The sequence below is a fragment of the Notechis scutatus genome, chromosome 1 (genome assembly GCF_049901735.1).
Source record: "Notechis scutatus isolate UNSWTSFEM ecotype Mainland chromosome 1, rNotScu1.2, whole genome shotgun sequence".
Taxonomy (NCBI): domain Eukaryota; kingdom Metazoa; phylum Chordata; class Lepidosauria; order Squamata; family Elapidae; genus Notechis; species Notechis scutatus.
In genome coordinates this window covers 268,239,533-268,348,654 of record NC_142009.1, presented here as the reverse complement: position 1 = coordinate 268,348,654, position 109,122 = coordinate 268,239,533, and the positions used below count along the sequence as shown (strand labels likewise).

General features: G+C 39.1%; 1 protein-coding gene and 1 long non-coding RNA gene across 4 annotated transcripts; one reads left to right on the top strand and one right to left on the bottom strand.

Moving 5' to 3' along the window:
* Positions 1–1,762: 1,762 nt before the first annotated feature.
* On the bottom strand, positions 1,763–97,669 carry CREB3L1 (cAMP responsive element binding protein 3 like 1). Of its 3 annotated transcripts, XM_087951303.1 has the most exons (14): positions 97,117–97,662; positions 75,764–75,867; positions 73,680–73,807; positions 52,700–52,928; positions 44,827–44,987; positions 37,056–37,134; positions 33,508–33,665; positions 30,645–30,794; positions 22,933–22,991; positions 17,881–17,949; positions 11,403–11,502; positions 8,799–8,919; positions 4,281–4,545; positions 1,763–3,380 (listed from the first exon to the last, which is right to left on the bottom strand). In XM_087951303.1, exons 3-14 carry the CDS (start codon positions 73,689–73,691, stop codon positions 3,344–3,346), a joined length of 1,440 nt encoding a protein of 479 aa, XP_087807429.1. In that variant the 5' UTR covers positions 73,692–73,807; positions 75,764–75,867; positions 97,117–97,662; the 3' UTR covers positions 1,763–3,343. The 3 variants fall into 3 exon arrangements, with proteins under 3 accessions (XP_087807429.1, XP_087807430.1, XP_026527047.2); XM_087951304.1 differs by lacking the exon at positions 75,764–75,867 and having other exon boundaries at positions 97,117–97,657; XM_026671262.2 differs by lacking the exons at positions 73,680–73,807; positions 75,764–75,867 and having other exon boundaries at positions 97,117–97,669.
* Positions 69,458–84,376, top strand: LOC148133364 (uncharacterized). The gene is made up of 3 exons (XR_015746698.1): positions 69,458–69,560; positions 73,214–73,329; positions 83,321–84,376. It is a non-coding gene; the product is annotated as an uncharacterized LOC148133364 (long non-coding RNA).
* Positions 97,670–109,122: the final 11,453 nt, after the last annotated feature.

The following is a 109,122-nucleotide window of genomic DNA, read 5'->3' as shown; positions in this document are numbered from 1 at the left end:
CATATTTAAATGGTTGTCCACTAGGACTCCAAGATCCCTCTCACAGTTATTACTATTGAGCGAGGTACCACATAGTACACATAGTACCTGTGCCTTTTGTTTTTCTTGTCTAAATGTAGAACTTTACTTTTTCATAATTGAATTTCATTTTGTTAGATAGCGCCCAATGTTCAAATCTGTCAAGGTCCTTTTGTATCTTAAGTCTATCTTCTTGAGTATTGGCTAGCTTGGTGTCATCTGCAAATTTGATGAGTTCCCATCTATCCCCTCATCCAAATCATTGATGAAGATGTTGAAGAGTACTGGGTCTAAAACAGAGCCTTGGGATAGCCTGCTGCATACTTCCCTCCCTGTAGATGCAGTTCCATTGAGGACTACATGTTAAAGGTGGTTGGTCAGCCAGTTACGAATCCAGGTATCCAGAGCTGCTACCAGTTTGCACCAGTTTGGGTGAACCGGATGTTAATTTTACATCTGGTTTGCCGAACCGGTAGTTGCAACAACTGGTTGGCCCTGCCCACCCTGCCCCACCCCTCCCAGAAGTCTCCACGTGGCCCATTTTGGATCCCAGGTAAGTTCAGGGCCCGCGCAGAGGCTCAGGGAGGGTGAGAAATGAGCCTCCTGGAGGCTCCAGAAGGCCAGAAATGGGCTCGTTTCTGGCCTCCAGAGCACCTCCAGAGCCCGGGAAGGCCATTTTTGCCTTCCCGGAGGCTCAAGGAAAGACTCTGGAGCCCAGGGAGAGTGAAAACGTCCCCCCACTGGTAGTGCAGGAGGCCAACTAGGCCACGCCCACCATGGCCATGCCCAGCCAGCAGCCGGGCAGAGAACTAGTTGCTAAATTTTTTGAAGCCCACTCCTGTATGAATCCATCTGGTGGTAATGCTGTCCAATCCACATTTTTCTATCTTATCAAGTGCAAGGTTATGGTCTATTTTATCAAATGCCTTACTGAAGTCCAAGTAAATTATATCGACAGCATTCTGTGGTCCACTAATGTTGTCACTTTGTCGAAGAATGATGCCTGGCATGATATGTTTTTGACAAACCCATGTTGGCTTTTGGTTATTACTTTGTTTGCTTCTAGGTGTTCGCTGATTCGTTGCTTATCTTTTCCAGAATCTTTCCTAGTATTGAAGTCAGGCTGTAGTTTCCTGGATCTATTTTTTTTCCTGTGGACCTTGAGAGAGCATCTGCTGATGACTCTTGACCTCTTGTGATTTTTTCTAGACATAAAAAATGTTTTTTTTTTAAATTTTGTTTTTTGTAAAAAGCAAGCTGCTCTGACGTTCATACACATTACTAACTCCAATAGATGAAAATATCTGTAGGTCAGAGTTAAATCTTCCATTGCAAAGCAGAGCTAGCTCCAAAACATTTGCTGTTGGTGTTGCTTTCCCAGTGACTAGAAAACATGTTTTCATTTGTTTTAGAAAGCAAATATCCTTTTCTCACAAGAGTGAAATTAGGTCTCCTGCAATATGACTTTACCCATCAATTATATGTAATATGGCAGTTGATTATTACCAGGCAGTGACTGCAGGATTGGAAAGATAGATTGAAGAGGGGAGCTGCTCTCATAATTTCTCTGTAATGCAAGTTCTGCACAAGCCTTCAGAGAAGCCCTTTTGGCTCTGATAGAGGACCTCTGCTCATGAAGGGAGGGTGAAGCTGTCACGATTCAGGGATGGATAGTGGGCCTACACATACGTTTACTAAACTAATAACCTCTCAGTTAAATAATGAACAATCTGAACAACAGAGATGATGCTGCATCTTTTTTTTTAATTTTGCTGCTTGAAAGCGACTGCAGAGCCAAGAGAAGAAGGAAAGAGCGATATATTAGAAACAAACAGGGCAAACAGCAGTTGCTAGACTGAGTGGAAACAGTATGTTGCAAAGGGAGGAAATTCATAGATGCAAAGCCCGCAATAACTCTTAATAAAATACAATACAGAAAATAGGACTTAAGGATCTCCAAAATACATTATCTTAAAGAGTTGGCAATAATACAAAATAAAATTCATTATGTACAAACAATTTCTGCTTTTGGTCTCTGTACAACAATATGAATTTGAGGCACATGTGGACAATTCTCAGAAGTTGTGACTAATGGCAAGGATATCAAGGATACCCACTTGTTGAGAAGTGGTTCTTTATGCTGGTTTCAGATTTTTGAGAGGCGGATACATAGAAAGTTGTGGGGTTTGTCCTAGTGGACTTTAATGAAGAATTGCTGGGGAAAATTTCTGTATGTTGACTATTGAAATGGCAATCGTTGGAGAACTATGCTGATCTACCTGTCCCAAATGCATATATGTAAGTTTGCACATGTGTATATTGTGGGGGTGGGAGACATCAAGATGCCCACTATCTTTGCTCCTCTGCATGTTGAGGAGGAACATTTATAGAAATGGTCAAACAAAATTTCTTAGTTCATATGGAGACTGGGCCAGATGGCAATCTCATCTTTTAAAGGGAACAGTGTAAGATAAAGAAGGACCTCCTTAGAATGGGCTGCTGTTGGACTATTTGAAAGAAAAGCCAAAGTTTAAAAAACACTTAACAAATATCAAAAATTGCAATAATTTTTTGAAAAGCTCCTTATTCAGAACTAAATCTTCAGATTGTGTCTCCAATCATCAGGTAAAAGGACTGATTTTACTGATTATGATTTGTATTCATGAGAAAGACTTTTTAGAAGACTATTTTTTTTCTTTATCAGGACATAAACATGATATGGAATCTGATTCACGTGGTGATGTCATATTTGATCAGCAAAAAGTATCTTTTTGAAATATCCTCTTATCCGGAAATTTAATTGTAAAGTATACAACTATGTAAAAAAACTAATGCAAAAATCTGAAAAATCAGTAGATGAACAGGAATGTTTTTGCTGACATAGAAACAAAAATTATTTGGGAATGATGGAGTTTGGTGGTAGACTTCAATCATAAGTGAAAATGCATTAGGGGGTGGAAGTGCTACCCCTGATGATGGAAAATGTGAAACCTGACACAAAGATCAGTATTAATACCAGGGCCTATGTATGAGCAAATAAGAGGTTAAACTCAAGGCCAGCTTGGAACTGTCTAGGTAGGACATCTCCTTCCACAGTGCAAGCCTGTTCAGTTTACTCAGAAATAATCCCCACCCAGTTGTATTTATGAGTCTGTCAGTTTAGACCTGCAATCCAACCCCTCAATCTTGCAATCCTAGTCATGCTTATTTAGAATTAAGAATGATGTTTACTTCTAGGTAAGCATGCAAAGGATTGCAACGCCAGTCACATCACTAGGAAAGGATCCTGCATCCAGATGGAAGAGGCCCGGAGAGTTTGCAGCTGCTACAAATATTCAGCTGTGTCACTGGAGGCTCCATCTCTGCAGAAAACATAAAATCAAAACATTAGCCATTTATTTTACTACCTCTAGTTCCATCTTCATATCAGTCAAATACTGTTGAGTGGATCACTTGATTGGACACTCAACACTTGATTGGATTCTTTGGCAGATTATTTCAGTTCCTCAGAATATCTCTCCATTATTTTTGGTTGTCCTAGTCTCACATATAGTGTCAGATATTATACTTGCCACAGTCTGTCACAAATTGAATAGCAAAAGGTTCTCTCTCAGTACTATAGCTAAACACATGTGTCTGCAAAGAACCCTTAGCTCAATTCCTAGAAATGGTTAAAAAAAGGGTTAATTAGCAGGTGACAGAAATGATAGAGCCTAGTAATTCCTAAGATTCTTTGGAAAAGGCCAATCCAATCAATCTGAAATACATTTACAGCTTGTGTCTACTCTGATTTTTAATATATTTTTGATAGACATTGAAAATTGCTTTCTGTTAATTGAGGTTTCCATAGTCCATAGAGCTTCTTTTCCTGAGATTTTGGGGCAAATCAGATAATTTACAATTGGAGAAAAAGAACCAAAAATAATTTATTCTAGTTTGAGCTTTTGTGGTGCAGAGCATGCCATAACGCATCTCCACAAAGTACCACACAACTCCTTAATTGTTTCCGCTGCAGCAGATCAATAGTGCTACCCTGCCGGAAATTGAGAATGAGAAAGTCCAACTTGTTCTTTGTCTTTAATTGCTAATTGGCAGAAATCAGCAATGATGATTATAGACTAATAAAAACAAGCACAATTAGCTTCTAGGGTCTGCAATCACTGAATGCCTAGGCCTAGGAATTGGTTAAAAATGAGACAAATTTATTTTAAGGTCTGGATAGGAATGGAAGTCTTGATACAAACAATCACAAATCTGCTTACCTCTCATGGAAGCTTTTCTTGGAATGAATAAGGGTTGAGCTGGTCTGATTCTGATTTGGATCTGTAAGAGGGGTTTTGTTCAGATACTTGACTGTTTCATAAGCCGCAGCCAGGGTACTGTGCACGTCCGCTTGTGGCTGCTTCTCTTCTTCCCCATTTTTTTCAGCTTCCCACTCTTCGGGATGCTCCACAGAAATGAAGGAGCTGTAAGTCTCCTCTAAGGAGCCCCTGTGCTCATCATAGAACAGCAGGTTCCGTGATTGGACTGCAAAAAAGAAGAGCTTCGTTAAACAGCAAAAAGACATTGCCCATTTATTTGCTATGTCTTCATAGCAATAAATGTCATCCTTGTAATTTCTGCCTGTCACGAAATTACATAACAATCAAGCTGCCAAATAATTGCTGAAAATCTAATACAGTTTGGCTCATTCCTACTTTCTACAATATTAATAATAAGGCTATTCTATGAGGTCTCATCATTTGGCTTCAAGAAATAAACAGCAAAAAGCAAGTCTCTTCCTCAAACCCCTCATTTGAGTGCAAAGTTTAATCCTGTTGACTGTTAAGTCTTCAAAATACCACCATTTATAATAAAATGGGGTTCCCCCCCTCTTTTTACAACCCTGTGTTCCCTTAATTCATGATAGAGTCAGGTGGACAGAATGTAGCTGAGCATTTACTGGCCAGATATCCTTCCTGACACCTATATGGAGTTCGTAGCAGATATTTTTCCTTTGTGCCTTGAGAGAGAAACATCTGCCACTATCTAGCATTGAACTCTCAAATAGGAGGTGAGCATCTTCATCACTAGGCCACCACACCACTTTGTAATAAAATGCTTTGTAATTGTTTTAAAACAATACAGATAATTTAATACAGTTTTCAGACAACTGATGGACTCAGTGCCAGCAGAAGTGATGCTAATGTACAGTAAAAATATGTATGTATTAATTGCAGGTTTTGTAGATATAATACTTATGTAAACAATACGGTTTTCAAATTATAGTCATAATCTGCAGTACTATGTACATAAGGATATTTGCTTGGTACTGTATGAAGAATATCTATACCAACACAAGAGGTTTCTAGCGTCCGGTAAAAATTATGCCTATACAATGGAAAAGCTATTTATTTAGTTCAGAAATATAATCAACTTTAATAGCAGTGCATAAGACAGGGCTGGCCTTGCTATTTCCATTTCTGAGATTGGTATGTAAAATTTAGAATGAGGAGTTTTATTTAACTTTATTTAAACATGAGTTTTTAAAGGGTATAAAAGAAATGGTCATGTACATTTTTGGTTCATTTTTATTATGGTGATCCAGATTCTTGGGAGAAAGTTAAAGTGAAGATGTTACTATTTTACTGTATTATATTATACCACCCAAATATGGAATTTGTCCATCAATGAGCTCTGGAAATAGCATGCCTCTGCTTCAGATTGATAAGTTTTATGATAAAGTCCGATCTGAACTTCACAGAACATGCAAGAAATTTGCTGCTTGTGGTTAGAAACTAGAATGCCCTAATTGGAGATATTAAGGAAGAAAATCTAATTGGACTGTGTAGTCCCAGAAAATGAAACGAAGGAAGATTTTTCAATTTCTGTCAATCCAATATGCACGGACATCACTGGACAGAATACACATAAATCAATGTACAATGAGGTGGAAGAATTCAGTTATAACAGCAGATACGTGGCCAGGGGCTGACTGTGGAAGAGATCATGAACTGCTCATGTTCGAGTTCCAAGTCAACCTAAAGTAAAGCTGAACTAGAAGAAGCATGCCAACCAGTGTCCATGATAACGATCTGTTAAGAAAAACATCAGGAATTGCTTTGAAATCCTGAAACTCATTGATAGGGAACCAGAGGAACTGTGGAGTTAGATCAATGTAATCGTTAAGGATGAAAAAGAAACTGCTGAAGTAAAAAAAAAAATAGTAAGAAGGCAAATTGATTGTTAGAACATAGGAAACTGCCAAGAAAAGAAGCCAAAATCAAGAAAGACAAAAATCTCAGGAAGGTCTTCAGTTCTAACCAAACTGTGCCAGCAAATCTGGAATACAAAACTGTGGCTAGCAGATGGGAAGGTTTGTCTAAGGACCAATACTAAAGAAAGAAGGCTTAATAGAGTGTGAAAACAATCATAAATATCTTTAATTTCAAGATCATTCAGGGCAGATCAGAATTGTACGTGGAAATGGAATTGCCAAAAATTCAAGCTGGCTTTAGAAGAGGCCAGGGAATAAAAGGCATTGTTGCTAATGCAGATTGAATAACTGAGAACACAAAAACATTAAGAAGAAATTAATATATGCTTCATTGTATATAGAAAGGCCTTCAACTGTGTCAACTATGTTAAGATCTGGAATGTGCTTTGGAAAATGTGAATCCCAGAACATCCTGTGATCTTATGCAAAACCTGTATCCTTCCCAGTATGGCCAAACAGACTAGGTCAGAGTTGACAGAGGAATAAGACAAGCAGGGGTGGGATTCTACAGGTTTGCACCTATTTGCTAGAACCGGTTGTTAACATTCTAAGCAGTTCGGAGAACTGGTTGTTAGAAGAAATTATTGGCCTAATCCTGTAAGGAAGGCAGGAAGGAAACATTCTGGTGTTGCTTACAGAAACTGCCTCTCCGTTAACCTTTTTTACATTATTGGCAGGACTAGACTTCCTGTCTCTGGAACTTCTCTGGAGTTTTTTCCCCCTCCTTTGCTGGTACTTTGCTTGTGTGGAGTGACCATTCAAAGTTACAATGGCACTGAAAAAAGTGACTTATAACCATTTTTCACACTTAGGACTATTGCAGCATCCCCACAGTCATGAAAGGCCAGGCGAGGAGATGCATGCCTCAATGTGAGTGATATTGAGTTGGCCACGCCCAGCCAGTAACATTACTACCAAGCCACGCCCACCAACTAAGCCATGCCCACAGAACCGGTTGTTAAAAAAATTGAATCCCACCCCTGAAGACAAGGCTATATACTCCCCCTTTATTTATTCAGACTATACACCAAACATACTGTACATGAAGGGAAACTGAATTGGAAGAAGGTTAGAAAATTTAAAATTGGAGGAATAAATATAAATAACCTGTGTGATAAAGCTATTCTGCAATATGCTCAATGTGTAGCTACCCTTAAATAGAAATCACGACTGAGGCAAAATGTGGCTGCTAATTGGTATAGGTTATAGAGGTCGTGGGTGTCTGCACTGGAAAATCTGTACAAGATGTCAGTTGCCTGTCATACACAATTTGAAACACTGGTGTTGATCTTTAAAATCCTAAAGAGCTTAATACGGTATCTGTGCATATCATCTCTGTCTTACAAATCTACTGAGTTGCTTACATCAGCAGAAGTCCTTCTGAAGATATCCTAGCTGCCAGAATTTGGCTGTCTGTTATATGAGAGGAGGCCTTCTCTTGTCTGATTTCCAGGCCACAGAAAGTTCTCCCTAGGGCAGTCAGTGGCTGCTTTCCTACTCCCATTATTTACAAAAATGGTAAGAATACATCATTTAACTATTTGTTTTTAATTGTTAATCTGTTTTAATGATAATAACTTTAACTCTACTGATTTTAGTGTTCTGCATTTTGATTAATTGGTGGAAACCACTTCGAGTACTATTACCTAATTGTAAGGAGAAAAATAGATATGAATTTAATAATAAACAAAAACAAGGTAAGTTAATATTTGAGAAAAAGAAACAAAAATTTGGAACTTTATCACACACTGGACATGAATTAATGACTATGAAAAAATAAATTGCAACCAAAACCTCTGAAGGACAAGTTACCTCAAAATTTAATTATCCCAGTACTGGACAAATTACTGCCCATTGGCCAGAAATGGCTAGAATTTACTTCTTTTCATTGCTCCATGAAATCACACTGCTGAAATTTGGAGCACAATGGCCCAATTTGAGGGCTGCAATTCATGTGTGTAAGTTAAATAAGGTTGGGAATAGGAATATATCGACATCAGCCATTCCATTAATTCCAATACTTTGGGTGGTTTGGGGTGTTTATGGGTGGAAATTAGATGTGGAAGGCTCTAGGAGGCTGGGGTGGGTGGTGGAGCAAATTTATTCTTGCTCTTGCCAATATTGTCTCTAAATTGCCCTCCCCAATTATTTCAGGTGATTATTCAAGATTATTTCAGGTGATTATTCAAGTTACAGATTTTTTTAGGCTTGAAATGGGAGTGCTTTGCCTCACAAAGGCTTCTCATCCCATTTGTATCCTTAAGCAAATGAACAGGATGCAAAAAATAAAAGCCTCTACACTTTTAATAACATTGTTGGGCCACCAAGTGTCCTTAGAAATTAGAAGAGCAGAGGCCCCGCAGCTCAAACTTCCAAACTCTCCCTGTCCCTGCAATATCATGATATATCTCTGTGGATAAAACAAACCATGATGGGGTTATCCCTGGAAAAGAAGGATCATTAAGCATTAAAGAAGCATTAAAGAAGCTTTTAGTAATGAAGGAAAAGTTCACATTGGACTCACTTTTACTTGTTGTGTAAATGTCTGGCGTCGGAGCTGCTTTTACTGTTTGTGATGTTGTTGAGAATTCTGGGAGACATGGCATCATGGAGCCCAAAACCAGAACAAAGCACAGCACCAGGACCTATGGGAGAAAACACATAATAGAAATATTCAGTGTTCTGATTGAATAAAAAGGACACTTGAAGAGATGAATAGTAAGAAAGAGAAGAGATGGAAATCACCAAAACAACTTTGTAATGAAGAAGTGACTATAACAAGGAAAACCCAATCTCATTTCTCTATTGAGCCCTGAAGTTTACGGGTGATTTCCTGTGGAAAAGTTGGGATATAGATGTAATAAATGAAACACATTTAGGAAAATCAATAGATTTCCACTTTATGGATACAGGTTTAAAAATTTAGATGGGTTTACAAGAATTCTAAGAACAGATTTGAACTTGTAATAATTCCAGTCTATTTATCACTGGGAAGTTTTATTTATTTATATATCACCTTTAAAAACCACCCATCTCCTTCACAGAGCAACTCTAAGTTAGTGGCAAATACATTCATAGGCTTTTCAAAATCATATCAGGCTTCAGCATATACACTCAGTATATTTTTCATCCAGCCCTATAATTATATGCTATAGGTCAGAGTTCAGGAATAGTCCATACTGAGCCTGCCACTGAACATTGCATCCTTTGGTCCACGCTACAAACACATCTTTAAGTAAGAATAGACCTACTGAAACAATACTCTTTTTCTGCTCATCTAGAATTGATATTCTCTCCCCAGCAAGTGATATAGGGATGAAGAAAGTTATCATCTGCTGAATTTTTGCCTATCAGGAAGAAGTTACTCACAGACCCAGAATACTTTACCAGAAAAAGGAGAAAACTTTAAAGTTGTAATGAAAGAAAAAAAAAGAGGGGGATGGGAAGTTTGGCTCGATTCATCGAATAATAATCTTTTATTGGGTCACTTTGAATCTGCAGCACAGAGAATGCATATCTGGAGCTGCCTTTATTTTTGCCAGAATGGAACAAAAGTAAATTACATTTTAAACTTATTCAACTTTCATTTAAAATTGATAGAAAAATTGTACCATTATGTTTTTACAATGAATTTTCCTGTGACAGCTATAAAATGCATGTCAGCTTTAGCTATTTTTATACCAGAGGTAAGAGCCCATTAGCATTCATTAGAAAAATTCCTTGGTTTGGAGTGGGAAGCGAGGAGGATGAACCACACTGATGGTTACAGGAAGGAACATTACTCATTCTATGAAGTTTGCAATCTAGATCTTATGCTATGGATTCAGCATATGCAGAAATACCATAATTCAAGCTACATTTGGGGATTAGAAAATAAATATATAAATTCTCCTGACATAATAGCTAACAAAACTTCATTCGAAATGAGGAATAGAGGAAGGGGAAGCAAGTTGATCAGGGCACTACCATCTAAGCAAGTAAGCTCAAAGTATTCATTCCTACTGTTCTTATACTGCAATAGTGACTCTACAATACTAAGGGCAATTTCACACTGCAGCCTATGTTGCTCATCTCATATAATGTCCTGGCTGTTTCTTTAATCCTCAGCAATGTGACTGAGGAGATTCTTAGTCCAAATTGCAGCCATGTGCTGTTACCCCTTCAAGGTAATCCAAACACAAAGAAGCACAACCTTGAGTACTAATTCTATCTTTATTGTAAGGTTGCATTAGCAGAATCTTGCACGCCTCCTGTCCCTTACTCCTACTCTCCTGACAACTGGAGAGGGTCCCTTCTGAGATGTTTTTTTTTTTTAACTTTCCTCCTTTGGGTTCAAATTTTGTTTATTGTTCCCCCTGCCTATAACTTTTCCTCCTGTCTCCCAAGGTCATTCTCACATACCATTATACTATGTAAGACTTGATTGGCCACTACCTTGCTTTGTGTTTTTTCCCCCATCCCTACAGGGAAGAAAGCCTGAAAGGCTGGCTGACTCCTGTGCAGAATGGCTTGTCTTTCCCTTTCAGGGATGTTCCTTCCTCATGACTCGCTGGGCCTTTCTTTTGCTTTCCACACAGATGCCTTCATCACCATCCCTTTCCCACATTACGTCCTTGGACACTAACTCAAACCCTTTCTATTCTTTTTTCCCCCTAAGGATACCAATATTTATAACCTCAGGATTGTAAAAATAAATCACTGTCAAGCAGCGGAGATCGAAATCTTGGACAGCTGAGGAAGAAAATGGCCACCCTGGGCACCAATCAGCTATTGGGAGAGAGGGAGCATATCAGATATTGGAGCCAACCAAGGTGGAGGTTGTTACTAGAATGGAACAAATTTTCAGAGATCATCTACTCTGAGGAGCTTCAGATTCCCAGATCAAAAAACACTGTTTTGATTTGAAGCTGTAAATATGAGTGAGGTGAACATTTGTAATAGACCAGGAAGGGAAGACAACATCATTTTCTGCCTTCAGGAAGTGATGAGCATTCTTTATTACAATGGGCCAGACAGCAAGTGGGTAATCTAACCTTAACTTTGCAAAATTTCAAAGCCAAGATCACTATGAATGGAAGATGATATGTCTACAAAGAAAGTTTAAAAAGAATACTATGGTAAACCTTACCATCAGGCATGTTCCTGTCTGTGTAGAGACCATTTTGTATGGCCTGGAAACCTTCCCTGCAACCAGAGATTGTAGCTTTTGTAACTGCTGCAGAAGAGTCCTAGGAAATTAATTTAAAAAAAAAAAACTTTTTCATCATCATAAGAAAACACTTTAAAAAATTAAAAACTCTAAAAATAGTATGGTTTATGTCCTCCTATTAAAGTTACATTATTTATTTCTTTAATAGGTTTATATGGTTGTCCATCTCACAAAAAAAAATCTTTCCCTTTTGGTCCTTTTGAGTCAATGTTAATATGTGACAACTGCCTGGACTATTTCCTGCAGGGGCTTTTTTTTGTTTGTTGTTGTTGCTGCTTTATTCCTACAACTGAGAGAGTGACAAGGTTAGCCAGCTGATTTTGTACCTGAAGTGGGATTAGAACTCAAGGTCCACTAGTTTTTAGCCTGGTGCCTTAAACCATTACTTCAAATTGGTTCGACTAGATAGGGACTTTGCATTCCCAAAATGGGGACTTCTGGTCCAAATTGTTAATTTTTTTCCTGCCACAGCTACCAATAGTAAGATTAAACTTGATTAAGGTTATGGTGCTCTTGGCACAGAGATGTCTTCTTTGAGGTTTAATGATCAAATGATATTTTAAAACAGCTGTAATCTGATAATTCATCTAACAGATAACAGATAATCAGAGTTGGAAGGGACCTTGTAGGTTATCTAGTCCAACCTCCTGCCCAAGCGGGAGACCCTACACTATTTCTGACAAATGGCAGTCCAATCTCTTCTTGAAAGTCTCAAGTGATGGCGCTCCCACAACTTCCGAGGGCTAATAATAAATCATGTAGTAATAAATATCATGGAATATTTGAACTGGATTTGTATCTGAAAAGCTGGATACAGTTTCAGAAGAAGTACATTACAAAGAATACTTGCGAAGAATACTCTTAAGTGGAAGAAAAAGTACAAGAGACAAAGACTTGGGATTCTGAACCGAGAGTCCAGAACTGGTGGGAGAATCAGAGAAGGGTCATTACTTGTCCAGTAGATGGCAGTCATCAGCTATCAATAAAGCTATCAAATCTACTGAAAAGCACCTTTGAAAAACAGAATATGCTTCAAGCTTCCAGAATCCTAAGATGCTCTGTCTAACTATAAAGTAGGTATAAACTGCTGTTGAGCATAAGAGAAAAGCATCTGTTAGAGCCACTGAATGAGGGCAGAAAGCCCTGAATGAGGGCCACTGAATGAGGGCACAAATGGAGTGGAAAAGCTCAAGCACAAATGAAGATTATTTGAGGGGGCAGATTCTGGATAAAAAACTCAGAGTGCATTTAAAATGGTATCCATAGCACATTAAGCAAAAACAAGATTCCTTTTATTATTCACATGCTTATCTAGTGAGAGCATTTATTTGGTCACTGAATTCAAATAATAAATTGATACAAACTCTGAGCAATGACAAAAATACCAAAATCAAAATTCAACAATGCTAGCTAAAAACAGTTAATTAATTCCCAAAGACTTAGTATGATAAAAAAAAAAAAAAAGAATTCTGCAAAGATTCCCTCTGAAGCAGAAGCTGTGAATCTAGGAGGACTCCCAAATTGTATTATACTCCCACATGAAACTATATCACAGTCACGTATTGTCAGTAGGAGATTGTGTAGATATTTTTCTGTATTTTATAAGCAATTGCTTTGTTTAATTTTCACCTTTCATTGGAAGTTAAGCTAATTCTGAGGGATCTTGCTATTTTCCCTCATTTTTACATTGAGTAGATATTTGAGTTCCCTGCATGTCTTTTAGTCCAAGCAAATTCTTTGGGTTGAGATGTTGTTATGGAGGAGACTGTCCCTATGCAAGCAAAAACCAATTCTAGGGAAGATAAAGTACATAGATTTCTCCTTTCCAGCCATTATAATTTGTAAAATGAATTGGGAAGAGCAAAAACAGTGACCAATGAGAGACCCCCTTGAGTTCAGAAAATCGACAAATTTATAAGGGGTCTCTCTTGATTAAGGTTCAACTCCTGGCAACTAGATGATCCTATCAATGTTATTTTTGTGGCAACACAAGTTCTTTGCCATTACCTTCTTCTGAAATGGTTTTCAACTTCCAATCTAGTCTAAAGTCCAGAGACCTTTGTGATCTCTCATCTAATCAATTTTGATCTCACTTAGCTTTTTCAAGCTTGACTAGATGCTGTCATCTGCAGTGGCTTATCTTCTGCTAATATACATCTTCCCAAAGAACCTGTCAGCAATTAATTTCCCAAATGGGACTATGCTGTTTTCTTGGCTGTCTGTGCTATGTAGTATAACCCAGAAAACAAGTTCTCAACCAAAACAGTCAGCTCATAAGGTCTAGGAAGGAATAGCACTTCCTCATAGACCTCTAAATCTACAGGGATTTATTTCTCTGTCTCCAGTGGACTCAGGGCTCAATTAGTTGTTAGATCTCTCTACCCACAACCTTTCCAAACTATTACAGCAGAAGTTCAGGCCCTAATCAGTGAAATGAATAGTGAAGGTGCAACAGGGTTGCCTTACCATATTTTAAACCAGAGGTCTCCAAACTTGGCAAACTTTAAGATTTGTGGACTTCAACTCCCAGAATTCTCCATGAATTTAAGTCCACAAGTCTTCAAGCTGCCAAGTTTGGAGACCTCTGGTTTAAACTAAGAAAAGAAACATTTCCCTTTAAGTAAACCTCCACCCTCTCCTAATATGACAGTTATGTCTGGAAACTAAAACCACCTAATAGCTGTGCTTCCAAGAAATGAGCTTTAGCAAGAGATTCAGGGCACATTGCCTTCCTGACATTTTTTCCCGGTGTCCTTCAAATCTTGTTATCCTTATGTTTTGTGTCCTTGGCTATAAATGCATTTCCATAACTCTGGGTCACACCTGTTTGACATTGGCACACATCTTGCCAGTGAATCTTATCCTTGATTAAATCAACTAGCAGCCAGCTGTGTTGACCTACCATGCAGAAGAGTGAGGAGGCTGCATAAGCTTGCAAGTGTTGTGTACATGTGCTACATGCAGTATCTGGCCACCAAACTATATTTCAATACTTCTAGTATCCTCCCTATACCAAAGGCAGCTTATAGAGAGCAGAACAGTTCTGACTTCGGGTGCAATGCAGTATTGTGGCTTTGGTGCAACGGAAGGTAGTCTCCTGCCTCAGTACTGAAATATGGTTGAAACTCCTAATTATTTTGTGAACCTAGACTTAAGGAAGGAGCTCATTTGTCCTTCACTATATGTTGAAAAAGGGGTTGAGTCAGCCTGACAGAGGACAAGTGCCTAAAGATGTACTTTCTACTTGGCCCATTACCAATAAGAGCCACTCATCCACTTGCTGAGCACAGGAATGGTTGATGGCCTCCACCTATCGGCCAATCATAAATGCACCTCACACCTATGTTTCCCGGCTTCCGTTCAAAACTGCTATATTCTGACCTGAGCCATTTTGAGCCATTCAGAATGGATGATCTCCCTCTCTTCTTTCTACTCCAATAGCAGCCCAGCTCAGGTTGGTGGCAGTGCCTCAGAAATGCCTTCTCCGCCCCACTGGCTGGTTGCTCCCTAAGCAGCCATCTCATCTTAGGCTGTCAGTCTGCTCTGATCTCTGCTGGTTGGCAGTGGTTGATTTTTTTGTAATATTGGGTTGCTTCACTGATGACCTATTAAGTCAATGAGCTATCCTCCCCATTAGAAATTCTATTCAGGCCCTACATGCTCCCAGTGAGTATTCTTTTAGTCTCTGCCCAGGCTGGGTGAAGCATGTTCCCCTTACTTTCTGATCCCTACCCAGTGTCCTCAGTCAGGGGTGGGCTTCAAAAATATCAGCAACTAGTTCTTCTGCTGGGTGGGCGTGGCTAAGTCGGCCTCTTGCACCAGGGTGGGGGGCATTTTCACCTCCCCGGGCTCTGGAGGCTTTCCTCTGAGCCTGTGGGAGGGCAAAAATGGCCTCCCCCGGGCTCCAAAGGCCCTCTGGAGGCCAGAAACAGGCCTGTTTCTGCCCTTCCGGAGCCTCCAGGAATCCTTTTTTTTGCCCTCCCCGAACCTCCACGCGGGCCATGCATTTCCCCGGCATCCAAACGGGCTGCGTGGGACTCCTGGGAGGGGAGGGGAGGGGTGGGCGGGGCCAGTCAGGGGTGGGATTTGCCAGTTTGCCGAACCGACCATAAAACTAGCTACGGGTTCGCCCAAACCGGGGCAAACCACCCCTGCCCTCAGTACAGCAAAGCTTTGCTTTGCTTCACTTCTCTCTCCTTTACTTTTTAAAAAACTTGTTTAAATAGCAACATAGGCACAGGGCTTCTTTGTTTCTATGAAACTGGGGGATTACCAGTTCTAGCCTTCCATGGACCTACAGAGAAGCAGGGGAAGGAAAGAACAACTGTTGCCCTTTGCTTTAGTTTTTATAGCACCAGAATTATAATAGTACCGTGTTTCTCATATAATAAGGCCGGGTCTTATTTTTGTGTGAGCCCCGAAAAATGGCTAGGCCGTCTTTTGGGGTGACTTAATTCCCCCTTTGCATCTTCGGGCAGGCGGCGACAGCTTGGATGTTGACCTCGGCATTGGTGGGGCACTTCGTATCGGGGTCAATGCAGGCAGCACCATATCCGGTGTGCAACCAAAGTACTTCCTAATGGCAAGCCCCCACCATTCCCCCCATTTTGCATATTTTAATATAGGCCTTAATTTGAGAGGAGGGGCTTAATTTCATTTCATGCCTATAAAACATGCTGGGACTTCCTATTGGGGGAGGCCGTATTGTTGGAGAAACAGGGTACCAACAAAGGATTATTGCTGATGATGTTGCTTTAAAAAAGAGTCTGCTTTGGTATCAAGGGAAATAATGTGGAAAGAGAAATGAAGGCATCCATGGGTGCAATCATCTGGGAAAGCAAAGAAAAGGCACAAAACTTGTGAGGAAGGAGTAATCCCTAAAAGCAGGGGTTCCCAACTGGGGGTGCGAGACAATATTCCAGGAGGTGCAAAAACTTGGGTTTAGAAGTTTCAAAATTACAGTGTATATGCATAATTATATCCATATATTTTTGTAAGGGGTGTGAGAATATATCAGAAGCTTTCTAGGGGTGTGAGGTATAGAAAAGGTTGGGAACCCCTGCCTAAAAGGAAAAGACAGGTATAGGTAGATTGGTCCACACAGGGACCCACCAGCCAGATATCAGGTTTGCCTTCTCTATAAGGACAACAAATCAGGTCTTGCCATAATTCCAATTCCAATTCTGACTGGAATTTCTGTAGTTTCCTTGAGAAAAGACTGGAGGAGCAGCTTCGGCTGCAGGATATAATTGCCCTTAGAGGAAACGGTCAGCTTAAGAATTGGTCTGGAAAGACATGTGTTGCAGAATTTCAGTACAGTACTAGAGTTGGAATACACCCAGGAAATGTGCCTATTTTTCTCTTCCCCCTGCTCCAATTATTTAAAAAGCAAATAAACCACAAAAGTTCAGTCCTGACTGTCTCAACCAAAAAAAATTCCTAAAAGTTACAAACCAAATGCAGCTGATTCATTGCTGGGGGAAACTAGAACAGAAGAAAACCAAAACCTGTTCCTGTAGGGCAGGGGTGTCAAACTTGATTTCATTGAGGGCTGCACCAGGGTTGTGTTTGACCTCGGGGGGCCAGGGTGGGCGTGGCCAGGGTGGGCGTGGCCAGCTCAATGTCACTCGTGTCGGGGGCACCTGTAGTGGCCCAAGCACTCTGCCAGTGAAAACAGGCTCCTTAGCTCCATTTTCAACTGCCATGGCCTCCTGCAACCCTCTGCCAGTGAGAACGGAGCTCAGAAGCACTGTGGGCCAGTCCTTTGCTGTTTCCAGGGTGGCCCTGCGGGCCAGATCTAAGCACCCTGCAGACCAGATTCCCCTCCACCCCCGGGCCTTGAGTTTGACGCCCCTGCTGTAGGGTAATCTAACATCTATCAAAAAGTACCAGTAGATAGGTAAAAGAAATACATTTCAGGTTTATTTGCTAGACAAATCAAAGAATTCATTAAATGGAATCTCTTGTAGCAGGAGTGGATAGTGAATCCTGTAGTATTCAACTTGAAGTATTTTTGGGCTTGCAAATTATGTGACATACACAAATGGAAATATAGGAGAGGTTATATAGAAATATGAATAGACTTGGTAAAACTGCATATCAATATGCACATACAAGGAAAAATTACATATACATGCGTGAATACTTAAGGAAAGTTCATAAAGACAATATGCAGATATTAAGACTGCTGTAACGATTCGCAGCTAACACCAACAGTTACTTTAAGAAAATCTGGCATGTATGCACTACTGATGTGGATTAAATATAATCTATATTATTTATATCATAAAGTAAGGGGTGGAGCTAAGTGATCTTCCTTCTTTTTTTCTGCATTCTCCCAAGCCTTTTTCTCAACAGGACCTTTCGTTAAAGATAGGAACATTTGGGTTCTCCTCACCTGTTTGCGTTTTCTAATGTCTCCACCTTTTTCCACAGTTCATTATTCTCAGATGTATACGTTTCAACTCTGGAGAAGCAAAACAAACTCATGAATATGATGTACACCCACTCTAATCCAGATTCTAGTTCCTAAGGACTGAAACCAAATGGAATGTTATTTGTATGAAAGCAATTAAAATGCACACATTTTGTTCTGTAAATAGAAACTTTGGGAAAGCCTGAGCAGGCTGGGGATTGTGGTGGGTGCGCATGGAAAGAATGGAGGATTTTAACCTGTTCTTTTCTCTGCCACAATTCTGACAAAACTGGTCTTTCTGAAGCTTCTATTTACAATTCAAGGAAAGCCTCTATTAGGCATGTGGTAACAGTTGCACACATCAGACTGTCTCAAAAAGACTCCGCAATGAAGAGAAAACATGCAATTTTTTTTAAAAAAGAGGTATTTTAAATGAAATTAATCCTAAATTATCAGTCTGCCTAGGCTGAGGCCCATTTTGGCCCCTAAAAAAATTATGCAGCACAGCCATTGATATGAATTCCTCTTGCAAACATAAAGGACTTTCTTCCAGGCCTTGCCCCTGGCCTGCTCGTGGGAGGCCTTGTGGCTTACTTCTCAGCAAGACAACACCCACCATTTGCACCCTTTGAAATGAAAACAGCAATTTTGGAGAGGCCATTTTGTTGGGAGTTTGGCAAATAGAGAAAAACCTACACTTCCGTTTTACCCTCCCTCATAATCCCAAACTGTTCAGGCTTCCTTGGGATTCTTTGAGTCTGCTGACATTTCTATAAAGAATTTGTGCGGATTAATTTTAACTGTGTGTGGATAATACAACATACAGTTTGGTGTTAAACATCTCTGTCATTGCTCCATGCCAGGAAACAGGCTCTATCTGATAAATGATTTGAAGCAGCTTAGCACTCTGACTAAGAATACAAAAATCAGGGATGAGTAAGCACTAGTCATAAATCCTGTGTTTGTTCTGAGGACTGATATGTTGCCTTACAATTAGGAAACAGTCAGGGTGGTTAAAAATTGTACTGAAAATGACAATAAATAAAACAAAGTCCCCATGGACTCCTTGGGATTTTTATGTGATTCCCACTGTACACAAAATGTAACAAGAAAAGTAAAATGGCTATTATTGACTGTACTGCATTTTTGAGTTCTTCAAAATTACTCACAATGTTTATTATATTTATCTTCACTATACATCAGAAAATAGACAATAATGATTAGTCCAAAGCCATCCAAAAACAACACTCCTATGCCTTTCATCAAGAGAAGCTCCCAATAATAGAATAAAATCAATTCAAAGGCTCAAATATCTCTCAAAAATGAATTTCATTCATAGGAACAGAAAAAAAAATCAGCAGAAACTTTCACTGAGATAGAAACAGATTTGAGTATAAACAGAGACATGCCTTTTTTTTGTTATTGGTGTATCCCCCCACCCCTTTTCTTTGTTCCATGTTATTAAATGAAGAAAGGGAAAAATATTAAACTTAAAAATAATAAAGTAATTGCTATAGACTACATTAATGTTTAGGTCACAAAACACTCATGGGATTCTCTGTGTTAATCAAGCTACATTTGGAAGGCTGTGTCCAGTTCTGGCTCCCCTGTTTTAAAATGGATCTTAGAATGAATTCAGAGAAAATCAGTTATGATGGTGAATAGGCTGAAAACCAAATTCTATTAGTTACAGCTAGTAGATTTGCACAGGTTTAGCCTGGAGAAGAAAACATTAAAGCAAAATATAATCGCAGACCTTAAATATCTGAATGTCTGTTATGCAAAAGATGGAAGAGATTATTTCTTTCTCCAGGCCTGGAACCAGTGAATAGAAATTCCAAGGAGGCACATTTCAGTTAAGCATTAGAAGAAATATACTGAAAGAGCTGTTTGGCCGCAGAAGTAGCTGGCCTGGGAGGCGCTGAACTCTTCTTTGCTGGACGGAATTAGATGGAGTCTGAATAGCCATCTGTTGGGGATGCAGCAATAGCATCTTGCACTGCTGACCTTGCATTGAGCAAGGAGTTGGATGACATGATGTTCAAGGTCTTTTCCAGCAGTGTGATTCCATGGATGTGAACTCTAAACATCTTGGCTTCTTTTCCCTCTTTACTCAGCTGTTTGTGCTTTTTGGGAAACTAAGGATTTTTGAAGGGGATAGGGAGAGCCATTTATTTTCCAATTCTCCTATGGATTCATTTGCGTAATGTTACACATTGAAATTACTGCTTTAAACTGTATTCTGAAACACACATCACATTGCTCTATTATTTATTAGATGCCTTTAATAAATAAATTTGTTAAATTTATTAGTTTATGAAACCGGTGGACATTGTATATAACAACAAAACAAACATGTATCATCAGCAAAGAGGTAAAGGACAAAAAGACTAGACATAATCTCAAGATGTTTATTTGACTAACCATCAATAAGTTCTGATTATTTCATGGCTGATGAGTTGCATAAATCATCATTATGCTTTGATACAGCCTCTGAAATGTGTGATACTTGGAAACATTTGGTGGCAGAATAGTTTCCAATCTTCAGTGGAAGTAAAAAGAAAATGGAGATGTACAAATGAAGAATTATGTTTGGGGGAAAATAAGAATATTTCAAATTATTTATTTTAAATAAAATACGATTTATGATGAGATTCAGAAAGAGTTTGAGCTTGAGATCTCTCAGACTGGAAATTATAGTAAGAGTGAATATTTTCTAATAAATTGGAGTAATCTTTTCATATTTTAACCTACAGCTTCTTTTTGCTTATTATAGTAAGAATGATAGAATCATAAGGCTGGAAGAGTCTTCAGAAGTCTTCCAGCCCAACCCCTTGCTTAAGGCAGTAGCCTTATGTTATCCCAATCAAATGGTTGTCCAGTTTATTTTTGAAAACCTCCAGTGATGGAGCACCCACAACCCCAGGCAACAAGCTATTCCATTGCTTAATTGTTCTCACTGACAGAAAATTTCTCCTTATCTTTCAGTTGGATGTCTCTTTGACAAGCTTTCCACTCATTACTTCTTGTCCTACTTTCTGATGCCTGAGAGAACAAGTCAATCCCTTCTTTTTTGTAACAGTGACTCAAGTAATGGGAGACTTATCATGTCCCCCTGATCTTTCTTTTTGATTGGCTAGGCATACCTAGTTCCCTCAACCATTCATCACAGAATTTAGCCTCTAGACTCTTTATCATCTTTGTTGCTCTTCTCTAAATACTTTCCAGGACCTCAACATCTTTTTTGTATCATGGTGATCAGAACTGGACACAGTATTCCAAATGGGGTCTCATCAGTGTGGTATAAAGTGGTACTATCACTTCTTGTTGTCTTGATGCTATGTCTGTGTTGATGCAGCCTAGGAATGCATTGCCTTTTTTGTCGGCTGCAGCACACTGCTGGCTCATACTTAAGTGGTAGTCCACTAGGACACCTAGATGCCTCTCACAGTTACTACTGTTGAGCAGTTTACCAATAGAGTATTTTGGAAATCAATAAAGGGAGAGATGTATTGACGAACATCATATTACAAGCTTGATTTGGATAAGAAAATGGATACAAAGAAAGTAATTAATGGGGAATAATATGGAGGGGAAAGAAGATCTGACCACAGGCATTTGTTCTAAATCAACCCAATGTCTTTTGATGCAATCTCCTTTCTGAATACACAAGACTGATTGCAGCCCTTCCTTCAAATAAATGTGTATGTTTTAGACAAACTAAATCCTAGCAACATTTATTTAGTTGAACCTTAATGTTCCTTAATCTGAAGTCTTTATCTGCTTTTAAAGGTGACATGGGATCTACAATCAAGATCTCCTATAGGTTTTGTGTTGTTGTTCATGGAATTCTTTGAAACAGGGGAAGTGCTAACAACTTGGAGGGGAGGAATTTCAGTGGGGAAAAAAATGACATTCAAGAAATAGCAGGCCAATCCCAAGCAACACTTCATCATTGTTTTTAAATACCATGTGACTTTTATTTGTTTGTTAGATTTTTATACTACTTTTATTTCTGGTCAAGTAAAGGTGGTGTACTCAATTAACGCTCTGCCCTGCTTTTTTCTACACAACAATCCTGTGAAGTGAGTTGGGCTAAGAGAGAGTGACTGGCTCCAAATCAACCAGCCAAGTCTTCTAGGGAGGCCTATAACTAATGGCCTCCTGGTTTCTAGTCCAATACCTTAGCTACCACACCAAACTGACTCTCTAATTAGGCTTTCAAATTAGTCTTCCTTTTATTTTTACTCAGAAAGGTTCATCTGCCATGACACATTTATTTTGGCTCAGAAAGCTCTAATCTGTTTTTAGAAAGTTGTTTCTAATATATAATTTTAATTTTTTTTGTTGAAGTTTAAACCTATTACTTTTTATATCTGAACCAGAAGAAACCTTTGACCCTTTATTTTTCTTAAGGAGCATTAGGCATCACAATATATAATTTTGTCCCTGACTGCCAAATTGCCCTTTTACTACACAGCTAGCTGCTATAGGTCATATAGTTTTTAAACATATTAAAGAAAACGTCTAGAGGATAAAGGCAAAAGGAAATGACAGAAAGGAACACTAACAAGTCTTATGGTTGCAGGAGCCAATCTGAGTCAGTCACCGGGACTAGAGGTTTGTTCTTCCACTCTTTCAGACTCATGCTGGAGACCATCCTCAGGGAATTTCTCAATCTCCGGGACACATCTGGAGACTGAGAAATTCCCCAAGGATGGGCTCCAGCCATGAGTCTGAAAGCTTGAAAAAAAAAAAAAAAAAACCTCAGGTCCCGGTGACCAACTCAGATTGGATCCTGCAACATTATCCTGGGACACATATATTTGTCTTCATTCCCAGTCTTATGATTGCTACAGATGCAAAATGCAAGAAGAGCCAATTCTGTTGGGCAGTAACTGAACCAAAACAAAGGCTAGTGTGTCTATTAGATCATTATCATACTAGAAATCCTAATCAAGTTCAAGAGAAACTCATGACATCATAAGCCTAGCATCAACTTCATGGGGTCACCCAGAGAAAATAATGGCTTACTTCTTCTCTAAGCATTCTACATATTCTTTCTTCTTTCTGCGACTCTCCTGTGCAGAAATCTAGAATGAAAAATAGAAATATTAGCTGCACTCACAAGAATAATTCCATATTTGGTAAATATAGCAACCTATGGTCAAATTTCAGGCAACACAGGAAACTGTGAGAAGGATTACCCACAACTACACAGGAGTCCCCTTTGAATCAGGACTGCTGAACCTTCCTCTTGTGATTTATGTTGCTGGACAAAAGAGTTACTTGATGAATATTAGTACGGTTGACTAATTGTGGTTTTAGACCAGGAAATGGCATGAGTTCTTTCCCAGCATTAAAGTTCCAATTTAATTTGGGGAAAGGGGGTGTTCTTCTAAATTAAGACACAGGACAGTTCTTTGTGGAATCTGAGGAAGGCTCTTTTAAAGAAGCTGCCAGGAGAAGATGTTTGTGATTTAAGGAGATGTCATCAGGTGCAATATATATACACACTCACAGATGCTGCAAATCATCTCCCTTTTGAATCCAAACATAGAATATAGACTGAAATGTTATGACTATGGTGGGGGCTGGCTCAGGACATGTTGCTTGAGCTACTCTGAAAAGTTAAGGAATCAGTTCTCAACAAATGAACCAGCAAACATGTAGAAAACTCTTAAAGACATCACTGGCTACAGCAAAACTCCTTCCTGGGCAGAAGGAAATCAACAACCAGCAGATGATCTGAATGTGTTTTACTGCAGGTTCCAAAGGAAACTACAGCTACCTATCTCCACAATCCTCATCTCAAACACACCAACAACAGCCAAGCCTCCTACAACTGACCCCAACCCATTGGGTTTACAACCTCTGGTGATCACAGAAAAAGAAGTGCAAGATCTATTTCACAGACAAAAGCCAGGAAAAGCACCAGGGCCAGACAAGATAACTCCTTCTTGCTTAATAGTCTGTGCTGGCCACTTGGCCCCCATCTTCACCCGAATCTTCAATAAATCACCAGAGATGTGCTATGTTCCTTCCTGCTTCAAATGCTCTACTATCATCCCAGTGCCAAAGAAGCCCTCCATCAGGGAACTGAATGACTACAGACCAGTTGCTCTAACATCTGTAGTTATGAAAACCTTTGAAAGGCTTGTGCTGTCCCATCACGGATCTGCTGTTAGATCCCACACAGTTTGCATACCCAGCAAATAGATTGACAGATGCTGCTGTTAATATGGCTCTGCACTACATCCTATAACACCTTGAATCTCCAAATACCTACACAAGGGCCCCCTCTGTAGACTTCAGTTCAGCATTCAATACCTTCATTCCAGACATTCTTCTGACTAAACCAGCTAGCAGTACCTGAACACACTTGTAAGTGGATCATAAGCTTCCTAACAGACAGGAAGCAGCAGGTGAATCTAGGCAGAATCACATCTGATACCTGTACAATTAGCACAGCGTCCCCCCTAAGGTTGTGTGCTTTCTCCACTTCTCTTCTCCCTACATACCAATGACTGCATCACAAACAATCCATCTGTAAAAATACTGAAGTTTGCAGAAGATACAACAGTGATTGGTCTCATTCAAGACAATGATGAATCCGTATACTGACAGGAGATTGTACAGTAATGCTTCAGAGCCAGTGCCTCCAATGCGAAAGTGGTGGCACGTTATGTGCCGCCGCGGCCGCATTCGATGTGCCGCCCCCCTGCCACCTCTTAGCATCCCCAAGGGGGCTGGCAGAGGGGCTATAAGAGGCGGCAGGGGGGTGTTCAAGGTGCCGGCCGGCCCTGCAGTTTCACCCATTGAGGCGCCGGCTCCGGAGTGGTGCTACAGTCAATGGGTGAACCTGCACGGCCGGCACCTCAAACACCCCCTGCCGCCTCTTAGCATCCCCAAGGCGGCCAGCAGAAGGGTGCTAAGAGGCAGCAGGGGGCAGTGCATCAAACGTGGCCACGGCAGCACGTAATGTGCCACTGCTTCCGCATTGGAGGCGCCAGCTCCGGAGCGGTGCTAGTTAATGGGTGAACCTGCAGGGCTGGCCGGTGCCTCGAATGCCCCCCTGCTGCCTCTTAGCGCCCCTCTGCCAGCCCCCTTGGGAACACTAAGAGGCGGCAGAGGGACATTCGACGCGCCTGCCGGCCCTGCAGGTTCATCCATTGACCGCTCGGGAGCCGGTGCCTCCAATGCGGCAGCACATTGGGAAAAGCCACCGCCACTACTTTCTCAAAGTGCTACCGCTGTTGCATTCTGTCTGTCTGTCTGTCCGTCCGTCCGTCCGTCCGTCTGTCCATCCATCCAAAAGGTCTGTCTGTTTGCCTGCCTTCCTGCCTATCTATCTATCTATCTATCTATCTATCTATCTATCTATCTATCTATCTATCTATCCATCCATCCATCCATCCATCCATCCATGTTCGAAGCGCAGGCCCCACAAGCACATCGGGAAAGTAGAGCAAAGCCAGTCTGAGAGGGAGGGAGAGAGAGATAGAAAGAGAGAGAGACCTGATGCATCAGATTGAAATGAGGCCTAGTTTAGACTGAGGCCCTTTTCCACACTGAAACCTCTTTGGCTTCTATTAAAGGTTTTGTGGACGAAACATGGTCAAGACTATCAGGAAGCTGTCACATTTTGTTGAGGCTTTAAAAAGGATCCATTGGACCAGATCTCCACCCTAAAAGTTATTTTCCCCAATGTATTACAGTGCCAATTCTGAAGAAGGCAAAACCAAAATGTACTGGTAAATTACAAGGAGAACACACACACACACACACACGTTCCCTTCTAACCCTGCTGGAGCAGGTGATTGGACTAGAATAGATATCTCATTATCTTTCTCCTCCCTCTCTCCCTCCTTCTTTATTTCTTTTTCTTTCTGTCCCTTCCTTCCATTTCCCCGTCTTTGTCTGTCCCTTTTTCTTTCTTTCTGTTTTATCTTTCCTTTCTTCCTCTCTTCCTCTCTCTCTTTCTTTTCTCCTCTCTTTCCCTCTCTCAGGCTCACCCCTTTAGATCAGGGGTCGCCAAACTCATAATTTTAAATCCTGGAGACCACTAATATGAATTTTGACTGACAGTGGCTTTCTGGCGTTGGTGGGAGAGAGAGAGAGAGAGATCTGATCCAACCTCTCTCTCTCCCTCTCTCTCTCACACACAGGCAGAGGTGGGATTTAGACCCTTGATCTAAAACTGTCAAAACTCCAAAAACAGGTCACGTAGCTGTGGGGAGGCCAGTCATAAATTAGAACACTTGCTAAACAACTGGGCATTAAGTAAGGACCATTGTATTTGGTTTGCCAGTCACCTGGCCACGCCCACCTAGTCACATGACCAGCAACCACAACCACCCAATCACGTGACCAGCAAGCCACACCCTCAAATTAGGCCATGCCCACAGAAATTTGAATCCCACCCCTGGGTGGGGGGCACCAAGGATGAGTTTGTAGCACCAAGATGGTAGTGGACTGAAAAAGTTTGGGAACCACTAGAGTCTAGCATCTCTGAGAATACCAATGACAATTTGGAGATATATAACAGATTGCAATATACCTATGGCTCAGACTTTGGCTCCTCCTATGCCTGACTTTGTCTAATGACAAGACCAAGTCCGTCCATGAAGTAACAACAGACTTTTATATTCTTTTGCTGATCACCTATAAATTGTCACAATTGGCAGACAGTCTATTATATATATATTGCATGCATAAACTTCTAGGTTCAATCCCAGTGTTAATTTATCCTTTAAAAAATACATTTAAAGATCTTGTAGACTTGCATTCAATCAATACAAAGTGAGCTAAATGGAGTAACAGAATTATAGAATCGTAGAGTTGGATGGGATTATAAGGATCACCTAGTCCAGGGGTGTCAAACATGATTTCATTGAGGGCCACATCAGGGTTGTGTTTGACCTCAGAGGGCTGGTGGGAGGACATGGGGTGTGGCCAGGGGGTGTGGCCATGGTGGGTGTGACATGGGACTCATGTCGGGGGCACCTGGGGTGGCCAAGTGCTAAGGCAGGATTTCCCCAAGACCCTCCCTCACTCTCATTATAACTTCCTTCCTTCCTTCCTTCCTTCCTTCCTTCCTTCCTTCCTTCCTTCCCTTCCTTCCTCCCTCCCTCCCTCCTTTTCTTCTTTTTCCTTCACTCTTCATTCTCCTTTCTTCCTCTCTTTCCTTATTTTTCTTCCTTGCTCTCTTCCCATCTTCCCTTCTTTTTCTTTGTCTTTCCTCTTTCTCTTTCTCCTTTCCTGTTGCTTTCCTGCATGCTCAAATGCAAAAGGGGAAACATTTCTCCTTTTGTTTTGTTTTTAGTTTATTTTGCTAGTCCTCTGCCAGCAAAAACATAGCCTGGAGGGTCCGTCCCTCAAGCCCCGTTTGCACTGGCAGGAGGCCCTCATGGCCAAAATAGGTGCGGGGGGGGAGTGTGGTCCCCTGAGCTCCATTTTTGCTAGCAGAGGCGCCGTGGGCCAGTCCTTTGCACACTTCAGGCCAAATGCAGCTTCGGGCTTTGAGTTTGACATCCCTGATCTAGTCCAACCCTCTGTAGGGTTCAGGAGAATCAATTAATCCATGAAGTTGTTTGTTTGGTCTCTTCTTAAATACTTCTAAGATACTTCTAAGATATGGACCACCCACAATTTCCTTAGTGGACTTCTGTTGCACAGAGTTTACTGTCAGGAAAATTTCCCTACACATGAAATTTTAACAGCTAGCTGCAGCTTGTATCTGTTATAGCTGCACACAGTATTATTTTCTGTAATAGAGATGGTATGCCTCTCCATAGCATTCTTGCTGTTGCATTCTTGTACTGGTGACCATTAGCCTCTGGTTAAGCGATTTTAAGTCTGAACTCACATGACTCTTCTTGTATGCTTATAGTTGAGCTGAGCATATGTTTTTATTTTACATTTATACTTTTACATTATATGCAAAAATAAAAGTTCCTGGCATCTTTATTTTAAAGATTCTTTCAAATAACGGTACTAAGGAAGAATTGGAAAGTTACTGCCAGACTGAATAGACAATAGTGTGACCGAGAGACCAATAGTTTGCTCAGTGTATGCATATGTTATAGATTAAGTTGGATTGTAAACTCACATTAAATTTCTCCAAATTTGAACCGTCTTCTTAATGCATTATTCTATGAAAGGATTGACTCTTTACTTCTAAACATTTGCTCTCAGGCTATATTGCCCGATCCAATATATAGATTTCTCATAATCTCTACACAGATCTATCTTGGGTGACATAAGTTGTAGTCCAACACATCTGTAGTTCGGCAAGACCACTCTAGGATATCTAATACTGTACAATATTTTGCCTTAGAGACATCTCATAAAGTTCCCACAATATTAGTACAGCACGTTGTCTTCTGAGGTTATGCCAGGACTTCATTTTAAACACATATTGATGAATCAAGTCTATGTTATATTCAGAATCCAAATCAGCCTGCAGACAAATGACTGAGGCTTAACTTCTCGGTGGATCAGAATTGCTAAAAGAAGCTGAATCATTCTTGCCAGATGGACTGTACCTTATATTGGAGACTATGTTTGTTTCATAGAAAGTGACTAACACAAGCTGTTGGTTCATGAAAACTCACATTTAGGAAGGAACCCACAATTATGGATGTGTGAATCAGTAAAAATCCTAACCAGTTTATTGTCTGAGTTACTGACCACAATTGCAGTTCGATAAAAGTTTTTTTGCAATATTTGCAGGTTTTCCAGACAACCTTTCCCAAATTTAAATATTACTAATAATGGTTCAAGAGTTGGGAAACTGAAATATTCTAAATGAAGACAATGGAAAACTACTCCCACATTGTTGGTAAGAAAATTAAATGTATGGGTCCAGTTATTTGACAGAAGAATCTTTACCTTTTTATTGCATCAGTACACTATTTTCAGCAATACATTTTCTTTTCAAAATTGTGTTTTGTTTTTGCAGATTGCAGGAACAAATTAAATGTTAGCTAGATTTTTAAAAATATTTTTAATAGTTCATACTGCTATGCAGCATAGTGAAATGGAACATTCAACTTTGCAGATTCACCCTGATTCAGAATCAGTATTGTAGACATTTGCTTCTAAATTCATTTGGGTAAAAAATACTTATTGGGCAACCAGCTGATGGAACTAAATTTAAATGTTATACATTATGAATGTGAAATAAGAGAGTAATATGATATAAATACTTCTTGATACAGTGGTATCAAGCCTTATCTGGACATGTATATACTTACTTTATAACAGGGGTGACAAACTGATGGCCCACGGGCTGGATGCTTTATGTGTAGGCCATGCCCACTCCAGCACCGCGAATGGGAAAAATGCCACAAAAGTCACATGATGGCAATGTGATGTGATGAGTTTGACACCAGTACTTTATAGTAATGTTAAGATTTTTCACTACTACCACGCAGAATCTGACTGAAAAGTATATATGTTATGTAACATAATATATAAGGAGATGTAACATATTATGTAACATAATATATATAACATAATATATAAGGAGATGATAACATATTAGGAGATGATTGCCATAATTGTTTAAGGGGACAATTTAAATGTTTAATGTTTAATGGGATTTGAAATTGAATTAATTATAAGCTATAAGGGTGGCACACTCTAATTGGCAATTACAGGGGAAACCTTGTTTTGTAATGTTTGAAATGAGGAGGAATTTTTTTGGAAATGATGAAATAAAAATATGTGATGAAATTGTAAACAGGACAAATAAAAGTATAAGTATAATTATTATGAAGATATGAACATTTTTAAAGGGAAATGAAATAGGCTAAGAAATGAATGGGAAAGCTATAAAATAAACCTGAGGGAAGTATTTGAGAAAAATTAATAGAGAATACACAAAGTAGTGGTAAGATATGAAATTAAATATAAAAGATGAATATGTAACTGAAATTGTGTCTGTATGGAGATGTGAAAACCTGGAACCATGCTGTTTGCTAAAAAAAAAAAAAGATGTTTTATTTTGTTTTGTGAAAACTCAAATAAAATTTTATTTAAAAAAAAAAAAGAAATATGGAAGAAGTTACCAAAAAAAAAAAAAAAAAAAAGATTTTTCACTACTAAGTCCCTGTTAGTTACTTTATTGTTTCTCTGGTCTCCATTTATTTTAGCTTCCCCTATGTTGAATTTTAGATTGAAATCTCCTCAGGGATATATTTTCTGCAAGCAGTTTGCACATTGATGACATGGAACAGAGAAATAGATAGGCAAGGTGGCAAACTGGCAGGCCAGCAGACAGATGATCAAAAGTCAATTTATGTTGGAATTTGAAAAATTACTCCTTCAGAATTCTTGATTCCTTCCTAAAAATGGCTTTGAAAAGGTCTATCTTTGCATGATTAAATATTATTGGGTGAATAGAAATCCAGGTAATACCTGCATCTATGAGCCTCGGTGGCGCAGTGGTTAGAGTGCAGTACTGCAGGCTATATCTGCTGACTGCCGGTTACCTGCAAGTTGGCAGTTCGAATCTCACCAGGCTCAAGGTTGACTCAGCCTTTCCATCTTTTCGAGGTGGGTAAAATGAGGACCCAGATTATTGGGGGCAATAGGCTGACTAGGTAATAAACCGCTTAGCTGTAAAGCACTGTGAAGCAGTATATAAGTCTAAGTGCTATTGCTATCTATATTTATATATACCTCACCCCTGCCTCTTTAGCACTGCTCTTTACCAGTCTTATACAGTTGGAATAACATACCTTGTTCTTGATCTTTCGCCTTACTCTCTTCAGTGCTTTCTCTTCTGCTTTAGTCAAAGGAAGCTTGGTTGGGATGGGATAGCCCTCAGCAATCAGGGTGCGCTTTTCCTCCTCAGTTAGGAGCAGGGGCCCTGAAGTCCCTTGTAGTTTCTGGGAACAAGAGCAAGAGCAAACCATTTTTCCAAGATATACATTATAATCTTACCCCAGTTTTTCTGTGCAAATAATGCATTGTCAAAGTCCTACACTGTAAGCTTGAGCACAAGGGCTATCAAGGAATGAGAAAGAAAAGGGAAGGGGGAAGGAAATTCTTGTATATTCAAATACAACAATATTTAAAGAATTTCTAAAACAATATAGCATTAACATAACAACATTTTAAGAAATATTATAGCTTGCAAGGAGAGATCAGGTGGGTCTTCTGGGCCAGAGAGCTTTTCGGCATAGACACCCTAATGATGTGGTTCCATGAATCCTGACTTGGAAGGGCTTCCTCAATTCATTTTGTTTGCATGTTGGGATTATGTGAAAGAAGGTTATTTTAGTCCTAAGCCTTTAAAGATAAGGGTTGAAGTACTGATTTAAAACCATTCAAATGTCTATGAGCACCATTTCCAAAAATCCGGTTGTAGTTAGAATTTCAAGTCACCATTTCAGGTGAAGTTTTCTTATGAGCTTTTATACAAAATATATTCTGGAGCCACCTAGCCTCAACAAAACTTAAGGTTATGCAGGAAGATGGTCAGGTTCACCTTTTTAAAAAAAATCTATGCAGTTGATTGAGCAGATGAAACAAGGGCAAAAGCATACTTGGCCATAGCTATTTGACACACAATAAAGACAATCGTTTCCAGGACACTCCCAAATTGGATAACCTAATTTAAAATAGATTAAATGCTTAACAAAGATTCAGGGGGCCCAATAGATCATGAGTGCTTCCAGTGAAGCTCCTAGAGCAGGGCTAGAGACTTTAACCCAGAAATATTGCCCAGCCTCTGGCACTGCAAATTTGTATGGTTCCATCCTATCCCTTACCCTCTCTTCCCTCCTGTAGATGCCTTCTGAAAACACGAAGGAAATAGATGTAACTTTAGCCTTGTTCTGCAATGGACTAGCACCAATGTTACTGTCCAGACGGATAGATGGAAAATAGCAGAAAGGGGAAAACTAGGAGGGGGGGAAAGCAGGCATGGAGATTGATGAGTGAAAAACTAGGATTGGAACTACAGAAGAGGGTATCATGGTCAGTGTTTTCTCAGCCTTCATTTAATCCGAATTAAGCTCAAGTGTCTTTTTTTTTCTATATTACTGATCTTACTGATCTTAAGTACCCATCCAAAAACATGAATTCTCTAAGCTGAGTTGGAAAAAGAAAGACAAAGCCAAGTATAATTAGCATTTTGATGACAATCGATTCTAAATCTCTGAAGAAGCTTTGCTTTAAAACATATCACAGCCTGATAAATGCCTCAAGATGGCACTATTTTTATCTTTCTCATTTCTGAAATACTCTTAATTAGTAGCAAATTATGGTTCTGCCAATGTGTGAATATATGAAATGTTTTCACCTTTTACCCTTCTTCTAGATTCTACAATCCACTGTGAATCTTATGCTTTGAACAAGGAGATTCTTAATCTTGTCAAGTGTTCTATCCAGACCACCACGTCTCTGGCTTTTCTGTCCTAACTTTCTGTTCCAGTAAGGTGATTGCCAATCATTTTTTTTCCTGTACGTGTGTCACACTGAATATCACGTGTTTATAGGAATCTGGGGGCAGGGGGATCAAAATAGCAAATAGTGGATGGGACATCACAAGAAAGCTGGGGCTTGCATCATAAGAGTCATCAACTTGCTGATTTGAACCCCCAGTAGACACTACTATATGTGTTTATGTGTGTTATGTATTAAATTCATACATTCTATGGTAAAGCATCCATCCATCCAAAAACTAAGTTTAGAATTTAAAAAAACCCTCCCTTTGTCATGTAATTCTCACATATCTTCTGGAGCTATTATGTTTAACAAGTAGAATATTGCTGGCTCAAAATGGCAGGGAAATACTCCTTCTCTTTTCCTCAGCTACTGACTTTTCCACTGGGTGTTTTTTCTTACTAATAAGTAAGAAAAGTACTACTGGTGCACCATTTCATTGTTTTGGAAAAAGGATGTCCACCACAGTTAAAAAAAGACAGCCAACTGAAAAATTAGATAGCTAAGAAAAAGAAAAATGGTAATGCTTTTTAGACTATTCCAGAACTATGAATAAATTACAGGAGTTGGAATCAGTTGAAGGGTCAGTACTGATTCTGTGAAGCCAATGTGTGGTGTTGGCCTCGAAAAAAGCAAAGGATAACAAACAATCGGATAGCAGCAATTGTGGTAACAGGAAAACCATACTTTGAATGCAGAGCAGAAAAATGCATCCAGAGGTTGAGGTGGAGAGGGGGTGTCAAACCCCGGGCCGGGGGGTGTTGATCTGGCTCAGGGCCACCCTGACGCTGAAGACGGGCCTGTGCTAGTTTGCCAGCAAAAACAGACCGGGGGGGCTGGGTGGGGGCAGCCCTTTGAGCTCTGTTTCAGTGGCAAGGGGGGGGCGGTGCCGGGGGAGCGCGGGGGCAGGAGCCGTTTTCTCAGGAGGGCTCGGGCCAACAGGCACCCCTGACAGGGTGATGTCGAGCGACCACACCCTCTGGCCACGCCCACTCTGGCCCTCAAGGTAAAATACAATCCTGATGCGGCCTTCCATGAAATCGAGTTTGACACCCCTGATATAGAGCAACAGTTTCAATTCCTGTCCTCCTAAAATGATAGCTGGATAATGGGGCAAGCTGGCATGGCAGTTAAGCTTAACTCTCTTCTTACATGTGGTGCTGTGAGGAGTGGAGAAGAAGAAATTGCTGTAGAAGACCGAGCAGTGGGACGGACTGGGCTGGAGGGAGGGAGGGATCTTGGGCTCTGAGATCCATCACTGTCACTGCCATGGCTGCTGGGAGGTGTTGGTGGCATCTGCACCAAGTCATCTAAGTCAGAAAAATATAGAAAACGGGTTAACAACAGACAGAAGGTTGGGTCACAGATAATAGCAGAAAAAGGTTATTTGGTGAAAGAAGGCTATAAATCTAACCAGTTCCAACTTGTGTGAACCGCAATCTGAGCTTTCATGTGTGAGAGGCAATATTCTTTCTTGGAAATGACAGAAATAAAACAGAAGATCCACCTTCTCTTCACCATTTCTTAACATCTGACCATCCTTACTTATCAATGGGCTTTATTTTCTTGTTTTGGTTTTATGTAAAAAAAGGCCTACTTCAACTGCCTAACTAATACTCCAGGACAAGTAGAAACTTTGAGAGAGATGGGCAGTACAGAAATGTGAAAAGGAAATAAACAAATAAAAATAAAAACTTGCCTCCGGGTCTAAGATGTATCGAGATCTTGGTACTAAATATACTCAGGGACAGGGTCTAAGGGACTTTTGGGGCTGTTCATTGGCAGTACTTAATGGGTATCCATAGGGAAGGGCTAAAATAAATCAAGTTGGCAGGCACAAACATACATTTGGCATCCTACCCCTTTTGAACATGTGTTTTGGCTATGTCACATATGCACAAAAAGAGAACAGGGTTTCAATTACATGATTACACCTACCATCTTCAACTTTTTTTTTTATCTTCAGCCCCACAGTTGCCCTCAACCAATACTGTTACAGCTTTCCCAAGTACTTCTTTGATTTCATTTATTGAGCTTTGATTATGGCTAAGATAAAATCAGTGAAATGAAGCTGATTTCCTTATTTCTTCCTCTATCTTCTAAAAGAGGAAATTGTCCCAGAGGCATATCAGGAATTAGAGAATCCAAAGTTTAAGTAGAATTTACCTCACAATAGACAACACCAATGGGGTTATCAATTCTTGCATTCATGAGATATCTACAGTTTCTTTCAGCAAAGCATGATCAACACACCCTGTTCTAGGTTCAATAGTATGTGATAGATATTGATGGCAATCTTGTATGGCCCTGCCCTCCTTCTTTTCTGTCATCTACATATCCACGTTGTCTCCACAGAGTTACCTAGTGCACTTTCTTGAAGGTGTACAGCCAAAACATTTCCACTGTTGCATCTATTCTATTCTGAATAAGTTACATCCTTCAGTTGCTAGATTCCAGTCATGGGAGTTGTCTCACAAGTCTTTTGGAACAAGTTCTACTATATCATTTGCCAGAACGTGGATTCGTTAACTGCTGGTTCTCCCACGAATCCACTAACTTTCCCGCTGATAGAAGACAGTGCTCTTGCTAATGCTTACATTATATTTAAAAAGCCAGGTCTGTTGGGATACATTGTGAGCCAAACATTTCAGAGAGCCTAATATTTTATGTAAATTATTGTTTGCTTATTTGCATATGAATTTCCAGTACCCGAGAAGGACGTTACATTTTTAAAGTAAATAAATAAATGTGTTCATTTGGCTAAACAGGTCCCTATGTGCAGTGTTAGTTACTGCCAAGCAGAATTCTTGATATTGTTATCTTTCTGGAAATAAAGCTAAGATCTTTTTACCAGGCACATTAAAAACTGGCAACGTTCGTTATTATCCTTCCAATGACATGCAGCCAATATCTAACCCAAAAAAGCCAAAGAAATGTGGGCTGGATTTCAAATAAGACTACTGAAACTGGGCAAGCTTTTACTGACTTCATTTATATCTCGGTCTTAAAACTTAACGAAGTGATTATGGTTTTTGTAAGGTTCTCAGCTATTGTAGTGATGGGAAAATTCTCATTTAAGGAAAGACATTTCAATGTCTAATTACTACAGATTTCCCCATCCCTTTGCCTACTAAAGAGATGATGGATGGACTTCTGGTAGACCCAAGGAAAACTCTAACATTTCAAAATTGCAGGAAATATTGACTTATTAAAAAAACAACAACAACAATCTACTAATTCTCACTCCAGAAAGGCTGGCAATTTGACAATTTGGAGCCAACTTTCCATACAAAGAATATAGAACAGGAGGAGAAAGTCAAAGAACATGAGGCAGGTCCAGAAGAAGATGGAGAGACACCATCAAAGACCCACTAAGCAACATTAATTAACAATGATCAAGGCTTCTGGAAGAGCACGAGCCAAAACTTTGTGTCCCTCGATACCCAAAGCAGTAAAAGAGGAGAAGGAAGAGGAGGAGGAGGAAGAGGAGGAGGAGAAGGTGAAGGCAGCTTTCCAACACTGCTGATCCTTAAGGTTTGCATTTCACAGACTTAGGCCAGACATAATATTGCTGAAGGGAAAGAATATGGTTAAAATACATAGTTTGCACTTTAAAATTATATCCAGAAAATGGAAATTACCCCAATCAAATTGTTATGAAAGTCAATTCTCTTAAGAATTGTTCTTGCATTCTCTCAATTAACTATTTAAAATGACAGGGCAGATACATGCTCCTATTTAAATTAGAAATTCTAATTTAATTACATTAAGGCTTAATAGATATGTTTGTAAATTTTGATAGATGCTGTTGTATTGATCTGCATTTTATTTTCTAGAAATACGGGGAACTACTATAAGAGGTAAATCTTCACAATGCCACATACTCACAATGCCCATCACACCCTAGTAGTAGCCTTTTTTCAAAAAGATAGGTGTTGGTGCTAGTTGCTTCCTATAAAGCCATGCATGGCTTAGGGACTGCTTTTCTCCCATAGTATCTGCCTTTTTTTCAGAAGTGCCATGAAGATCTGATTCTTCACTCAGGCTTTTGACAAGGGAGAGTGAGGCTTCATATCATATCATCTGGTTTGCAACAGTTGCCATCTTTTATCACAGATCTATGGATCAAATTGATCAATTTCATCCATATCAATATTTGATTAAAATAATGCAGTAAATTTACATGCTACCCAACTCTCTCCCAAAGATTGATTTTAATCATTTATAAGCTTTGATTGATTTTATTCTAATTTTATGTCGTTTGATTGTTGTAAGTCACCCAGAGATGTTGAGAGTTGGGTAGCTTGCATATTTAATTCATTATTTTTATGGTTGGTAGTACAGTCAGCCAAATGTTTACACTGGATTTGGCATTTGTGGATTTGGCAAATCCACTATGGTATTCCACAGTCAGCCAGATGTTTAGACTGAATTTGGCATTTCCCCCTCCACCAATTCAGTCCTTCCTAAGACCTGGGATAAGCCTGTCTGATGGTGTTAAACGTATTATAGCAGAATGTGGTTATATTATTATTATTATTATTATTATTATTATTATTATTATTATTATTATTATTATTATTATTATTATTATTTCCAGAAGTTTACCCTAATATCATAAAGGCAAGATAGTTATAAAATAATAACAGATATAAGGTTGGATAGCATTGAAAGCTCATTGAGTTATCCAGTTTTCTCACCTGTTGGCACATTTAAAAATTGGTTCACTTCTCTAGGTTCAGCTTTGATTACAGGTTGGGTAGTCATTTCTATAGGTGCCTGTAAAACAATTGAGAAATGTATTATATTAATGGTTTTTAAAAATTTCTTGCTTTGAAGAATTATGGATTTCCCTATGAGATCACATTATTTGCAAGGACTCAAAACATTGTCCTTTGAGGGAGATAAGACAGTGAAATATAAATATAAACAAACAAACAAAAAATAAAATTGTGCTGTATCTTATTATTTGCTTCTAGGGTCAGGCTGCATACATCTCTCAGATTTAATCTGAGATAATAGGGCTCTATACAAGTAGCTCAGTGGCTAAGACGCTGACTTGTTGATCAGAAAGGTTGGCAATTTGGCGGTTCAAATCCCTAGCACCATGTAACGGATTGAGCTCCTGTTACTTATCCCAGCTTCTGCCAACCAAGCAGTTCGAAAGCATGTAAAAATGCAAGTAGAAACATAGGGACCACTTTGGTGGGAAGGAAACAGAGTTCTATCCACCTTCTGTGTTTAGTTATGCCGGCCACATGACCATGGAGACGTCTTCGGACAGCACTGGCTCTTTGGCTTTGTAATGGAGATGAGCACCGCCCCCTAGAGTCGGAAATGACTGGCACATATGTGCGAGGGGAATTTACCTTATACAAGAATGGTGAGACCATCATCCTTCTAGAGATCACCTACACACTATTTTTTACTATTCATCTGTATATTATAGCATACACCAACTAATCCCCGGTCAGAAGAGAAAGGGCAGGCAATCTACCCTGTTTCTCCAACAATACGGCCTCCCCCAATAGGAAGTCCCAGCATGTTTTATAGGCATGAAATGAAATTAAGCCCCTCCCCCAAATTAAGGCCTATATTAAAACATGCAAAATGGGGGAATGGTGGTGGGGCTTGCCATTAGGAAGTACTTTGTTGCACACCCGGATATGGTGCTGCCTGCGTTGACCCCAATATGAAGTGCCCCACCAACGCCGAAGTCAACATCCAAGCCATCGCTGCCCACCCGCCCGCCCGAAGATGCAAGGGTGGGGAATTAAGTCACCCCGAAAAGATGGCCTAGCCATTTTTTCGGGGCTCAAAAAAAAATAAGACCCGGCCTTATTATATGAGAAACACGGTAAATTGGTAATACAATGCACTAAAATATTCTGGTGTATCAAGAAAAGAGCCATTGAATCCTGTGCCATTGTTTGAAATGGATTTCCACAGTGGGTTATAACCTGTCAGTATAGACAATACATCACTGAAGGAAATCAGTAAATAATCCATTTGAACTTTCACAATGGAACCTTGTCTGCTTTCTGTTTCTTCTCCTTAAGCATTTGTCATTTCTTCAGTCGTTGGTAGCTTTGTAAACTGGGTAGCTTTTGTACACTGTCTGTGCAGAGCTTGTTTTCTACTATTGAGCCATGGCAGTTCCCAGATACATGCATACATGCGATGGTATAAAAGCAGAGGTGGTATTCAGCAGGTTCTGACCAGTTCTGGAGAACCGGTAGAGGAAATTTTGCGTAGTTCGGAGAGCCGGCAAATACCACCTCTGACTGGAGATTTTACAGTATCCTTCCCCTGCCATGCCCACCAAGCCACACCCACAGAACTGGCAGTAAAAAAAATTGAATCCCACTAATGTATAAAAGCTACAGTTTAATTATAGCTAAACCAGAAGAGATTAAAAACTGAGGTGAATACCAACATGCCTAGTGATTGCAGCCACCATCATTCTAACTTTCTCCCTAGTCATCCTTTTTTATCAACTTGCATATTAAAAGCTGATTTCATATGGGTGTCCAAAATTGTTTGCTTGTTTCCAAAGACAATATATTAAAAAATGAGAGCATTTGGTAAAGAAAAGTGAACATCATGTATATGTGGTAAAGAAGTGCATTGCACAGATAGTATTTCCAAGGTTGACAGTCATTTTTTGCTATTACCTCCTTCCTGTCTCTAAAAAACCAAAATTCAGATCTTTGATATGTTGTAATATGTGCAGGACGCTTTTGCACAAACTTTGGTGATACAGAATACCCTCTACTGTTCACTGGATTTTCTGCAGGGCTATTTAACAGCTGTTTCTGATCAAAGGAGATGAAAAGTTAACATGAAGATCCATTAATTCCCAGCTGCACCAATGTAATCTTCTGTTACCAGCCTTCTTTTCCCACCAGATTTTTTTTTCATTAAACAGATATATTTCATGCTGTCTCAGACTGTAAACATAGCTTGGCAAAGGAAGTTAATATGGTTTTCAAACACACACCACATAGATCTACATTTGGAAATCCAGGGAGTTCAAACTTAAAGCAACAGAGGAAGTTTTGTGTACAAGTTTGATTTGAATGGTGTCCTTGTTTTTCCCTCCTACTTTTATCCACAGTAAGTGAAAGGAAGATAACCCACAACTGAGTCCAAATGAAGGGAGTTCTCTTACTTCACGGGGGAAAAGGAAGACTGTAAAATATATATGAGCTTCTCTCACCCTTCAAAGTGCAGAATAAATGATTTTATTGAATTGACACATAGTTCATTTTCTGAAGCCTCTAGTCTGGACTCATATCTGATCAGACAAACCTTTTGAAATTTAACTCATTGGCAGTGAAGTACAGTGGGAAGAAATTACTACCATCACACTCTAATTTATGCAATTTAAATTGAAGTTACAATGAGACACGTTGTGTGATTTGGAAGCAAGCAACAAGGAAGGGTATTTGGCACTCTGGGTGAGAAGTTCTCAGGTGCCCCTTGTTGACATGCCACATACCTTTATTGTTCCATTAGTTGTCTCAGTAGGAATGGTCAGCAAAAGGGGGGATGTTGTAAGCCCCCATTGTAAGCCGCTCAGAGTAATCTGGAACTACGAGGTGGACGGCATATAAATGAATGAATGAATGAATGAATGAATGTTGTAGTATGCCTATTAGAAGCACGCAGTATACCTCTGACCACCATTGTGAAATTGATGGAAGAGGGGAAAGCAATAAAAGAAGGGAAAAATTGGGAAAGAATGGATAGAAAAGACATCATGAGATGAATCTGGTCCAGTCATTCTGATTTCTCATTTTGCAATATATCCTTCCCCTTTCCTAAAATTGGTATTTTCCAGATGTCCTGGACTATACATTTCTAAATTTCGATTGCTATTCTGGGAGCTATAAAGGATTTTGCATTGTAAGGTTGCTATGCTTTACAGTTTATACAGTAAGCTGGTGTACCTTAACAGACCAACAGATGAAAACGCCTTATAGCCGTGATGGTGAACCTGTGGCACGCGTGCCACAGGTGGCACGCAGAGCCATCTGTGTGGGCATGCGAGCCTAAGCCAAACTTATCTGCACTGTGCATGCGCATGCCTCCCAGCTGATTTTTGGCTCATTTGAGGCCTTTTTCGGCCTCCCAGAGACTTGAGGGAAGCCTTTGCAGCCCTTGGAAGCCGAAAAACAGGCTCGTTTTTCGGCTTCCAAGGGCTGCAAAGGCTTCGCTCAAGCCCCCAGGAAGGTGAAAATGGCCTCTCGTGGGGTCCTGAGGCCCTCTGGAGGCTGAAAATGGGCACTTCCGGTATTTCCAGAAGGCCCATTTTTCAGCCTCCCGAGGCTGCAGAGGCTTCCCTCGAGCCTCTAGGAGGCCGAAAAAGGCCACAAATGGACCGAAAATCAGCTGGGAGGTGCACGCATGCACAGTGCAAGTAAGGGGGCACGGGGGGTTGTGTTCACATGCGCAGGGGGGAGGGGTGCATTCAGGGGTGGGATTCTACTGGTTCTGTCCAGCTCTACAGAACTGGTAGCTCTGAAGAGCAGCAGACACAGAACCAGTTCTGTGTCTGGTGCTGTTTTGGCCCATCCGCCCACCTGGGCTCTTACCTGTCCTTTATTTCCTACTTTTTCAACCGCAGCTGCTTTGCATGGCATAGCTGAAAAAACAGGAAAAAGGAGCTTTTCCAACTGCTGTGCACCCGCATGCAGCGCTGCTCAGCTGTCCAGGCAGCTCAGATCGTAAATTGCACTCGCGCGACTCACGCAACTCACACATGCGCGCGTGACGCAGAGCAACAGAACCGGTAGTTATACTGATCAGATCCCATTCCTGGGCGCATTGCATTGTGGGTGCCAGCATGGGCACGTTTTCAGCACACCACAAGAAAAAGGTTTGCCATCACTGCCTTATAGGAGGATGTATAAGAAGACCAATCCAATGGGTCTAAGGCAAAACTTGATTTGTTTAAACTTTGACATCTCCACTTCAGCTTCTTGAAAACTACCTTGGAATTGTGCTCTTTAAAAAGCATATTTGAGATATCAATGATTGCTTCTTGTGGAGAATGGCAGCCTGGTGTCCTCTGAAATGCAGAGAGCTGCTGCAGCTTTTAAAAGACGGATGGGAGATTTTTGGCTGGCTCTTATTTTTCTGGATCAAAAGTATATCAATAGATTAACCACCTGTGTTCCAGACTGTAGGTCCTTCTGATTAAATTGAAAATTCAGATAAGTTTTTTGCAGAAGCTAGATCCAGAAGCTGAGTTCTCGGGACCTCTGGACATTCAGCTACACTTATAAGTGAAACCATTACAAACTTTACTGCTTTGCTCTCCCTTCTCTTAATCACTTTAAGAAGGAATCAATTTCAGCTGAAGAGAAGATATCCTTTTGCAACAAAAATAAGATTCCTTGCAATGAGTTAAATCTTCTTTTGAGGCTACAAAAATACAAGAGAGACTTTGGTTTATTGAACTTGTTTTAAGATTTATTGGCAAAAAAACAATTAAAAGAGAACCTACAAAAGTATTCAATGGTTAGGATGATGGCCTTTATTTTTTATCCTGCTACTTTTATTTTTGTTACTTTTACTTTCGATGAAAATGCTTTATACAATTCATACAGTTAGTGAAAAGAGAATAATCCAGAATGGAATGTTTGCTAATTATCTTTAAAATTCTACATAAAAAAGACTCAGTAAAGACTCAGATGTGCCTTAGATTGTGATATTTCCAGATGTCCAGATTATTGTTATCTATGTTAACAATAAGAGCAATGGAAATAAAATTGAATGATGCAAAGCAAATACATTTTGAATTTGCAAATAAACCAGGGAGATAGTTGGCTTAAACAGCAAAGAGAAAGAAAAAAGAAAATGGTAATGAAATTACAAGAGCAAGATACTATACTAATGGGCAATGTTTTCACAGAAAAAACACTTTTTCAATGTTATTTTAATCCACATAAATGACGTGATATTGTCTTGAAGAAAATAGATGGATATCTTGGAGAACAAAATCTACCAGGGACTACAAATGAACAAATACAACTGATTTACAAATGAACAAATACAACTGACCTACAATGATAACAAAAGTCTTAGAGGCAATTAAAAAGAATAAGCCAGAAAAGATGCCTGAAACAGTTAAATATAGAGTTTATTTTAAAAGTTGTTTGAGGATGAACTTTTACAAAGTAAAAAAATTATATTCTACAGGGAGGAGGGATACCATGGACTTGGGAAGACAATTAATACTTAAAGTGGAACAAAATTTGATGTAAGAAATTGCAGATCAATATCGTTACTGAATAATGGTTATTAGTTGTTCACAATGATTTCAGCTGAAAGATTTTTTTGATAAAGTTCTGAAAGATATGAATTTTGGGAAAATTTTATAAAATGGCTGAAATCAATTTTCATAGTGCAAAAAAATCATTAATGGGGATTTATCTAAAATATGTGAGCTTGGTGATAGATTGGGTTTTCTTAAGAAATAAAAGATTCCTGAATTTAGAAAATCACGATTTGAGATTTGGGTGGCATGCCTATCTATGGTATAATAAAAATAAGGTGAATATAGATTAAAATTTGTTATGTTATACACAGGCTATTTTGAGAGTACGGAATAAACTGAGGTTTTACCTTTAAATACCTTTTTGACTTTCAGCGCAAGAAGCATTATACAGATGAGAAATAATAAACAAATATAAATGGCTAGCCTACTGAGATGTACTTGAATTTTTTTCAAAGGGATTGTAAAATGAAATCAAGAGAAGGTCTGATAATAGAAGGATAACCTTGTCAATGGTTTCCTTATGTATAATTGACAGTACGTTTTAAAATGGATAAAAACATAAACATGTTATTGCCAGAAAGTATAAACAGTTGCTGAAATGACATAGAAGACGAACAAGTGAAGGAATGTATAATGATAACATGAGCTAAAACTTTTTGCTATAGATTACAAATGGACCAATGAAAAAATATATGGTTGAAAGGACTGAAATTTTCATTATGTTCTAGACTTAAAGGGAATTTTTATAAAATGACATATCATTGGTATTTGTCACCAGAGAAACTGTCTAGAATGTATAAATGTATTTTGAATCTTTGCTGGAAATGTGAACAACATGAAGGGACATTTTATCATGTTTGGTGGGTTTATCATGTAAAAAAGCCTAAATATTTTGTATACATACATTAATTCAGAAGATTTTGAAAGTTAAATTGCAACTGAAACCAGATACTTTTCTTTTGATATTAATGGACAAGCAATTAGAAAAAAGTCATGGAGCTTTGTTTTTGTATATGACAACTGCAGCGAAATTATATGCTCAAAAGTAGAACAGCTCGCAACAGAGGAATGTTGATGAAGATGATAGAACTTGCAGAAATGGCTAAATTAACTGCTTTGATCAGAGAAAAAAATGACATTTATGTTCAACTAGAAACGATTTGTAGACTTTTTTTATGAAATAGAAAATGCACTTACAATTTGTGGTTTTGATGGCTAGGGAAAAATGGATAATAGAAAAAAGAAAGAGTGTTTTTGTAATCATTAATTAAGAGATAATGTTGTAATTGTATTTATAGTTGCTGAAAAGGAAATGGGAAGTTTCTTCCTATTATTTTTTTTTTACAATTCATTCCATATTTTTGTTTTTCTCTTTTCTTTCTTTTTTTTACTGCTTCTGTTCTTTATTTGTGTTGTAAAACTTGAATAAAAAAGATAAGAAAAGAAAAGCATCTTTGAAATGTCACACCCAGAAATATTTGTATTTTTACAAAATAACAAAAATAAAGAGAAGCATTTCAACAGAAAAAATATCTCTTCCTTTGCAAAATCACTAGCAAATGATGAAAAAGTTAGTTCAATCATCCACATGTATTGAACAATAACTCCTAATGTTCCCATGCTGCCAATGGTAATGGGAATTGATCAAATATATAATTGCAGCAGATTGTAACTAGAACATTAGAAGTTGCCTCTTCTGAGAAACTGGCCATGTTATAATTATTAAAATTATTCCATTTTAGAAGAAAGAAAATTTGAATTGTATCTCAGATGTTGGCTTAGTATTCTATTCTATTCTATTCTATTCTATTCTATTCTATTCTATTCTATTCTATTCTATTCTAAACTAGAAACAAATGGGCAAGTTAACCTGTAGGAGTTAACCTCTAGGAGATACACTTTACAGTTTCTATTTTGGGTGTATTTTTCCACTTATGCTGATCATTAATAATCCTGTCCACTGTTTGGACTAGCATCCCTAATAAAGGTATAGTTCCCACAAAGGCTGCCATTTTTGAATGAAGATCAAAAGCACTCTATCCAATTATCCTTCAATTGCCCACTTTCCACCTTGTAGTAGCCTTTCTATTTAGAATGAAAGATGAAGAAATCATTTTTTTTAAATGCCACATTCTCAGGTCCCGAGGCTCAGATCATTCCAGCCATTCTTGGTGCAATGAACTCACCTCTTTGGGGACCGGCAACCTTTGCAGTGGGTTAAGATTCATCATGGGAACTGCATGAGTCGGCAGCTGAGTTTCAGGCATTTCTGGCACCATGTTCTGCTCCTGCTTCACCATGATGGAACATAGCTTGTGCTGGAGGGCCCACATACCATTTTCCAGTTCTGAGAAAAGAAGCACATCACGGTCAAGTCATACTAGCACTGTGTATGAGAAGCACTATACCAGGGGTGTCCAACCTTGGCAACTTTAAGACTTGTGGAATTGAACTCCCAGAATTCCTCAGCCAGCAAAGCTGGCTGAGGAATTCTGGGAGTTGAAGTCCACAAGTCTTAAAGTTGCCAAGGTTGGACACCCCTGCACTATACCATGTAATGGGGTCTATCCTCTTTCACAGATAGTAGATGTAAACCTGAAGGAACAATGATTTTAGAGCTAAGAAGCAGCACAATAAGCTTTTCTTTGTTTCAGAACAGAAAATACATTCTATTAAGCTCTAGTAAAGGGATATGCTACAATTTCCAGTGCTTCCATTTTAAACAATTTTAGAGGTTTTTAAAAGAGAAATGGAAAAATTCTGCAAGATCACCAAATCTTACCAAACTTCACCAGTCTCACCTGAACTGCCACAAGACCTCAAAGATGAGCTTGATTCAATCCAACTGCATTTTGACAATATTTAAACTTTTTTAAAAAGCTGATATTGCACAAAATGGTTGATCTCTCTCCTATACGAATCTGCTCTGTTAGGATAGTCTGTCCTATACTGGTTTATGAAACAAGTATGTTTGTAGGTTGACACAAGAAGTTTCTTTAAAACAAGGATGGACAATATTGGATTAAATCCAGCAGGTTTAATTTTTTATTATAATTTTTTTTTGCATGATTCTAGAAAGCCAGAGTGAAGTATTAAGGGTGGAAATAACATTTGATTTCCGAGAAGCATTTTGCTCCCAACACATCTTTATTGTCCTATTTTAAACCCAAAAACAGTTCCATAGAAATGTGTTTATTTTGCTTCTGAACTTCAGCATTAACAGTTCAGTCTGTTTTCAGCACTTTGGGAGTTTAAGGGCAGGAATCACTCTTTCATGATTTAAGTTGAATGTGCACTGCTCCAATTCAGTTATTTTTTTTTTTTTTTTTTTTTTTTTTTTTTTATTTTATGGTAGGTTTTGTTTTGGGGGGAAAAGGGGGGAGATGGGGAAAAAAAAAAAAAGAAAAAAGAGGAGGGGGGGGGGGGGGGGGGGGGGGGTGGTTGGTTTTGGGTTTTTTTTTTTGAGGTGTGGGGGGGGTTTTGGTGGGGGGTTTTTTTTTTTTGGTGGTGGGGGGGTGGGGGGGGGGGGGGGGGGGTGTGGTGGGTTTTTTTTTTTTTTTTTTATTTTTTTTTTTTTTTTTTTTTTTTTTTTTTGTTTTTTTTTTTTTTGTTTTTTTTTTTTTTTTTTTTTTTTTTTTTTTTGGGGTGGGTTGTTTTTTTTTGGGGGGGGAAAATTTTTTTTTTTTTTATTTTTTTTTTTTTAAACTGAACCGGGATTTAGTTTTTTTTTTTAATTTCAATTGTGGCATCATTTCTTAGGTAGCATGATCTCAGAGTATTCTACAAATGCAATATATGAAGAGGTTCCTATGAGTTTGAGGCATTCACTGCTGTATTAAGAGAGAAAAAGTTAAATGTTGCTATCAACCTGGAAATACTTTCCTCAAAAGAGTAGAAATCCATACAGCAACTCTTATGCAATTGAGACAGTTCTTTATTTGGATGTACTATTCTGGAAAGTATACTTTAAGAAAACTAAACAGGTTTGGAGGATAGCATAAAAGTTAACTCAGAAATAGGACAAGAGCAATATAGGAAAAGGTAAAATAATTAAGGTTAAAGTACAGAGAAGAGCAACCAGGAAGATTAGGGGACTAGAGACTAAGGCATATGTGGAACGGTTACAAGAACTGGGCTTGGCTAGTCTAGTAAAGAGAAGGACCAGGGGAGACATGATAGAGGTCTTCCAATATTTGAGGGGATGCCACAGAGAGAAAGGGGTCAAGCTATTTTCTAAAGCCCCCGTAGGCCAGACAAGGAATAACGGATGGAAACTGAACAAGGAGAGATTTAACCTGGAAATAAGGAAAAATTTTCTGACAGTGAGAACAATCAACCAATGGAACAGCTTGCCCTCGGAAGTTGTGGGAGCACCATCACTTGAGACTTTCAAAAAGAGATTGGACTGCCATTTGTCAGAAATGGTGTAGGGTCTCCCGCTTGGGCAGGGAGTTGGACTAGATGACCTATAAGGTCCCTTCCAACTCTGATTATCTGTTATCTGTTAATTTGGAGAAAAGAGGAATGATAGTAGCCCTCTTGAAATGCATGCCTGGCTGTCACATATAGTCATGTGAAAAAGTAAGTACATCCTCTTTGAACAGTGTTGTAAAGAAGAGTGAGCCAAAATTCCTTCACAACGATGTGAGAGACTGATAAAGAAAATAATTACTTCAAGTTTTATTGCTTCTAAAAATAGTTCTACAAGCTATTGAATCATAGGGTGTACTTACTTTTTCATAAATGGCTTCTCCGTTTTGACTTTCTTGTTGTAAAATAAATGATGACATGGTGTAATATGGCATGTGTTGTTCATCTGAGGTGGTATTTACGTACTTTTAAGAACTGCTAAGGACCAGGGGATTTTTACTATGTCCTGATGAGCAAAATCATAGAACTCATAGAACTTTTTTCCCACATGACTTAGAAGACTATATTGTTCTACCAAAGCAGGTTAGATCTTAAAGTTTATAGGAAGCTGGATTTTGACTGAATGTAAGGAGCAAGTGCTTGATGATAAGAGCAAAGGAAACAAATGGTTATAGTTAGTGTATATTTTAGAAACTATATTCAGCTACTTTGAGTTTTGTCCAAGAATCAGAGAATGCAAGATATATCAGTCAGAGAAAATCTTCAACGAGGTTAAGTTGTAGCAGAGGTGGTATTCAGCAGGTTCTGACCAGTTCTGAAGAACCGGTAGCGGAAATTTTGAGTAGTTCAGAGAACCAGCAAATACCACCTCTGACTGGCCCCGCCCCCATCTATTCTCTGCCTTCCAAGTCCCAGCTGATCGGCTGGGTCTTCTTTTGTTGCCCTCCACAGGAGAACGGAGATGGAAATCAGGTTAGTGGGGTGGGGAGGGAACGAAGATTTTGCAGTATCCTTCCCCTGCCATGCCCACCAAGCCATGCCCATAGAACCGGTAGTAAAAAATTTTGAATCCCACCACTGAGTTGTAGGTATAAAGTCTGAAAACTTAAGGCAAGACAATACTCTGAGAAAGCCTTTTTTTAATAGATATGTGATCCTTATATAAACTCAGAAAGGATTTTCCAAAAAGAATTATAGCTCCAAAGGGCGAAAAAATGACTTTCTGATGCTGTTAGGGATGTTTAGAGTTCTTGAGCAATTTTCTACACACACACACACACACACACACACACACACACACAAAGAGAGAGAGAGAGAGAGACACATGGAGGGAGGGGAAGGAGGGAGGAAGAGAGAGAGAAAGAGAGAGAGAGAGATTTACCCAAAGTTCAAAACAGATTGTTTCTATCATTCTGTTTTGAGCTTAAAACAGTCCCATTTTCAACTCAAAACGTTTATTTCAAATTTGAATCAAAACTCTTTCAAAGTTCAAAAGATTTCCAGGATGGTCAGAATAGCCCTTTCCCGAGTGTACTGAATTTGAAGCAGAATATATTGAGCTCAATGTTGTTGTTGTTTTTACTTTAAAACAGTTTGGTTACTCCTATTACATATTACATAGTCAAATATTTGGGGATGGGAATGAGGGTTGTGAGTGTGTATATGCATGTAATAAATGGTATTATTATAGCTATTAGAGATCCTTTAATTGTCTCTGCAGAAAGCTGCATAAGGTCACCGAAGAGAGAGGAACTGTCAGAGAAAGCTGTCTTTTGTCATCTCTCCTTCCATTCTGCCCTTTCCCAGATTTCTCAATCTCCATTCTTCTGTGCTCTTCTCACAGCCATGATATTCTTGTCATACTCTAAAGAATTGCATTCCACTCTGAAGCAGCTGGCATGATGCTTCTAAAAGATGCAAGGCTCTTTCCATCTCTAGTTTTACTGGTAGCTTCTACCTCCCTAGTTAACTCTTTGGCCTTAGAAAGGGAAGGATTTGGGAAGATTTTGTACTAAGCACAGGACCATGGAGAAAAATGAGTAAGAAGCATTTATATTAAGATCTAGAAAACTTCATAACAGAGTGAAGAAATACTCATAATTAACACCTGGGTGTATATAAACAGTACACTGCACCATTTTCATTGCAAATAAACATATTTACAGAATGTTAGATGTGAAGGAAAACCAAGAGGAGGAACAGGAGGAAGATGAAGAGGAATGGAATATCCAGAAACAAGCAACATGTAACTTTCTATGAACACTAGTGCTCCAATGCTCCTTTTCCAGCAGCCTTACTAAAATTTATCTCTTCTAGATATTGAGGGGGTTTTGGAGACTAACTGTCCTCCCTCATCTATAGTCTGAGTGAGATAGTTCAGTAACAGTTCTACAAGGAGGCAGGGTATTTCTCTGGAGAAGGACCAAGCAAGAATGGCCTATGAAAAAATTGTAGTGCTTTCACCCCTTCTCTTCTTGATGTCTGGCAGCACTCAGCCAGGATAAATCCCTGACCACTGTGGGGAAACTTATTCCCTGCTTTTATGGTTTTCTATCTTTTTTTTTTTTTTTTTTAAAGAAAGGCCTTTCTTCTCTTGTATATACTGAATCTGTGCCATTTCCTTTTCGGGCTGACGGTTGTCCTTCAACCACTCGGACACCCACAGGGTCCCACAAATAACAGGATCCTCTGCTAGGATTGCTCTAAAAATATCCTCTCGTCATGAATCATCCTAAAATGAATTGTTTTAAAAATAGGTTTTGAAATGACTGTGCCTCTCCATCTCCTGCAGATAAATCTGCTGGTAAAAAAGAAGCCCACTTAGGCCTCTAAGCATTAACTATAAGCAGTAGCTTTCATTCGGCCTACACCCAAAACAGAAGTATCAGGGAAGGTGCTGATTTCTTTGCATCCACACCCAACAATCTCAGGGCCCCTCTCGGAGGCCGCCCAGAGCTTGGCAGTGGGGAGAAGAGAGTAAGTTGACATATTTTATTTAATTTCCTTTTCAGTGTGAGTATTACAGAACTTTTCAGGGCAAAAAACAGTCACTTAGGCCTTAGTACATGGATCTCAGCTTTATCTAATGGAGCAGGCCTGATGTTGATGTCGAGGGTTGGGAAGTACTCAAAATTCAAGGAGGCAGACTGGCCTGAAGGACACAGCTCAGGAATCAGATAAGTTCCACCAATTTACCTACTCCCCTGTGCTTCAAGGTCAGACAGAGAAATGACATTTTTTCCCCCTAAAGTCAATCCATTTTAAGAAATGAGTATTTTAGCTTTAGCACCACTTGGAAAGCATGAGGATTTATGTAGGTTCTTCTTGTGAGCTGAGGAGAAAAGGGAAGGAAAGAAAATCTCTCCCTTTCTATCACATATGAAATTGTCTTCAGTGCTTGTGCGCTAGTAAATTGAGTTAAATTTGACCAATTTTGACCAATTTTCAGCCTATGAGCAAGATTGATTGTTAGACAAACACATCAGAATTTAGCTGTACAGACCAAGTGGACAGAGTCAATGCATTCTAAACTTGCAAACCTTAAGCCTGAACATGCATGGATACGCCTATGATCCAAATTTCTTCTGTTCACAAATTAGAGACACATGAAAGAGGGAACAGAGGACAGAAGTGGGGAAAGGAACAACAAGATCAGGAGACCTCCTCAAGGAATGTATTCAGATTAGAAGTTCTCCATCCCTGATTTAAAGAGAAGAGATTAAGAAAGTAATTCTTTTGCCAGCAAGAATGATAAACTATCAGATTCATAGGCTGTAGGAATAATAACAGAATTGAAGAGAAAGAACTGAAGAAAATCAGAAATACAAAGACCTGCAAAAAGAATAGAATGACTGTATTAAAGAAAGCAGAGTTAGTAACAATGGTAATAGGCTTCTTGGGTTAAATCCCAAAACATCTGGGGCACCACTTGAACACCATTGGCATTCAAAATTACCACTACCATTTGCAAAAAGCAGTTTAGTTGGAAAAGCTTACATCCTGCAATGATACCTTTAACACCATCAAACAACATCTGCTCTCTTAAGTTCTTGGGAAGGTCACCCTAGGTGGGTAAAAATGCCATCTGGTGGAATGTGCATTGAACCATAATAATAACCTCCACAAGTAAACTGCTCCATTGACATATAAATATTACTATCATAAAGTTATTTCTTGCATTTAAACAGTGTTTAGGTAGCTGTGAATGATATATATTATTTTTGTTCCTAGTTTCTGTCTACAATGAAGAACTCTTCCTGACTATGACACCCTTTTATGAATATGGAGCACTTCTGCCACTGCAGGAACTTGCAGCTATGATTACAACTATCAATAAAAATGCTTAATTGCACCTTTGCTGGTAGCTGTAATTTTACCACCAGAGCTTATGGGAGGCTTTTAAATTCAGAAGGAATGGTGGCTTTGCTGCAGGGTTTTTTCTGTCATGGCAAATATTGCGACTTATATATTCATTCAGCAAAAGACCAGGTAAATCTACACAGCAGCATACACTGAAGATGTGAATGCAGGAAGAGAATAAAGCAATTTCTCTTTACTAGAGGATGAGGCTAAGTGGATTTTTGTTGCTCTAGGACTTGTAATAGCTCACCTGGCTCAGGGTTGCTGTGTAGGGACAATCGTACATCAGTTTCAAACTCTTCAGAGATTGAGGAATGGAAACAGTGGATAGAGGGTACCAGAAACAAATCGAAATTAGTTCCCTAAAGGGAACTAGTTTATTTAGCATTGTTCAGTTAAAAAATATTTGGCAAAGAACACTGCTTTTAAAAAATCTACAGTAATGTTGTATGAATAATGAGAAGTAGTGAGGTCAGTTTCCTGGACAATACCCAGGACTCAAATAATCAGTTATCATGTTAAATGACTGTAAGACAGTAAGCATTCTCCTCTCTTAAAACAGTGGGTTATTGGCTCTTTGCTGTGACTCATGAGGCCAAAACCCATGTTTTGTCTGTTTTTTGAAGACCCTGATGAGAAATTTAAGGTCAACTCTAATATTTTTTTTATATCAGAGCTCTGCTTTATTTTGAAAAACCCTCTATTTCAATTTCCTTCATTATTGCTGTTTTCAACAAAGGAGACTAGAAAAAAAGTGAAGTTTAGTTTCTAATTTCAGCTTGTTCACATGTGTATCACAGTCCTGTGCATGTTTCTTCAAGGATATGACTTACTTATTCAGTTGATCTCACTTACTAAGAAGCATTTTTAAACAGTGTAGTTTTATTCCATGATTCCCTCCCCCATTTCTTGAACTATCCCTTATTTTGTTTAAGCACAATCACCCATCTTCCCCAGATAGCTTATGGGGCTTCCTGATTATATATTCCACAGAGAGAGAATGTGGCAGGCAGATAAAATCTTTATGTTTCCGGTTTGGCTTGACTCTTTTTTCTATTTCCAAGAGCTAACTGAATAATGTCAGCTGTCTTATCATTAGATAATTCAAATCAGTTAAAAATGGGTTAGATTAATTGGCTGGAACCAATTTTAACTCTGGACTGCTTTTAATGACACAGGAAACAGTTTGTAGTTAGCTAGCAGCAGATTGTCTGCTTTCAGGAGAAACAGCCCTTTGTAAGAGGCAGATTGGACCTGCTTGTGACAGTATCTATCACTTCAACAGGAGGATACATAGGCATATGCTTCCGGATCCAGCTTTCTACTCACCACTGGCATTTTCTTCTGTCTTGACAGGCATAAGGGGGCTTTGTGGAGCAGAATCTCCACTCAGGGAATAGCTGTGCTCTGCCTGGATGCCAGGAGTGGGAGGATCCAGATCCATGTCCAGCAAAGGGTTTTTTTCCACCAGCATGGGGTCATCAAAGAAGCTGTTGAACAGTTCATTGGAAAAGTCCTCCATGTTCTCAGAGAAGTGGTCAAAGCTCTCGGAGAAATGCTGAGAAAGGAAAAAGAAGTGTGAACTGCATCATCTCCAGGAGAGACTAGAGGGCCTTCTTACCGAAATGTATCCCAAGCCAGATACACTGGAAGCCAATTCATTTGGATCAGAAACAACCATATTCCCCTCTTATTGTTTCTGTTTTCACAGCTTCAGAAGAAACTAACCAGCCAAAATCCACAATGAAGTTCATGCCTGCCCATTTTCTTCACCTTAATGTAATACATTTTATTCTCTCCATATTCTGTCTTTTCCTACAACAAGCTAATGTTGTATTGAAATGCATTAACTGGAACATCAGAATTACAGGTTTGAAGTATATTACTTTCTTTCTTTTTTTACTTTGAAGCCTTCTAAACATATTTCCTTACAACTCTCATCATCTTCACTGGTGTGTACACTGTTGGTGTTCATTTTCCAGACTATCAAAGCATCTTTATAAGGTTTCTGTTTGGTGACAATGATCAAAGGCATACATACCTAAATTGTTTTTTATAAAATGCAGTAGAGGTATTTTGCTGTTCTCATAAATAACTGTGAAATTAAATTGTCATATAAACCATCTCATAGTTTGAGGATGGAACATTATTTATCATGAAAAGATATGTTATGGATTACTGTGAAACAGTGGTGGGATTCAAATTTTTTCACAACCGGTTCTGTGGGCATGGCTTGGTGGGCGTGGCAGTGGAAGGATACTGTAAAATCTCTAGTCAGAGCTGGTATTTGCCAGTTCTCTGAACTACTCAAAATTTCTGCTACCAGTTCTCCAGAACTGGTCAGAACCTTCTGAAATACCACCTCTGCTGTGAAACATATCTTTCCACTGCCTTTTTTTTTTTATACAGAAATTTCTTCTATCCATTTATGGAAAGTTTTGCCATATAATTCTTTGGAGAAACCTTGACAGAAATTCATGTACCATGACACTGATATTTATTCAAAATACTGTTCAGTATTAATACAGTACAAAGGTTTGCTTTATAATGTAATCCAATTCTATGTATCCTCAGTGCAGAGCGTTGTAACTTTAGAAACATACTGAATGAGTCATGAGCATCTTATCATATATGTTTACAACGAAAGCACGTGCCACAAGTCACAGTAAAGTAGTGATACCTGTAAAAGACATAGGAAGTCATACCTCTGCTTCAAATCGTACTTTACAAAAAAGTGCATCTATTTCATGCATATCGCTATAGCCCTGTAGGACTACAACTGCTATGCGAGCAATACAATTCCATTTAAACTCAGTGAGTCCAGATTTATTTTCCTTTCATTGATACTGTTTGTTTTTTACATGCACACAAATCGATTGCATGTTTATTTTCACAGGTATGAAAATATGAAAATTTAATTATAAATTCTGTCATAATTCATAGCTGTGCATCTACATAGATGTATAGCGAAAATAGCCCCAGGAAAATCTGTCAATTTTCTCTTGGCGAAAATACTTTTAAAATCATTCTAAACACACTCACTACTAAAATTTACATTACTATTAGAATGAAACATGTATTAATTTGTAACAAGAAAACTAGAGTCTTTGGAAAAGGTGGCATAGAACTTTAACAGAGACTGTCTATGGAGATTCACAATCATCCAGGTCATGGTTGTCCCAAAGTTACTTTTCCAAAAGGCAACCAAACTTTCTTGTTTTTTTTCCTTGAAAACCTTTTACTTCTCATCCAAGAAGCTTCTTCAGTTTAAAAGAGAATACAGGGAAAAAATATTACCAGCTGTATGGGAAGAGGATTATATTGAGTGGACCAAACCAGAAGTGGTATTCAGCAGGTTCTGACCAGTTCTGGAGAACCGGTAGTGGAAATTTTGAGTAGTTTGGAGAACCGGCAAATACCACTTCTGACTGGAGATTTTACAATATCCTTCCCCTGCCATGCCCACCAAGCCACGCCCACAGAACCGGTAGTGAAAAAATTTGAATCCTACCACTGGACCAAACTACAAGGAAAGAAAACTATTAGTGTAAATTAAGCCCCTCAACCCAATCTTCCTTGTAGGGAGGAACAATCTGCAGACCTAAACACATTTTTTTTTGTATCACATTCCTTATATCTGAAAATGGTATTCCATCCAGACCATCCTTTGTGAATGATGTTTATTACAGGAAACACTACTATACACACTGTTATTTCTTTCCGCACTTAGCAGTTATGGAGATAATCTTTCAAAAGTTGCTTTGTCATCTTTCTTAGCTTTTTACCCCAAATATCTCACCAAGATGTATTTCTTAATCTTTTGCGATTTAAAATATGTTGCCATAATCTCTTCGCACAGTGACTAAGTTCTTTCTCACATTCTGCTGAAAATTGTACCCTCTCCTATTTTGCTCACATAACTCAGCTTTCATGTAAGAAACAGCAACCCTTTCATACTATATCCAAAATCAATCCATCCATTAAACTTTAAATAATGCAAAACCTGAAGAACTTAAAAACAAATAATGGTACTATATGTTATGGATAGGGTCACAGAGATAACAAGAAGTCACCTCTGGATGCAGGTGACTTCCAAGGCCAACTATTTCTGTACATTTTTTTTAAAATACAGCAAATATACAGTATTTAAATGAATGTAAAGAAATTCAACCAAATAAAAATGTGCCATTTTTAAATCTCTGTGAGGTTTCTAATAATTGTTTGAGCACAAAGTTATCTAATATCTGCAAATATTTGGCTTGTTGACAATGTTTAACTTGATTTGGTCATGCCTGAATGATTGAATAACTTACATCCAATAAATCAGAACAGTGGTTTTAATATATAGTAGCAGCTTCCAGTTCTGCTTTTTTTTTTTTTTTGAACATCTAGTCTTCGAGATTTTTTTTTACATCTTGAAGTGAATCTGGATTCCTATCTGGTAGATAGACTGGAAGCTCTGCATTCTAAAGAATATTTGATGCTTTGCAAAGGACAATGGATAGTATTAAAATCCCATCCACTGGGGAAAAAATTCTGAAGAGATAATGGAAACACTACCTACATTTTACTAGGACATAATGCAGATTTGATAGGTAGATCTGGCCAGAAAGCTAAATTGGTCATGAGCCAGGTGAAACAAGATACAATAAGAAATCAGACTTGTTTTTCAAATTACATTTTGTTGTTGTTCTTGTTCTTGTTGTCATTGTTATTATTATTATTGTTATGATGATGATGATGATGATGTATCCCACCTTTATTGTTTTTACAAATAACTCAAGGTGGCAAACATATTCAACATGCTGTACCTTCCTCCTCTTATTTCCCCCACAATAACCCTGTGAGATGTTGGGCTAAGAGAAAGTGATTGGCTCAAGGTCATCCAGCTGGCTTTCATGCTAAGGCAGGACTAGAACTTACAGATTTGACTCCCACTTTCTATACTAGCACCTTAACCACTAGACTAACCTGGTTCTCATATTTTTCAGTGAGATTACTGAAAAGATTCCCTTTTAGTTTGATGTCTGGAAAACAAAAGGAACTAAACTGTCTTCTTGCATCTTTATGCTTCCTCTTCTTCTCCATATTCACTGAAGCTCTACTTTCATCAACATTCCTATGAAATGCTAGTTATACTTCTAGAAGATGTCCTTGTGGTTTGGATGTTATTACTTATGTATGGTGGGGAGGAAGGCACTCTAGGTAGCATTGGCTTTCATCTCTAACTCCATTGTTGTTTTTCCATTCTCTTTCTTTTACATACATACTCTTGCACGCATACAAAACATAAGAAGAAAAGAATTGGGATTCTTTCATTTTAGGATGCCTTTTAAATGACGTGGTTAGGAGCTGTTCACTACAAACGTCTTAAATATGGCCTTGGGGAATCCAGGAACAAGATCTTCTAAGTATGTTTAAGCAGCCAAATGAGAGAGGCTGTTCAAATTTATGATAAAGTGTCGGAAGAGAAAAGATTAAATGTTTTCTCTATGCTGATTTTTTTAATAAAACATAAATACATGCACAGCATGTGATTCCCTTGGGATGACAATGGAAATCTTCAGGGGCAATTTTCACACATCAAATAATAATGGGAGAAAAGGATTACCCTCACCCACAATGATACTGTATTACTCTACTTATGTATCATCTGCACTGCAGCATCAAATCTAATATTTATTTATTTATTTATTTTGTCAAGCAAGTATTAGATAACAGATATAAGTATAAACATGATTATTAATAAATGAAATGGATACGAATAAAGGGAACATTAGGACAGGGACGGTAGGCATGTTGTTGCGCTTATGCATGCCCCTTAAAGACCTCTTAGGAATGGGGTGAAGTCAACAGTAGATAGTTTAAGGTTAAAGTTTTTGGGGTTTGGGGATTGGGAAAGGCCTAGGTCCATTTAACACAATATTGTCTACATCAGTAGTTTTCAACCTTTTCTTCATCGAAGACCCCTATAAATACCTTTTGTGGCCATGGAGCCCCATGACTTAACTCAAGATTTAAACCACAACGTTTCTTCAAGCAATCGCGGACCCCCTGTGATGACATCATGCCTCCCCAGGGGTCCGCAGACCACAGGTTAGGAACCATTGGTTTACATTAATCAAGCGATAGTTCTTTACACTTCATATCACAGATTACAGATCCAATGTCTGTAAAAGTTTGGGTTATATCCCAAAAACTAACTGTATTCTTACACCACACATATTCAAGTCATGTAAACAGATGTTCACCCAGCATGCCTAGCTTTTTTCATGGCTTAGGATGAAATGCAAACCAAGCCTGTCTGTTCCACTTACAGGTCAAAGTATTGGGCTAACCCAGAAAATGATTTAAATTGTAATCTGATTGTCTGAATGAAGTCATTATTTTCTATAGCAGTGGATAACCTTGGAATTCGCTTGTGATGAAATCTTGCAAGCTGTATGCTAAAATAGCAAGACACCCCAGATGCTCTAGATGTCATTCAACAACTGCATATTTATTTCAGATTTACTGTGCAAAATAATACAATTATTTTGAGTTGGCGTTTAGAAAGGGAAAGTTGGTGTTAGAAAAGGAAATGCTTTAGATGATGACATGAAATGGTCATAAGTGACAGATGGAAGGCCAAAGAAGGTTAACTCATCATGCTGCAACACAGTATGTAATCTTTTTATTAAGTCGATTTTTTTTAATTCATGGCCATAAAAAAAACTAGTAACACTGGGTTATAACAGTTATAAAACTTCAAAAAATAATTCTCCTTTTTCCAAATTTCCTGGCAGGTTACAAGAAAGCTGTTCTCTGCAACATGTAAGAAGTCAGAAACTTCAGGTTCAACCTTCCTGAGATTAAGCCGAATTGTTTTAATTTACTCATTCTTGAGCGCAGCTGGTTAACTAGCTGACTTTAAGCCAGTCATCCTCTCTCAACTCAATCTGTCCAACAAAGCTATTGTGAGAAGGAGTGGAGGAAGGAGTGCTGTGTACAATGCCTTGGGATCCTGGAGAAAAGGCAGGATGTAAATCTGACTAACTTACTAAATATTTACATAAGAACAGTATATACATATTTAAATGCACATATTGCCCGAAGCTAAGATTTCCTCAATGAGTTGTAAAGGCTGGGATACATGCATTATACTAACTAGAGGAAAAATTTGTCTTGGAAACCGGATAGCTGAATTAAGCTAAAACCAAAACAAAATTCATTGCAACAGCCAGTTACTGGCTCAGAACCAGGAACACTAATGAGATTAAATAATATTACACCTAAATTCAAACCTAATTGTGGTTGGTTAAAAAAAAAGTTTCCTGTATTACAATTATATTGCCCGCCTTTTTAAAGGTAGCATCATCAAGGAAAATATGGATATGAATAAATATTTAAAGTGGTAGTTTATATAATATGCCAACAGAAAAAAAATTGCATCCTTCTACTGCTCTGATCTTACTTTCCTTCGGCAACACTGGTTCTTTGCTGTATCCCAGGGTGCCAAAATCTCTTCTCAGTCTTGCCAAGAAAAAGACAGAGGGAGGAGATGACCTAAACACCCCGGATACAGCCAAGCGTAAGTTCCTGTTCCAACACAAAGATCTGTTTGTTTTATTCAAATACAATATCATTGTGTAAACAAATGCCAGGCAATAAGGATGCAATAGTACTGGTGAATGGAACTGGTATCAATGCCATTTACCAGACATCAGTCCCCAGCTTTGTTCTTAAAAGGATAAAGGGAATGCAGTTAAAAGAAGACTCAAATTTAATATATACTTAGTCAATGGGACTATGACAGAAACCTCAACATGGAATTATTTCAACTGCATCTCAGTGGTCGGCATTGTGAAATTTTTCAAAATGCACACAAGAGATATGCACACAATTATTCAAACAGACTGAATAGCTATAGATCTCAAATGAAGCTATATAGAATCTTTAGGTTGCTCAAATAAATTATCTCTAGGTTGCTTACAAGGAAGGCAACATCTAATATTAATGGTCAATCATGTTCAATTAGTGCTTCTGATTCTGAAATGCCTAAATTTGTAAGATAAAACTCACCATTTCTACTGACATTGTTGCTCACATTATTATCTGTGTTTTAGAGATTATACATCTCATACAAGGCAATGGATTGAACCTGGGCATTTTTAAAAATTAATCTCTGCTAGTTAATCACTGGTTTACTAAATGCAATGTCATGAAAGTTGGAGAAGAGATCAAATGAAAATCTAAAAAGAAAACAAAAATAAGAACATCTAGATTTGCTAACAATCTTCAAAATATTTTATTTACATTTCAGCATCTGTTTAGCTGGATCAGGAGCTCAAAAACCTGATTTGCAGATTTAAAGATAATTCAGGAATGAATTAAAGGATTTGGTCAGATAATCTGGATAGCTGCCTTGAGAAAGGTGCTCTTGTGAAATGGGAAAAAGGTCTAGTGGAAGTTCCAATATAACATGTTGTCTGAGAATTATAGGAAATGAACTCCAGGACAATACTAAAGCACCACCTTGGGAAAGGCTGCTGTATGCATTCTTTGCCTATATTTAATGAGGAAAACAGTGGGAGAATAATGTTTCTTATATTTAGCAATCTAAAATATTTACTTCCATGGTGTATTTTGCATGGTTAAACCTGGAAAGATAAGCAGAGAATCTCTGCAACGTCTTCATCAACCTCTTATGTTACTCCCTTCTGTTATCTCTAGCCTACATGGTTGATATATGACTGGCTGAAGTCAGATAAGAGCTGTAGTTCAATCACATGGAAGATGCTACCCTGGGGAGACCTACCCTAAAATTTGGCAGGACATATAAAAAGAAAGGTTCATTGGTATTTTTGATTGCTGTGACATGGAGCCATGAAACCTAAAGCTATGTATTGGTTTTATACCTCAGCTTTTTTGTCAATTTATTTGTTTTGCCAAAGAGAAAACTGAAGCCTGATTCACTTTGAAATAACACTCAATATTGTATTAAGGTTATACACTATAATTGATAGAGGACGAAAGAGGTAACCCTACGTCTTTGGACTGTACTACTCCAGACACAAGATGCAGTTGCCAGAAAGATGTCCCAATTTTTCATATGCACCATTCCTCTTTCTAGTATTTTACTGGAGAAAAGATCCAACACTGGCATAGTCACTATTTTAAGTGAATTGTACTATATTCTATGAGGGAATGCTCTATCAGGGGTCACCAACCTTTTGGACCTCAGGGACCACCAAATTCATAATTTTAAATCCCGGGACCGCTAATATGAATTTTGACTGATGGTGGCTTGCTGATGTTGGTGGGAAAGTTGATCCCATATTCCAGAGCTGCAGTAGTCACAGGACTGGCCCTTTGGTCATCCCGGAGCAACTGCTCCTCCACTCCTTATAGGGTGCACCAGCCTGCCATGGACTGGAGGAGCTGCTCCGGGATGACTAAAAGGCCAGTCTTGTGACTATTGCAGCTGTGGAATATGGGACCAACCTTCCCACCATCATCAGCAAGCGACCCTGGGGTGGATTTCCCTCCCCCACCATTGGTCTTATTTTCCAGTTGCAGCTCACGTGCCTCTACTCAAGATAAGGTTTGCGCTTGGCCAAAGGGTAAGGGCCAGCAGATGGGCGGGCCATGTGGACGGCACTTGGTCTTGTGTTCCTGCACAGCCTGGATTAATTGCTTTGGGGGGGACATTTCTCTGCAGACTTTTCTTGCGGACCACCAGTAGTCCCTGGCACATTGGTTGGCAACCACTGTGCTATATGGTAAAATCCACATCTTTTGTCTTTAAGCCAAAACAATATAGGCCCCAAATTAATTAGTTTATTGAAGTACAGTCTAAATAGTTCCCAAATACCACCAATTTGTTGCTAGGACTAACACTTGCTGAGCCATTCAAAATTAAGTTCCATAATTAAATAATATGATCCCTCCTGAAACTGCTTTTTCATGGCAGGACAAACCTACAGTATATACATAAGACAAATATGGGCACTAGTGATGATATACTAATTGATGCTGGAAGGTGGTAACATTAAATCTGTAACATCCTGAATAAGTGAAGACAAAATTTGTTATCTCTTGTCTTAACAGACAGAACCAGGTCAAACAGGCTTAAGTTACAGAAGAATAAATTTAAGGGGAAATCCTTGACAGGAAGCAGAATGAAACCAAGAGCCTAACAGATATGAAATGCCCTCAGGGGAGATCTTGAAAATGGCCTGCTGGACAACTATATATTGGAATATTCTTCCTTTAGATTTCCTGCATGAAAAAATGCTAAACCTTGCAACTATCCAAGACCCTATATGATTCAAAGAGTCTACTGTATGTTGTTGTGTCTCATGATGCGTCACCTTCCTCAACTATGCCTTTTCCTTTTATCTCTGACCAAGTCCTCATTTACCAGATTAGTACTGAAACCACATATTGGAATAGTTTCTTCCTGGGTCCCACTTCAACAAGTAGTTTGCACACTTATTGTAGTTTATGCTCTGAGATAAGGCATAATTATGGTAATTGCTAAAGATGGTATAAGGAATATACCATCTTTACTCTTGAAGTATACTCTTGAAGGGGAAAAAACTCCTTGCACACTTCAAATTTGAATGTTCCATTTAATTTCAGGCAAGGCAACAGATGCAGGGGTGAATTATAGTTTAAACATGGAGGGGGTGAATCAAGTTGAAAAGAGTTGAACGCTATTAGGGGCACCCCCTAGTGAGATCAGAGATCCTCAGCTTGGCTTTTTTCCCCAAGTGTGTTATCTCCAATGGGTGGAGTTCATATTTCCATACAAAACCAATAATGACCTGTCAGTGACTCAAAATAATCAAAAAGTGTGAATCTAAAGAAGTCTGGAATTTAGTAGCTTCAATAGCACTCCCTTCTTTATTATTCCTTGTATTACTTTCCAAATATATCAGACTGCAACCCTCATTTTTCCAACTCCCAAGGATGGTAAAATGGGAGGGGAGAGGAGTTGCAGCCCAAAATTTTGCAAGGACTCAAGTTGAAAAAGGATGATCTAGTGGAAAAGAAAATATGTTTATTGAGCTGGTAGCCTAAAACCTTTTGGAAAGAGAATACTATGCAGGATCTTCTCTGTGGTTTGAAAATACATTTTATGCAAAGATATTATACTAATTTACTGTATAAATATGGTATCTAGTAGTTCTGCTTCATTACTGGTTAGGCAAATTTCCTAAATTTAAACCAGGAATTGCAAATTCTGGCCTCAGATGTGACCAAGCTACAACTTCTAGCATTCCTCAGTATTCACCATTTAAATGCGTTTCATCACAATTTTGTTTCAATTGATAACATTTATTGTTTTTTTTAATGTTTGAATCCATATGCATTTTGTGCTAGTTTCTCCTAATATGTAGGGGGTGGTATTATTATTTTTCTTTAGACGCACACTTTTTGCCAGCAATTCTTCCAATAGAATGCTTTTCATGCATGCTTTTACTTCATGCCTCCATTTTATATGCATTTTTGGGAGAGCTAAACTATCAAGAATTTTTAAAAGAGAATTTCACCATGCAAGCATGTTCCAGTTCACACTGGGAAACTGGCTGAGTTAGCATAAACATGTGAATTGTCCCAAGTAAAAAAATCTTTTGCTGCAGGCTTCATAGAGCAAGAACTTTTCTGGGGTTTTACCAGCTGGTAAAGTATCAATTACCATGAGACAATATATGTTGCGAATGGATCACCCTCTTATTTGTGGAGAAGGCTGCCGATTTTAAAGGATGGGTGGGAAAATTAGAAACATAGATTCCACATCTTCTGTATCTCCTCACTTCCACCAATGTTTTGTTTATCTTTCTCAATCTCTTCCTCATCTTCCTTCACAGTCAAGAAAAGCCCCATATGGGTTCCTAAAGCAGCATTACTGAGGAGCAGTCATGGTGGGGACAGCCAAAGTTCACCAGCCCCATTGTGGGACTATGGATTGTGGCTTTTCCAAGTCAAAATTTCAGACTGCTCCTTCCAGTCAGCTGTCTCCCATGCACTGGGAGATATGGGGTGTGCCCCTTGATAAGATGGGTGGGAACCATCTTCTCTAAGCCTAAGCTACCTTTAAACTCCCTAGGAAAATCTGCTCCTGTTTAAGCCATCTCATTCCTGGAGGAAGCATGAAAGACTGCCAAGCCATTGGCTGTGGCACCCGTTTTCCTTCAGGGATGGATGCAAGATCGAAAGAGGCCTCCTAACATATTTCCACCACATGTTCTCATTATTGCACCCTCACAACAGAGAGAGGGAGAGCAGAGAGAGAGGGAGGGAGGGACAGAGAGAAGCTTATCTCAGAAATCTGGCTGAAATATCATACTCAGCTTTCCATCCATCATTTTGAGGTCGGTAAAATGAGGACCCAGATTGCTGGGGGCAATATGCTGACTCTGAGGGGGCTGTAAAATACTGTGAAGCAGTATATAAGTCTAAATACTGTTGCTATTCTTGAGCATCAGTTTCCTGTCACAGGCAACAATTCTCTCTTCTTCTGTCTTCTGGTTGTGCCCCATCTCTGCATCTTTTAGATACAGCTTTCCTCACCGCCTTCAGATACAGTCCTGATATTCCTATATTCCTATATTAAAATAAAAAGAAAGCAGCAAAAACCAGTATGGATGGATGGAAGCCCACATACAGAAGATTTAGCCTCTCTACAAGTCAGAGGTTCTCCTCATGCTGGCCAACTGTGCCAAATCGGGAGGGAATTCTTATAAGTTTTCCCTTTTCTTTTTTGGAAATGCAGTATATATATTTTCCTTCTCTGCCTGCCAAGATAAATCTCCATTTCCAGCTGTGACATCTGTGTTTCCCTTCTCTCCTTTCAGTAAGGAATGAACCTTCCCCCACCATACTCCAGCTTCGCAGTTGAGGTTTCCATTGCTCTACAACAAAAGAAACAGCTCTAACTTCCACTCATTCTTTACATGTTTTAAAAGAAAAATGCAATGGTAAATTTTAGTGCTCATTAAACTGACAACGCTAATAAGAGACAGGCATCATATACGAATGGCTAAGCATAGTTTGGTTTGACAATGAGGTTTAATGTACCTCGGCTCTTACTAGAACCTCCTCCCTATACTGTATTCACTCTTTCTTTTCCAGTTGTTTCATACTTTCTTCTTAATCAATATATATATATATATATATATATATATATATATATATATATATATATATATATATATATATATATATATATATATATATTTTCTTAAGTTTTCGCAGGTACTTACATGTATGGTGTTCGGCTTGGTTCGGTATTTTCCCACGTCATTGTAGTTGTTCTTTTAAAGTTGTAGCAACGTTTCAGCAGAATCTCATCTGCCATCATCAGGCTTCTGTATTGTGTCCGTCTGTGAGTCAGACTTTTACAGTGGTTTCAGATTTGAATTTGGGGCAGCCTATTGCTGTGCCAGAATGGTTTTTTCTTCATCCTGATTGGTTGGGAGTCTTGGTCTGTGTTTATTGGTCTCGGAGTTTGCTGTGTTCTGCTTGATTGGTGTCTCTAATATCTTCTGTCTGTTTTTGGCTCTTTTTGTATCTTGATTGGCTGGCAGCATTGTGTTGCTTTAATGGAGGCCTTTAGTGCAGCTTGGCTTCGGGTAAATGGACGGCTATCATTAGTTAGGAAGCTGGGTTTCATCTGGGTGCCTGGTTGGGATGTGTTTGAGCTGGAGGTATCAGGGGGATCTGTTTGTGCCCAGGTGTTTGCCTGGCTTGTGGTGTGGAGATTTTTTTGTTTGTGAGTGCAGGCTTCCAAATGATTGACAGCCTGGTGGAATCATCTCTTCTATTCATGCTTTCTGGTCTTTTTTCAATCTCTTCCAATCAAGATACAAAAAGAGCCAAAAAACAGACAGAAGATATTAGAGACACCAATCAAGCAGAACACAGCAAACTCCGAGACCAATAAACACAGACCAAGACTCCCAACCAATCAGGATGAAGAAAAACCATTCTGGCACAGCAATAGGCTGCCCCAAATTCAAATCTGAAACCACTGTAAAAGTCTGACTCACAGACGGACACAATACAGAAGCCTGATGATGGCAGATGAGATTCTGCTGAAACGTTGCTACAACTTTAAAAGAACAACTACAATGACGTGGGAAAATACCCGAACCAAGCCGAACACCATATATATATATATATATATATATATATATATATATATATATATATATATATATATATATATATATATATATATATATATATATATATATATAACCATTTGCCTTTCCATGCTTTCCATCAAATGATGGTCACATTATATCTTTAGTATATATGTATAGTGATGGACACAAAGATATGCTCAAGGAATACCTAGGTATACATGCCAAATGGCTTATGGGCCAAAGCTCTATATGCATAAATGTCTGGACACACATAATCACATCTGACTTCCAAAAGGACTGCATTTCAAAAACTGTATTAACCTACTTTGGGATGAATTTTCCCCCTTCATTTTTCCAGTGGATTACTCATCATTTCTAATTTACGATCTCAATCAGACATTCATAGTTATTTTTTCATACTTTTTATAAATTCAAGTTCCACATAGCAATCACATTACAAAGCATTCTAAAACGAACACTTATTATGCTAAGTCTATGGAGTATGAGTGAAAGTAATGGTCAATACTGCAGAAGGATAATGTAGGTAATGGTCATTTATGTTCTTCCCTGCAAGGAGATAAATATGACAGGCACAATACTCTATGAATTCACCATCATAGACTTTCATGAAACTGAATTTCCACTGAAATAATAGTGTAGGTTGATTACCTAATATTCTTAATTAGTGATGAGATATAGGAACTCAAAAGGCAGAGCACCCATGATCAGATCTAGGCAACAGCTCCAGCCCCATTCAATTCACAAGTTTAGCTGTAATTTATAGATATGGCTGGATAAACAATGTCAAATTTCCCACAAATTATTTTTACTAAACATAAAACCTACTCTGAGTTATGAGGAAAAGACTTGCATATGGGCTGCTTGGAGGAAGGGCTGGATAAAAATGTAATAACAATAATAAACTACATATTAGATCAACTAATATAATGTTTCTCAATCTGCGTGAACTTCAACTCCCAAAATTTCCCAGTCAGCATGCTGGGGTGGGGAAAGATCTTAAAGTTGCTGAGGATGAGAAACACCAGACTAATAAATGGTAACAGGCTAAATTCACAAGCAATAAATAAGCCAAATGAATACTTTGGCCTAGAAATGGGGGATATTCAGTTTATTACATACTAGGTTTCTTTCTAGGAAGTGTTAGCCAAATTAATCTGTTGCAGCTAAGTCCTTCCTCTGCAAAACCTAAGGTCTCTGATGGTAGTCATCTACATACTCTCTTGGAGTAAGTCTCTCACTATATACTGTGGTTGACACCCAGATAAGCATAAAAGTATAAGAAGACTGACTCTTTCTCATTTTGGATTACAAAATACAGTATTGATAAATTTCCATTACAGAAACACAGATCCCAACTGAATATCTGGAGAAACGTTCAAAGCTGTTTGACTGTGGAACCAGTTACCTAGTCCTAGACAGATGTCGGTTCCCCTTCATTTGGTTTAAGCAGAGATTAGATAGCTGCCAATCTAGAATATTTTAATTTGGATTTCCACCTGAAGCAACATTTGGACTCAGCAGCCTAAACATCCTCTTCCAACTTTATCTGACCCACATTTCTGGACTTAAAAAAGCTGGATAACCAATTGATGGCAACATAGAGGTAGCATTTTAGGCATCTTATTCTCACTCTTTAGTGGCTATCCAGAAATAAAGCCCTAGATTCAGTATTAACCCAAAGCATATGGGTTTTATCAAAAGGATCCAATAATATCGGTTATACTTTCTCTGCAGATCTACCAGAGAAAACCCTATAGGAATAGTTTAGTGTCTTCTTTCATATCACTTTTGCAAGGAAGTTGTATAAGAGAATAGTTATTTTAAAAAATCCTGTCCAGTTCCTTGAATTCTGGAATACTTGAGTGTCTAAAGACTCTGGGCTAACATTCCAACTTTTCTGCCAGCAGCAAGAACAATGAGTGGGAAAGGGGGCATTTTTACATAATCAAAACCAATAGAGAAAAAGAAATACACTTCCCAGACAGCACTGAGAAATATTATTTTCCTATGTGTTAAAAGTTTTTGAGAACCAGCAGTGGAAGATGATATGTAAATTAGTCACATTCTTCATTCTTTTGCAAAAGCCACAAAGAGGGCTCACCATTCGTTTTACTGTAAATCATGTCCCAGCAAAAGATCTTTACCAGATTTGAGTTATGCAAAATCTAATAGCTGAATCCCACATGTACTACTGAGGCAGAGGTGGTATTCAGCAGGTTCTGACCAGTACTGGAGAACCGGTAGCGGAAATTTTGAGTAGTTTGGAGAACGGGCAAATCCCACCTCTGACTAGAAATTTTACAGTATCCTTCCACTGCCACGCCCACCAAGCCATGCCCACAGAACCAGTAGTAAAAAGTTTGAATACCACCATTGTACAGAGGGGATCATAGGCACAAAACAAAACAAAACAAAACAAAACAAAAAGGGAAATATTCTGAGAGCTGCAATATTCCCAGGAGCAAGTTTGAACGATTGGGTATTTGCCTGGACGCTATCTGAGGAAGACACCAAAAATGCTTTGCCTTTTTGTTATGACAAGTCAATGTCCACAAGTTGCCTGTTCAGTTACCTCTTCTTCTTCTTCTTTGATGGCCATACAATCTGAACCCAGAGGGCAAAACCTAGGAAAGTGAGCATTTCAATCACAAGATCTGAGGTAGCGACTTGCTTAATTTTGTCTTCATGCTACATTCTACCTGAGGTATAGATTTACTTCAACATTTTGGGATTTATCAGCCCTATCCCAATATAAGCAGATACTCTTGGAAAACATGCTGAATTGCTTGTACCATGAAGCCCAAGTGATCAGTTTTTCATTGAAAGATTGAGTGACAGACCTTAGAGATAAATTACAAGTACGAATAGCTTCGATTATTAGAGTTTCTCTGATAACCAGAGATATAAGGGTCATTCAGATGGACTGTTGAGAAAATTTGTTCATCCTATTGAATAAAAGCATGCACCACAAATATTTTTAAAATGCATGTTTCCTAAGGTGTCTCATGTCAAATATAAATAATAAAAGCTCAAAAACAGAGTGTGTGATCTACAAAAAATGTGATAAATGACTATTTTATTAGGAAAAAAAGGCTGACTAAATAGGGGTTTTAAGTATTGTACAGCAGACCATCAAAAGCTCTTAATAGCCCATTCTCATATAGGTTATCAGATCCTACTGGCTGAAGATAATTCTTAAAATGTATCCCAAACTCTATTCAGTCAAGCTTTTGTTTTCTAATAAAATGTTCATTTTTTATTTGGAGTCTGTGGCCTTTTGGAAGGAAAGAGAAGCAAATCCAAGCTCTTGTCCTGAACAGCTTACAGTTCATTGTCTCCAAAGCTGGTAAGAGAAAGAGCAGAACTGGCTGACAAAAGTAGAAGCTGAAATTGTTTGAATCCCCAATAAAAGCCATGCCTGGAAGCACATAGACTACCATAAATTAATTTGGAACAGAAATGCAAATGTGAGAATCCCCATCTTGGCTAAGAATAGAGAACAGACACTTCTTATGCTCGGAGGATATTGGGGAACATGAACTTTACATTCAAAAGATGGAGAGGGGGGGGGGGAGAAAAGAACTTTTGTTAGCGTTTAAAAACGGCCTAGGAAAGGTTTTATTCTCGTTTGTGTGTGTACTGAGCGGAGGACCTGCTTTGAATGTATTTATGTCTAGACAGTATAGGGTGAAAATTGCTCTGAGGATCCAAAAGAAACAGGCCGGAGAGGAGTAAAAAAAGACAGCACCAAATAGGCGACGAAAGGCCAGAGGGAATCAGAGAAAACAGAAAGGAAGAGGTGAACTCCCTTAGCAGCCGGCCAATCCAAACGCCTGAAAAGGGTTAACCGAGTCCCTAAAGAGACTTTCTAAAGAAACAATAAGAAATCTATCAGCTTATTGGACAGTTCCTAGAATCCCTGAGCCAATGGGAAGGGCTGCCAGCTGAGAAGGCTTTTTGGTGCGCAGATCAAGAGGAGTGCAGGGTTAGAATGGAGCAGGCTCTTTGCAAATGCAGAGTTTCACGGGGCCGAGGTAAGGACCCCGGCCAGTTTGCTTTGATGGCAGATCGGTCTGCAGATAACAAAAATAATCTGAATCGCTCTGTGGTTGCTCCTGAAAGCAGAACCCCGACACAAGAGTTGTAAGTGGCTTCGTAATGCTTTCTCCCTGTTCGGTCTGTTTGCTTTTACCGCAGTTACTTCTTGCTGCCTAGATTTAATCTTATAATCAGAGTGCGATTTGGAAGTTGGAGAGAAAATGCACTCTTTGTGCTACAGAATACAGGCCCTGCCGCGTGGGAGTGTTAGTCGACTCCATGTAGCACGGAGGGGGAAAACATATCGCAATTGGAAAAATACAGACAAAAAGCCACTTTCAAACCTCCGGTGTTTCCAGCCTCTACTCCTTCAGAAAACACTTTAGCCTGATCTACAATTCTTCATAACCCAGAGAAAAACACAAGGATCACCATCAATACTGTTAACTGAAAAAACAGCAAAATGAAAGATTTCACCACCTGAATATCCTGGATTTCTGGTATAGTCACCCTACTGCACTACCCAAAAATGAATTGCAAGCATCTCCCATTCATGTTTTTCAGGATATACGTTCATGTGTTTTGCAAGAAAATCTTGCAGGATATATATTCATTAGCATTTCTTGCGTTGCAAGAAAATCTTGAGGTTGCCAATCTTGAGGTGAGCAAAAATATGAGAAAATAAAATGAAAGTATTACAATCCTCCAAAAATTTACTTGTCTCTTGGCCAAAATTCTTTTTTCTTTGCATTTAAAAGTCCCTGGAAAGGTGATATAGTAGCATTGCACTGTGATCTGTTTTTCAGCCACTTTTCCCAAAAGCTGGAATCATGATTGCAAGTTGTTTACTGTAGCTGGGACAGAGTGGTGGGAAGGAGAGAAGTTTTAAATACAATAATGCATATAGGAAAAGACAAGTTGCAGAAACAGGATACTGAACCTTAAAAGTTAAAATGAGGCAAGAGTTCTCACCAATGGGCCACCTACGAAGTTATCAAAACCACAGCAAAATCAAAGGTGAATTGCATTTTTCAGCTGCTTCAAATAAGTTGCCCCAGAATTGGAAATAAATTGAACAAGGTAGTGAAAGCTGCTTAAATTCTTTACAATCCCTTAAAAATAGTTCCACTCCAAGCCACATGACCCATGAGGAAAAGAAAAGGGAACTTTTAAAGAAGCCCTTAATTTTTTCAAAATCTTTGCCCAATTGCTTCCCCCATTTTGATGCATGGGAGTGGCTGGAATTTTTCTCCAATTCTGAGCAGTGCCACTCTGGTCATGTGGCAGGATCTCAAGAACAGAATAGCTGATTGCTCCTAACAGGCCTTTCCCATAGGAATGTCTTAGGACTTAGGAATTTCCCCTCTCCCCTGGATTTTTTTTTCCTGTAGCCCATTATCACACTAGATTAGGGCTTTTTTTTTTTTTTTTTGGCAAGCTTCTCCACACACCAAATTTGGCCCTTATTTCCATTTGAGGACCAACTGAAAAAATATGTTTGACTGCTTGCTTTATATTCTGCCTTTCCTTCAAACTGCATATAGTACTTTCCTCCCAACAACTCTGTGAGGTATGATTGGATTGAAAGTTAGTGATGGACTGTAAATAACCCATCAGATTTCATACAGAAGACTGGGCTTGAACCTATTTTCTCCACACTTCTTCCAGCTCCTTTAAGTATTAAATTATGCTGGCTCTCAAGGTGTGATTGGTGATTGTTTTCATTTCAGCCCCCAAAATGGCTTATTTTCATACTTGAGGGCCTTGGCCTCCTGAGGCCCATAAATCTATCCTCTGAGTCATGTGGTAGTGGGGGGTGAGAGTTACTGGGAATGAAGCCACACAATTAATATGGATCTACTAATCAGGATGTTGAAATTTTCTGCTGAATATTTTCAAACTCCCCTCAAGTTCACGAGCTTTCTTAAACTGAAAAGTTATCTATTTTATCAGTTAGCTGATAAGCAGTTCACTACTAGAAGAACAAGTATAGTAGTAAATCTGGCTTGTCATAACAGCATTCCAATTATTTTACTCCAAGTTAGAAATATTCTTCTGGCTTGCTCCATCAGTAAATAAATGCTTAGTGTTAACACCAGTGAATGATACATGCTGGCACTGCAGGAGGAAAACTATATAGAGTCAAGCAACCAGGTCACAGTCTATAAATCTCTCTTCTTTCTCTAAGTGTTAATAATGCTAGCCCAATCCCCAAGATTTTAATTGTCAGTAAAACTATTTTGGAGTATTTTATGCATTGAGTCATGTGCAAAAGAAAGCCAGGTTAAGGCACAGCCTACTGTAGAAGAACTTTTGTGCATAAATGCATGACTTGTGACATCAGCAAAAAGAACCAAAAAATCACAAAAATGTCTAATCTGACATTGGTAATCTGGATAGGCAAAGAGATGAAAAGGTGGAGCTAGCAGCCTTTTAAAAACTGGATCCTGATCATCCTAATAGTGGTAAAATATCCAGAGAAATGGACATCAAAGCACATAAGGATCTTAGGGAGTGTTGAATTTCTATTTTGTATTATTCAGGGGCTATCCTTTGCAGAATATCTGATCTGAAACCTCTGGATATTACATCTTATTTGGCAATATGGAGTTCAGTGCTATTAATGAAAGATCGCAAACTATCATCTCTTCTGTGTAGTTCAGTTTAGATGTAATTCATTTTTTGAATTCTGTTATAGTCCAAGCCCAGTGTGGTTATTTTGGCTTTCTCCTGGCTTACAAATTCTGTGTTCTGTAAACCCAGTGTGGTGACTAGTCCAGGTTGAACAACATGGTCTGCTTAGACTTCAATTTAATATCTGTGGGCAGCTTGAGAGGTGAGGATTAACATAACTAACTGAATAAATCTCAATTGGCTGGGATTTGTTCAATATGCTTAGCTATTAACCAGTTATAATGACTGGGTTCATAAAATAAGTCAAGATAGTATTAAATACTTAATATTATACCCTAGATTAGTGTTTTTCAATCTTAGGAACTTAAGATGGGTGGACTTCAATTCCCACAGTCCCCAACCAGCAGGGAAATTCTAGAAATTGAAGTCCTCACATCTTCAAGTTGCTTTGTACAATATGTGAACTTGGTATGGAGTATTGTGCAATGTTTATTTTGGACACCAAAGAGATTGTACGTACATTTATCTGGTTCTATGCTATCCTATCAACTTTCTTCCATTGCAATAATTGCAAATCATCTTGGATTAGTCATGGATTAACACCAAGAACTTGTTTTTGCAATGCAGTTCCATTCAAAAGGCAGCTGGGTTTTGTTAAATATAATTTATTAACCTGCAGTACAGATTGTCAGGGAATTCCCTGTAAATTTATTTCAAGCCCTTCCTCTTTGAAGGAGTTTTATAATTAGATAATGTATATGTATGGTAATAATGTTCTAGTTCCCTCTGGCTCCTTTGAGAAAGTTTTAAAAAAAAACCTTGTCCATTCTTAATCGGTTTTGCAATTTATAAATGTGTATTGAGACATTAAAGAATGTAGTTCAAATTTCCCTCTTGAGGTTCTATCAAATATTTACCATGCTCTGGCTTTTGCTTTTGAGTTGTATGCTCCTAGAGGGGACTGCCCCCACCGCCACTTAAAAGCTTAGCTTTCCTGTTCTACCACAATATACAGATCATGAAGAGTCTTGAAATGAGTGCTGAAGAGTTCTTCAAATCTGGTTAATATTCCCAATGCTCAGTGGACAAGCTGTGACTGACAGGCCCACTGCTCTTCCTAGGAAATTCCAGGTAAAAGATCATAATCATCCATGCCCCCAAGGGAAGATTTTACATTTCCCACTCCCTTGCCTAAAGAAGCATGGGGAGAGAAAAGGAGGAAGCACTATGTGATCTGCAATTTCTGTGTTAAAGAGACTGATTATTTTGGGAAGATCCAGAAGGACACAAGATGAGGTCTTGAGATCTTTCTCTGGGATTCTGATGGGGGCTACTGGATCTACTTCTTCCTTGTAGGAGAATTATATTGTTTGCCTTGTGTTCTATATATAAATGTAGCCCTTGACATACAACCATTCGTTTTAACAACTATTCAAAGTTACAATGGCACTGAAAAAAAGTGAGTTATGACTGGTACTCACATTTACAGCCATTGAAGCATCATCCTCATAGTCATGCGATCAAAATTTAGGCATTTGGCAACCGGCATGTAATTATGATGGTTGCAGCATCCTACGGAACATGTGGTCGCAACTTTCCCAGCTGGTTTCTGGTAGGCATAGTTAATGGGGGAAACGGGATTAGCGTATTGACCATTTGATTCACTTAACAACTGCAATGATTCACTTAACAACTGTGGCAAAAAAGGTGGTGAAATAGGGTATAAGCCACTTAACTTGATTAGCAATATAAATTTGTGGTTGTAAGTTGAGGATTATCTGTAAGTAGAAATATTACAAAAATGTCTCAGGGAGACTGTTTTCTGCTGGAAGTAGAATCATAGTATTATCCATTGAGGACAATGTGATAAGCATGGGATACTTGTTTCTAAGCTTTGTATGAAACTGGGTCATAAGGACTTATGTTGTATCTATACGATTTTTAAGCAAACTACGGTTTAATGAGACGTGTGAGCATTTACTAAAATGGTTGGAGTCACATAATCACTAAGCCATTTGTTTTATTAAAGTTCATTTGCCAAGCTATAAACATGATTTATAAACCAGAATGATTGGTTTCATGCAACATGATAAACCAGAAGTAAACATTATATTATGGCTTTGTGCTGTGTGTGAATGTAGTCCGTATGTAGTAACAGCTCTATCTCCTAGACCTAAGTCAAAGATTTGAGACTTGGCTCAGCAAGAGGCATTTTCCTTGTTTATACAATATCTCTAACTCGATCAGACACTAACCCACTCAAAACTTCCAAGTAATTCTATCTGTACACAGTCACATTAAATATAGAATTGACTGTGCTTGTTTGAAGAACAGTCTGGGAGGGCAATGCACCCTTCAAAAGTAATTCAGCAAGAGGCCTTGCCCATAAAAGTCAACTCATTCAAGTTAATATAATCCTAAAGGAAAGGGAAACAAACACAATCTCTACATTTTCTGCTCAAAAAGCCCTCCCCGATCATTCATTTGAGGCAGTATTATCTTCCCCTGTTTGTCAATAGGTTCTCAACAAAGCACCTTTCCAAGCTAAAAGCAAGTTAGTCAAGATCTTATTTCCCATATTGTCAGGTGCAAGACAACAGGAACCAAGTCTGCTCAAATGAGTTACAAATGAACCCACGGGCTCAGCCTGGTCATCTACACATATTCCTGCATGTAGTGTAACTTTGGTCAGAAAAATCTCTCATTGGGATTTTTCAGCTTTAATCTGTGGCAGACGTTGAATAGTCACACGGGAAACTTAAGTCAGAATTCATGATAAAAAAAAATACTCAAGAAAGATCATATCAAATATTTTGTGGCCATAATAACCAAGTCACAATCAAAAGGAAGGGAAAAAAACCCAATAGCTTCCCCACCCCCAAAAAAGTGAAGGGCATCACTGAAGGTGGCAGACACATTTCTTGGCAAGCCTTAACTCAATTTCCCTTGGTGCAATTCATCATTGTTACATGGATACAGTGATAACACTGACAAATTTTATTAGAAGGTACAAGTTACAGCTACAGCTCACTTCAGATGCAGACTTCATCAGCTGTGGCTCGTGAAAGTCTGTGCCTTTTAACAAAAATTTATAGTCTGAAAAGATGGTACTTTTTGCTGGTATAAATTAGCAGGTTCTTATCCTACAATAACCACCTAGTAAACTCTATAGACTTCCTTGTTCTCCTAATCTTTCATTGTCTTCTCCGCTGTCTCAGTTAACATGTTTCTAATAACCCATTGGATGATACGGGACAGTCACTCCCCCACAGCCTAATTGACCAATCTCTACAGCAAGAGTTCCCCAATCTTTCTGGCTTTGCCAGCCGTGGTAAGGTGGGGGTGGGGGGGAGAAGGGGGTAAAGGGGATGGTTCTGCAGGAATGGTGGGCAAGCACGCATGCACAGCTCCATTTGCGTGAGTGGCGGTTAAGCACATGCGCAAGTACTGCTTGCGCAAGCGGGGATGCACTCTCACCTGCTGCTTCTGTGGCTCAGTAAATTTAACAAATAAAACGAACTACCTAGGATAACCTGGTCAGACTTCCCAAGATAGAAATGCTTACATCAGAGGTCTCCAAACTTGGCAACTTTAAGACTTGTGGACTTCAACTCCCATAATTCTTCCTCAGATGGTCAGATGGTGCTAGCAGTAACTTCATCCTAGAATCTGGAGCGATGATTCATTATAATTCAGATTCATTATTGTCACTGTGAGTGCAATTGAATCCATAGAACAAATGAATTAGGTAGGCCCGGGATGGGGAATTCTGGCTTATGGGTCTATTTTCCCCCTTCCCCAAAGTGTCTCCCTCTTTTGCCCCAGCTACCTTCTTGGCAAAAGGGTTGGTTTCACAAACATTGTTCTGATTTGGTTACCCTACATGCGTTCCTTGAAGATATAAATATGGAATACTCAAGACTGGATATATATACCATACTCCAGCTGGGGTGTTTCCAAGCATAACTCTTGAAGGAAAAAGAGGGTTCAAAGCATTTCTGTGGCTTTGAAAGAACTCCCAGTGCTACAAGATATTCTTCAGGCTTTGAGTTTTGCCCCCATGTCCACTGTGATTATCTAAGCTGCTCATAGGGAGTGCTACAAACTCTGCAGGCGGATATGTATTCATTAAATCACTCAATTGCTCCAACCACTAATTTGGCCTAGAAGTGGCTCTGTAATAGAGGTCATTATATATTACATAAGAAGATAAATCTCTAGAATTGTGCATATAGTTAGGAAGTATTCTGCATTGGCTTGCCTTTTATATTTTCATGGCTTAATTGCCTTTTGAATTGGTTGCTTATTTACCAGAAACCTAAAATATAAGCTTATATCATAGGTTTGATTATGGAGCAACATTTTAAATGGATCTTAGAATACTGTGCATTAATAAGAAGCAAAACTACAGCAAAGGTAATTTTACAAAAACCCTTTGGGTTCAATCCTTCACATTTCTACTTTGAGAGTCTCAAAGAAGAGTAAACCCAATGTTGACAGCTCCAGATGAAGTTTGAAATATACTAGTCTAAAACTGAAGAAGAGAGCAAAGCTGATCTATGACACACGATTGCTTGATGTCCATAAGTGGCTTCTTCTCTTCCACCCTGATATATATTGAACAATAAGTTAAATAGCCCATTTTCTGCCATTTTATCCGGGAAGTAGTGACTTCATTATCTACTTGATGGTTAGATCAAAAGGAATCAATGAATGCAAAGCAGTTCATTATATTCTTAAATTATGGGGAAGAATGCAGCCTCCAATAGAGCTTCAATCTGACATAATAAAATATTACATGAATTGTGTAGAATATAAAGATCAGGCTGTACTGATGGCCTTAAGCCATAATACCAAACAAGCTGAGCATGTCCAAGCTTAGCTCGATATGCTAATTGCTGTCATCTGGCCAGAAGAAGCCATTCATGAACAAAGTAAATCAAATCCTGTCTTAATTCTTTGGGTTTTTCTGATGCCTGAAGTCAGAATGATTATATATAATGCTAAGCTTAGCTAACCAAGCAGCAAACAATTTATTAGCTTCACATTCTTGAAGGAAGAATCAGGATATATCTCCTGTTCAAAGATGCTCTGTTTAAACACCTAAACATATGATATTCAAATAAACACACTCAAACAAATATTTTTAAAAATGGTTCGCCTTCTCTTCATTTTTTTCTATTCCTTTATTAACTTTGTCATTTAAAGACCCAGTCATCTCTGGCTAGTTTCTTGTTTTCATAAATGTATGCATATCTTTCAATTTGTTTATTTTAATGTTTTAATCCACTTGCTTATCAAGATTATTTTTCTTTTGTCCCAGTCTCAGATTATTATTTTTACTTTTAGAGGTGGGAACACATTGAATTATTTTTTGATTAGGATATAAAAGTTTCTCCTTCAAAAACAGATAAATTGCACCTCTTGGATCCAATCCTTAACCTCAGGAATATTACCAATTTTCCAATTTCTGAAAATAAGAACATTTTTTAAAGGCATAATTTTTATGCAATCTTATAATTTTAGAGGTTTATTTTTAATTCTTCGTTATGTAGAATTAGAAATGGATTTGACATTTGATTAATATGTGACAGATGTAGATATTTTACCACTTTACTTTTTTTTTTTGGTGGGAGGGTAACTTGGGGAACTGCATTTTTTGTAGCATTTAATATTTTTGTCTGGTTTTGGGGGAATGTTTGTATTTTTATTTTTCTTTCTGAAAAACTTGCTAAAATAAATGCTAATCTTAAAAGCTTGTAGGGTAGGAAGCAAAAAAAACTTTTGGATTTGACTGCACCATTTGTATCTCTTACATTTGAGCTTGTTAAATAGCATCCAAACATTCTGAAGAAATTAAATGATGCTAGCATAAAATTTTGAAATAATTTTAAATAATTCCTTCATTTGATGAGATAGCCCCTTAGTTGGGTTTTAAAGGTATTTAAATCTATGCCATACCTAGCATTAACTGTACAACTTAAACAACTTTATGTTCATTAACATCTTTAAAAAATCATATTCAACATTGATATAAACTTTTTTCTTCAAAGGTTTAATTTATTTAAATCAGCAGTTTCCCTTTTCTATTAAATAAGTGCCCCTACTCAATTATTATCTGTATTCTATAATGTACTATTTGCATTTTATAATGAAATAAAACAACTTGGGAGAAAAATACTCTTCAGGATGAACAAAAATGCATACTTTTCGTGCAATTAATTACTTTTACACATATTGAATCTGTTCACCCGGTAATAATGCTTTCTAAGTAGTTCAATAATATTTAAAATCTTGCGTTTAGACCTACCTCAAAATAAAGTCAAGGGTTTGACTAACTTATTCAGTCAATATGAGAGTACTGTATTGTAGGATTACGATGCTACAGTACTCTGACCTTTGGCTACTTCCCCAAGTTCTTACACTGATAATCAGAAGTTTGGACAGAGAAATAATAGTTAGACCTCTAATACTAAATTACTTTTAATGAGCCATTGAAATTCCACAGCTCTGGACCGGACATTTTGGGAGTCCTCCTGGGCTCTTGGCTCCTGCTTAAACAGCTGGTGGGAGCTCTGGTTTGGAGCAGAGCAGCTGTGCCTAGATTTTGACTGGGGTACCAGTTATAAATCTCCTTGGGCCAGGATGCAATGGTGACAGTAACTTGCATCCTATTCTCTCTATGACTGGAGTACTATAATGCATGTGAGATGCCTTTGGATGTGATTTAAAAGCTTGGTGTGGATGATCTTGGAAAAGGACCATTAGGAAAACATCAGGTGCAAAAGAAAAAATAAATAAAGGAAGAACATTGCACGGAAAATCAGACTACACCCACCCCATTCTGAATCCTGAGTATAAGAGGGAGCGTTTCACTAAGCAAGTAGAATCTCTTTTGTTTCAGTGAGTCTTTGATCCAAAATGGTTGGGGTGTCAGCCATAGATCCTGCTTAATGTATTATACAACTGCCCATTGTATGATTGTATCATTCACCTATGGTTTGAGTTTGCTTTGTATTTGTTTCAGATTTAACATTTGATGTCCTGAGCCTATTAGGCTTGGAGCGGAATCAAACTATAAAAAAAAAACAAATTAAAAAAAAATTGAGTTAATTTTGGCTATATGCGGAAGGCTACATGGCACACCGCTGTTTATTGTAGCATCTGCATGTTTCTTAACAGAAGGGAACAATGCATGGATCCACGCAAAACCTTCAAGACCTATAACGTGCGTCTCTAGCTGCTCACAATAGTCATGAGTTTATCATAGTAGTGGTCTTTGTGATACACACTGGGAAAAGCAGACAAGGGGAGACTTGACAGCCCTAGACCAACCTCACCATGACAAGAACCTTGTACATGAAATGGCAACAGTGGAGGAAGAGTGCTTAGGAAAGAGTGCTTAGGACAGCTGTTCTTGATTCAACAGGAACAAGAGTGGTTGCCTCACTGTCTAATTTTGTAGATTTAGAACAATTCTGTTGACCTAGTCAGTCAACCAGGAGGGATTAGATTTAGCCCTAAACAGACCTATTCTTGTTTGGAATTTAACTGTCTCATGCCATATAAATATTTACCAGATGGTTAGCAGTTTCTTCCAACAACTGTACTAGAGATAAACTTCCAGAAAGCTCATAAAAACAGGATTTTTCCAGGCATTGTCTCAATTCTTGCTCTCTGCAGCCACACAAGGTTTAGAAAAAGGTAACAGAAGCAGAGGAGGGATAAATCTGCCCATGGTGGCAACCAATTGTGATCTTGCCAGTATGAATTTTCTATCCCCAGGAAGAAGAAGAAGAAAAACCACACAAAAAAGAAAAGTGACAGCCTCTTTTGCTGCATCTGGGAGAACTTTAAGCACATCACTGATTGAGTCATTTTGTATCATGTGCTGGCAGCCACAACTGCCTGGGAAAGATGATGGTTGGGTTGTTGCAAACACAGCCTTACAGGTATTTGTAACCAGACATGATGACAAAAACGATGCATAGTATGTGGTGATTTGCTGTCACAATACAAGTTATACTCTACTGTACTATATTGGCTCCCTTATTTAATGCCTTTTGCAATCATCCAATCTAAAAGCCACCACTTTCTCTATTTCTATTTTCAGCAAAAAGTCCATAAAAGCTCTGCAAAAGTACTTGTTATTTTATCTTCTATTGCGGGTACTTCAATTTACCTTCATTTTGTACACAGATAATAATCTTGCTGACCAATGAAACAGTACCTTCTTCTATGAATGTATCCAATATAAACAAATATATTCTTCCAGAATGGTCCTCTCTTCCCTTTTATATTTGTCCCTTTTTGTCCCTTTAATAATAAACATTTGTCCTTATTTTAATTTTGTAATCCATAATTGGGCATTAAAAAATAAATAAAAGAGGTTTCTTTTTCACTTTCATAGTCCCTTTCAGTACTCCATACTTCTGTAAGCACATGATCTTCCCGGATCTTCACATTTCCCTTCTTTTCCTACTTATCTCTTTGTTTAACACAGTCAGCCAATCAACTTCCCAAACAAATTTAAACATTTTTCATTCCCACGGAGCTATAATTTCTTTCTTTTAATTTGAAAAAAAAATACTTTAAATAAGGCACTATTCCAAATTGAACTGTCCCTTTAGTCCATGTTTTAACTTTATTCAAAATCCCAATAATCTTTTGCATTTAATTTTTTTTTTTGTTGAAATCTTTGTAACTGGTTCCTTCCTTTTTTTCCTTTAATCTTTCCTGAATCAAAAGTACAATCATCCAGGTGCCAGTAAGTGCTCTGCTACTCTGAAAGTCTCTATATTCTAAATTTGCTCCATTTAACTGTACATTAGAAAGTGGATTTGGCATACTCAGTGCCCTTTAAATAGGCTTCACATGAGGTTGTGGACATAGTGTTTTCTTCCATAGCTCCTGGCATTCTATTCATAGGTCACCCACAGGGTACATATTTTTTTTACTATCGGTTCTGTGGGATTCAAATATTTTTACTACTGGTTCTGTGGGCGTGGCAGGGGAAGGAGACTGAAATCTCCAGTCAGAGGTGGTCTTTGCTGGTTCTCCAAACTACTCAAAATTTCCGCTACCAGTTCTTCAAAACTGGTCAGAACCTGCTGAATACCACCTCTGACAGGGTAACTCCAGACCTTCTGGGCTTCCTTGCAAGAAGCTGCTTCCTTGGAGCTCATGTGGGCAACCTCATGACTTCCCTTGTTCCAGAGGAGCTCTATTAGGTCAGGCATATCACCCTGATGTCATACTCTGTCTCTGAGTCATCCCTGCTGTTTTATGCAGATGTCCTGTTTTGCCATGTTTCCACTTGGAAGTCCAATTGTTATGGTTTATATCAGTAGGGGGTCTATGTCATGAGATAAGGAAATTGAAAAATGTAACTAGTTTGGGAATTAGTTTGAGTTACTGATTCGGAATTACCTAGCTAGCAGAAGGGAAACTGCTTTCCCTTAACAGCTTATTTCAACAATAAATAGAAATACTAAATGTATACATATGTACATAAAACCCAGGGACCTGCAACCACAGAAACTGTTTCAAAGAATAGCGGTGGCTGTGACAACAATGGTGACTTTATGCATTCCAAAAATACTGCAATCATATGCAATGCAAATCTGTTTTGTGATACAAACATTCTTTTTATCTTTATAAGCCATTCCTTATTACACATCTTATTAAAGAGCATATTGAACTGCTCAACATCCACATTTACAAAGATACAACAAGATAGCAGAGGCCTGGGCTCCTACATTGGAAGGAGCAGCAAAAATCCTTGTCACATTTCATTTCTGGTAAATATATATATCCACAGCTTGAAGAGAAGTAACTCTAGAATAGGGGTGAGAAAAATGTTGACTTTGTTTCAACTTGCATTTGTAGCTTATTTAATAGCGACACACAATTTCATCCAGAATTCAAGCAGACACACAAACAGGTTTTTTTCGGTCTACTTTCGCCCATGACAACAGTCCTGTGGGCTTTCATGATTGAAAGTGGACTGGACTTAGAGAAATATAGTAGTTGTAATATGAGATCAGTCTTCTTCAATTTGGTGTCTTCCAGTTACATTGAGAAAATTGGTCTGAATAGACTAAACCTTAAAATAAGTCAATGTGAATTCTCATAGAAAAATGAGATGGTGTGAGACGTTCTTCATCTAATTTTTGACTCCAATCAACTCAAAATAAGCTTTGTTGTATAGCACTTAACTGTGGATGGATTTTTATCCTCCAGAGACTAATGCTTTACTTTCCTTGAGCACAAATAGGTTTTAAATAATTTCCAATGCCATCCAGCATGCTCTTTTTTTATGTCCACTTTTCCTTCTTTCTGTTGCTTCCAAAGATATATACACAAATCTTTTTTCCCCCCCTCCAATTAATTGTACATCTTGGGATCAATTTCTGGAGATTTTGAATGACATTTTTGGAAAACTAAATGTTGGACAGCAAGAGCTGTTGCTTTCATCTAGACCAGGGGTGTCCAACCTTGGCAACTTTAAGACTTGTGGACTTCAACTCCCAGAATTCCTCAGCCAGCTTTGCTGGCTGAGGAATTCTGGGAGTTGAAGTCCACAAGTCTTAAAGTTGCCAAGGTTGGACACCCCTGATCTAGACCCAGATGGGAAAGTCTTTTCAAGCAGCAGCTAATGGGGTTGGTTCTTGATTTTATTATCACTTCTAACTCTGCACCCCCACCCACCCATCATATTCTATTCTGAACATCTCAGAGATTATTTTTAAAGGAAATTTACTTTTATTATTGCTACTATGTCTGAATTGTCAAGATTCTGCTCTCTCTCTTTCTCTTCCATTTAGCTACAGGGGGTGGGGGAGGATGTGTATTTACCTCTATTAATATCAACCAAAGCAATGACTCAGTCTCCTTGGCTCATTTTCAGCCCAAGTGCTTTTTAGCCAGAAGCTTTCAAAGACGACTTTCCAAACTTTAGATCCAACCATGAATTCTAGGTTAACAAGATCCAGTTGGCTAATCTCGCATGTTGCCCTTCTGATTTGTATAATGGAAAAGGGTAATTCCATACCAAGTATGTTTTTGGTTTCTTGGTGTTCATCCTGGTTGGCTGATTGAAATTTTTTTCCTTCTGCTTCAGGTTGACAGGGATTTGGATGAGTCTAGGAAGTAATAGGAGCAAGACAAGGAAGAACTAAAAGCCAGTTTGCCAATGAAATGCAAAGAACCGAGAAGATACATCTTCTCTGCCATCTGGATATGGCAAGATCATATAATCTTCCATCAGGAACTATATGGATGCATAACTCCATTTATTAAGAACTACTGTGAGCTGGCCTGAAGCCTACCAGAGTCATGCCCAACTGTTCCATATTCTTCCTGGAGACTCAGAATCGTTCCTCTGAGCAAACATGTAACACGCAGTTACTGTGGAGCAGTCAAGTAATAATCAACTGTATCAGCAAGAAATCATACATTCATTTCCCTTAGACATTAAGAGTAAGGAAGAAGAGAAGGATTCCAAGTTGGATGATAGAGATTACATCATTATGGATAAACCCACGAGCCTGTCCAGCTGAAACAATGCCAATACACCCAAATGATTCAAGAGTGCATTACATGCATGTCCAGCTGTTGACACTCTTTCTTCTCCAGTTGCTCCCTCATAGCTTCATTTGCCTCTTGCTTATGCTTCCTTTGGGGAATCATTTTAAAACGGTGGAGCTGAGACACTTACAGAGGGACTGGCATCTGAAGCAAACTCTAGTGGCAACACTGGCACAATATTATTGCTAAAATGCCACAGAGCCATACTTGCATTTGGACATCTGATGTAAATATATAAAGCTTGGCATATGTGGGGTAATATTATCATGCATGTTTTGTCATTGTCCCCCATTTGTCCACTCTGGACACCGCTGTTAGGGTCAGACTGTAACTTTAAACAAAGCATTGATCTGGCAGATATACACCCCAAAGCCAGGCTTTGTAGCAAAAGCTGTTTCTGATCTGCCATGAGTTAATCTGCTAAAATTTCAGAAAAGCATTTTACTCCTCAGTATTGGACCGTTTAAATATTAATGTTAATTTGGTTGTTTTGATAATGATGCAAGGAGAATGCTACCTATCGAGTTAAAATATTGGACTGGGGGAGCATATCCAGTTTTATCCTCAGCTATGAATGTTCATTGGACAAGTTATCCTAGCCTGACAGCTTGCTTTGGGGAGGGGAATTGCAGTATGAAGGGCAGAGGTGGGATTCTACTGGTTCTGTCCGGCTCTGTAGAACTGGTAGCTCTGAAAAGCAGCAGACATAGAACTGGTTCTATGTCTGCTGCTGTTTTGGCCCACTCACTCGCCCAGGCTCTTATCTGATCTTTATTTCCTGCTTTTTCAACCTCAGCTGCGTGTGAGGCACAGCTGCAGTTGAAAAAGCAGGAAAAAACTGCTTTTTCAAATGCTGCTTCCCTGCATGCAGCGCAGCTCAGCTGTCCAGGCAGCAAACTGACGAAGATTTACACATGCGTGCAACATGCACATTGTAAATCACCGAACCAGTAGTTAACCCTGTCGGATCCCACCCCAATGTATTATATACATTGAGTTGAGTACCTCTTGGAGTACAGGTGAGCTGTAGATATTATGGACATAACAGGGATGCTTTTCACTTGATGAGTGTACTTAGACCTCTATGTGTGGGAAAATTTAAACCTATGCAGACAGAAATCAAAGCATCTGAAACATTTTTGAATATATCTGGGGCTGTAGATAAAGAAGTAGCAGAGCCTGGAGGCAAAGTCAAAAGGAAGATCAGTCTAGAATCCATACAGAGTCACAAATGTACTAAAGTCAACCCACTGTGAATTCTGTTGACTCTTATGTAACATTTAGCAAGTGCTAACCATTAGCTGAGTATTTTCCTCTGTTTAATTGGAACTTCAAATGCCGTCCTGATGTTTTGTGTCAGGGAGGGACAGAAGAACACACTTGAAAAGAATGATCTAAGAGAATTAATTTATTATAAGATTAGTAAAGTTGAAAAAGATGGGAAATGCAATTATTTCTTTCAAGATTCTTACCTTCTTCTGAGTAATAAACATAATTTATTTTTTAAAAAATGAGGATACAAGAGAAAAGAAGGAAGACTTCCACTGCTATGTCTAAGTTTGCAGATTTTGCTAAATTGTAAATCATGTTTTACCCTGCATGATGACTAGGTTCATGCATCATGCTGAGCTATAATAGCATTTGGCTGGACTTGCCTTGACATAATGTGTGGCCTGGCCACTGTGATTTGTAAATCGTATTTTACGACAAAGCATTATGACTGAACTAGGCTGAAATGGCTTCTTCAGTAAACCCAACTTGAAATACAACTTGGCCTCCTACTGTGATCCATAATCCCAGCCATTGTATGGACCAGTCCTATTCATATTGTGCACTTTATTTATTTATTTATTAAACATGTTTGCCTCCCATCTCACCACTCTAAAGGAAACCCTTAAAGTTAGGCCCTAATTAATTAACTTCTTTGAAAATATTTTCTATGTTTTCACTTGAGACTGGACTAACCAAGCTACAGTATAGTAACTAGCCATAACTCAAAAGGTGACTTTATTAAAGGATAAACTAGGGTATTTTCTATGCAGGCTAGAGAGCTGGGTTGACATAAGCACTGAAGACATCTCTGTGCCTCTTAGAACAGATGGGAAAGCTGAAGTCCCTCTGTGCCACGGAATCCAGCAAAAATGGAAATTATTCAGAGTGCCTGGCTATTTTTTTTTTTAGTTCCAGCCTGGAAGAAGAGAGGGAATGTTCAAGTGGAATTAAATGCATAAGGCTTTTTTTAATTAAGTAAGTTTGGCATCTTTGCAAAAAAATGGTATTTGCCATCTCTTTGAAGGAATGTTAAAAAGTTTACAAAGCCAAGTGTATTCTGCTGTGCAAAATAAATGCTAAATGGTCATTTAATGACTACAGAGAAGGGTCATGTTTATCTTGCTTTTATCTTTCAGGTGACATTACTGAGGACTTTTAAGCCATTTTCTTTTATCTTCTTTTAGTATGTCTCTGCAAAAGCTCCTCACAGTATCTGAAGCCTTTTTTTAAAAAAACTCACCTTCAAATAAATAATGTTTTACAATAGTATATCAGATTAATTTGATCTTTATTTGTAATTTCTTGCCCGCATATGGACAGCCTTAGAAACAGGTATTTCTACAGTGGAATGAGGCCTTGTTCAATCCTAATATAGACGAGCAGTAGCAATAGCACTTAAGACTTATATGCATCTTCATAGTGCTTTACAGCCTTCTAATCGGTTTACAGAGTCAGCATATTGCTCCCAACAATTTGGGTCTTCATTTTACCAACCTTGGAAGGATGAAAGATGGAGTCAACCTTGAACCACTCGGGATCGAACTGGCAACGGGAATGCAGAGTTACCCTTTAATACTGTGCCACTACTGTTCATAGAATAGAACCAGAAGTATTTATTTGAAGCTCTCTGTTGAATCAGAACTTGCACAGATTTGTATAATACAAACAGGAATTCGATAATAAAGACCAATGCAATCTTCAGGCAGGTTAAGCATAATATTAATTAATAATTTAATAATAATTTAGCTAAGCCCCGGGTTCAACTAAAGTCTGCTTCAATCTGCAGAAAACCCATTAGCACTTAGCAATAGCGCTTGAACTTGTATACTGCTTTACAGTGCTTCACAGCCCTCTAAGCGGTTTACAGAGTCAGCACATTGCCCCCAGCTATGGGTCCTCATTAGATCAGGATTAGGCTATCTGGTGCTTTTCTGCTAACATAAGTCTCAGAAAGCGCAGACAAGGAGTTGTAGAACAAACATCCAGAAGGTACCAGTGTATGACTGGGTGGTTTAGGCTGGTAGGTACCAGTACATTTCATAATGTAAGTGTGCTCTGTGTAGAATCTCACATGGGCCTTCCCACATTGCCCATCATTTAGCTTCACTGGTTGATACCAGGTTCTACAAAAATGGATTGGCAAAGTTTTGAGACCACTAGGGGATCATAACGATATAAAATTGTACAAGTATTGTTCCTTTGTATCCAACTTCCAACATAAGTAGAGAATGGATCCATCTATAAGGCATGCTGGAGCGTCAACCCCCTTTTCCTGCTAATCTTGCTGGGCACTCTGGACTATTCTTGAAATAACTGCCTTGTGCATTACTCCAATGCCAGCTATTTTGTTAGGTGGCTGTTGCTGGTTTCTTGCTTTAAAGCCATAATGAATCTACTTGTCTCAATGCCACTCCCCTGGAAAACTATGTTTCTAAATGCCATGGGCCAAATTCCTTGTTAGAAGAGTGGCTGCAATGGATTTTAGAAGCAACATCTCAGTTTTTCAACACACAATCAAGTCAGCCACAAGCCTTTGAACTCTAGTTTTGCTTCATTTCGAAGACATGACAGACGTCTGGGAAATGTCTACTCTTAGCTTAACATGTCTAATTGGATGGTCAGAAGCTGAAGGTAACATACTTTTCTTCACAGCAAGGAACGGAGCACAATGGCATACAGTCCTTTCATTCTAACAATGTTTAATTTTCTTTGCATGCCATGTATTTCTCATGCTTTATATTATAGTATTTTGCGGTCTTGTGGACATATCTGTTTGAATGGAAGACCAGATGGAACACCCTCTAGCCTGGATTAGAAACTTGAAAAACATCCTGGAAGAAGTAGTAGAAAAATCACTTCCAAATCCCAATGGTTGCTAAGAAAGATGCAAGATTGTCTTTTTAGCCATTGGATGTCAAGCTTAACTTAAATCTTCAGCTATTTATCGGGATCTTTGGATCCTCCTAATGTCGGCTACCTCACCTTTCATCACACCTACTGTTGTGGTTCGTCAACAGCAGGTGCAGATGGCTGAGGTCTCGGAGAGCGAGGACTCAGATGAGGGGCCTGCGTGTGATGCAGGGATGGGGCCAGGACCATCAGGGAGTGGAATGCTGCCTTCGGAGATTGTGGAGGCTGGCAGCAGTGATGAAGAGGTCCCCGAGGAGCCTGTGCCCAGTGCGCGTGCATGCAGGGCTGCTCAAAGGAAAGAGCTGCAGCAGCATGGGTGACTTGGGAGTAAGGCTGCAAGGTAATGGCCCCTCCCTTAAGAGATAAAAGCCAGCTGAGAAACCAGAGTTCTTTGCAGGAAGCAAAGTAGTTTTTGCACTGAAGCCTGGTGGACGTTCGGAATATCTTGGTTGGTGTTTGGAGACTCTTTGTGTTTGAAATATTTCTTAGTAACTTTATCTAGTGTTCTTGGCAGCCTTGCACAACCTTGGCAAGGCCCGTTCTTATCAGAGACAATTAGTTTGAAACAGCCTTTTAACTGAAGGAACGGAATTCATAAAGATTCATAAAGAATCATTAAAAGGTTTTGCTGTTACCTCTGTTTCGTGTTTGTTTCCTTGGAACAAGATTTGGGTCAGAACCCCTACTGTACCTCAATATGCACTCATGATGCTGATCTGCCATAAAACAGAATTGCTAATGGGTCAGATCCCACCTCCAATATTATGTCCATTCCTAGATAGCACACTTTCATGATCAGAGTAATTAGGGTTGGTTTACAAGTATAGGAACACGGGTTGCTGCATTTGACATCTAATGCTGTTTCCAAGTCATTTTTAAAGACAGGCATGATATTCTTCCGATTAAAATCGGAATTCCGATTTTTTTGGGAATCGCCCCCTCCTTTCCCCCCACCCCTTCTCCTCCTCCTTCCCCTCCCTCGGAGGCCCCGAGTCAGGAGTTGCTGGCGCGGCTCAGCGCGGCTCCAGTCCCGCGTTTCCTCAGGAAGGGAAAGGCAAAAGGAAGAGCCGCGGCGGCGCTTTGCAACGGCAGCAGCGGCTCCTGGTTTTGCCTTTCCCTTCCCGAGGCAACGCGGGACTGGAGCCGCGTGGAGCTGCGCCGGCGGTAGCAACTCCTGACAGCCCCAGCCGGATACCTGAGCGGAGCCCGGGTGGTGCGAGCGGAGGCCGCTGAGCGGCAGGAAAAGGGAGCTGGGCCAGCCACAGACCAGCCTCCGTGCAACATGCCGCCGCCCGGCCCTGGCGAGGGAAGGCAGCGGGCGCTCCCCGGGTGCGCGGCGGGGGGGTCATTTTTGGCCGGCCCCGATTTTTTTTTTCAGAGCGGAATATCATGCCTGTAAAGAGTATATTCAAGTAGAATCCATTACAGTGATCTAATCTGGAGACAATGGGGACATAAATGACTATTGAAGAATTGAAGCAATGACTTTTGAAGGACTGTTTGGCTTTCAGAAGGACAGCTAGAGGGCTGATTATCTGTTGACTGTTCAATACCAAGGTAGTCCTCAACTTATGACCACAATTGGATCAGAATTTCTGTCACTAAGCAATGCAGCCGTAAAGTGCAACATCATGTGATCGCATCACTTAGTGACAGAAAACCTGGCAGTCCTTGTTACTATTGTAACTCCAGACATGTGGGTCGTTAAGCGAGAAACAGAAGGAGTCCCATGTAAAGAGAGCAGGGGTCTCCAGGAAGATGAAGGAGACCCTGGGAGACCCAATGCAGGCTGTGCATGAGTTGGGGGGAAAACGATGCAGTGTGGAACAAGCTCAGAGGGACCAAGGAAATTGGGTACGAGGTGTTCGCGTGAATACTGTGAGTGCAGGAAAGCTGAAAACATACCGCAGCTCTAAGCTGTAAGAAGCTCCTGAACCACAGCACAGAGTGAAGTGCAGCCCAAGATCACTTCAGCAGTGTGGTGACAGCCCAGTCCCATCTGCGTTTGTCCTCATCCTAAACTTGGTCACCTCATATTACCTTCGCCATCTTACTGCTCTTGCTGTTAACAAGGTGTGCCTAGCCTGGTCCTTTGCAAGGCAGCTACTGGCCACATGAGGCCACCTTCCCCAGTTATCTTGAGAAAACCACCGGGAAGAAAACTGGGGAAGAATGCCTTGTGCTGTGCGGCTAGGAACTAATATTGCTTATAAATGTAATATTGTGAAGGGCTAATATGGGCATGCTTGGTCAGCAGTGGAAACAAGACGATGGCAAAGATCAGCTGGGATGGCAGTGGCCATAGAGTACAGCAAGGACAAAAGAGCATAGATGAGTGGGGAAGTTGAAACATCTTTGCAGTCATAAATGCCCAAATTTTGATCACATAATCACATGGGTGTTGGAACAGCCATAACTTTGGAGACTGATCATAAATTCCTTTATTCAGTGCATCTGAACAGGTCACTGAATGAATGATTGTAAGTCAAGGACTATAGGTAGGTTTTTCAATATGATAATCTGTCCCTAAATTGGTCCTCCAAAAGGGACTATGATAGGACTTCTCAAATATTTGAAAGGATGCGGTACTGAAAGTCAACAACTAATTTCCAGCATATTCCAGACTGCGGGACATAATGGCTTTAAGCCACAGGAAAGCAAAGCCAGATAGAATATTAGGAAAAATCTTCCTAACAATAAGAGTATTCCAATTATGCAGAAAGGTGGTGGACAGAAGCAGAAGCTGGGCAGCCAGTTCTTTGAGAAAGTTTGATTTGGGTTCCTGCCCTGGGCAGGCGCTCTACTCAACTGCCTACCTAAGTCATCATTTCCCAGCCTCGGTTACCAAGAGATCAACTCCCAGAATTCCTCAACCATCCATGATGAACCTCTTTTGAATATGGAATTACAGAATTATTTTCAAGCATATAACCATGAAGTAGTCTGCAAGAATCACACTGTTGTACAAAATATTTCCCAGATCAAAAGATTGGCACTGAGGTAAAATTGATTTCCCAGTCTCTAGGTTGTGTTATGCCAGAGTCAAATGTGTAGTTGGATCTAATCTGAAATGCCTATGACTCAATCCAAGCTCCAACGTGACCTGATTTAACAGTCCCAACAGCCCTAGATTGCTCTTGTTATTTAGAAAAATATTTTATGTGTAAAGTTGTCTGTTGTTATTATTGGTTGGGGTTTCTTTTCATCTATATCTGGAATTGTCAGAATCTTTCCCAAATTTCTTAGAACGGTCAGGTCAACAGGAACATCCTGCCATTCACAGTATTGGTAGACACAGAAAGACTATTGTGGAGTTTCAACATTCAGAAACAGAAAAGTTGAGTGAGTCTCTGATTGTCAGTGGCAGAGAACCAAGAAGAAGATGAACAACCAAAAACGATGACGGTAACATCTAAGAGGGACCATCTAAGTCAGGGGTGTCCAACCGTGGCAACTTTAAGACTTGTGGACTTCAACTCCCAGAATTCCTCAGCCAGCAAAGCTTTACTTCCAGCATATTCCAGCAAAGCTGGCTGAGGAATTCTGGGAGTTGAAGTCCACAAGTCTTAAAGTTGCCAAGGTTGGACACCCCTGATCTAAGTTATAGCATTAAGAAAAACAATGTATGAATAGAGCCCTTTTGGCAAAATTAAGCAATGGTGCCAAAATCTAATGTTGACTGTAGAAAAAGTGCAAAAATATTTTTGAACAGTTCACTGCAATCTATAAGTAAATATCAAGGGAAGGCTAATTTTACCCATGGACTCTTCAAGTATGGACTCTGGCTACAGGTTCCCCGAAGTTCAGGATCATGTGATTGATTAGAAACATGATATTTTTAAAAACCTGCAACTGTGTAATAGTAAAAAAAAAACATGCCCTGCCACAAAATACTCAGGATTCAAGCCACATAGCCTACCCAACCTGCCTTTTGTGAGAATATCCCATTCAATACACCTGTCACTTTTTTTTAATCAGTTAGCACTCTTTGCTTCTAAACAAGTTCAGGCTAGGGTTAAGGTCAAGGTAAATGACAGATTTTCTTTGGTATATTTGCATTCTCTAAAAACTGGGTTTGCTGGCTGAATACTTTAATGCAGTGGTTCTCAACCTTTTCTTCACCAGGGACACCCTTTAAATACTTTTTGTAGCCATGGACCACCAAGACTTAACTCAAGATTTAAATCATACAATTTATTTATGCCTTTGTGACCCTCCTGTGATGACATCATGCCCCCCCCCCCTGGATCCACAGGCCATAGGTTGAGAACCACTGAATTAAGGCAAAGCAAACATTCTGGGACATTCCATATGTTAACAAGCTTTTAAGCACTGTCTACAGGATATGGTTCCTAAGGATGATGGAAATCGTAGTTCAGTAATATCTGAAATGCCAGTGATTATTTTGTCTAATCTAGGTTACAGATGATGCTGTTTTGCACATGCAGAATATATATCCAAACAATTTAAGTGGTGATGGGAAGAGTTAAACCTCTTTTAAATTATTCCAAATCTATTCTTAATCCTGGTCTTATGAATCAAAATATTCTCCAACTGTTGTGTTACTCTTTTCAGAATTTCTCCAGTTTTCCTCAAGGAAAATTACATCTGATCAGCATTTAATTGCAGGTAATCACTTTCCCTGCTACCCCAAGGTTTTGAAAACAAAGCACTAGGCCAGGAACCACCGTCCCAAATCTCTAGTCTAAAATAATGCTTTTAAGTAAAATAGGTTAACTTAGTTTAGTTTTAATTCTTCATTGATGAAGTGGACCTAGTAACACTTAATTTTCAGGGCAACTATATATGGGAAACACTGATTTGACAGTTGTAAGTTTGGTGAATCTAATTCTATCACACCCTAGCAAGCTGCTACTGTAGCCTATATAGACATTTATGCCCAATAGGCTTCTAAATATACGATTAAACTTCAGACTCCTATATTTTCTACTATTGCATAGATGTATCGCTTGTAAAGGCTTGGGATCAACTCTGTTGGCTTTTGAATGAAGGAAAGCAGAAATTGTTTTTAGAATTTTTTTTAAAGCTGTCTCTGGATGGAAGAATGGTACCTAAAATACAAGTTAAATGTCTTTTTTTGTCTGTGATAGCGAATAGCTTTTTTGGCTATTGCTGCATTAAAGCCATTCTGAATAACCTAAAACAGTGGTGGCTAACCTTTTTGGGCTTCTGTGCCGAAAATTGTGTGTGCACTCACGTTCACATGCCAGCACCCAGAAGGCAATGCACGCGGTCCCCCCACGCCCCCTGCGCATGCGCACATGATCTCCCCCCGCTGCCTCCTTACCCGCACTGCGCATGCATGTGCCTCCCAGCTGATTTTCGGGCCTTTTTTGGCCTCCCAGAGGCTCGAGGGAAGCCTCTGCAGCCTTTGTAGGTCGAAAAATGGGCCCATTTTGTCACTTCTGGTATTTCCGGAAATACAGGAAGTGATGAAACGGGCCTGTTTTTCGGCCTACAAAGGTTGCAGAGGTTTCCCTCGAGTCTCTGGGAGGGCGAAAAAGTCCTCAAACAAGACGAAAATCAGCGCACACATGCGCAGTGAGGTAAGTTTGCCTGGGGCTCGTGTGCCCGCACAAATGGCTCTGCATGCTACTTGTGGCACACGTGCCATAGGTTCGCCATCACGGACCTAAACTCTTCAAGAACGATCACTGCAAAGTAATTTACGAGACATCTTCTGTGGCTCATAACGCTTCACTCTTGACAAATTGTGTTATTTCCTTGCTTCCCATTCAGATTGCAGACAATAGGTAAAGGTAATACTGAGTATTGCCTATAATTGATTGCTTCCACCTTATCCTTTCAGCAATTCCTAAAAGAAAGGAGGAAATAGCACACACACACCCCTCCACAAACACACTTTCACTACGATTACATGAGCAGACTATTTGATTAGAATGGCATGCCTACGGAAGTTCCTTACAAAACAGCCAACAATATGAGTTGTCTAAGAAGGGTTTAAAACTGCATTTATAAATAACATAAATAACATTTGTTGTGAACATATTGGCTGACTAGAAAACCGTTATTTCCCTCAATTCTCTAAAGGTTCTGCATACTGATGTAATTATGATATGTTAGCAAACATTAGCCAAAGTAAGATGATTTATTACATTAATTAACAATATAGTCACTGGTAAAGAAATTTAAATGGTTGCCAATACAACACTCCATAAGAGAGAGGAAAACCTTTATTAAATTTATTAGGTTTTCTTCTATAAAAATGCCGTAAAAAGTACAGTATATCTCTCAACAATTGAAAACAAAGCAGTAGTGCATTTTAATGCATAGTAATAAAGTTAAACAAATTGTCCAATCAACTCATCATTATCTACTCTGAGTAACAGTAATTCTCAATAGTAACAAGTATATTACATCACTTTTGCTCAGGACCTTTCTCCAACCGAAGCTGCCAAGTGCTGTGTTTGCATGGCACACTCACCCATAAACTAGATACCCATATTTTAGCCTAGTACTTTATACAATGTTCTCATGACATTGCTTTTTGGTTTTGCATATCATGGAAACTCATAAAATTAAACAAACCATCGTAAAGTTAAACATGTACAGTACAGTCATGCAAGTACAATTACGAATTGAATCCGACACCTTTTTATATAGGTCATAGCTAAAGTCATTGTACTATGATGTTTCCATTGATTCTTTCACTTTTTAAGAATGTAGCATATCCATGACACCTGAGAAAAGAACAAGAATGAGAGTAAAGTACTTTGCTTTCCCTTAAAGTAAAATTTGGAGTTCTACTCTAACACCAGTGCTGCAAAAATCCATACATTCACAGATGGCAACAAAGAATTAGTGCATTCTGCATCTCTCTACTGCCATGCATTGGTCATATGGATTTTGCAGCCTTGATATAATGGCCTTAATTCCTATAGCTGAGAAAGAATGAGACGTACCGAAGACTCCATTCTAGGAGGGAAAAATGTTTTTGGGGAGAATATGAAAAGCACAGAATAGTTCAAAGTTCCAGTCAATATTAAATTGCAGCAAAGCAGTATATTTTAAGAGAGTTTGCTCTTAAATACATGCTTCATAAGAATAATCAAATGTGGTCTGAAATGCTAGGGGGGGGCATGGATTCTTCCTGTCTAAATGAAATCTCAGCCCACAAAATTACAAACATTCTGAAGAAATTGTATGTAATGCAAGAAATTCTGTCCTAAAATCACCTTGGGAACAGATGGTTGGTGCTCTTTAGACCACAGGTTTTTTTTTTAAATTTGTGTGCTATAAATTATTCTGAAGCTTTTTACTGAAATTGGCAATGCATAGAAATAAAGAAGCACAGAAATATATTGATTTCCTAAGTCTTTACATTACTGCTATATTATCATATTAAGCTTATGCATAGTTAACCAAGTTTCTGGGTTTACACAATTTATTAAGGAAAATAGATGATTATTAATTACTGAGTGTGTAGAGTATATATACATGGCGAGTGGCATTTGAGGTTGTTGTTTCTTTAGTATTTCCATTTATATAAATAATCCAGTTATTAAAACAAATACTCTTTTTAATTTCAAATACACTTTTCACCTATTTCCAAAAGACATATTTTATAAGAAAGAGGTAGATTCAGATGAGTCTCCACAAACAGTGCTTTTGACAATTTAAAACACAGGCAGTGAAGTAACCCATCAAAGCACGTTAATAGTTTAGTAGACTGAATTCTATTGGCATCTTCTAAAAGAGTCAACTGAGTTATTCCTTTTTGTTTGATCATGGATCTATTTCTAGTCTCTCCTTTTTCTAGTCCTTATGTATTCCTATTGTGGGGGATAAGTAATTTTTTTTCTTTCCTCCCTTCTTCTTAAACATATAGGACCTCTCTATACTTCTAGAGAACTTGTATAAACTACAGACAATAGGATGAAACTAGAAAATATGTAAAGGTTAACTCATTCCAGATGAAAACATCACCTTATAATCAGACTTCATCCACTATTCTAGAGTCAGCAATGATTAGCAATTATGAACAAAAATATCAATTAGTAATTAGTGTTGTAATTTTTCTCACGCTTCTAACAGTAGAGTTGTCTTAAATATGCTGAAAATTAAGAGTTGTACAAATAACTCAAGAAGGGACTAGACAAATATGTAGAGTGAAAGATTAACACTTCATCAATGCTGGTGCTGTGAAACTGCCTTAGTAAAAATGGATCTAAATAGATCTTTTGCATTACGCTGGCCAATAAAAAAATGACATTTACATGATAAGCCCATACCGGTAAATTCTAGTGTGAGTTTTAAGATTTGAAGAACGCTTGTTCAAATACTTACAACCCCCCCAAAAAAAGACACGGAATATCTTATTTAACTGTTGAGGGTGGGGGATGGGGAAGGAGAGAGTTACTTTTCAATGAATACTAATCTACACGTGAATCCCACCAATTTCCCCTAAGGTTTTGCCTTGAGGTTGCAAGGCAAATCTGTCATCAATCCCAGCTCCCAGCCACAACCTATGTTCCCACCTGCCCATCGTCCACCCTGGTGCCTATAATGCACTCTTGAAGACGACGGGATCGAGGGGAGAGCCATGTAAATCATTCAAACCCTTGCAGAACAGATAGATTTTCATGCCCGGTTAAATAAACCCAGCGCTTGTCAGTACAGCACTCTCCCACATCTGGCTGCTAGGTATCCGATGCTGAGCAAATTATGCGGATCTACATAAATCAACCCGCAGCTTTCCGCCTTGGCTGCTAGCCAAGAATGCAGTGGCAAAGCGGCAGAATTTCCAGCGGAAAAACGCTCGCCCGTCTGGATGGATACCAGTATGCAACACGTGTTACTGAGCCGGCCCTGCCATTAAAAACCAGTCAGTGGCAACCGGCAGAGCCTGATTTTTATTTTTTTATTTTTATTATTTTTAACACGAGGTAGCTGGCGAGAGATCCAAGCGCATCCTCGGCGCACACCTGGTTGGAGCTTCCTTCTGCCAATGCAGGGAAGGAGCCCTTTCCTTCTTCTTGCCTTGGCCAGGAGCACCCCCTTCCCACCCCCCACCCAAAAAAAACCCTCGGAGGGGCTGCCTTACAAACCTTGCCTCTCTCTCTCTCTCTCTCTCTTCTCTGCCCCCCCGCCCCCGCTTCCACTTACCACATTGTTCAGAAAATCCGCTTCATTCAAATCGCCCAAGTCCAGGAAGCTGGAGGCGCCCCCGGGGAAGGGCTCTAAGAGACCGTCCATTGCGGAAGAGTCGAGCCCGAGGAAGGCACGGCAGGAGAGGTGGGCAGGAGGGAAGTCCCCGCTTTGTTCCCCGCCACAGCTGCTTGCAAGGCTCCGTCCTACGAAAAACGGACAGGCAGCGAATCTCACTGCCGCGCAGCCCGGCCGAGCAGTTCCTCGGGCGCCGGGCAAAGGAGGGCTGCGCCTCCCTCTCCCGAAGGAAACCTGTAATCCATGGGGAGAACCGATTGGCGGCCGGGGAGGGAGCGGGCTGGGGTGGGGGCGGGAATCGCTTTCCCAGAGGGAGCGGCGGGCGCTCGCAAGGGGGCTTGGAGAGGGTGGGGCCGGGGGGGACCCGGGAACGGGGATGGGGGTGAAAAGAGCGGGCTGAGAGGGCTGAGGCAGCCTCCGGGAAGGTTGGAAGGAGGAGCGCCGCCGGGATCGCTGCCCAGCTGTCACCGTCACACGCCTTTTCCCCACTCCCCGGCCGTCGGGCCGGCCACGCCTCCTCTGTCCTGCCCCTCCCTCGCCTCGCTCCGGGATATTTAAGAACCGGGGCACCCTCCTCGGGCTCTGATGCAATCGAGGAGACCCGCCCACCCCACCGCTTCCAATGGGAGATCGGGACCGGCAGGAGGAGGAGGAAGAGGAGGATGGGACCCCCCATCCTCCTCCTCCTGCCGGTCCCGATCTCCCATTGGAAGGGGGAAGGCTAGTGGTGACCCGCTTTTGCCGTTCAGTAGCGTTAAGGGTTGCGTCCAGCAACTTCCCAGCGGGCGGAGGAAACGGCACTTGCACGCACCGGCGTGGTTTGAACGCAGGAAAAGATGATGATGATGATGATGATGATGATGATGATGATGATGATGGAGGTGACCAAAAGATGGTTTGAAGCTTCGCGTTTGCCTTCTTCCGGGAAACAATCGGCGCGCTCCTCTTTATCGATTTATATAGGAAGATTCAATGAAAGCTACGGCCGTTAAGAGAGGAGGCGCTGGGAATCCAGGAAAGAAATCAACGCGCATAAAGTCGTCTGATGATGGCCATCAGGATGAGAAAGTCAGCTGGATGTTTGAGACCTGCAGAGGTCATCCAAACCTAGGGCAAGGGTCTTCAAACTTGGCGAGTTTAAGACTTGTGGACTTCAACTCCCAGAACTCCTGAGCTAACATGAACAGGAGGAGGAATTCTGGGAGTTGAGGTCCACAAGTCTTAAAGTGGTCAAGTTTGAAGACCCCTGTCCTAGGGCATAATAAAAGCGTTTTTAATTTTTAGTCTGGATGTCCAGCATGGTGCATCCTACTTGAGGCCAATCAAATTCATTCAGGCAATGGCTCTCTAACAGTCTAACAGATAATCAGAGTTGGAAGGGACCTTGTAGGTCATCTAGTTCAACCCCCCGCCCAAGCTGGAGACCCTACACCATTTCTGACAAATGGCAGTCCAATCTCTTCTTGAAGGTCTCAAGTGACCTTTCTTCTGTCTTGCTCCCCAACAAGTGATTCTTAAAGTGTCTTTGTCGTGTTTCCCAAAGCTGCAGTGAACCATTAAGACTATTGCCAAGGACAGCACAGTAGAGAAAGAACAATTAAAGAACTTCTCATTGTTTGCAGGCAAAACCCTTTTCTCAGTGAAGATACAACTCATTTAAATTTCGCATTTTCTCCAAATGAAAACCTTTCTCATGATCTGTTGGGATAAAACCAGAATAAGGAATATAGTACGAATGTGTGAATGTAAAGGGACTACACTTGCAAAGTACCTTAGAAAGGAAAGCTAACCAGAGCTGCCCATCAATAACCCTGTAGTTCCGAGTTTACACTGCCAGTAGAAGTTAGTTTATTTCCTGAAGCCTCTTTAAATACTCTATAATTAAGTATAGATCTTAGCATTTAAGAGTTTAGGGAAGATTATAGGGCTTCCTATAAACGGGATTACAGATCCTTAGCCAATTGCTTCTTTAGGATAAATATCTAGATAAAATGCTCAGGAAAAAAGTTAGGAAACTTTTAAAACAACTTTGAGAGTCAGTTCAGTACAGTATACTCTTCAGATCACTGCATGTAGAAATTATTTTCTCTACCATATTGCAAGGTAAACAAATACAATACAATTTGCAACGCTACACCTAATTAGTACATGGTGTAGCTTAAAATTTAGAATTAATTTGAACTAGAATATGCTGGCAAACTTTTTAGTGAAGCAACAGCATGCAATCTCATCCAAAGGTGCAGATCCAAAATCAAATAAACACATATCTTAATGTTTGAACTACATATAAAGAACACTGCATTCTGATAGAATTTTGGAATTCTCATCTAAAGTCTTACAAAAACATATAGTTTACATTTGGCAATCTCAAGATTGTCGTTAAAATGTAAAATATTTAATTTTGTGAATCCATTAATTCCACCTAAGAATGGCAACTGTGTGTATAATAATGAAGACAAGTTGTTTACAAAGATTCTGGGTGAAAGACTAAAAATAAATTTGCAAGAATTTATTCATGAGGATCAATGTGGTTTTTTATTAAAAGACACTTAAAGTACATCCTTAGAAATGTGTTGGATATTTGGAAATATTTTGGAGCAAGATAATGTGAAATTAGCTGCATCGATTTTATTAGATACAGAGAGGGCTTTTGATCATTTGAATTGGGTTTTCCTCTTCAAAGATTTGGAAGATACAAACTTCAAAGAGAACTTTATAAAATAGGGCAAGTTCAATTTATAATTCACAGAAAGCAGAAATAATTATTAATGGAGATTTAACAGAGCCTGTGAGATTCAAAAAGGAACAAGACAGGGATGCTCACTCTCCCATCTCTTGTTTATTTTGGTTCTTGAAATTCTGAACAAGATGAGAGAATAGGGGATTTTGCAAATGATTTGGCATTGGTTTTGCAAGATTTTTTTTAAGGGAATTGAGAGATCAATGGGAAAACTAAAATAATTTAGTGTGTTATAAGTTTTAAGGTCAACAACCAAAGATGAAGATATTAATAAAAAACATGAAAATAGAAGATCAGAGAGAATTGATGAATAAAGGGGTTTTAAAATTGAGAAGAAACTATAATAAAAATCATACTGGGTACAATAAATATGATATGTACCTTATTTCAAAAAAACTATGTTAAGATATGGAATGAAACTTTAAAAGGTGTGTTAAATTGGGAGAAACTACAATTGTCATTCTTGAGTAGAATCCTGTCCTGTCTAGAATGATGTTTTTATTCCAGACAGTATGCTTTAACAACTGATGCATCATTTAAATAGTGGCAAAAAGATAAATCTAAATTTGTGTGGCAGGGAGAGAAAAAGCATAAGTTAAATATAAGATATTACAGGATGCAAAGGAAAGAGGAGGATCGGGTCTACTTGATTTGCAATTATATTTTGCAGCTTGCTCTTGGGTTTAGATGAAATAATGGAGGCTCCTGAAAAACAGGGTTTTTTGAGTTAAAAGGACATGACCTGAGACTTGAGTGGCATGGATATTTGCGGCACAACAAAGTCAATGTGGATTTTAAACATCATTATGTTTGACATGCCATATTGAGAATATGGAATAGATACAAAACCAGGTTTGGCAGAAGGAAATAGTTGGCCATGGTTTTCTTATATACAGTTGTTAGAAAGCTTTAAAGTAGACAAAAGAGTTTATGATTTTGAACATTGTAAGACTGTAATTTGAAATGGAATTATGCACAAATGCTGAACATGGAATTGATAAAATGGTGTTTGATTTTTTTCCAACGAGTGTTTTAAATTTTTGTTCAGACTCAGAGCCAGATTCAAATATCTTCCATTTCCTGCTTCCTTGTTCATTTTATTCCTTTGTTAGGTAGACAAAACTCTTGTTATCGTAAGCCAGGAAGGAATTAAAGAGGGAAAAGAGAGCAATGTAGTATTGTGCTATACTTTCCTGTCAATAGAAAAGAGAGGCTATAGCTAAAAAGTTCACAAGCAGTTAGTGTGTTTCAGAGGTGGGATTCAACCGGTGTTACTACTGGTTTGGTAACTATGTTTTGCGTGCACATATAAAACAACCTTAGGCTGTGCCGCCTGGAGAGCTGAAAAGTGCAGGGTGTAGGTGCACAGCGTTTGAAAAGCCTCTTTTTTCCTGCTTTTTCAACCTCAGCTGTGCCGTGCAAAGCAGCTGAGGTTGAAAAAGCAGGAAATAAAGGTCAGTTAACAGCTCGGGTGGGCAGGTGGGCCAAACAGCAGCAAACATAGAACCGGTTGGGTGTCTGCTTCTCTTCAGAGCTACTGGTTCTATAGAGCCGGGCAGAACTGGTAGTATCCCACCCTTGGTGTGTTTGCAAGTGGAAGCACACAGTACATGCAAAATATGTCTTAGTTTCTCATTCAGATCCCTGAGAATAGCTAGCTTGGAGGAATAGGGCAGTGGGGGAAGAAAACATTAATTACTGTTGTCTTTATGGAGAAATTCCATGAATTCTCTATCTTAATGAACAACCAGAGGCTGTGCCAGAAATAAAACAAAACCACAAGTCGAGCTATGTGAAAGGGTTATATCTTCTTTGGTCTCTGATAACAGTCCAGATCAGAACATCAGAAACTGCCAAACTGTCAGTAACTGCAGTGTAATCTATTCACCAAATGCTTGGGGATCTAAGAAAGCAAATACCCTACTTTAGGTCAGCACATAGCCTTCTTCTATATACGTATATCAGCCTATAAATGGAAGCTCATCATTAGAAAGTATGTACCTCAAAAGTGTAACACTGGAGGATGTGTTGCCGGCATTCATGGGAAAATTGCCAAAGCCCACCAATCAGGGGCTCTGCTATTGACAATGCTACGCTGTTCACCTGGCACACTGACTCATAGACTAGCCAATAGGGCTGCAGATTCCTTTTGGATTCCATAAGGATCCTTGAGAACACAAAGAGTGCATTCAGAACCATATATTTTAAAAACTTGGGGAGGGGGCAAGGAAATGAAGTTGAGAATCGCAGCCAGTGGACAGTCATGCAGTCAAGTATCTAAAAGGAGTTTGGATTCTGAAGGATTTGTTGGTTTAGTTTGTCCAGCCTAAATAAAAGCTTCTATAACATTTTCTCCTCGCTGATGTGGTTACCCGCTCAGATAAATGCAAGATTATGAGGCAAGTTACATTATCTTGATATCCATTTGGGGAACTGGACTATTATTCATTTCAGACGCATAACAACCTGGATTATTTTTGTTGTGTTGGGTCTTTCAGCAGAGGCTGCTTTTCACTAGCTATCTTGCCCAGATTTCCCTTTCTACACTAATTTCCCCAAGGAATGTATTGAAAAAAAATGTCCCTGATTTTGATTAAATGGGTAACATTTCAATGGTTCCGTGTAGGAGTTTTGTCATACCTCTGAAGTTTTAACTGTCCTCTCCTGGGTGGGCATGATGAGAATATTTTTATCAGCCTTTTAGAAGTTCAGATAATATTTTAAAAATATACCAGGTTTCTCCACAAAATTCTTCAGAGGGGAAAATAAAGAGCAGTCCTCCTGTTCTGTTTCATCATCTTCCCAGTTCAAATAACATTGTTTTTTTAGTCTTCGGCAGCCTCACCCAATGACAAGTAATTACAGACTTTCACTTGGAGAAAACAGAGACAAAATAAAGGAAACCTTCTTTAGAAACTCATCTTTCAAACAGAAACCCCCCAATGTAATGTCTGCGGCAGTGTGCCCAATCCATTCGCCAGATGAAAATGCATGCTTATGCAGTAATAATGGGGAGAAGTATTCAAGCAATTTCAAAGGAAACCTTACTCCCTATTAGCACTGATGATGCTACCTAGTTTGGGTAATGAAATGTCTGCATGAAAACAGCCAAGCTCAGAGAGCACCAAGGACCTCTCATTTCAACCCTGAGAAATAAATATTCTCCTTTATTGGTTGTTTCTATACAGTATGTGTTCAGTTGTTATATTCGGTTACGGAAGGACTTTGGGAGATTTGTAACTTTGTAGGGTTTTTTTAGTAATAAAGAGTAGCTCCTTTTCATCTGCTCCAGATTTGTTCCTATGGGCAGACATTCATACCTACACTATACCAGGAATGGACTAGTATCAACAAATGCTGCCTTATGCAATACATATGCAGCCTGAAAAGGAAACAATAAATAATATATATGAACATATAGAAAGGCCATAATCTCATCCCTAGCTTATTCAGGCCTTTATCCCCTTTCACCCATTCTTTTTCATACCCAGGAGTGCCTCTCCTTGGCTCCATCAAATAATTTTTAATTCCACAACAGGAGAGCATATATTGTATGAAATACATTATTTAATATTATTGATAGACAGGCTGGCTGAGCAGGATTTGCCATGTGTCTTAGGTGTAAAAATAATTTGCTTTGCGGGCTACACATCCCTTGAAATTGGGTGTGCAGTATGGTTTTTTTCTACTGTAATATCCCAATGTAGTGGCCAGTCCTTATTTCAACAGCATAGAAGATACCGTATTTTTATATAGAGTGCTCCTTTTAAATTTGAAAAACATCGAACAATTCAAAGAATAACATCTCAAAATAAAACTATATTGTAATTAAAATATTCCATAAGGAACAAGGGACGGCCCAATTACTTAGTAGCACCTACCTGATGTTGAATGACCTCAAAAAGTTAACCAGGACCTGATCTGATTTGTACACTGGTGAAATCACAGGAAACATCATGGTTTTTAGGCTATACTGAGAAATCAGAGAAATATTCTGGAAGAAGATGAATGCAAACCATTATTGTTGCTGTTGTGGTTCGCCGGCAGCCAGTGTAGACGGCAGAAGTATTGGACAATGAAGGTGAAAGGGAACCAGTCAGGGAGTCTGGCAAGGACTTGGACGAGGGTCCTGCATCCGATGCAGGGATGGGGCCAGGACTATCTGGGAGTGGGGTGCTGCCTTCGGAGCCTTCTGAGTCTGGCAGCAGTGAAGCAGAGGACCCCGGGGAGCCTGTTCCCAGGGCACGTGTGCAGAGCTTCTAGAAGGCGAGAGCAGCTGAAGCAGAAGGACGACTCAGGAGTAAGGCTGGGAGGTGATTGCCCCTCCCATAAGGGATAAAAGTCAGTCCTCAATGACGAAGAGCTTTGCAGGAAGCAAAGCAGTTCAGTAATCTCTGAGTCCTTTGTGAAGCTCTGTACTCTCATTGTTTTTTTCTAGATTTTTGGGTTGGTTTATGTTAGCCTTAATTGGACTTCTGTTTCTTGGCAGCATTCTACAGCACTGAAAAGAGGGAGTCAAGCTATTCTCCAAAGCACCTGAGGGTAGGACAAGAAGCAATGGGTGGAAATTAATCAAGGAGAGAAGCAACTTAGAACCAAGGAGAAATTTCCTGACAGAACAATTAATCAGTGGAACAACTTGCCTCCCGAAGTTGTAAATGCTCCAACACTGGAAGTTTTTAAGAAGAGTTTGGATAATCATTTGTCTGAAGTGGTATATAGTTTCCTACTTGAGCAGGGGGGTGAACTAGAAGACCTCCAAGGTCCCTTCCAACTCTGTTATTCTATACTTCTACTTTGATTCTCTCTTATTTCCTTGCTGGTATATCCTATTGTGCCAACAATATTGATTCTCTTTATCTCTTTAGAATTTTTACCTAGAGTAATAGGAAGCAGACATATATTCATTTGTATTCAATGCACTTGCTGAACGTTAATCTTCCCTCCCCTCGATTCACCATGGAAGCAAAGGAAAAGGCTTACATCTTCTGCCGCTTCCGTTCAGATAGGTTGATACTGTCACTTGGTCTTTTCTCTGATGTAGAGTTCTGACGTAAGGTGGGACGGATAATAGCCTGAAGTGTCTCTGACTCATTCAGCATGGGGTGAGATTTGCAGCATGTCCTTTTCTCTTTCAGATGTATATATAAATAATGTGAAACCTGATTCATAACACAAGAGGCAGTGCCATTCAGTTTAGGCTTTAATAAGCATCTCCATGGCAACTGATTTTACAGGCATACTTGAAGTGTCACTATTATAGCAAGTTCTAATTATTGTCCCTTGCCAGTCAGCAAAAGCAGCTTATTATGTCTTTATGAATCTGTTTGCTATGTTGGATAGGCATGGAAGCAGTGAGTACTCTGTTGCATCTGGATAGCAGCAGAAAATGATGGGAAATTGATTTAGCTGATCCAAGGATAGATGTTAGTGCAGGGGTGTCAAACTCGCATCATCACGTCGTCGTTATATGATGTATCGCAGTTTTTTTTCCCCCTTCGCTAAACCAGGCATGGGCGTGGCCAGCACATGACGGGCCTCAAGTTTGACAGCCCTGTGTTAGTGGGTTCAAGACACACATACACAGACACACACACACACCTTCTTCTTCCCATCAAAATCAACCGAATTAGTTCCATGCTCTGTTTTATTAGCCGATTAACAAATTAGCTGATAGATGGAATCTCCTATTTAATGCTTGTGGGCAGCAACACACCCATGTATATACCAAGATCCCTAGGATTATGGGGTTGTTAAAAGATGGTGATGATGATGATGATGGCGAGTAGGGGAAGCTGAAATATGTCTGTAAGTGCAAGTAGGCTGCCAAGCACCCAATTTTTGATCACATGATGGCAGGGGTGTTGCATCCGCAGTAACTTTGAGGACTGGATATAAGTACCATTCATCTGGTCCTGCCATAACTCTGAATGGTCATTGAATGTATGATTGTCACTTGAGACAATCATTACTGTACATTTTTATATGGCTTATCACATTTGCATGAATTTGTCCATGTGTGGGTTCTTCAAAAAGCCATACTTCAAATTATGATTTTGGGCAATCAATGAGCACATCCTATTTTTTTCTTTCCCAATTGCTTGACTGAATTATACACATGGTTGATGGAAAAATCAGTGCAATCTTTAGCCAATGTCTGAACTATAGGCACCAGACGTTCTTAAATGGGAAAGCAATTTGGATTAACCTGTGGGAAAGCCCATGTAATAAATTCATTAAGAACTTCGATTAGAGGAGAATATTTTTTTTTTGCTAGATGGGTCTTATAAACCCTATTTTATGTCACCCACTGGTGCAGCAAACCTTGTATATTAATTATTGCATACTGATAGGATGCTAATTGCAGTTACTGTTCAAGGATAATTGAGTTATTTGCACCGCTTATACTACATTGTACTGCAACTGTTTTCTAATAATTCAGGCTATTCTACAATGTAATGCAATAAAAAAATCAAGGAATGCCATTTGCTTTGTAATATTGAAGTAGTGTAAATATTACTGAATACAAGTAATATTACTTGTTTATTTTGCATTTGAAAACTGCTATAAAATAAAAGTCAACTTTTGCCATGATGGGTATGCTTTCTGAGTGTAACCTTCATTTTTTACTTTTTGATTCATTAAGTAAAAAATATATGTTTTTAAGATCTGAGATATAGAGATGACAAGCATTTCACACTGTATTGTCCTGAAATATTATTGTCACTGGATAATTAAGTCTGCCTGTGATCTAGAATTATTGCTTAAATACCTTGGGCTGCCTTTATATATTGTATTTGTACTCTCATTGGAGTTAGTTGTTCTAGAAGTTTCAATAAAAGTAGCAGTAGAAATACAATACCTCCTGATTCTAGTCTCTTTTGTTTAGTTGGGAGAAAAGACAGGTCAGTGCTGATGAAGTAGCATTGTTTTTTTTAAAAAGCCTCTGGGCACTTACCTTATCTTCAGTTGGGGAAAAACAGCAGGTTTTTTTTTAAAAAAAAGAATAATAATAATGCTGAATCAGCCACAGTGAATAAAGACAAAGAAGGGAAAAGCATAGCAGGAAGGTTAACTTTATCAGGAAGGTGAAATATTACAATCAAAGACTTCAACCAGTTTTTGAGGCAAATAAGATAGCTGCTGGGATTTAAGACGAAAACTTTGTTTCATTGAGTATTAAAGGAAGCAAAGCATGCAGGTAAATTAGGAATTTACTATAAATGCCCTTTGCAATTCAGCTTTGCTGAACTAATAAAAATAATTCAAGAATTTATTTGGTGCCAAAATTACATAGCACTTCAGGATTTAGATACATGGTGGGTTTTTTTTGCAAGCACCAGCTGAATCTAAACAGCTGTCCGAGTTGCAAATTTGATGAGGGTCTAAACTCTAAAGAATGCCGTGAGAGATTGGCCAGCCTATGGAATTTAGAAAGGCAACATTCAAAACAGACTCTTAACAGAGGCAGCTATAATATTGAAGGGAACATTTGAAATTGCTATCACCATGGAAACTACTGCTAGAGATACTATAAAAAGCAATCCACTGCTAAAGATAAACAAGACATCCCTTGAAAAGAAGGGCACTAATACAATGCTATAGATGGCAAGTCTGATAGTGAAAGTGAAACAGGAATAGCTACTGTGAAACTCCATAACATAAAGGGGGAAATCAACAATGGCACCGCTCTGATTGTAAGTGAATAGCAAAGCCTTATCAAAAGGAATTGGGATCTCATTCTGCTGCATCAGTTGTATTGCAGTGTGGATTTAAGCAGTATTTCAGAGATGTTGAATTATACAGAACTATTTCTTTAAAAATTTATATTAATGAAAAGATCATTCCTGTGAAGTGATAACTACAAGTGAACATTACATTAATTATGTATGTTGAAGGTATACAGCAAGGGGGTCAAACTTGATTTCATTGAGGGCCACATCAGGGTTGTGTTTGACCTTGGGGACCAAGTGGGTGTGGCTGGGGTGGGCGTGACCAGGGTGGGCATGACCTCGACATCCTGCAGCCGTCTGCCAGTAAAAATGGAGCCTGGGCGGGCCGCACAGTCCTTCAGTTTGACACCCCTGCTATACAGTATACTGTGAACATAGATGGCCCAGCACTTTGAGGGGATAAAGTCCTCATGAAACTAGGCCTAGATTAGAGTTTGCTCACCAGCCTGTCTGCTACACTTCCTCTTGTGGAGATCCACAAAAATCAGGCAATCATGAATAAATCCAAGCTGTAAGATGTGTCACAGCTGGAATCCTTTTCAGGGTTTGTTGATTATTCCAACAGTATCTGTCCAGTATAGCTATCATGCTATCCTCCTTAAGCACTTTACTTCAAGAGGGATGGGCTTAACATTACAAACAAACTTTTACAGAACCACTGAAGATGGCAGAATAAAACTCAATGCTCACACATGTGTTTATTGGTGAAATTCTAGCATAGTTGTGTAACTGAACAAGAAATACAGCTGGGAACACCAATACCTTTTGCATCTTGCTTCAGAAAGGAATTACGCCAAATGAACAAGAAACAGCTGTTCGATTTAACATTTCAACCAGTACCTGTATGGAAAAGAATTTATCTTCATCACTAATAATAACCAATACTGTTAATTTTCAGCTCATGCTTTGTTATTTGGTGGGTACAGGTATAGAATAGAAATTGAAAGATACACAAACACCCGGATATAGACAGATTGTCTCATTACCTCAATAGGATAAATAAACAATAAGAAAAATCCAAATCAAATTAAGATTTCTTTGTCACACTCTTTCTTACAAGAAAGAATATCTAGCAAATTTTTCAGTTTAGAGAGTTTCAACAAGGCTGGGATACTCAGGTACTGAGATGAGAAGTCATATCCCACATACCCAAACATTTGTAAATATAATTTGTTAATTTTCATTTTCCTATGATCATGGCTTGTTTACCTTGGTCCGCTCATAAATATTTACATTCTTGCATCTTTCTAGAAGTTTCAGGAAAGCAAGAACAGAAAGTTCCAACTTTAGTATCATTTGTTGAGTCAGCAAAAAAGACACCACACACATAAGCCAGAAAGGGTGAGTCCACAATAATTTTAAATCTAAATTGCTCAACCTCCTAATGTGGTTTTAGGCTCTGACTGACACCGGCATCATGACTTTTTAAATTGTGTTTCAGAAGGGCAGGGGGAAAGGAAGGCCAAACAATAC

Coding starts and splice junctions, on each gene's coding strand:
- CREB3L1 (XM_026671262.2), bottom strand. CDS start 97,206: ATGGACGGTCTCTTAGAGCCCTTCCCCGGGGGCGCCTCCAGCTTCCTG. Junction 33,666..37,055: donor ATTTTTAAATGTGCCAACAG/GTGAGAAAACTG, acceptor TTTCTGACTTAG/ATGACTTGGTGCAGATGCCA. Junction 30,795..33,507: donor CACTCCTCACAGCACCACAT/GTAAGAAGAGAG, acceptor TCTTGTTCCCAG/AAACTACAAGGGACTTCAGG.